At 46.3% G+C, this 128,413-nt stretch overlaps 4 protein-coding genes across 10 annotated transcripts; 2 read left to right on the top strand and 2 right to left on the bottom strand.

Annotated features, from left to right (window-relative positions):
* SESN2 (sestrin 2) lies at positions 14,151 to 40,213 on the bottom strand. Of its 3 annotated transcripts, none has more exons than XM_021095666.1 (12): positions 40,198 to 40,213; positions 37,661 to 37,740; positions 34,482 to 37,549; positions 26,050 to 26,115; positions 23,968 to 24,165; positions 23,374 to 23,556; positions 23,055 to 23,267; positions 21,830 to 21,980; positions 21,159 to 21,277; positions 20,484 to 20,674; positions 16,651 to 16,795; positions 14,151 to 16,032 (listed from the first exon to the last, which is right to left on the bottom strand). In XM_021095666.1, exons 3-12 carry the CDS (start codon positions 34,542 to 34,544, stop codon positions 15,946 to 15,948), a joined length of 1,416 nt encoding a protein of 471 aa, XP_020951325.1. In that variant the 5' UTR covers positions 34,545 to 37,549; positions 37,661 to 37,740; positions 40,198 to 40,213; the 3' UTR covers positions 14,151 to 15,945. The 3 variants fall into 3 exon arrangements, with proteins under 3 accessions (XP_020951325.1, XP_020951324.1, XP_003356286.1); XM_021095665.1 differs by lacking the exon at positions 40,198 to 40,213 and adding an exon at positions 38,708 to 38,872; XM_003356238.4 differs by lacking the exon at positions 40,198 to 40,213 and having other exon boundaries at positions 34,482 to 35,107; positions 37,386 to 37,549; positions 37,661 to 37,962.
* ATPIF1 (ATPase inhibitory factor 1) lies at positions 52,984 to 54,953 on the bottom strand. The gene is made up of 3 exons (NM_001097486.1): positions 54,837 to 54,953; positions 54,651 to 54,742; positions 52,984 to 53,249 (listed from the first exon to the last, which is right to left on the bottom strand). Exons 1-3 carry the CDS (start codon positions 54,921 to 54,923, stop codon positions 53,102 to 53,104), a joined length of 327 nt encoding a protein of 108 aa, NP_001090955.1. The 5' UTR covers positions 54,924 to 54,953; the 3' UTR covers positions 52,984 to 53,101.
* On the top strand, positions 55,173 to 84,046 carry DNAJC8 (DnaJ heat shock protein family (Hsp40) member C8). 2 transcript variants are annotated; one of them, XM_003356239.4, is made up of 10 exons: positions 55,173 to 55,699; positions 56,890 to 57,109; positions 59,645 to 59,746; positions 70,208 to 70,264; positions 73,903 to 73,969; positions 74,497 to 74,591; positions 76,402 to 76,473; positions 80,882 to 80,973; positions 82,104 to 82,179; positions 83,227 to 84,046. In XM_003356239.4, the coding sequence occupies exons 2-10, from the start codon at positions 57,032 to 57,034 to the stop codon at positions 83,347 to 83,349; spliced, it is 762 nt and encodes a 253-aa protein (XP_003356287.1). In that variant the 5' UTR covers positions 55,173 to 55,699; positions 56,890 to 57,031; the 3' UTR covers positions 83,350 to 84,046. The 2 variants fall into 2 exon arrangements, with proteins under 2 accessions (XP_003356287.1, XP_020951323.1); XM_021095664.1 differs by lacking the exons at positions 55,173 to 55,699; positions 82,104 to 82,179 and having other exon boundaries at positions 56,957 to 57,109.
* PTAFR (platelet activating factor receptor) lies at positions 89,835 to 126,805 on the top strand. 4 transcript variants are annotated; one of them, XM_021095662.1, is made up of 3 exons: positions 89,835 to 89,929; positions 90,919 to 90,986; positions 123,402 to 126,805. In XM_021095662.1, exon 3 carries the CDS (start codon positions 123,418 to 123,420, stop codon positions 124,474 to 124,476), a length of 1,059 nt encoding a protein of 352 aa, XP_020951321.1. In that variant the 5' UTR covers positions 89,835 to 89,929; positions 90,919 to 90,986; positions 123,402 to 123,417; the 3' UTR covers positions 124,477 to 126,805. The 4 variants fall into 4 exon arrangements, with proteins under 4 accessions (XP_020951321.1, XP_013851380.1, XP_013851375.1 ...); XM_013995921.2 differs by lacking the exons at positions 89,835 to 89,929; positions 90,919 to 90,986 and adding exons at positions 100,350 to 101,007; positions 112,845 to 112,997; XM_013995926.2 differs by lacking the exons at positions 89,835 to 89,929; positions 90,919 to 90,986 and adding an exon at positions 100,292 to 101,007.

Here is a 128,413-nt window from a genome sequence, read left to right as displayed (position 1 = left end):
GTGCCTGGCACACAGTAGGAGTGCAATGACAGTTGCTAAATACCTGGCTCTAACAAACTGAATCAAATTCTGCTCTGGTTGTGCTTTCCCTGGACTACGGTTTGCCTCTCTCCAGTTTATCCTACCCTTGTCATCAGACCATGTGACACTGTCCCCCCAACTCCCGAGGGGTTTGCCCTGCTTAATTCCTGCTGACCTTGAATGTCTTTCTAGCTCTCCTGTAAACTGGGGGGAGCCCATGGGCTGTAAGTCCCAGATCTGGGACAGCGCAAAGATCTTTGCACCAATCCAGACCACAGCTGGAACTCCAGCCAAGGGAGATGCTGCCTGGAGGGGTAAGGGAAATGACTGAGCCGTCTCATCTTCCTCCCACCCCCTAGAAGAGTCCAATGTCCAAGGCTGCAGGTCTCCTGTCTTTGGCTATATTCCCACCTTTTGGTTTCTGAGGAATTTGTGGAGAAAAAAACCACTTCTCTATTGTGAGCCTCCCCACTTCATAACAGCCTCATGGCTAGATATTCGCCACACTCACATTCCTGCTCTTGGAAATATTTTTTCCCCCAAAGTTACTTGTTTTCCATTTATCAAGCAATTGATTTGTGCCAAGTGTTGGAGTGAACACGTTATGTATGTTATTTAATTCAGGATTTCTCAACTTTGGGACTATTGATTTTTTGGGCTGGATGAATCTTTATTGCAAAGGACTGTCCTGTGCATGGTAGGATGTTTAGCAGTATCCCTGGCCTCTACCCACTGGATGCTACTAGCACTTGCCCATTTGTGACAACAGAAAAATATCTTCAGACTTTGCCAACTGTCCCGTGGGGCAAAGTCATCCCAGGGTGAGAACCACTGATTTAATCAAATACACTCCACAACATAATGTGGAGGGGAAAAAAAATTGTAAACTGACTGTTTAATATATCACCATTTTGTTGGCATATTTATTTATTTATTTCTTTGAAGAATTTTTTTTTGTTGTTTGTTTGTGCCTGTGGAATGTGGAATTTCCTGGACCAGGGACTGAACCTGGACCTGAACCAAAGCAGCAACCCAAGCCACAGCAGTAACAACACCCAACTCTTAATCTGCTGACCCACCAGGGAACTCCTACCATATTTAAACACAGAAGGACAATCTAGAAGATAAATTCTACAGAAAATAACAGTAGTACACTCTAGGGGTGAATTGTTAGCAACTTTTATGTCCTTATTTCTGCTTATTTGTATTTTCTGATTTCTCTCTAATGAACAGAAAATATCTGTTTTTTTGCTTGTCTGGCTCCATTTACTTACAGGAAATGCATGTAATCAAATAGTAAACAATACATTACAAATTTATTTATTTATTTTTTTATTTTTTTTGTCTTTTTGCTATTTCTTGGGCCGCCCCTGAGGCATATGGAGGTTCCCAGGCTAGAGGTCGAATCGGAGCCATAGCCACCGTCCTACGCCAGAGCCACAGCAACTCGGGATCCGAGCCGCGTCTGCAACCTACACCACAGCTCACGGCAACGCCGGATCGTTAACCCACTGAGCAAGGGCAGGGACCGAACCTGCAACCTCAGGGTTCCTAGTCGGATTCATTAACCACTGCGCCACAATGGGAACTCCTACAAATTTAAATATCAGGGCCAGGATAGACATATAAATCAATGGAAGCAGATTAAAGAAATCGGAAGTAGACTTACATATGTACCCAAATAATTAAATGAAGAAAGGATCGTCTTTTCAACAGATGGTGCTGGAACAACTGGATATTTGAAGGAAAAAGACATGAACCTCTACTATTACCTCACACAATGCACAAAAATTAGCATGAAATGAATAATAGATAGAAACGTTAAGAATAAAATTCCTGGAGGAAAAACACAGGAAAACATATCTGGGACCTTGGGTTAGTCAGTTTCCTTAAATAGAACACAAAAAGCCCAAAATATAAAAAAAAAAAAATGGGAGTTCCCATCATGGCTCAATAGAAAGGAATCTGACTAGTATCCATGAGGATGCAGTTTCAATCCCTGGCCTTGCTCATTGGGTTAAGGATCTGGCGTTGCTATGAGCTGTGGTGTAGGTTGCAGACCCAGCTCGGATCTGGCATTGGTGTGGCATGGGCCAGCAGCTGCAGCTCCAATTCGACACCTAGTCTGGGAACCTCCATACGCCACAGGTGCAACCCTGAAGAAAAAAGAAAGAAAGAAAGAAAGAAATGATATATTGAATTCCATCAAAATTAAAATCTTCTGCTCTTATAGAGAACAAAAACGCAAGACACAGTCTGGGATAAAATATGTGCAATTCATACAGAATATCTAGAATATATGAAGAATTCCTACTACTTAAAAATAAGAAAACACCACAATAAAGAAAACAAACAAATGATTCAAAAAGATACTTCAACAGATACACAAGATAAATAAAAGGCCAATAAGTACATCAAAAGAAGCTCAACATCATTAGTAGTCTCAGAAATACAAATTAAAAAGTCATGAGAGGGAGTTCCCAGTGTAGCTCAGTGGAAATGAGTCTGACTGGTATCCATGAGGATGCAGGTTCAATTGCTGGCCTTGCCCAGTGGGTTAAGGACTGGTGATGCCGTGAGCTGCGGTGTAGGTCCCAGAGGCAGCTTAGACCCTGCATTGCTGAGGCTGTGATGTAGACTGGCAGCTGCAGCTCTCTACGCCTAGCTTAGGAACTTCCATATGCCACTAGTGTGGCCCTAAAAAGACTAAAAAAAAAAAAAATCATGAAATACTGCTATCCATTTATAAGAATGGCTAATATTAAAAAGGGTGACCATGGAGTTCCTGTCATGGCGACTAGGAACCATGAGGTTACGGGTTCCATCCCTGGCCTTGCTCAGTGGGTTAACAATCCGGTGTTGCCGTGAGCTGTGGTGTAGGTTGCAGACGCTCGGATCCCGCGTTGCTGTGGCTCTGGCATAGGCCGGTGGCTACGGCTCCGATTCAACCCCTTGCCTGGGAACCTCCATATGCCGAGGGAGGGGCCCTAGAAATAGCAAAAAAGACAAAAAAAAAAAAGGTGACCATACCAAGTGTTGAACAAGGATGCAGAGCAATTGGAATTCATATGTTGCTGATGGAATACAAAATGCTAAGCCACTTTGGAAAATGATTTGGAAATTTCTTACAAAACTCAATATCCACTTACCACGTGACCCCACAATTTCACTCCTATGCTTTTACCCAAGAAAAATGAAAACCTATACCCACACAAATAGCAGCTTTATTCATAATAGCCAAAATTGCAAACAACTCAAATATCCATTAACTGGTGAATGGATAAACAAATTGCAATATATATCCATACATTAGTTTTCTATTTTACAACAAAAAGGAATAAACTACTGATAAATGTAATATCATGATGAATCTCAAAAACATTATGCTAACCAAAAGAAGCCATTCACAAAAGATTACACCATGAATACTTCCACTTAAGTGAAATTCTAGAAAAATCAAAAGTACAGTGACAGGAGTTGCCTGGTGGTGCATTGGGCTAAGGACCTGGCATTCTCATAGCTGTGGCACAGTTCCATCCAGGAACTTTTGCATGCCATGGGCATGGTCAAAAAAAAAAAAAAAGTTTTGGAGTTCCCATCGTGGCACACCAGAGGTGAGTTCGACTAGGAACCATGAGGTTGTGGGTTCGATCCCTGGCCTTGCTCAGTGGGTTAAGGATGCTGCGTTGCCGTGAGCTGTGGTGTAGGTCGCAGACGCAGCTCGGATCCTGGGTTGCTGTGGCTCTGGCGTAGGCTGGCAGCTGCAGCTTCAATTAGACTCCTGGCCTGAGAACCTCCACATGCCTCGGGTGCGGCCCTAGAAGGACACACACAAAAAAGTTTTGATGCCATGACAAACCTATTAGAATGACTAAAATGAAAAAGACTGATTATACCCAGTATGAAAGAGGAGGTGGAGCAACTCACACTCTTGAATATTGCTGGTGAGTATAAAATTGTACAACCACTTTAGAAAACAGTTGGGTAGTTTTTTGTAAAGTTAAACATATATTTGCCATACAACCCAGCGATTCCATTTCTAGGTATTTACCGAAGAGAAATGCAAATATACGTCCACAAAAGGATGTATAACTGAATATTTTAGAGGCCTAATTCAAATAGCTGCAAACTGGAAACAAGCCAAATATTCACTAAGTGGTAAACAGAGGAATCACCTGGGTGTATATTCATACAATGAAATAGCACTCAGGTACAAAAAGGAATGACCTACCAATATAGGCAACTCATGTATACACTTTAAAAACATTAGGCTGAGCAAAAGAAATCATAAACAAAAGATACATAGTGTATAATTCTACTTACATGAGATCATAGAACAGGCAAAACTAATCTGTCCTTTTTTCTTTTTTGGCCCCACCCATGGTATGTGGAAGTTCCTGAAACAGGGATAAAAACCGAGCCACAGCAGCAACCCAAACTGTTGCAGTGACATTGCTGGATCCTGAAACCACTGCACCAGAGAGGAACTCCAAAACTAATCTGTCCTTAAATGCAAAACTAAAAGGAATGGCAAGATATATCCATCAAAGATATTGAAGCAGGAGAATTACATATACAAGGCTGTGTTTGAGGAAATGCATCTGTTTGATGCTATTAGAACAATGAGAAGACAGTTTGATTTTTCTTCTTTTTTTTTTCTTTTTTTTGGGGTCTTTTTGTCTTTTATGGGTCACAACTGCAGCACATGGAGGTTCCCAGGCTAGGGGTCGAATCGGAGCTGTAGCTGCTGGCCAGTGCCATAGCCATAGCAACACCAGATTCAAGCCGCCTCTGAAACCTACACCACAGCTTACGGCAACACTGGATCCTTAACCCACTGAGCGAGGCTAGGGATTGAACCCGCAACCTCATGGTTCCTAGTCGAATTCCTTTCTGCTGCGCCGCAACGGGAAATCCTTGGTTTTCTTTCTTACATAATTCGTTGATTTTTCACATTAAAAAAAATTGTTTTAAGGAATTCCTGCTGTGATGCAATGAGTTAAGAATCTGACTGCTGCTGCTTGTTTGCTGCAGAGGCAAGGGTTTGGTCCCTGGCCTGGGAACTTCCATATGCCCTGGGTGCAGGTATAAAAAAATAAAAAAATAAACAAAAAATACACAAATAAATACATAAATAAACACATGAATAAATAAGTGATTTTTAAAAAATTATTTATTTTATTTTTTATTTTTTGTCTTTTCAGCACCGCACCCTCAGCATAAGGAGGTTTCCAGGCTAGGTAGGGGTCTAATCGGAGCTACAGCTGCCAGCCTACACCATAGCCACAGCAACACCAGGTCCGAGCTGCATCTGTGACCTACACCACAGCTCACAGCAATGCCGGATCCTTAACCCACTGAGCAAGGCCAGGGATCGAATCCTCAACCTCATGGTTCCTAGTTGGATTTGTTTCCGCTGGGCCACGATGAGAACTCCAATAAATAAGTGATTTTAAAAAAACACTCTAACGAGTTGCTATAACTTAACTCAATAACATGATCCAGGTATTAATTTTTGTCCTTAACTGTCTTTCATTTAGTCTTTCATTTAGACTACATACTTACGATTATATACTCTTTCTTTGTTTGATATGATTGTTTTTCTCTTCAGCAACAAGACATCCTAAAACAGAACTTTATCATTTTCCCCCATTTCTTCCTTAAGTTCACATCTCTTTGAAATTTCAGAGTCATTCTTTTTTTTTTTTTTTTTTTTTTTTTTTTAGTCTTTTTCTCTTTCTAGGGCTGAACCTGTGGCAGATGGAGGTTCCCAGACTAGGGGGCTGAATCGGAGCTGCAGCCTCTGGCCTCCACCAAAGCCACAGCAACGTAGGATCTGAGCTGCCTCTGCAACCTACACCATAGCTCACGGCAACACCATATCCTAAACCCACTGAGTGAGGCCAGGGATCAAACCTTCATCCTCATGGATACTAGTCAGATTCGTTTCTGCTGAGCCACAATGGGAACTCCTATAGACATTTTCTCACTTGATCCTGACAACAATAACTTTTTTTTTGGTTATGTCCACAGCCTGTGGAAGTTCCCAGGCCAGGGATCGAACTCCCCAGCAGCGACCCAGGCTGCCACAGTGGCCGTACCAGGTCCTTAACCCAATGAGTCACAGGAGATCTGACACCAATAATTTGTGATGGTAAAGGTCCCATTTTATAGATGAGGAAATTCAAGAAAGTTATCAAAGGTCATATAGGTACTTGGTTCTGTTTACTTATTCCCTGCCTCATTCCAGATGGACTTGCACTCAGATTTGAGCCTCGTCTGTCTGGTTCCAAAGTCCAAGCTCTTTCCCTGACACCAGACGGACGCTGAGAGTCTGAGAGCTGCAGACGTAACAGACAACCAGCCAGGGGGAGACGGGCAGAGCAGAGGAGCAGACTCCGGGCCCAAAACATGGGGAGGCTGTTATTTCTGGAACATTGCTACCCAGACCCAGCACTAGACCAGGCAGCCTAGTGGATACAAACATATATTCCACACCTATCTTATTTCTTCAGTCTCCACCACATGCTACATCCTGCTTTAGATTCTGGAGATAAAGCAGTGAACATGCAGGAAAAAACCTCTGCCTACATGGGGCTTGTGGTTGAGTGGGGAAACGAGCAAGCCACGCATATGATTATAATATTAGACAGAAAAAAATGCCTTCGAAAAGCAGAAGCACTTGGTAAGCTTAGGTCAAAAAAGGGAGATATACACTCAAGGTGGAGATGGGGAACCAGAGAAACCTTTTTTGGTTGAGGGAACTTTTTTCCTTTTTCTCTTTTTTTCTTTGATTTTTAGGACTGCAGGTGTGGCATATGGAATCTGAGAGAATGACGTTGACCCAATCCCTGTCTTCCACTAAAGGGAGGAACTAAATTAACCAAACACACACTCTCTAGACATTTTCTCATTTGACCCTGACACCAGTAATTTTTTTTTGACCCTTCAGTTTAGGGGTCAGATCAAAGCTATAGCTGCCAGCCTATACCATGGCCACAGCAACATGGGATCCGAGCTGCATCTATGACCTACACCGTGGCTCGAAGCAGTGCCAGATCCTTAACCTACTGAGTGATGCCAGGGATCGAACCCACACGCTCATGGATACTAGTCAGATTTGTTTCTGCTGTGCCACAACGGGAACTCCCTGGTTGAGGGGACTTCTGAACCTAGGTTCCGCTATGTCCATCTATAATAAAAGGAGCTAAGAACAGGCTCTACTGTATAGGGCTGCTGTGAGGATTAAACAAGGTCATGCTTGTGAATTACTTAATGAGGTATCTGACACACAGGAAGTCCTAAATAAGTCTTAGTCCCTTCTCCACTCCCTCTTCATCTTCTTTTTGTTGTTGTTGTTGTTTTCTTTTTAGGGCCTCACTTGCGGCATATGGAGGTTCCCAGGCTAGGGGTCAAATTGGAGCTACAGCTGCCAGCCTACACCACAGCCACAGCAACGCAGGATCCAAGCCAAGCCTGTGACCTACACCACAGCTCATGGTAACTCTGCATCCTTAACCCACTGAGCGAGGTCAGGGATCGAACCCAAAACCTCGTGGTTCCTGGTCAGATTTGTTTCCGATGTGCCACGACAGGAACTCCTCCACTCCTTCTTCTAATAAAATATTATTGCCTGGTTTGGGGCTGCTATAACAAAAATATTTTAGACTGGGTGGCCTAAACAATAGAAATGTATGTCTCCACAGTTCCAGAGGCTGGGAAGTCCAAGATCAAGGTACCAGCCCATTTGGTTCCTGATGAATGCCCGCATCCTCACGTGGTGGAGAGAAAGAGAGAGAGAAAGCAAGATCTCTCTTGTCCCTTTTTTTTTTTTTTTTTTTTTTTTTTTTTTTTTTTTTGTCTTTTTGCCATTTCTCAGGCCGCTCTCACAGCATATGGAGGTTCCCAGGCTGGGGGCCGAATCGGAGCTGTAGCCACCGGCCTACGCCAGAGCCACAGCAACGCAGGATCCGAGCCGCGTCTGCAACCTACACCACAGCTCACGGCAACGGCGGATCCTTAACCCACTGAGCAAGGGCAGGGACCGAACCCGCACCCTCATGGTTCCTAGTCAGATTCGTTAACCACTGCACCACGAAGGGAACTCCTTGTCCCTTCTTTTAAGGACCCCAAACCATCATGAGGGGTCCATACTCATTACCTAATCACCTCCCAAAGGCCCCATCTCCAAATACCATCACACTGGGGATTAGGGTTTCAACATAAGAATTTGAGAGGGAAAAAAAAAAGGTGGTGGTGGGGAGAGTTCCCAAAGGGTTGTATCCCAGCGGGTTAAGAACCCAACTAGTATCCATGAGGATTCAGGTTCAAGCCCCGGCTTGGCTCAGTGGGTTAAGGGTCAGGCATTGCCGTGAGCTGTGATGTAAGTCACAGAGGCAGCTTGGATCCCTTGTTGCTGTGGCTGTGGCTGTGGTGTGAGGCCGGCAGTTACAGCTCTGAAATGACCCCTAGCCCGGGAACTTCCATATGCCCTAGGTGTAGCTCTTAAAAAGAAAAAAAAAAAAAAAAGAAAAAGGATTTGAGAAGGACATGAACATTCAGTCCACCATAGCATCTATTCTGTAATAAATAAAATATCCTGGGAGTTCCCATTGTGGCGCAGTGGAAACAATCCCACCAGGAACCAAGAGGTTGCGGGTTCGATCCCTGGCCTTGCTCAGTGGGTTAAGGATCTGACGTTGCCGTGAGCTGTGGTGTAGGTCACAGATGTAGCTTGGATCTGGCGTTGCTCTGGCTGTGGTGTAGGCCGGCAGCAACAGCTCCAATTCAACCCCTAGCCTGGGAACTTCCATATACCTTGGGTGCAGCCCTAAAAATACAAAAGAAAAACAAACAAACAAACAAACAAAACAAAACCTAATATATCCTTTGAAGACTTCCCATTGCCAATAGGATAAAGTCCAAAAGTCTTAACATGCCAGGTCTGCCCTGGGCCACCTTCTTACCTCACCCTTCTTCATATTCTCTCTTCTCCCTCTGCCCATGCTGGGCTGTCTTCCTGTTTCACATCTTCTCCCATGCTGTTTCCTCTGCCAGAAATCTTTTTTGTTCCACATTCCTTTCTTCACTTGAACCCTTGGCCAACCCTTTCTCACCCTTCAAGTCTGAGGTATCTCTCTGGGAACCTCCACACCGCGTGTAGGGGTTCCCCAGGCGCACGATCTCATGGCTCCCTCTGCTTTTATTTGCCTGGGACGCATCACAAGTATTTGTGTGATGTTCATCTTTTCCACTGGATTTTAAGTCCACGAGGACCAGGACGGTGTCTGTCTTATTCACTGCTGTACTGCCAGCATCTAGCAGTGTCTGGAACAAAGAAAGCACTCAATAATGTTAGCATGAACCAAGAAAATGGGTTCCTACTTGGAATGTGAATTTAAAAACTGAGAATTGGTAGAAGTTCCTGTTGTGACTCAGCAGGTTAAGAACCCAACTAGTATCCTTGAGGATGTAGTTTCGATCCCTGGCCTTGCTCAGTGGGTTAAGGATCTGGCATGGCTTGGATGTGGCTTGGATGTGGTGTTGCTGTGACTATGGAGCAGGCAGGCAGCTGCACTCCGAGACCCCTTTTGACCCTAGCCCGGGAATTTCCATATGCTGTGGATGTGGCTCTAAAAAAAAAAAAAAAAAAAAAAAGACAGAAAGAAAAGAAAAGAAACTGAGAATTGGGACAGAAGCGCAAGGTTCTCCCTGATGTGAACCAATATTGAGATCAGAGGTGATTCAGACATGAGGGGAAAGAAATTCTGCTGCTATAACCTGCTGAGACATGGTTTTTCTCAGAACCAGGAACACGAGAGTACTTACCTTTCTTCCCAGAGGGGGCAAGTGACTTGCCCAAGGTTTCCAGTCATGGGACTGGGGATGAGGGCGAGAATCTTTTCTGCCCCTTCAGCATCGCAGCTGTTGCCTCCAATCTCAGGAAGAGAAAGTTGGCACCGGAAGTTGTAGGACTCTGACGCAGGGTGGTGACAAACTGTGAAGAGGGATCTGAAGGTTCAGGCTCGTGAGAGCTCACCCAAGACCTTTCTCCTCTCTGGTCTTTATTTTCACCATCTGTAAGAGTGTCTTAGGTTAAGTACCTTGGTAAGCAGACTCTGAGGTGGAAATTTGCATATAGGAGTTTTGCTGGGGATCGGAGGACCAGGAGAAGCAGGGCTGAGCAGACTGGCCTCAGAGCACTAGAGCTGGGACAATCCTTCAGTTGTTTATCTTTCTGTTTCTTCCTCCCTTCCTTTTCCTTCCTCTCTCTCTCTTTTTTTTTTTTTTTTTTTTTTTTTTTTTTTGCTTTTTAGGGCTGAACCTGCAACATATGGAAGTTTCCAGGCTAGACGTCAAGTTGGAGCTGGAGCTGCTGGCCCACACCACAGCCACAGCAAGGCCAGACCCGACCCTAGTCTGCGACCTACACAAAGCTCACGGCAATGCCAGATTCTTAACTTACTGAGTGAGGCCAGCCATAGAACCTGCGTCCACATGGATACTGATCCGGTTGTTACCGCTGAGCCACAATGGGAACTCCCCCTTCAGTTGTTTCAAATGGAGGCAAAGGGGCAGGCCTTTGTAGACTCCTCTCCCATCAACCAGTCATTGGAGGCAGACTGCCTGGAGGGGCATGACTGTGAGCTTGGTCACTCCCTTCGGTTTAGGGCAGTTCCCAGAAAGGCACTCAGCTGAGATCCTTCAGCAACCATCATCCCCAGTGGAGTGGGAAGGAACGGGTGCCACAGCCTGGGTTGCACACCGCAGCATCCCCTACAGAGGAATGTAGATGAGCAGTTTTCTAATTGTTCCATGGAGCCCTCAGTTTCCAAGAAGGTGCTTCCGTGGGTGGAAACCACTCTTCTAGGATGTGTTTTAGTTTCTGCAGAAGTCCAACCTATTTTCTTGGAAGAAAAGCTTCTGATTCTAGGCTGGAAATACTCTAACAGCACCTCCTATCTCTCATTTGAGGTGCAGATCACAATTATCATTTTATTTATTTATTTATTTGTTTGTTTATTTATTTGTCTTTTCTAGGGCTGCACCCGAGGCATATGGAGGTTCCCAGGCTAGGGGTCTAATCAGAGCTGTAGCTGCCAGCCTACACCACAGCCACAGCAATGCGGGATCCGAGCTGCGTCTGCGACCTACACCACGGCAAACGGCAACACCTGATCCTTAACCCACTGAGCGAGGCCAGAGATCGAACCCGCAACCTCACGGTTCCTAGTCGGATTCGTTAACCACAGAGCAGAGCCACAACAGGAACTCCATGATTATCATTTAAATAACTAATTGTGTGATGATCTAATGTCTCTTTCCTCCAGGAGATAATAAAGAACAAGAAGGCAGGAAGCATGCCTGTCTTGTTCACTGCTCGGTGTCCAGGGAATTTAAATACTAGGTGCACAATATCTGTTGTCGAATCAAAGAATGTCCTGAGCATCGGAACAGCGGGGAAGCTGTTAAAGTTGCAAATATCTGAGCTCTAGCTCTACACAATTGTCCTCTAGGAAATACTAAGGCACAAAAAGTTTGTGAACCACTTCTCCATTCCACCTGTCCTAGGGCTCTGGTGACTGTTTGAAACCTGCTGGAGGAGACTCAGTCTGTTTCTACCCACTCTCAGCCGTCCTCAATCCAAGCATGGCTTCCAAAGCCAAACGGAGAACCAAGCCTCCAGAAAATTCCACAAATGCCAACCTGGGTAGATAAGCCCAGGTCCTGGATTACAGGTTGCCCAAGTCTAAAACAGATTCTTTTGATCCAATCTGGAGCCAAGAGTTTTCAATTCCATGTGTAAATTGGCTTGAACATGATTTTTAAAAATGCAGGCTAAGGGCATAGGGAGTTTGGGGACAAAAGCAATGCTCTGGAATCAGACTGACAAGGTTCAAATCCTACCTCAGTTTTTGATGTCAGGCAGAAATCTGAACACTGAATGGCTCACTAATTCAAGGTGCTGGGTACCTGAACTGTGCATTGTTTAAGCCACACAACCCTCCTGTGACCCTAGGTATTAATTCCATTGCATAGACAAGGAAAACTGAGGAGGGAGAATCGAAGTAACTTGCTTATGTTCAGACAGACATTAAATGTCAAAGCTGGTGTTTGTACCGGGATCTGTTCGTTAAGTTGATGTTCCCTAGATTTTCACTTGAGGTTCCTTTTCCATGTCTGTAAAATGGGCCACCACTCCTTTCTCACGGGTTGAAGATGGAGAGATTTAAAAACAGCTGGCTTGAGTTTCCGTTGTGGCTCAGTGGTTAACGAATCCGACTAGGAACCATGAGGTTGCAGGTTCAATCATGGCCTTGCTCAGTGGGTTAAGGATCTGGCCGTGAGCTGTGGTGTAGTTCCCAGATGTGGCTCGGATCCCGCGTTGCTGTGGCTGTGGCGTAGGCCAACAGCTTTAGCTCTGATTCTACCCCTAGCCTGGGAACCTCCATATGCTGCAGGTATGGCTCTAAAAAAAAATAATAATAAAAATAAATAAATAAATAAAAATAATAAAAACAGACGGCAACAGTCATTCAATAACATCATTTGGAAAAGAAGACATCTGTGGAGTTCTCATCATGGCTCAATGGAAACAAATCTGACTAGCATCCATGAGGACACAGGTTTGATTCCTGGCCTTGCCCAGTGAGTTAAAGGATCCAGGGTTGCCGTGAGCTGTGGTGTAGGTCACAGACTTGGCTTGGATCTGGCGTTGCTATGGCTGTGGTTGTGGTGCAGCTCCGGCTCCGAGGTGATCCCTAGCCTGGGAACCTCCATATGCTGTGGATGTGGCCCTAAAAAAACGAGAAAGAAAGAAAGAGAACACCTTGCCCCAGCTAAAAAAGCAGAGAAAAACTTGAGGCACAGTGAAATTAATCACCCCTCTCCCTCTCAGGGATAGTAGATGACTAAGTCAGGACCAGAACCCAAATTTTGTACTCCAAGCCTGACTTACTTTGTCCCACGCCTTCTCAAATGACTCTGGAAGGAGGAACAAATTTATAGGAACACTGAAAAAATAAAGAGAGGAAAGGGCATAGGGGACTCAATCAGGAGGGCCCTCCTGGAGACCCAGTTTTCATTTGATGACGGCGGTATGTATGTATGTATGTATGTATGTATATATGTACGTATTTTTTAGGACCGCACCCATGGCATATGGAAGTTCCTAGTCAGAGGTCAAATCGGAATTACAGCTGCTGGCCTCCACCACAGCCACAGCAATGCGGGATCAGAGCTGCATCTGTGACCTACCCCACAGCTCATAGCAACGCTGAATCTGAGTGAGGGCAGGGATTGAACTCACATCCTCACGGATACTGGTTGTATTTGTTTCCACTGCGCCACAACAGGAACTCCATGACGGCAGTATTTAGAGGAAGTGGGAAGTCAGCAGGAGAGATCTTAGCTCTTAGTCTTGATGTGGTTTTCCTGATAAGCTTGCTAGAGTTCCTGGTGCCCCAGAGACACTAAGAAGCTTCACCAAAGTCACACAGCTACTAAATGGGACTGGCACAACTCTGAGCCACATCTAATTCGTTATGCCTCATCTGTCTCCCTTGGTGCCAGGGAAGAAAAGATGAGAAACAAGCCAGCATAATGTGAAGGGGAAGGGGTCCCAAAGTTTCCTCCCAGAGATTCTCAAACACCCTCTCTCGGCCATAGGGGGATCCCAGTAGTGGGAAAAAACAGCAAGGTGAAATGGCAAGACCTCAGGATCAAGGGGACCAACCCCAGGTGCAATCCTGGCTCTACCACTGACCACTGATGTGGCCTCAGCGATGTCACTTTGCCTCTGAGCTTCAAGGCTCTTGCAGGATTTTGCTACAGATTCAGAGAACTGGCTTCCAAGTATCCAGCTCAGGGCCAGACTTAGTGAGCAAAACAATATGGCCATTATTCCATGATGCCAGGCCAGCCACAGATGGGTGGCAGGGCTGAACACCAAAGGGACAGAAGTGGACGGTCAATGCCAACCACTCCCAACCCTGCAGTCACTGGGCACAAGAACTCAGCAGGGTTAAGGGCTAGCAGCTCAGGTCCATGATGCAATCACAGCTCCCTGCTTATACTAAGAGGTGAACCATGACCCTTAGGAAATGGAAAAACAGCCCATTAACAAGAAGTACAAAACAAAACCTTGGTGCACTTTTATTTCTCACCATACAGAACTGGTAGCAAAGGCGAAGATTTCTGCACTTGAACACTGGATACCCCTCCCCACCCCCCGGGGGAATTTCACAGTCGTCAGTCCCCTCTTGAATCCAAACCCCAGTGCTGGGACCTCTTCCCTCCAGCCCAGCTTCATTGCACGGAGGGCTCTGAGGCCCGAAGGGGGTGCCAGTCACTTGCCCATGCCCGCACGGGGATGAAATGTGGCACAATGACCAGGCTCCTCTCCCATCCCACCCGAGAGGAGGGGCAGAAGCAGCAGCATCGTGGCCCTTGCCTTTCTTCAGTCACCTTCCAACTGGTCAGAGAGGAGGCACATACTGCCAGAAGGGCGAGGGAAGTCATAATTCACAGCTTGTTTGCTACAGAAAGTGCCTGGGATCAGTCCTTGGCTGCTTCTGCCTCCAAGCAATCTCCCTAAAATTGAGAAGGGACAGAAGTGGGGATGGGGGATGGGGAGGTCCTTGGCAGGTGGCCTGGAGGAACAGACCACAAGGAGTTATGGTGGTGGTGGTGAGGCTCCCCAGGGGGCCCCCAAGATCCTGCAAGGTTTACAGGGTGCTGCCAGCAGATTGGCCTGAGAATCAGAGTGAAGTCTCAGTCATCGCAGAAACTTAGTCTTACCCCTCAGGCTGCAGGGGTGGAAACGGAGGAGGTTAGGGAGGTTTGCTCATGGAGCCACGGTCACCTGGCCCACACCAGAACCCTGACGCTCCCCCCTGAGCCATGTGCCACCTACACCACCTAGAAAGGCTCACCTTTTTGGCAAATGTCTGTGGCAGAGCCATGGAGATGGGAGGGAGAGTGGGATGCCAGTCTCTGCAGGGCAGATGTGGCCCTGGGCAGAACAGAATTCACCTGTCTGCCTCCTCTTGGGCACTAACTGTGGCTCTAGGGGAGAGGCCCTGAGAAACCTCACCTGTAAAGAACCAAGACACAGAGAATTCATACTCTAATACTCCCTCCTCTTCTGAAGGCAAAGGGACCAGTAGAGGCTCCAAACGCTCTAGAGATAATCGACTTGTTTATGTGCTTGGTCCCCTTCCTGGGGCCTTACACCACTAGGCGTGGGAGAAAAGGGTAAGAGGGTGAAAGAGGTCAAAGGAACAGAACTAGCATCAGGGCAGCCAGGGAACCAAGCGCCTGCGGGCTGCCCAACAGAACAGACTTTTGGGGAGCCGGATGCACAGACCAGCTGTGACCTTGACTTTCACATTGATGGGTGAATGGTAGGTGGGAGGTAATGAAGTCTGAAGATGAGGAAGCAGGAGGAAAGGCAAAGCCGCCTGGAGTGTCAGTCCCTGAAGGTGACTGTCCCTCTCCCGGGGGCCAGCCAGGGACTTCCCAGGCCAGGAAAGGCCATGGTACTTGTGCTGCCTGGGGCCTGGCCTGTTGGCACATAAGTCCGAGCTCAGCCCATTTTCCTTCCTGTGCCCTTGGCCTCTGGGGGCAGGGGCAGGGAGAAGGGCCAGCCTCCTGGGCATCTACTAGTCCTCTTCCAGCTCTCAGGGGACAGAGCTGAGATCCCAGAGTCAGTGCAATGATTCTGTCCATTCCAGGGAGAAAGAAGGAGGGTGTGGCGGGGGTGGGGTGGGGGTGGCTGCGCAGTCACACACAGGCCCATCCCCAGAGTAGGGTGGGTGGGTGTGGGGCAGGAGGGGATTAGGGTCTGTCTCCAAACAGAGACGTCCTTGCAGGGAGAGAGATGCCCCAGGGTCAGCTGTGCTGGGCCCAGGTCCTGCGGGCGAGTCAGGTCATGTAGCGGGTGATGGCTCGGAGGGCGTAGAGCAGGGCGGCTTGCATGCGGGCCTCCAGGAGCAGCAAGTTCACGTGGACCTGGGGCAAGGACAAGGGCTTGTTGGCAAATGATGTCAGTCCTCGTCATCCCCTTCCCTCCCAGACGGCCACTATTCCTGACCACGCACTTCATCCTTCCCCTTTTCTACAAGATGCCTTGACCTTTCCTAAGGCTCTGAGCAGTTTCGTGCCGGGACCATGGAAGAATTTCAAGCACATTTACCCCTCTCATGACTAATAATCTCTTTATCCCCCAAAGCTTAAAAACAAAAGCTACTCTGGAGCATCTAATTGGGATCAGAGGTTTACATGCATTTCGTCCTCCCAGCCACCTTGAAATGCAGGCCGTTTTTATTTCTATTGTAAAGACAACAAGCTCAGAGGGAAAGGGATTGGTTCAAGGTCACATCGCTACCAAGTGATAGGTCCTTCTGGCTGCCCCTGAGGATCCTATGAAGTACACTGCCATCTTACAGCTGAGTAAATGGAGTCTGAAAGCACACAGTGGAGTAGGACCTGAACCCGGGACAATATATCCAGGTGTCCCATCTGGCAGAACAGAGTTAGTTGGGGACACCTCATCGGGTCCTGAACCCCTGCCTCCTCTGCTGGCCAGGCTCATCTACTTCCATCCTGCTCCTGCCCCACAAGCCACACCTTCTCTGAGTGGCGGAAGTGCCTCCAGAAGTGGTTGTACATTCTTCGGGTGGTCTTCTCTGGATAGCAGGCCACTGTCTTGATGTACACCTTGAGGTTCCGCTCCAGGAGCTGGTTCACCTCCCCATAGTCATAGTCATCATATCTGGATGGAAAGGCCCCAGTAGCATCACTCACCCTCTGTTCCTACAAGCAGCTCCTCTCCCCCAGCCCCACCCTGCAGGAGGAGGAACAGAGAGTGGCAAGAAAAGGCAGAGGTAGGAAGCAACTAGAAGCTTGGTTCCTCTTAGAAAAACAGCTGATGTCATATATCACAGGCCACTGGATGCGCAGAGAAATGCAGAGGAGGAGCGCGCTGTATTTTGAGTACCAACTACATGCCGTGTAAACATGTATTCCTGTTGCGGCTCGGCGGTAACGACCCCGACTAGTATCCATGAGGATTCGTTTCCATCCCTGGCCTCGCTCAGTGGGTTAAGGATCTGGCATTGCCATGAGCTGCGGTGTAGGTTGCAGACATGGCTTGGATCCCACGTTGCTGTGGCTGTGGTGGAGGCCGGCAGTTGCAGCTCCAATTGGACCCCTAGCCTGGGAACTTCCATATGCCGCTGGTGCGGCCCTAAAAAGACAAACAAATAAAAAAATACGTATTCATGGCATCTTCAAAACTACTGTATACTGTTGTATACAAAAAGTATTGTGTACAATACATTGTATTCACCAGCCTCATTTTGTAGATGAAACTGAGGTTGGAGAAATGAAGTCACCTGCCCTAAGTCACACAGCTAGAAATGGGATTCAAAACCAGCACTGCCTGGCTCCAAGGTCATAGTCACTACTTTATAGCAAAGGCCATGGAAGATGTGTCAGGAGATCAATGCAAATATTTATTCTAGAGAAGGAAGAGGGAAAGGGGGAAAGGAGGTGGCAGTCATTTTACAGATGGGCAAACTAAGGCCTAGGGAAAGCAATCAGCTTATTCAAAGTCAAAGAGCAAGGTGGTAACAAGTCTAGAAGCCACTTTTTCACTCCTCAGTCCAGTAAGCCAGTGAGTCATCACAATCAGTGAGGAGGAGGAAGACTGGTTTTAGACTAGAGGACAGATTTGGTAGACAACAGTTTAGGAGCAAGGACCATGTTGGAGAGTGGAGGAGCCTAGACCTGAGCAGGAACTAGCCTGTGCCAGATTCTAAGATGCCCTTCCATCCCTGCCCTCTCCTGCCAGTGAGGTTGGCCAGAAAGAGGGTGGCCAGTTAAGTACAGCTCAACCCACTTAGTGAAATATGACTTGCTGTGAGTACTACTCAGAAAGGCACATTTTCTACAAGGAACCTGTACCTTTTTAAAACTTTGGGAATTTTTTTTTTTTTTTTTTAATGCTTGGAATAAATTGTTAAACAAGAAAAAAAATCACATGTTTATTAAAATATGCTCTCATTTGATTAAATTAAGTAGAATAAGTGAATTGAGTAGACAAGAAAGTCTTGTTTTTGCAAAATTGAATAAGTTTAAGTTATTTGTTCATGGAAAAAAGACAGGAGGAAATACTTGAAAATAATAAGAGCAGGTGGGACCGTGGATGATTTTTATTTTCTATTTGTTATCTGTTTTCCAAACTTACTAAAAAAGCTAGCTGTTTTTCTTTACAAACACCAAGCATGTATCTATTTTTCATTTTTTGCTTTTTTAGGGCTGCACCGGTGGCATATGGAAGTTCCCAGCCTAGGGGTCCAATCAGAGCTATAGCTGCTGGCCTATGTCACAGCCACAGCAATGTGGGATCCAAGCCACGTCTGCAACCTACATCACAGGTCACGGCAATGCCAGATCCTTAACCCACTGGGTGAGGCCAGGGATCAAACCCATGCCCTCAAGGACACTAGTCAGATTTGTTTCCGCTGAGCCACAACAGGAACTCCTGTTCTGTGTATATTCTTGACAAGTAACTTCACACCTCGGATTTACCTGCAAGTAACTTAGGTATGAAACCAGTCAATGCACATAGTGTTTATAATGATGAAAAATTGCAAACCACCTAAATATCCAACAATAGGGAAATGGTTGAATAATTAACAATTCATCCATAACAGAACACCATGCAGTGGCTCAAAAGCATAAAAGATCTATTCATACTGACAAGGAAGGTGGTTCACAATAGATTCTGAGGTGAAAAAAGCTTGTTGCAGAATATATCAAGTATGATCCCATCAATTAAAAAAAAAACCTACTCATGGAGTTCCCGTCGTGGCGCAGTGGTTAACGAATCCGACTAGGAACCATGAGGTTGCGGGTTCCGTCCCTGCCCTTGCTCAGTGGGTTAACGATCCGGCGTTGCCGTGAGCTGTGGTGTAGGTCGCAGATGCGGCTCGGATCCTGCATTGCTGTGGCTCTGGCGTAGGCCGGTGGCTACAGCTCCGATTCAACCCCTAGCCTGGGAACCTCCATAAGCCGCGGGAGCGGCCCAAGAAATAGCAACAACAACAACAACAACAAAAAAGACAAAAGACAAAAAAAAAAAAAAAAAAAAACCTACTCAAAGAAAAAAAAATCAGAAAATACTTAGGTAACAGGGTGAAAATGTAATTCATTACATACCCAACAGACAACCATTATTCAATAACATTTTTAGCATATAGCGTTCCACACATTTCCCATGAATGTACAGTTTTAGAAAAAAAAAAAAGGAATGAAAAGAATATTCTGGTTGGAAACCAGCTTTCTTTTCTCTCAATACATTTTGAACATTTTCCCATGGCAACATAAACCATTATCAGAATTTTTTTTTTTTTTTTTTTTTTTGTCTTTTTGCCATTTCTTGGGCCACTCCTGTGGCATATGGGGTCAAATTGGAGCTGTAGCCGCCAGCCTACACCACAGCCACAGCAACATGGGATCCGAGCCTCGTCTGCAACCTACACTACAGCTCACGGCAACGCTGGACCCTTAACCCACTGAGCAAGGCCAGGGATCGAACCCGCAACCTCATGGTTCCTTGTTGGATTCGTTAACCACTGAGCCACAACGGGAACTCCCGTTATCAGAATTTTTAATAGCTATATACTATATACATACATAAAAGATTCACTGAATGGCTATGTATGTACATATACACGGAGGTATTTATTTTGGTTGTGCCTGCGGCACATGAAAGTTCCTGGGCCAGGGATCAAACACACACCACAGCAGCGACCCAAGCAGCTGTTGTGACAATGGAGAAACAAGGGAACTCTGATATGTCATTGAAAGCCCCCTACTGTTGGGTATTTCTATTTTTTTAATTTATTATAAGAGAAGAACTGCTATTTGGAATGGAAACACAAACATAACCGTCTCTCTCTCTTTCTCTCTCTATGTGCTCATTGTGATCTCTCGCAAGGGGATTGATTAAAGACTTTCAAAAGTGAGCACAGCTATTACTTTTTTATTTTTATTTTTTTGCTTTTTTAGGGCTGCACTAGCGGCATATGCAAGTTCCCAGGCTAGGGGTTGAATCGGAGCTACAGTTGCTGGCTTACACCACAGCCACAGCAACGCAGGATCTGAGTCCTGTGTGCAACCTACACAGCTCATGGCAACGCTGGATCTCTGACCCACTGAGCGAGGCCAGAGATTGAACCTGCATCCTCATGGATACTAGTAAGATTCATTTCTGCTGCGCCACAACGGGAGCTCCCTTATTATCTTTTGTAATCTGCAAAGAAAAACACTGGCTTTGAAAAATAATAAAGGCAGGAAGACAGGAAAAGAAAACACAGAGTAAAAGGAAAACATTGTGAACTCAGATCGAGGGCTGACAGGACACTCCTGCGCTGGATGAAGGGCCTCACACTCACCTGATGCCAAAGACGCAGTGGATGTAATTCCAGATGGCCCTGCGGAGCATGGAGGTGTCTACTCCGCTGTGCATGGCGATGGTGTTGTAGGTGAGGCTATAGGCTGCCTGGAACTTCTCATCTAGCAGCTGCCCACCCTCGGGGTAGAGCCTCTGGATCAGTGAATAGCCGTGGTCTTCCCAGGTATAATCCTGGGAAACATGGGAAGGGGTCAGTGAGTAGACTGGCCAGAGAGACGCCATCTCTGGAGCACACTTGGCTCTCCCTAAAGCCTCTCTCCACCCACATATCTATTTTTTTTTGGCCGCAACCATGGCACAAGGAAATTCCCAGGCCAGGGATCGAACCCGCACCACAGCAGCGACCACAGTCACGGCAGTGATGATGCCGGATCCTTAATCACTAAGCCACAAAGGAACTCCCTCCACCCACAAATCTAACCAGCTGCCTGGTCTGGACCCGAGAAGCCGAGGAGGATGCAGCTTAATGCTGACTCACCCTGTGATCAGGATCTCCTGAGCTTAGGGCACAGATGAGCCCCTTCATATCCAGGGTCTCCCATGTCCCTCATGGAATATTGAGGGAGAGAAGGCACCCAAACCTCTCCCCTCACAAGCCATCCACCCACTTGCCTGTAAATTGGAAGCCAGGCTGAGACCAGCGGGGAGAGCCTACCTGGGCGCGGAAGGTGGGGGGTGCCTGCGTGCCTCGCCGGGTGAAGTCCTCATATCCGAAAGTGGGGTCTTCCACAAAGCACAGCATGTCTGGGTTTGGAGATGGCTCCAGGATGTCAGCTGAGGGTATCGGAAAGAGGTCATGGTGAGGCCAAGGCCTGGATCGCAGGGAGTTGCACTCCTGATTAATCACCAGTAGGGGCCTGGGCAATGCAGAGTAGGGGACCAGAGAAAGCCCCTGGCCACAGCGAGTGGAACCAGGACTTCAGCCAGAGCCAGGCCTGGGAAGGCGGTAAATCAGGTCTGGGGCCTGGAGGATAAGGCCCCCAGGAACACTAACAATCATAACAGCAGTGATTATTTGTGGAGCCACTTACTCTGAGCCAGGCTCTGTGCTAAGCGCTCTGCCTGTGTTGTCCCATTTACCCTCCACACCCATCTCTCACATGGGAGGAGACTGGGACCCTGAGAGAGCAAGTAACTTCTCCGTGGTCACAGTGCCAGACAGGCTAACAGGCCAGGAGCCAAGCCTATGTCTGACCCCAGAGCTCAGGCTCAGAACATTCTGGAAGAGGTGGCAGCAGAAGTGCAGGTCCTGGGGGTACCAGCTCTCCAGCAGAGACGGTGGGAGGAGGGGGCAGGCCCTGCACCTGGCGGCCTGAGATCCTGTACCTGAGGGGGTCACCAGTAGGCTCTCTGACTTCTCCAGCTCGAAGCGGCTCTCCATCTCCTCCTGCGACGCCCCCTCGTCCCGCAGCAGGTTCTCCTGCAGCTGCCGCATGCGCTCCATCAGCGCTTCCACGTCACGGGCAGCCTCAAAGCCCTGCAGGAGGGACGCAGTGGTGACCATCTACCCCTTCTTTCTCAGCCCCAGGAAATCCCACCGTCTTTCCCACATGCCAGGCCTTCCCTCCATAAAGGCCCAGTGCCTCCTCTGCACCAGCCACTGTGCTGGATTCCGTGCTGGACAGCCCACATGGCCTGTGCCTCCCAAAGGGATGTTTAAGGAGCTAGAGAATAGACACGCCTTCTCTAAGGGTCAACCTCCCTCACAGGAAAGGGTTTTTTTATTTCTTGCTCTTTTTTTTTTAGGGCATATGGAAATTCCCAGGCTAGGGGTTGAATCAGAGCTACCACTGCCAGCCTATGCCACAGCCACAGCAACACCAGACCCGAGCATCATCTGTGACCTATGCCAGAGTTTGCTGCAACACCAGATCCTCAACCCACTGAGCACGGCCAGGGATCGAACCTGCATCTTCATGGATACTAGTTGGGTTCTTAACCTGCTGAGCCACAATGGGAACTTCCAGGAAAGGGCTTTTTAAAGTACTTGTGTTATAAAAAAATAAAATAAAAATAAAGAATTTGTATTTTCACAGAGTTCCCTGGTGGCCTAGTGGTTAAGGATCTGGTGTTGTTACTGCTGTGGCTTGGGTCACTGCTCGACACAGCTTCAATCTCTGGCCTGGGAACTTCCTTGGGCACGACCAAAATAAATGAATGAATGAATGAATTGCAAAGTCTCATCAAAATTAAAAAAATATTTTTTTAAAGTATCTGTGTTTCTATACTAAAACAAACAAGGTCATCTTACAGAATAAGAGGCAAACTTTGTATTTTTAAAGTGCTAAAAACCAGTGACTTTGGGCCTACATGGCTCCATGCAGAGGCCAGCCACATGGTTGTTTCATCTCATCCTCACAACACTCTAGGAAGTAGGGGTCTATCCTCATTTCACAGATGAGGAAACTGAGTTTCAAAATCCCATAACTTTTCTAAGACCCCTCAGGGTGAGATAGGGAAGCAGCTTCAGAAGCCGAGGCAGTATCTTCTACCTAAGGACAAAGGGCCATGCCAGCTTCCTTTCCCACCAAGCCTGAGACCCGTGACTTACCCCAGAGTGGTTCAGTGGGTCCCTGCTGGGAGGTGTGCTCTGCTCACTGGGGGGTGAAGGGGCCTGGGGCGCAGGGCTGCCCTCTGGGTCTCCCTCAGGGAGGATGCCACAGCCAAAGACAAAGGAGGCCAGTGAGTGGCAGTGGGTGAGCAGGACCAGGGCCTGGATGAGCTCGGCCAGGGACCAGCTGTGCTCGCCCGTCTTCAGCAAGGCCTGGAGAGAAAAGACCAGACTTGCTCAGTGCCTGCCCTGGGCTGCCTTCCACGCCCCAGCCCAGGTCCCAGGCTCCCTCAGGGACCTGCCTTTCTGCTCATTGTACCTGGATGTGCTCCTTGGTGATGAGCCACGGCCGATGTGCCAGAAGCTTATTGATCTCACTGAGCTTGCGCAGCTTCTCAGGGGCACGGTGGAGGCCAAGCAGCCACTCAGGGTCACCACCGGTCTGCAGAAACTCGGCCATGTGGGAGCCAACCAGGTAGGAACACTGGTGGCGAGCAGCAGCCTGTGGGAGCGATGGACAGAGCCCAGGTCACCCTCTTTTTTCTGTGCCAAGCTGGGGTGCTCAGGGTGGGCACCCCAAGGAGCAAGACTTCACAGGCTTCCCTGTTGCCCGACAGGCAGGAAACTTGGGTTCTAACCCCAGCTCTGCCACTGGCTTGTTGTCTGACCTTGGGCAAGTCACCTGACTAATTTGTGCCTCAGTTTCCCAACCTGTAAAGCAGGCACTAAGTGTGCCTCTCTTCAAAATCTGGAATTCAGGGGATGGTCAGGTAAAGCCAGGGCCTCACTCTATGCTGCCCTTCCTCCTTGTCTGTAGAATCAAGTCCCCCAGCAAGGAGATATGAGGACTGAACCCCCACCTCCCACCCCTGATGTGGTCACTCTAACGCGAGTCAGGCTCAGACAGGCTCACCATGATGGCGATGTAGTGGCGCCAGGAATTGGCCAAGGGCCCGTCCGTGTGCAGCAGCAGGTAGTGCAGGCGCCAGAAGCTGGTCAGGTAGTCAGGGTGCAGGCCCATTACCACTGCCAGGTTGTCCACCCGCCCTGAGGACATCAGCGCCTCCAGCCCCAGGTGCTGCTCCAGGCTCTCGGCTCCCTCCCGCACGACCTGCCGAGCAAAGGTGAGGATGACTTCCCCTCCCCCCTCCCCACCAAAGGGACCAACATATACATTGGATCCACTGGGATTTTACTAGCAAGGAACTGTAGTCAACCACCACGTCCAAAAAAGGGAGAATAGGGGAGGAAAAGACATGTAAGTGATTAATAAATACATGAGAGACACTTTACATAATAATAATTTATATTATTTATAATTTATATAATGCTATGTGCCAAGCACTATTCAAACACTTCACATATTATTAACTCATTTAATCCTCACAACTATGAAGTCAAAAGTCTATTTTTTTCATTTTTTTTTTTGTCTTTTTGGGGCTGTACCTGCAGCATACGAAAGTTCCCAGGCTAGGGGGCCAGCCCACACCACAGCCACAGCCACAGGGGATCCTTAACCCACTGAGCAAGGCCAGGGATCAAACCCGTATCCTCATGGATACTAGTCTGGTTCATAACCTGCTGAGCCACAATGGGAACTCCAGGCTACTGGGGACGTTCCAATTTTAGACAGGAAAACTCAGGCAGAGATTAAAGGACAGTTTCTCCTGCTTTCATGGAGCATCTGTTCTAATGGACACATCTGTGCAGTCACTGGAGGCAGACGCAAAGCAGTCCACATTTCCTGAGTGCTTTCTCCATGCCAGGTCTGAGTGTGGAGCTCCCCCTGTCTTACCGCATTGACTCTACCCAGTTATCCTACAGGGAGGAGGTGACTACTACTATTTCGCCCCATTGACACATGAGGAAATCAAGGCCCAGAGAGGTTTCATGCTGTGCCCAAGGTTATAGATCTAGTAAATGATAGAACCAAGATTCAATTACCGATGAACCCCAAAGCATATTTCTTCCCTTTATTAGGAAAGAAAGGGGAGTGGTTATTTATAAATTAAAAAATAAGATATAACAACACTATGTGAGCTTAAAATTCTGAGCCACAGACGTGGATAATGAGGTGGTTGTTTGCTTTCCATTTACAAAGGGTGGAGGGAACTGGAGGATTTAGACATTTGCTAACAGCTCATTAACTACTTGGCCTGCACATGTAGGAGGGCAAGGAGGACAAGGCAACATTTGTGTTTGTTCATTGAAGGCCAAAGAAAAAGAAGGAAAACTATTATTTTTCAATTTGCCTGTGCATGTGTTTTGAAGTCGGTTTCCCCCACCCGCCCACCCCACGCTGGAATGTCAGTTCCATGAAGGCAAGGATTTTTGTCTGTCTTGTTCTCCGCTGTATCCTCAGCACCTAGCACAGTGCTTGACACAGATTAATCATTCAGTAGATATCTGTGAAATAAATGGATGATCTCAGTAGATAAAAGATGTCTCTGTTGTATTGAGTGAAAAAAACAACAACATAATAACAAGAACAACAAAACCTTGTTATAAACTATGACCCTGGTTCAGTGTGAAAAAAAGTCTGGAGCACAGCAGCAAATGGTTAACAGTGATTATCTCCATGGGGGTGGGATTACAGGAGACTAGAACTTTCTGAAACACTGGAAAGTTTAAAATAATGAACGTATATTATTTTTGAAGTTGGAAAAAACTTTAATATGTGCACAGTCAAGGATGAGAAAATAAACATAGACAGTTCTAGCTTCTTAAGGAAAAACACGTCTTGTTCTGGGAATCACATGTTTGTTCATTACCTAGCTGTGTTATTATCACTTTATCTCTTTGAGCCTGTTTCTTCCCAGCAAAATGGGGTTGATACACCTGCTTCATCAGGGTGTTTTGTAGATTAAATGAGTCAGGAACCTCAAGGGGTAATTTCAAAGGGCAATTTCAAGAGCTGGCAAGAGCCCCCTATCCACTCAATGCCCTGTGTCCTTTCTTCCCAGGACCAACAATTCCTAACCCCTTCCAAACTTACCTCCTCCACAGGGATGAAGGCACTGGGCCCTCGAGGGCCTCGCCGAGCCCGGCTCTCCCTCTGTTCCTAGAAGGAAATATTTCATTGTTAGTTGGAGGTAAAAAGGAAGACTAAGAAGATAGTTCTCTCTCCGGTTTTCTCCTTCTACCTGAGAGGCGATATGGAGCTTTCGAAATCACCTTTCTAGTGCATCCTGCATGAAGGAGTCAGGTGGAGATAGATAAACACCAGTGTTGTGGGTATAAGCTATAGCAAGAGGGCTCACCCACAGGCTGAGTTCTTCGGGAAATGAGAAGGGGCCCAGGAGCCCCACTATTGCCTAGAAAGGGCCTGGGCAAATGAAATACACAGCCACATGCATCAACCATGTTACACATCTCCACAAGGCCAGCTTCTTGGCATCCCTGCAGAACCTATGTGAGCATCCTCCTTGTTTGCATCCTGAAGCCAGGTTATCAAGTCCCCTCCATTCTTACGATGCACCTTCAGTCTCTCTCAAATTGTCTTTTCTTCCTCCCTCCCTCCCTTCTTCCCTCTTTCTTTTTTCCTTCCTTTCTTTTACAGTTGCAACTGGAGCATAGGTAAGTTCCTGGGCTAGGGGTTGAATCAGAGTCAACACAAGCCACGGCTGTACCGGATCCGAGCCACATCTACAACCTATGCTGCAGCTTGCAGCCGTGCCGGATCCTTAAGCCACTGGGTGAAGGCAGGGATTGAACCTGCATCCTCATGGAGACTATGTTGGCGGTCTTAACCCGCTGACCCACAATGGGAACGCCTCAAACTGTCATTTCTTTTTTTTTTAAGGGCCACAACCTTGGCATATGGAAGTTTCCAGGCTAGGGGTTGAATCAGAGCTACAGCTGCCAGCCTATACCACAGCCACAACAACACGGGATCTGGACAACATCTGTGACCTCCACAACAGCCCACAGCAATGCCAGATCCTTAACCCACTGAGCAAGGTCAGGGATCGAACCTGTGTCCTCATGGTGACTAGTTAGATTTGTTTCTGCTGTGCCAAGACAGGAACTCCCAAATGAAAGAAACTATCATTTCTTAATCCCACCGGCCATCATCACCTCCTATACCTGTCTTTTGTCTGGACAGTCACCCACAGCCTCACCAATGGTGTCCCTGCCTCCACAGCCCTGTTCTTTCCTAGTCATCCTCCACCCAGTCAACCAAACAAATGAATAAACCCCACTTGAACCTCACCTCTAGGACTAGGAGCAGACTTAGTGCCTTCATCTCCCCTAGCCTTCCAGATAAATCAGTGGCTCAGGCCCACCGCCCTCCCACTGGTCACACCTTTTGCAGTGCTAACTCACAGTCATCTAGGGTCTAAGAACCTTCTTCTTACCCTCTTCTGTGACCTCACAATTCCCAGTGCTCTTGCTTCTGAAAAATTGCCTCTACTTGTCGGATTTAGGTCTCCCTATTACCGGATCACATTTTGTGCAGAGCAGAGGCCCAAGTAATTTACACTAGTCTGTGAACGGAAGAAACAGAGAGCAGAGAGGCGTGGAGGGCAGGGCGTACAACGCCAGTGGGAGCAGCTATTCTGACATGGGTGTACTGAAGCCTCCATGGAAACCACCAATTTTATTTATTCATTTGTTTTGACATCTGGGAGGGGGCTCTCAGTACTGGCCTTAGAAACAAACTGAATCAGTCACACCCTCACTGGACAGCAACAGGGTCCTCCTACCTCTCTCCTCCTCATTCAAATCCAGAGTTCGTACGAATCCTTGGGTGTCCAGGGACTAAAGATTTATAACTGAACCTTCCTTCTCACAGAGCCAAAAGCTCCATAAGGGAGGCGGAGCTTTCAGGCTCTGAAAGACCCTGAAGGAAAGAACAGGGGTCCCAAAGTCACAGGGAGGAGTGCCAATTCTACTGCCACTCACTTGCTGTGTGACTCTGAGAAAGCAACCTAGACTCTCTGGGCCTTAATCGTGGACAAAGAAAGTACTTGGGCTGACTGCTCAGGCCCCTTTCAGCCCATACGTTTGAGATCTACCAGGTCAGACTGGTCCCAGTCCAGCATAGAAACCGCAACAATCCCCAAGCACTCCTGTTTCAGCTTCCCTCCTCCCTCACAGAAGAGAAAAAGCCTAACTGCTCTGTCTGGGAGATAAGGATTGCTGACTCCACAAACCGGGCCTCCCCCTCAGGGGACCTGAGGACAGAGAGAAAACCACAGCCAGGTGGGGAGGGGAAGGGCAGGGAAGAACTGGGGAGTTGCAGGGGGCAGACAGGGAGGGGGACCACTGGGTACTAGGGACTCCTTTCTCACTCTAAAATCTGCCCAAGGAATTCCTGTTGTGGTTCAGCGGTAGCAAGTCCAACTAGGATCTGTGGGGATGTAGGTTCGATCCCTGGCCTCGCTCAGTGGGTTAAGGATCCTGCGTTGCTATGGCTGTGGTGTCGGCCGGCAGCTATAGCTCTGATTTGACCCCTAGCCTGGGAACTTCCACTGCTGCGGGTGCAGCCCTTAAAAAAAAAAAAAAAAAAAAATTAAAAATTAAAAAAAAAAAATCTGCCTCAAGAACTGTGAAGGGGAGACACGGATGGATGCCTGATGGTCTCTAACAACATTATCCACCTGATGAAGAGGAAGATGATGATGATGGTGAAGTATGTAGAGGACAATTAAAGGACAGGGGCTCTGGACCCAAACTGCGAGGTGCAAATGATAACTCCAACACCCATTTATCTGCCAGCTCTGTGAGCCTCCAGTTCCTCACCAAATTATGGGGTAATAGTACCTACTTTCACTGGGTAGTCATGTGGACTTAATGAGGTGATGCCTGCACAGCCCTGACCTCAGTCCCTCTATCACAGAGAGCACTTAACAAGTCAGCGGATCATTAACCTCATTGTTATTTCAAACAAGGGCCAATCCCTTTGAGAAACTTTTTTTAAAAAAAATGCCATTGCCAAGGTCCCACCCCTGGCAATTCTAATTTAATTGGGTGGAGCCCAGCATAATTTGTCAGGAAGGGAGGGCCATTGTTTCACACCTCTTACTGATCACTCTCTCAGGTATAAGGCTCTGTGCTAAATGCTCTCCTGGTGGAACCAGAATTCATCTATCCATTCAACAATTTTTTTTTTTTTTTTTTTTTTTGCTCTTTTTGTCTTTTCTAGGGCCACACCTGCAGCATATGGAGGTTCCCAGGTGAGGAGTCTAATTGGAGCTGTATCCTCTGGCCTGCACCAGAGCAACACCAGATCTGAACCGCATCTGCGACCCACACCACAACTCATGGCAACGCTGGATTGAGGCCAGGGATCGAACCTGCAACCTCATGGTTCCTAGTGGGATTCGTTAACCAGCGAGGCATGACAAGAACTCCTCATTCAACAAATATTTTTGAGGACTACATCACAGGCAGCAAGAGCACAGGAGTGAGAAGACAGTTTTAGTCTTCCTAGAATTTATAATCTAAAGGAGACAAATAAATGATGAATCGGATTTCAAACCACAGATTATATAAAGTAAAAGAGGGAGCGCAATGAGAGAGTATATGATGGGGGTGTTTGTGCAATATCTCCATCCTAGCAGACAGGGAAAGCCATTGAGGAGATAAACTAAATATCTAAATTTCAAGTATCTAAAGGAGTTGGTGGTCCTGTAAAGGGCCTTTAAAGATCTAGGGGCATTCCCATCATGGCTCAGCGGACATGAATCTGAGTAGCATCCATGAGGACGCAGGTTTGATCCCTGGCCTTGATCAGTGGGTTAGCGATCTGGTGTTGCCATAAGCTGTGGTGTAGGTCACAGACAGGGCTCTGATTGGGCATGGCTGTGGCTGTGGCATAGGCTGGCAGCTACAGCTCCAATTGGATCCCTCACCTGGGAACCTCCATATAGACGCAGCCCCCCCCCCAAAAAAAAAAGATCTAGGGAACCATAATTCAGTCAGACGCAACAGAAAGTTGCAAAACAAAAGTTCTGGAGGTTAAGAATAAGTAGTTTTTTTTTTTTTTTTTTGGTCTTTTTGCTATTTCTTTGGGCCGCTCCCGCGGCATATGGAGGTTCCCAGGCTAGGGGTCAAATCAGAGCTGTAGCCGCCAGCCTACACCAGAGCCACAGCAACGCAGGATCCAAGCCGCATCTGCGACCTACACCACAGCTCATGGCAATGCCGGATCCTTAACCCACTGAGCAAAGGCAGGGATCGAACCCGCAACCTCATGGTTCCTAGTCGGATTCGTTAACCACTGCACCACGACGGGAACTCCAAGAATAAGTAGATTCTAACCTAGAGCTCCTATACCTTGAATGCCTCCCCAACCTAGACACCCAAACCTTGAGAGGAAGCAGACCCACAGCCAAGAGTTGACACCTCCAAATCGGCCCTCCCTTATTCCCTGGGGTAGGAAGTCATTAATAATGGTAGGTAACAAGGATGATTACCAGTGGCAGTTTAAAGGGCAGTCTGCTAACGAGCTCCCATTTTACAGATGGGGAAGTTCAGAGAGATCAAGTCACTTCCGGTCTTCAGCCAGGAAGGAGTTAGCAGAGTTAGACTACAAATCAGGTTCTTCAACTGCAGAAACTATTCCCATTCTCTAACCTTCTCAAGGTCTCAGCAGCGCCATGGTTTCGCCTCAGGGGTTTACCAGGAGTGAGGAGCTCCTTCTCCTGTCCCAAGCCTCTGGGGATTAACTGTCCCAAACAGACCCCTTGTTATATAGTGTGTTTCTCACCTCGAAAACACACATTGGATCTAGTTTCCTGTTGTCACCTCAGTGTCTAGCACAGCGAGTCCAACAGAACATTCTGCAGTGACGAAACACTCTTTATCTGCACTGCCCAATAAAGATGGTCGCCTCTAGCCACAGCAGCTGAGCATTTGAAATGTGACTCAGGCAACTAGAAAATGGAATTTTTAATTTTAAAAAATCTAATTTATCTAAGTGTAGGAGTTCCCATCATGGCTCAGCAGAAACGAATCTGACTAGCAACCGTGAGGTTGCAGGTTTGATCCCTGACCTCTCTCAAGGGCTTATGGATCTGGTGGTGCCATGAGCTGTGGTGTAGGGTGCAGACGCAGCGTGGCTCTGATCCCCCATTGCTGTGGCTGTAGTGTAGGCTGGTGGCTACAGCTCCGATTTGACCCCCTAGCCTGGGAACTTCCATATGCTGTGGGTGTGGCCCTAAAAAGAAATAATAATAATAATAATAAATGAAAACTGCCACATGTGGCTAAAGGCTACCATATTGGACAGTGCAGGCACAGCACACCTGCTAAAGGTAAGATCTCCACCCTCACTATATGGATGAAGAAAGGGAAACCAGAGGGCACAGGTGACATACCCAAGGCAACCCAGCTAGTATGGGGCAGAGGGAAAACCAGTGAGTTCCAACAGAGGGGACCACACAAGGCAGTGGGAACACTGAAGTCAGACAGCCATGTGGGTGGCTACTCAACAGAGAGGGCTTCAGGCGAGTTGTAAAGAGAGAATGATCACCTCAGCTCAGTGCCTGGCTCCTGATCTAAGTGCTCACCAAAAGTTACCTTTCCTGTTAGCTTAGGCACTGGCACACCAGTTCCAGCTAACCTTCATCAGTTTGGGGGTGGGGGGCGGGGGGGTGTCTCTCTATTCTGCACACAAAGAAAGATTAAGGTTCCAAAGGTCAAGCATCAGCTGACAAGTGGCCAATCTGAGATGTGAATCCAGCTCAGTCTGGCTTGCAAGGGTTCTATCCACCACCCGGATCCGCCTCTTGGAGTAGCCTCAGGCTTTACTCTAGGGATCGGAGGATCTGGAGACTACAACCCCCAGGACTGAGCTATGGACACCTTTGAAGTCACTCTGCAGTCTGATAAAGGGCAGAAACTCCCCTCCCCATGGGCTGCTGAACTCAGATACTTGCCTGGGTTTACACCTGAAAGAGACACAGAACCCACGCAGCTTCGGACCTCCAGCCATACACACGTATGCCCACCATGGGCTAGGCACTAGGCTAAGTGCTTCACACTTGATCTGGCCAATCAAGATGTCTCACAACCACCTGGAGGAAAATGGGTCTTCTTATCCCTACTTCAGAGACAGCTCCTTGAGGCTCTTGCAGAGTCCTGTTCCAGACAGGCAGAGCTCAGATCTGACTTCAAAGCCTGCACAGTTCACAAGGGTCAGCTAAGCTAACAAGGCACAAAGAGTTACAAGCACTTATTAGATGCTAAGAACAGTGCTAGGGATGGGACCTACAGAGTGTTTCTTATCTAGCACGGGGGACAGAGAAGAAAGGCCTGATTACACAACTGTTACACTATAATTGGGATAACAGCTCCTACAGTGAAGAAGGGGGACAGGAAGCAGGTATGCAGAGAGACTTATCTGGTGGGAGAGGAAAGACTTCTCTGAGGCAGTGATGTTTGAGGAAGTGATTCTAGAGCCCATTAGGGCTTTGAGAACGTACTACCAGTACTGGAGTGAAGCGTCTAAAGGCCTTGACCTGGTGAAAGAGCGTGTGGTGAAGTGATGGAGTTGAGGGGCCTGCACCTTCCTTGCACATACTTGCCTGACTTCCCTTGGGTTTTGGGTACCTGGCTCTGTAAGTTCAGCACCCTGTTGTCATCTAAAGATTATGCTTAAAGCAGACATCTTCTTCCCTAGGTTCTCTTTTCTTGAGCAAGAAGAATATGTAGAAAGAGTTCAGACATTGCCAGCTTCCCCCATTCCCTCCTGCTGTTGACAGCTGGCTTCCACCTAAAGGCCACGCCCTCAGAGCCTGCTCACAGCATCTGGGTGCTCTCTTCTCCCCTGATCACTTCCCCGACACTGTCCCAAAGAGGGATGGGCCACCTCTCACCTCAGGCAGGAAGGATGGGCTGAGACACCCCCATGTGAAATACTCTGGGGAAGGGAAATGTGTACTGTGGCCACATTCTAACAACAGCTAGCATGTGTGATGCATGACGTGGTTTCTATGCTCCAGGTACTGTTCATCGGCCGTTGCATATACTCCCAGTTAATTCTCCCAACAAGCCCTGGGAGATGACTGAATCCCCATGGGAGGAAGCTGCTGATCAGAGAAATGGTTGCTTGGTCAGGTCACACAGCAAATAAGTGGGAGGGCTGGGACACGAGCCGGGAGCGCACCTGCTCTAGTGCCCAGGTGCTCTTAATAAATAAAATTACCTCTATTTTTTCACAAAGAAGGAAACAGACTCAGACAGTAAGGTGACTTGGTCAAAGTCATACAGCTGAGAAGTGGCAGGCACCATTCTCCTCTTGAGGCTCCTAAACCATGGTAGGAAGGATAATAAGCTAACAGAAAACCCTGGACCCCCCAAAAACATGCTGCTCAGAGAAGGGCAGAGGTTTTCCCAGGGTCACAGTTTAGGACTAGCACTTGTCTGACTCTCAACCCCAATAAGACACTTGCACCAGGCTCTAGGCTGGAAACTAAAGCAAAGCTCCGTGTTATGCCAAGCACACTTGGCAATCCGAGAGACATGCAAGCCAAAGAATGAGCTACTCTGTGGGATTAGTGAAGGAAGCCTCTCTATAGCCCCTCCTAGGCCTCAGTTTTCTCATCCTGTAAAGGAGGGCTTATAGCATAGCTCATATTTTGCTAGTTTAGTCCTGAGGACTCAGAGAAAAGGCAAAACCGGAGCCTGGCATCAAGTAGGTGCATAAAAAGTAAGATGTCCATTGTCCGTGGTGGTAGTAATGGGGGAGGGGTGTCAGATTTGGTCCAGCTGTATTCATTCTCAGCCTCACTGCAAAGAGTGTCCCCGCGAAACAAACTTCTGGGACGTCAGACCACTTAGTAGGGGGCAGCCAAGTCGGCGCTTGGCTTCGGGAGCCTCCGCCAGGGTTTTCCCCCTCTCCCTCGAGCTTTGGCCGCGGCGCACCCGGCAGCCAGCCAAGGCCCCAGAACGCCCGCGCCCCCATTCCAAATCTAGAGTGCAGGTGGGGGCGGGGGTGCAGGTAGAGAAGGGGGACGAGGTCGACCTTCGTTGGCCAGCCTCAAGTGCACCAATCCCCGCGCGGGGGCATTGGAGCGGGCACGTATCCTACCTAGAAACAGTTCCTCTGCCCGCCAGCCCCAGCCTGGAGGAGGGGATCTGCGAAAGGGGGCGGGGAGGAGGAGTGGTCGGGCCGCAGCGCCGGGATTTGCCTGGACTTGAAGACTCCCTCGACGAGGGCCCAAATCCAAGATAACGTCGAGAAGGCTCCCCTCTCATTGGCCGGGAGTCCGAGCGAGCCTCGGAGGGCTCTACAGCCCGGGGGGGAGGGGGAGGAGGCGGAGAGGGCCGAGGCTGCCAGTTGATGCAACCCCACTCCGGGTTACCGGCTCCACTCTCCGTCCTCGAGCCTAGGGGTTCACAGACTCAGCTCAGGACAGACCAAAGCTCGGACGCAGCTTCGGTTCAAGGGAAGGGTGGCGTCATTTGGCCCCTGCTTACCTCTCCAGCCCCGGGCAGGTAGCCCTTAAGCTCCGCGCGGCACTCGGAGTCCGCAACGATCATGGTGTGCGCCAGGACCCAGCCGCGGCTCGCCGACCGCCCGTGCACCCGAGGGGGTTTCGGACGGACGAGCACAGGAAGCCGGGACTGGGGGCCGCTGGGGAGGTTCTAGAGCCCCCGGGGTGTCTCTCGGGGTTCCAGAACGCTCCGAAAGCCCAGGATCCGGGAACCGCCGCCTCTGCGCTGGACTCCCCGCTCGTCTGGCTTCTGGAGGGGTAAATGACCTCTGGAGCCTGTGATGGGCCGCGGCGTAGGGGTTTTCACCGTGCGGATCACCTCGGAAGTCCGCAGTGGCCAGGGCTGCTCGCAAACCCAGCGCTCCTCAGCATCCCCGCCGCGGAACTGCCAGCGCTCACCCGGCTCCGACACCAGCAGCGCCGCTCTGCCCGCTGCGGTCCCCGGGGAAGGGCGGGGACACAAAAGCCCCGCGCCGCAGCCAATCAGATGCCTGTTTCCCGGGGAGGCGGGGGCGACACCTCCCTCGGGAGCTGACGGCTCATCCAATCGGCACCGGGAAGCGCCCGGGAACTCTGGGAGCTGTAGTCAGTCTGGACGAATGCTGCAAACTTTTGCAAGAGGGATTAGTCAGATTGCTGGCAATACCAGATGAGAGTGACAGCCCGGAGAGTCATTAGAGCTGCGTGATGAAACGGGACATCACCGGGCTGGGCCGAAGAGCCGGGTGTGAAATCCCTCCCAACTACGTTCTTCAGCTTTTCAGTTCCTGGAGGGACTGGTTCGGGTTAGGAGAGGTAGTGCTAATTACAGAGCTGAACGCCAGATCTTTGGAGATCACAGCACTCAGTCCTGTTCCTCTGGCCTCCGGGAGCGCTCCGCCTTAAAATGTCCCAGACACAGGGAATCCAGCTTATTTGTGGACTCTTTGGAAAGGCCTTCATTCACTGAAATGCCCTTGGGAACCTCAATCCCTATGGCAGTTTCCGTCTTCTGTTCCCTTGGGGCCTTCCCACCCGGTCTTCCATTCTTGCCACCCCTCTTCTAAAAACTTCGTGACAAGGTATTCTGCTGGGTTTTTTTCTCACCTCTCTCTGGCCACTCCTTCTCTGACTCCTCTTTCTCTTCCTACCTCCTGGAACATGGGTGTTCCCCCAGTTTCTGTTTTCATCCCTTCTCTCTCCAGACACACTCTCCCTCTCTGATCTCATCCATTTCCTGGCCTTCAACTCTCCATTTGGGAGTCTCTTCTACCAGTACCTCAGCACCTCAAAGCTAAATTTGCCTTCAGGAGTTCCTGTTGTGGCTCAGCAGTAATGAACCTGATTAGTAATGAATCTCTGAGGACTAATGATCGACAGGGTTGGATCCTGCCCCACTCACTGGGGGTTAAGGATCCATGTTGCCGTGAGCTGTGGTGTAGGTTGCAGACGCAGCTCAGATCCCGCATTGCTGTGGCTGTGGTGTAGACCCACAGCTGCAGCTCAGATTCAACCTCTAGCCTGGGAACCTCCATATGTCACAGGTACGGCCCTAAAAAGCAAAAATTAATTAATTCATCTTCTCTTGTCCCCTTCCCACCACCTTTTCCTTCACAATTTTTCCTCAGAGCTCCACTTTTTGTTTCAATATTAAAGTCATTTTTTACTCAGGATAGAGAATACCTATCCCGAGTGAAGGTGGAATGGACGACCTCCTATGTCCCCCCTGGGGTTTTCCCAGTCTAGGTTTAGGGTTCCAAAGATGACCCTCTGACTTGGTCTCCTGCCTCCAGCCTCCCGGGTTAGGTAAATTAATCTCACTCTCTACTGACACTTGGGCTGGGGTTCTATTACAACACTTATCACAAGTCTACCTTGGATTGTATTTTTCTATGTGCAAGTCTTATCTGACCCTTTTGATTATAAGCTCCTTGAGGGCAAGGTCCACACCTTGACATCTTTGTCTTCTGCCCTATGCCAGTGAGCACAATGTCCTGCCAATAACATGCCCTTGTTAAAACTAAATCTTCCTTTGAATTGAATCCCCTCTAAATCACCTTCTCTAATTATGTCAGATTCAGCTTTTATTTTTAAAAATATCCTTTGTAATATCAATGTTTACATCAGCTTTACTGGCATTTCATCAGCTACAGATAAAGGTTAAACCCCTTGGTTGACATTCAGTATCTGCCAAGATCCGCCTCAGTTTACATTTCCAGCCTTATTCCTGCCACCTCCACGATCCTTGTTTGGTCTTCAAGCCTTTCGCTCTGCAAATCTCTGCCCGCTGAAATCCAACCCACCATTCATTAACTTTATTGGTAAATTGTGACCAGAGTGAAGGCATCTCTTCCAGTCTTCAATACCTCAACACATTGTTGTTACCTTTGTGTACCTCTGGTCTTCAGATTTGATGCAGCCTTGTTATCACGTCTGCATGTCTTACTCCTTCTCTCCAACTAACAATGGAATAGGTTACTGACCACTTTTGCAAAATGAGGAAATTTGAGCTCAGGAAAATAAAATTTCATGTCAAAGTCATACAGTGTCTTCTTTTGACTGCACCAGACTGTGTGAGAGCCTCTTTAGGGCAGGAAATGTGCCTTACAGTTTCTCTCTCCCCCACTAATATGTAGTGAGTCCTCAGGAAATACTTTCGAATGAATGAATATGAGTTGCTCTCCTCTGTGAAATGACCCTTTAGAGTCTTCAAGGAAGCAACTAAGTCATTCCTAAGGCCTCACTTCATTAGTGAATTTGTGAAAAGCAAGAGATAATGATATTCTCAATTGGATGAAATTTTGTGACCCAATCTCCTTGGAAGGAAAGCTGGGAAGGGGCACAGATACTGCTTTTTACCAAGCTCCAACAAAAGTCCAGGATACACCTGTTATCCCAGGTAACTCACCACAACCTCATGAAGTAGGCACTAGGCCCCTCTTTGACAGATGAGGATGCTGAGGCTTAAGAGATATGCTGGCCAACATCAGTAATGTGTTGAGTAAGGATTCAAAACCAGACAGGAATGGCTCCAAAGCAGAAACTCCACTCCACCACTGATGAGAGAAGGACCTGGATATGTATGAAGCATGAGACACAAGAAACAGATGTGTAAAGCAGAACTCTAATATATTAATTGGGAGTGAGAAACATAATTGGGCCTATAACTGGGCCAGTACATACCTCTTTCTAAAACAGCCTCCATGAAAAGCCAAATTATCATCTGAAGGTGGCTAGGCAGTTGGAATCTGAGCAAAAGGAACCTGTGAGAAGATGAATCACTTCAACCAGCTCCCCACAAAGCAAACCTGCTGGCTGGGGCTCCAGCTTCTTTCCTCTTTCTTTCATTCAGTAAACATTTATTGACCATCTGGTGTGTTCCAGGCACTGTCCTGGGCTCTGGAAATCCAGCGGTGAAGCTTCCAGCCCAGGAGAACATGGCTAGGGGACATGGCCTGGGCTTGTTCCTCCCCTCCCCCACACCTTGTATTTTTGGCTCAGGCAAGATCCACCTCCTGTTGCCATACTCTCCACTGTTGCATCAGCTATGCTGAGGCCACTGATTGGCCAAAGCTTTTTTTAATTCCTCAATCACATTCCAGTCCTGAAGTTACCACTAGATTGGATTTGAGATGTTGAGGTTTCTTCAGCTTCAGACCCTCTCACAGATTTTAACCCTCATGGGATTATCATGTGTTCTGTATTCAGTCTTCCTGAATTAATTTTCTAATCCCAAATTCTGGGGTCACTCTGCTATAATAGAATGATCTTATACCCTGACCAGACCTGGGGCTACGATTTCTCAGCCCAGATGTAATTTTCTGAGCTCTTATTGTTTTGCCACACCCTCCTCTCCCATCTCAGAATATAATTTCTGCCTTGGGGGAATTTCAGGAAAGAAACCCAACTCCAGCTGATTTATTTGATAAAAGCAAGGCACAGAATCAACCTCTGTGGCTCATTCACACATCATTCATTTAATTACTCATTAAGCAGACATTTGGCTAGGTGCTGAGGAGGTCCTTCTGGCTGACGAGTCCTGAGCTGTCAAATTATACAACCAACATTGAAATTGTCCCCACGGGTTGTGTATTAGGAGGCAGAACAACCACAGACTCTTGAAAACAGAGCCAACTATCTCCTAAAAGCACTGCCCAGGAGTCAGGCAACCAGTTTTTAGCAATGTGACCCCAAAATAATTTTTTCGGCTCTTAGAATCTGTTTCCTTACCTGGAAAACGAATTGAAATTAATGCTAACCCTCCAGGACCACTGTGGAGAGAACGGATGTTGGGCAATACTCATAATTCAGGTTCGTCGATTGTATCCTGAGGACAGAAATCTTCAGGTTTCAAAAAAAAAGCTCAACGCTCTTAATAAACAATATACCAAAACCCATGAGCTGGGTGCTTTCGGATAATTGGCTAAGAATTCCAGTTAGGTTTTGTCAGCTATGAACCCTCAGCGCCCCCTGCAGGCACGACTCTGCTATAGCTCAGAACAGACGGGGAGGGGAAAAGGTGGTTCACAGGATTGTCCGTTCTTGAAAAGAGGCCAGGCAACAGCTAAGTAAAGATTGTGTGGTTGTTGAGGAGTTTCCCTGATGCCAGCAGGAACCAGATTCCCAAAGGACACTCCCCCGCCCCCCCAGCCAGAATGCACTTCCCGTTGTTTCGGCTTACTCTCTCACCGTACAGACGGAAGCCTGGGGTCCAGAGAGAAGGCATTTGCTCAAGGTCCCTCAGGAAGCTGGTCACAGGGCAATACCTGGAACCTTGGGGTCCAGGTCCCCAGTCGAGGGCCACTTGCACCACAACACACGGCCCCAGGAGCCTCACATTTCCAGGAAGAATTCTTTGCTGAATTGGCTCCGATGTCCTGATTTCCCTCTTCCTCCTTCTCCTCCACGCCTAGAGGCTCCATATATTCCATTCTCAATCACCCTGAGGCCTGTCACTGAAGCAATGCCCCAGGGCCTTGCCACCATCCTGATCCACTTCTTCCTGTCCTCAAAAGTCTTTTGTATACCCCCCACTCCTCGAAAAAATTGTGCTTGGAAGCAGAATTAATGTTGAAGGGTCCAGTTCTAACCCTTAGCTGTGCGAATCCAGGCAAGTCACTTCGCCTCTCTGAACCTGGTTCCTGCTGAGTAAAATGGGGCGATAACGTTTACCTTCACAGGGGCTATTGTAAGGATGAGAGCTAAGGCATACAAATTCCTTAACAAGGCTTGAATAAAGATTAAGAGACCAACAAACTGTAAGTATCATTTAAATTGTTACTATTGTTCTTATTTTAAAGTACAGTGACTGGCAGATAGTTTTGTGTTCAAGAAAGGTGATTATAACCATTGAAATTAAAAGTTTGGCGCTAGAAACCCGGCCTTAAGCCGGGACTAAATAAACGATGGTTAATGATATAGCTTTTTTTTTTTTTTTTGTCTTTTTGTCTTTTTAGGGCCGCATCGGTGGCTTGCGGAGGTTCCCAGGCTAGGGGTCGAATCAGAGCTGTAGCTACTGGCCTACACCACAGCTCAGGGCAACGCCGGATCCTTAACCCACTGAGCGAGGCCGGGGAGAGAACCTGCGTGCTCATGGATGCTAGTCAGATTCGTTTATGCTGAGCCAGGAAGGGAACCCAAGTGATGTTGCTTTTTTGACCCAAGGGTGCCCAGGACGTTTGCAGTCCAAAAATCTCCTGAACAAAAGCTGCTGCGCTTACTTGTTTTCGGTCAGCAACAGGCTCCTCTTACGAAAACCGCGGGCGTCCAATGAACAGGAAGATGGGCGGGGTTGCCTGGCAGCCAATAGCAGTCCGCAGCGGCATGCGGGCTAGGCCCAGGCAGGTTTCCAGGCTGGTTAGGGAAACTAAACCGCAAGACAGTTTGCTCGGCGGGGAGTGTCTCCAAATTCTCCTCGCTCTGCTTATCAACCGGGCTCTGATTGGTGCAGACTGTGTCGGCCCGCCCCTCCCGCCGCCGGCCCCCTCCCCTGGGAGGTGGCAGGGACTATCCCCTTCGCTTTCGTTTCTTTTTTTTTTTCTCTTTCATTTTCTTTTAATGAACTTTTGGTTTTAGTGCATGTTTTTCCTTTTCAAATTATAAATGACATATGTTATATCAGAATATTTTGAAAATACAGGAAAGTGTAAAGGTACAAAAGACGTAACTCGAAATATTTCCCCCCCTTTATGTTTTCTAATGTTTTTCAGGCTTTCTACTCTAAACTGGTATTACTCCTGTTCATTATTCTATTGTAAAAGTGTAAAACTGGAAGGGATCAAAGTGCTCACCAAAGAGGACTGGTTCAAATAATAAACCAGATTCCCAAAAGACCCTCCAGCAGGAATGCACTTCCCGTTGTTCTTGTCTCCACAGTGGAATATCATGCAGTAAAGAAGCAGGAGGTAGCTCTACGTGCTCTATTGTAGATGCTCTAGGTGAAATGAAAATGTATGCTGCATTTAATGTTAGGTTAAAACAAACAAAAAAACAAGTTGCCCAGTGATGCACTTAGAATTATGTCATATGAAGTTCCCGTTGTGGCGCAGTGGTTAACGAATCCGACTAGGAACCATGAGGTTGCGGGTTGGATCTCTGGCCTTGCTCAGTGGATTAAGGATCCGGCCTTGCTGTGAGCTGTGGTGTAGGTCGCAGATGTGGCTCGGATCCTGTGTTGCTGTGGCGTAGGCCGGTGGCTACAGCTCTGATTAGATCCCTAGCCTGGGAACCTCCATATGCAGGGGGAGCAACACTAGAAACGGCAAACAGACAAAAAAAAAAAAATAGAATTATGTCATAGATACCATCCATAAATATACAGAGGCAACAAAAGTCTGGAAAGATGTGTAGTTTGCAACAAACTATTAGGATCCAGTTACATCTGGAATAAAAGGATGATAGAGAATTATAAGGTTTTATGCACTATATTTATTTAATGATTGTTTAAAAACCAAGATGGGACTTCCCACTGTGGTGCAGTAGGTTAAGAATCCTGTGTTTCTGCAGCTGTGCCTGCCAGAAGTCACAGTTTGGGTTGGGATTTGATCCCTAGCTGCAGGGCTTCCATATACCACTGGTTCAGTTGAAAAAGCAAATAAATAAATGAATGCCAAAATGTATTATGTTGGTAACTTAATAAATAAAAAAGGATCCTTTTAGAGAATGGGAGCAATCCTTTCAAAATTCTAATCCTACTACCAAGAGAGGATCAGTGTTAACATATTGGGGTTTTTTTTTGGGGGGGTTATATTTATTTACTATATATTATATATTCTTTTAAAAATCTTTTTTGGGGAGATATGCTGCAGGAGTGGCCCTAAAAAAAAAAGACAAAATATAAAATTTATATATATGTTCTTTAACCTATGCATATATATAGTATATAAATTATGTATGGTTATATTGCCTGCTTTTTCCACTTACTACATTTCATGATAATTTTCAAGATATTAAGTATTCCTTAACATAATTAAAAAAAATAATAACCTGAGATTTTACAGATAGGTCATGTTGTTTTTAGTAATTTTTTTAACTGAGGTAAAATTGGTTTATAAAATTATATTACATGTCAAATGAAACTAAATTTCTAGAAGCAAATTCACAAGTCAAAGACTGTAAACAAATACATTTTGCTTGATGCTAATGATAAAAACTTTTAAAAGTTTATATCTGTGAATATTATTGAACCTGTTTTCAGTTGAGCTGCCATAACAAAATATCCTAGACTGGGTAGCTTAAAAAACAGAAATTTATTTTGTCACAGTTCTGGAGGCTGGAAGTCCAAGATAAGGTGCCAGCATTTTGGGGTTCAGGGGAGAGCTGTCTTCCTGGCTTACGAATAGCTGCCTTAGCACTGTGTCCACAGATGGCAGATCATAAGTAAGCTCTCTGATGTCTCCTCTTGTAAGCATACTAATCCCATCATGAGGATCCCACTCTCATGACCTCATCTAAACCTAATTATCTCCCCAAAGGCCCTATTCTGAAATACTATCACACTGGGGGTTAGGAGTTCAACTCATGAAATTAGGGGGACACAATTCAGTCCATAGCAATCCCTAAAATGAGCCTGGCACTCTGCTTCAGGCAGAGGTACAAAGGTGAATAATGTGCAATACCTGGTTGCCAAGGTCAAGTAGATGAGGAAGATGGAAGCAAATATGGATAGCTCAGATAAGCAAAGACATGATAATAGTCTGACCAAGGAGTTCCCGTCATGGCACAGAGTTAGCGAACCTAACTAGGACCCATGAGGTTGTGTGTTTGATCCCTGGCCTTGTTCAGTGGGTTAAGGATCTGGCATTGGCGTGAGCTGTGGTGTAGGTTGCAGATGCACCTCAGATCTGATGTTGCTCTGGCTGTGGCGTAGGCTGGCAGCTGTAGCTCTGATTGAACCCCTAGCCTGGGAACCTCCATATGCCGCAAGTGTGGTCCTGAAAAGTGCAAAAACAAACAAAAAACCCCACAAAAACAAAAGCAAAAAGAAATAAACAAAGAAAATAGTTCGACGAAGTCACTACTGAGCATAAAACTCTTTGTGGATCTTATCATCCAGTTGTATTTGGATATACAATGGGTCATATTTGGTCTGCTGATAGATTTTATCCACTCCTCTAGGTTTACAAAAAATTGATGAAGTTGCTAAGCTATAAAAATTAGGTCCAGGAATTCCCTAGTGGCTCAGTGGTTTAAAGATCTGTCATTGTCACTGCTGTGGTGGGGGTTCGAGCCCTGGCCCAGGAATTTTCACGTACTGCAGGCACAGCCAAAAAAAAAGGAGTTCCCATTGTGGCTTAGTGGGTTAAGAACCCTACTGATATCCATGAGGATGTGTGTTTGGTCCCTGGACTTTCTCAGTGGGTTAAGGATCCAGCATTGCCGTGAGCTGTGGTGTAGGTCCAGACTCTGCCAGTGGCTACAGCTCTGGTTAGATCCCTAGCCTGGGAACCTCCATATGTCGTGGGTGCAGCCCCAAAAAGACAATTATAATAGTGATGATGATAATAATAATAATATTAGTACCTTCTCTTTCCAAGCCTATACCTGTGGCCTCATGGAGAGTTCCCTATAGCCAGTTGGCAGAGAAAGAAAAAACTCAAGCCTGGTTGAGAGAGAGTTCTGTACTATATGCAACATGATAGCCTCTTTCTGGCACATCCCCACAGGCAATGGTGATGAGAATCCTCCCAGCGGGCAGAACTTCAAGAAGTGCAAAGCCATCCACTTTGTTTGGAAGGAGAAATGGTCAGAAATGCAGTTATAAACTGGTTCATGGGTTGTGGCCAATGGTTTTGTTGTGATGATAAAGGAGTTGGAAGGAATGAGACTGAAAAATTGGTGACAAGAAAATCTGGGGAAGAGGTATGTGGATAGATATCTTTAAATGGGCAGGAAAAGTGAAAATATTTTTGTCCCATGTGTCTGTTTTTGTGTGTTTTTAGGGCTGCACCTGTGGACATGGAGTTTCCCAGGCTAGGAGTCCAATGGGAGCTGTAGCCGCTGGTCCTCACCACAGTCACACCAACTCGGGATCCGAGCTGCATCTGCCACCTACACCACAGTTCATAGCAGTGCTGGATCCTTAACCCACTGAGCAAGGCCAGAGATTGAACTCGAGTCCTCCTGGATGCTAGGTGGGTTCATTAACCGCTGAGCCACGACGGGAACTCCTATTTGTGTCCCATGTGAATGCCACCAAAGGGTGACATCACCAGAGGAAGATATTAATTTAATATTCAAGTGGATAGGATAACCTATTGTATGGCTGCCAGTCAATTTCTTTCCCTAGGTACTCCCAACATCACCCAACGGGCTCATCAGCAAAGTGGCCATGGTGGCAGAGCTGAAGGTTATGCCCAGTCTGAGGAACTGGGACCCACGGGGCCCACCTGGCTATTGCTGAGTGCCCAATCTGCTAGCAGTAGAGACCAACACTGAGCCCTTGGTATGGCACCCTTCCCCAGGTTAGTCAGCCAGCTGCCTGGCTGGGTGGGTTGATTACAAAGGACCCCTTCCACTATGGGAAGGGCAGTGTTTGGTTCTTACTGGAATGGACACCCTGGCTATGAATTTGCTTTCCTTGCACGCAGTGCTTCTGCCAAAACTACCATCCGTGAACCCACAGGATGTATCATGCATCATTAGAGTATTCCGTACAGCATTTCTGGAGTTCAGAAATGCAGAAAGTCAGAAAGAAAACTCACCTCAGGAGTTCCTGCTGTGACTCAATGCAAACAAATCTGACTAGTATCTGTGAGGACGCAGATTCAATCCCAGATTTGCTCAGTGGGTTAAGGATCCAGCGTTGCCGTGAGCTGTGGTATCTGGCATTGCTGAGGCTGTGACATAGGCCAGCAGCTGTATCTCCAATTTGACCCCTAGTCTGGGAACCTCCATATGTCTCGGGTGCAGCTCTAAAAACCAAAAAAACAAGAACAAAAACAAAAAACCCACAACGAGGAGTTCCTGTCGTGGTGCATTGGAAATGAATCAGACTAGGAACCATGAGGTTGTGGGTTTGATCCCTGGCCTTGCACAGTGGATTAAGGATCCAGCGTGGCTGTGGCCGTGGCGTAGGCTGGCAGCTACAAGTCCAATTAGGCCCCTATCCTGGGAAGTTCTGGATGCGGCACTAAAAAGACAAAAAACAAACAACCAACCAACCAAAACCCACAAAAAACAAAACACAGTGAGCTTTACATCCACTAGGACAGCTAGAATCAAAAAGTCAGGTAGGAGTTCCCGTCATGGCGCAGTGGTTAACGAATCCGACTAGGAACCATGAGGTTGCGGGTTCGATCCCTGCCCTTGCTCAGTGGGTTAACGATCCGGCGTTGCCGTGAGCTGTGGTGTAGGTTGCAGACGCGGCTCGGATCCCGCGTTGCTGTGGCTCTGGCGTAGGCCGGTGGCTACAGCTCCGATTCAGCCCCTAGCCTGGGAACCTCCATATGCCGCGGGAGCGGCCCAAGAAATAGCAACAACAACAACAAAAAAAAGACAAAAAAAAAAAAAAAAAAAGTCAGGTAGGACAAATGTTAGTGAGGATGGGGAGAGATTAGAACTCTGCACGTTGCTCTTGAGAATGCACAATGCTGCAGCTGCTGTGGAAAAACAGTTTGGCAATTCCTCAATAGGTTGAACCTAGAATTACCCGATGACCCAGCAATTCCACTCCTAGATATGTATCCAAAAGAACTGAAAATAGGTGTCCAAATAAATACTTGAACAGGAATGTTTTTAGCAGCGCTATTCACAGTAGCCAAAGCTGGAAACAAGCCAAATGTTCAGGTGATGAATGGATAACCAGAAGTGGTATATCCATATAATGGACTATTATTCTGACATTGAAAAAATGGAATGAAGGAGTTCTCTTGTGGTGCAGTGGGTTAAAGATCTGGTGTTGTCACTAGGGTTGCTGCTATAGCATGGGTTCCATCCCTGACCTGGGAACTTCTACATGCTGCAGGTGCAGCAAAAAAAAAAAAAAATCTTACAACAAAAATGGAATGAAATACTAAATAAAACCTGCTACTTGAGTGAATCTTAAAAAACTTAAGTGAAAGAAGCTAGGCACAAAATGTTATGTATTGTATATTCCATTTGCATGTAACATTCAGAACAGGCAAGAAAGCAGACTGACTAGTGGTTGCCAGGGGCTGAGTGGAGAGGAAATGGAGAGTGACAGCTTAATGGGTATGGAATTCCTTTTGGAGTGATGCAAACGCCTTGAACTAGATAGAGGCCATGTTTGCACAGCCTTGTGGATATACTAAGTGCCACTGAATGTTATATTTTAAATGGTTAATGATTGATTTTCTGTTATGTGAATTGTTACATGCATTTAAGAAAAGAGTGATGAGCAAGGAAGAACCTGTGGAATCTGCTAATTGTGAGGCTGTGTTAGGTGGCACCAACGTGTGAAGGGTTGGCTTTTGTTCCCTAGTACTTTGTTCCTCTCCTTGTTCCCAAGTTTGTTTTTTTTCCAGTGTTTGAGGTTAAAGATTCCTCCACGTAGGGTACAAGCAGTTTAAGTGTTTTCTAATAAAGGACTGTATTGGGAGTCCCATTGTGGCACAGTGGAAATGAATTCATGAGGATGCAGGTTTGATCCCTGGCCTCACTCAGTGGGTTAAGAATCTGGCTTTAGGAGTTCCCGTTGTGGCGCAGTGGCTAACGAATCCGACTAGGAACCATGAGGTTGCGGGTTCGATCCCTGCCCTTGCTCAGTGGGTTAACGATCCGGTGTTGCCGTGAGCTGTGGTGTAGGTTGCAGACAAGGCTCGGATCCCACGTTGCTGTGGCTCTGGCGTAGGCTGGCGTCAACAGCTCCGATTAGACCCCTAGCCTGGGAACCTCCATATGCCGTGGGAGTGGCCCAACAAATGGCAAACGACCAAAAAAAAAAAAAAAAAAAAAAAAAAAAAAAAAGAATCTGGCTTTGCAGTGAGCTGCGGTGTAGGTTGAAGATGCAGCTAGGATCCCACATTGCTGTGGCTGTGGTGTAGGCCAGCAGCTGTAGCTCTGATTCGACCCCTAGTCTGGGAACTTCCATATGCCAAGGGTGTGGCCCTAAAAAGAAAAAGAAAAATAGAACAAGGGATAAAAAAAAGGACTATACCTAAAAAGAAGAGGGAGAGGGACAAAGGAGGGAGAGAGGAAAGAAAAAAGGAAGAAAAAAGGAAAGACTGAAGGGTGGGACAGAGTGATTGATTCAGCTTACAAGTGGCCAACTCAGCCCTGGAAAGATTCACTTTTTTTTTTTTTTTTTGTCTTTTTAGGGCCACATGCACTGCATATAGAGGTTCCCAGGCTAGGGGTGGAATCGGAGCTGTGGCTGCCAGCCTACACCACAGCCACAGCAACTTGGGATCTGAGCCGCATCTGCGACCTACATCACAGCTCACAGCAACGCCGGATCCTTAACCCACTGAGCAAGGCTAGGGATCGAATCCACAACCTCATGGTTCCTAGTTGGGTTTGTTACCACTGAGCAACTCCTTTCTTTTTTCTTTTTTTAAAAGATTCATGTAATTTATCACACTACCACCTCTTCCCCTATTGTTCTCTCCATACACCAGAGATAAAGACTGAATTATTGTCAATTCCCTAGGAACCAAGAGTGTCTCTCTCAATGCCAGGATTCCTTAGATGCTGTCACTCAGTCTTGAATTCTACCCTTTCCCCACCCAGACCTGGGGCTATTCCAACCTTGAGTCCTGGGTCTGGGTGGAATGCTTGTCCCATGTCCTTGCCCAACACTCTAAACTCACCTGCGTTAAAGCTACATTGTTGTTGGAGTTCCCCTGTGGCCCACTGAGTTAAGAAGCTGGCATTGTCTCTGCAGCAGCTTGGGTCGCTGAGGTGGTGTGGGTTTGATCCCTGGCCTAGGAACTCCACATGCCATGGGTCATGGCCAAAAAAAAAAAAAGGAAAAAAGCTACATTATTGTTTAAACACTTGTCTTTGCCTTTTAGGCTGTGGGGTCCATAAGGAACTGGAATTATTTTGTTTTGTTTTCTAGGGGTGCACCTGTGGCATATGGAGTTTCCCAGGCTAGGGGTCCAATTGGAGTTGTAGTCACTGGCCTACACCACAGCAATGCAGGATCCAAGATGCGTCCGAGACCTACACACACCACAGCTCGTGGCAACTCAGGATCCTTAACCCACTGAGCGAGGCCAGGGATTGAACCCGAGTCCTCATGGATACTAGTCAGATTCATTAACCACTGAGCCACGACAGGAGCTCCAGGAGCTGAAATTATTTTGTATTTGTACTCCCCGTATGAGTGCCCTGCAAGTAGTAGATATTAAATATAATTTTTAATGAACACATTAAAAAAATCTGAAAATAAGAGTTCCGGTTGTGGCTCAGCGGTTAACAAACCCAACTAGTATCCATGAGGATGCAGGTTCGATCCCTGGCCTTGCTCAGTGGGTTAAGGATCCTGCATTGCCATGAACTGTGGTGTAGGTTGCAGACACGGCTTGGATCCCGAGTTGCTGTGGCATGGGCCGGTGACTACAGCTCTGATTGGACCCCTAGCCTGGGAACCTCCATATGCCATAGGTGTGGTCCTAAAAAAAAAAGGACCAAAAAAAAAAAATCAGAAAATGGAAGACATAGGAGATGCAGCAATGAATATTCAAGAGTGGAACAGGAGTTCCTGATGTGGTGTAACAAGATCATCGGCATTCGTGGAGTGCTGGGTCGGAGGTTCAGTCCCCAGCCCAGCATAGTGGGTTAAGGCTCCTGCGTTGCCATAGCTGTAGCTTGTATCTGATCCCTGGCCTGGGAATTCCATATGCCTCAGGGCTGCCAAAATAAGTAAATAAATAAAAGAATAGTGCAGTAACCCAAGGTCATCCCCAATTGTCCAGGCAAGCACCCCCCACAACATGTCCCACATTGAAGAGGGAGCTAATAGGAGGCTGAACCACTACACTGGAACTGCAAGTCAAGACTGTGGGAGCAGGGGTTCCCTAGTGGCCTAGTGAGTGGTTAAGGATTTGGCTTTGTCATTGCTGTGGCTTAGATTCAATTCTTGGACCTGAAACTTCCTCATGCTGCAGATGTGACCCCCTACCCCCGCAAAAAAATTGTGGGAGCAGGAATTCTGAAGTAAAGTCCTTGCTCAGCACAAACCTGGTTGTGCAACCTTGAGAAAGTTCAGAATTCTCTGCTTCAGTTATAAACTTAAGCTAATGGAATGGACCTATTTACCAGAAATATGATTTAATAAGCAATAATGAGTGCTCCATAAATACAAATCATTGTGCAACTGTTAAATAATCTTCTGGTGTAAAACTCCATAGAAATACTTTTCTTGAAAAAAGCATCTAGATGTTTCTGACACAGTTGGTTAGAAAGCTGCTTAGACAGATCTGCCCCTGAAGTTCTCAGAGCTTCTCTGGTCCCTGCCTTTCCTGAGTTTGTTTGTTCAAGTCTTCGAGATTCTGGGAGACAATAGCCCGTTCTTCTAGTAAATTACTGTTCTTCTCCTGCTTAAGCCAGCCAGTGCTGGTTTCTGTTACTTGTAAATAAAAAGGATTTTACTAATGCAATAAACCAGTATAGGATTTTCTAAATTGTATTCTGTGGAATGCTGTGTTCTAAAATGCTAACGTTGGGGGAGTTCCTGTTGTGGCTCAGCAGTAATGAACCTGACTAGTATCCATGAGGATGCAGGTTCGATACCTGGCCTCGCTCAGTGGGTTCAGGATTCAGCTTTGCCATGAGTTGTGGTGTAGGTCGCAGATGAGGCTTGGATCCCACATTGCTATGGCTGTGGCATAGGCTGGCAGCTGCTGCTCCAATTCAAACCCTAGCCAGGAAACTTCTATATGCGCAAGTGGAAAAAAAAAAAGACAAAAAAAAGTAAATAAAATAAAAAATATATAAAGAACCCCAGCTAGGAGTTCCCGTTGTGGCTCAGCAGTTAAGGAATCTGACTAGCATCCATGAGGACACAGGTTTAATCCCTGGCCTTGCTCAGTGGGTTAAGGATCTGGCATTGCCGTGAGCTGTGGTGGCGGTCATAGACACGGCTCAGATCCTGCATTGCTGTGGCTGTGGTGTAGGCCGGCGGCTACAGCTCTGATTTGAACCCTAGCCTGGAACCTGTATATGCTAAGCGTGCAGTCCTAAAAAAAAAAAAAAAGAGAACCTCAGCTGAAGTATTTTCCAAATTCTAAAAGCCACCTGGGGGTGCTACTGGGTCTGAGGTGAATCTTATGACCTGTGCTATGTCTGTAGTTACTGGTTCATATCACATAAGTTATCTTAGGATTTTAACATATATTTGTTAAAAATTTAAAATATTTAAAAACATAGTCATATCTTGCTTTTATTACAGCATGATAGAAAAACTAATCACAGGTATGTCCTAACAAAAAGACTGAGTTACCATTTTTGTAAAGTTCAGGTAGTCTTAAATTAGGCTACTCCAAAAATTCAACCATTTCAAGAATTCAAACTTATGATTCCTTATCTTTACCTTTTCTTTTTGTGCATGTCCTTTCTTCTTTTTTTTTTAAATATTTTCATTTTTTTAATACTTTTTTTTTTTTTTTTGTCTTTTTGCCATTTCTTGGGCTGCTCCCGTGGCATGTGGAGGTTACCGGGCTAGGGGTCTAATCAGAGCTGTAGCCACAGTAAAACGGGATCTGAGCCCCGTCTGAGACCTACACCACAGCTCACGGCAACACTGGATCCTTAACCCATTGAACAAGGCCAGGTATTGAACCCACAACCTCATGGTTCCTAGTCAGATTCGTTAATCACTGAGCCACGACGGGAACGCCCATCTTCACTTTAAAGTTCCAACTTTTTTGCTTTTTTTATTCAGTCAGTTAGATTGATTTTTATTTAAAATACATAACAAGAGCAGATAGCACACTGCTATTGAGGAATCAACTCAGAAACATCATTCCCAATAAGGATTATAAGAAGTCACAAAAATGCTGTTGTCTTCAAACATGAGATTCTTTTTCTTTTCAGGGCTGCACCTGCGGCATATGGAAGTTCCCGGGCTAGAGGTTGAATTGGAGCTGCAGCCGTAGGCCTACACCACAGCCACAGCCACAGCCACAGCCACGCAGAATCCCCAGCCACATGCTTAACTTGCAGCTTGTGGCAATGCCGGATCCTTAACCCACTGAACAAGGCCAGGGATTGAACCCCAAACCTCATGGATTCTTGTTCATTTCTTAACCCACTGAGCCACAACAGAACTCCAAACTTGAGATTCTGTGTGCCTTTTTTAAACTCTGCAAACTATGTAACATTCTGAAATTAAAAAAAAGGTATATCGGAGTTCCTGTTATGGCTCAGTGGTAACGAAATCGACTAGGATCCATGAGGATGTAGGTTCGATCCCTGGCCTTGCTCAGTGGGTTAAGGATCTGGTGTTGCTATGCTGTGGTGTAGGTTGCAGATGTGGCTCGGATCCTGTGTTGCTATGGCTGTGGTGTAGGCTGGCAACTGTTGATTTGACTTCTAGCCCGGGAACATCCATCTGCTGCAGGTGCTGCCCTGAAGAAAAAAAAAAGGTGTATGAGAAGTTCTCTTCTGTTGTCACTGCAGCTGCTTCAGTTGCTGCTGTGGTTTGGGTTGGATCCCTGGCCCAGGAACTTCCACATGTTGCAGGTGTCACTCCCCCCAGTAAATAAATGACTTAATATGACCATTTCTCCCACTTCACCTTTGAGGTCATTTTTTTGCTGGCCAGTGTAATCTCAGCACTCATACCTCAGGATTATCTATAAATAGGAGTTCCAGCTGTGGTGCAACAGGTTGAGTCTGGGGTTGTATCTGTACCAGTGCAGGCTTGATCTCCTGCCTGGTGATGTGGGTTAAGGATCCAGGGTTGCTGCAGCTGTGGCTCAGATTCCATCCTTGACCCGGGAACTTCCATATGCTGCAAGTGCAGCAGTTAAAAAGAAAAAAAAAAAAAAAAAAAAAGAAACAGTCACCAAGTGTCTAATCAGCAAGGGCAGGGTCAGTGACTTGTCCAAGCAGTTATCACTCAGTAGCCCTAGAGGCCTTTGTATAGTAGGGTCTTACAACAATGACTCATCACAATTCTGGGCCAAATGATCTACTGAACTGGTGAACTGAAAATGTCTTGCCATTGGCCCAAATGTTACTTAAAGTAGGTTTGTTTTTTTTGTCTAGAGGAGTTTGTAAAATATAATTAAACAGTCTTAAGGTCTAATTTGAGCCAAGAGCATATTTGGGGAAGCAAAATATAACTTTAGCAATAATTCTAATTCTGTGCCAACAGACTTGATTATGAGTCAAAACACCTGGACGCCAAATCGTGCCTCTAATATACCGAGTGACTGCAGGTAACAGGTGATTTCTAATTCCAGCCCTCTCAACCTGCACAAGGATAATTAGAACAAGGATAACTAGTTCATATGCAGAATTCTCTAATGCATTTTATAAATTTGAAATGGTTACTACTGATGGTGCCCTGCATTATACCTTTTTGAACAATCCTTCCTGTTTTCCAGGCTACTCTTGATCTTACACTTTGGATTGAGGTTTATCCAAGCTCTCTGAAAACCTCTTTTTTTTGGAGGGGTGCACCTGTGGCATATGGAAATTCCCAGGCTAGGGGTCCAATCAGAGCTGCAGCTGTGGGCCTACATCACAGCCAGACTCCAGATCGGAGCCATATCTGCAACCTACACAGCCTGGGGCAATGCCAGATCCTTAACTGAATGAGGCCAGGGGTTGAACCTGCATCTTCATGGATACCAGTTGGGCTTGTAATCTGCTGAGCCACAACAGGAACCTCTGAATAACTTGACTGGCGTTAAGACATGGAAAGGGGCCTTTCCATTCTGTGTCACACCAGTAACCTCATGTTGCACAGCACTCATCACACTGTGCTTCATCTCCCAGTCCCCTACCTCAGGAACCCTGTCTGATTTATTCTAGTGGTCCAGCAGTGTGCTCCCCTACCCCTCTGCAGATAGTAGAAGGCATTAGACACAGTGCACTGATACAATTTATTGTAATTTGTTGGCAGCACACAGATAGCTATTAATTAAAACCAGAATGATGGCTACATAGAAGTGGGCAATAACAGGTGCCCATTTTATGGGTAACTGTGTGCACTTAATCATCATCATCATTTTTCAGTTTCTTGATTGACTGCTTGTGCCGCTCAATTTCTTTCTGCAGGCGCTCAATCTCCTTCACGTGATGAGAGATCTCATTTTCATGATGTTTCTTCAAGGCTGCCAGTTGTTCTCTAGCCCGAGCTCTACAAGGACACAGTGGCTCTTGGTTTAATCCTAATCCTTCACCCTAAAGAGATCTCTAAGCATAACCTGAAATACCTAAGGTAAAGAACAGGAGTCCCAATCCCATTGGGGTCTGGCTGGTCATCCTCTTCTACCCTCTCAGGCCCCGCTACAAAAGAATATTCCATCTTAAGATGTATCATTTCTAGATGGCCATAATGATTCCATTTTCCTGGTGCCAGTGTCTGAAATTTCACCACTAAGGAGCAATTCCCTTCAGAGTCCTTTTTAGAGTAGAAAACTCCAGAAAGGTGTGACATAAGTCTCTAATAGGGGGACTTATTAGAGAATAACACATAGAATCCCTTTTGGGGTGAAAAAAGAGCAAACGGTGGGGGGAATGTACAATGGGGTACCGTTAAAGGACAAATATATGTGTCCTATCCCAGTTTTCTTTGCCTGGGAAATGCAAGGCCCACTGTAAAGGTCAAAATGAAGGGGGAAAAAAAAAAAAAAAAAAAAGAAGGGGACTCTTGCAATGCCTGGCAGTCCAATGTAGGTCTCAAGAAGGGATGATTCAAACGTTGGTTCGGCCATATATGGGCCTCAGTTTTCCTTAACTATAAAATGTAGGAGGCCAATTAGAGGTCTCTAAGGGCTGCACCTTGTCTCTCTGGTATGGTAGCTGTTATGGTGATAATTCTTAAGAGTGAGCAGGAGAGGGTAGAAGTGAGAAGATAGGCCAAGAATCGAGATTAATTCCACACTGCTCCTCACTGTGGTTAGCAGTCCCTGTGAGATAACTCAAGGTTGGTAAACAGAGTATATAGGCCCAGCCCACAAGAAGCGGGGAGGGTTCCAACCAGGAGCAGCTGCCACATGCTCCTGCAACCCACTAGCTCAGGCAAGTTGGAGAGGTGTGAGGATCTAGAAATGGCTGAGAGGGTCTGAGGTCAGGGAATCCATCCATGCGGGCTAGCAAAGCGAAGGCCTGGGTGATGGGTGGGGGAGGCCGGAGGGATAGGCTCAGAGGGTCTGCACGTAATTGGAACCTTCGGATCTAGACTCTCTGGGAGGAATCTGGGGGGCGTTTCGCATGACGCGGAGAGAACTCCACGGGCGGAGATGGTAAATGATTCAGGAAGAATTGAGCCGTGTTGGCGAATTCTGAAGACTCGCAGGTGGAAATGTCTTGGGTTTGGGGGCCTTGGGATTCGGCAGGGCAGTGGGAACGCCCTATAGGTGGCAACAGTAGGGCCATCAAACGATGAGTGTAGTGGGTCGGGGCTGGGAAGTTCTGTTGGGAGATGGGACGCCACAGAACACCAGGGAGGGCAGCAGGGTGGGGCCGTTGGCAGTTTAAGAAGGACTGGAAGGCCGTGAGACTTCCAGGGCTGGTCTCTGGGCCCCTTGGCTCTCACCGGAAGTATCGTTCCTCATCAGCCTGCTCTTTCTTTCCGAAGGCTCCACCGGCGTCCCGGACTGCACCCGCACCGGAGCGGACACCCTCTGGCTGCGGAGAGAGACCGGAGCATTGGTAAAGGCGAGGAGGGAGAGATGGGAGTCCCCGCTCAGGGATGGGGTAGCGGGCACTGCCGCCGGCGTACCGTATCAGAGCTGAAGCCTCGGCTTTGCATGGCCCAGACACTCCACGCGCCGATCCGCGAGCGCACCGCCAACGCCGTGGCTGCCATTGCTGTCAGTGCAGTACCTCTCCAGTGACCCGAGGTGCAGCTCCTCTGTACGCTAACGGCGCTGCTGGCCGGGAAGCCAATTGTTTCTCTGGAGAGGCGGGATGAACCCAGGAATAGCGAATCATGAGAGGGGGAGGCGGGGTTCCTGTGGCTTACAGCGAATCCTGACCGAGAGGCGGGCCTATTCTTAGCCAACCACTCGCAAGGGCTCCAGGGTCAAAGGACTGGAGGAAAGCAATGGAGGAGATTGGGAAAAACAGGAGCAGAGGGTCAGAAGGCGAGATTTCGGCTCCTGAAGCTATTAGATTTAGGCATGTGTCCATCCCTCCCTTACGATTCCAATCCTAAAGTTGTTATTTTTAAACACCCAAAGGAAGTCTTCCCTTTCCTGGACTACTAGCATCAATAAGATGGGTACTACGCTAGTGAGAGTGGGCAGCTTTGTCCAGGATTCCTTGACTTAGTCATCAAGACTTGTGAGCAAATTTTCTTAAAAAAGTATGTGTATATGGTTAGTGTTCTTTAGTTGCGATGGCATTTCACTCTCAAGTCTCAGTTTAAATGTCAGTTCAGAGAAAACTTCCCTGACCTCCTATCTTAGCCTCCTATTTTGTTCTTTCTCTCTTGCACCTTTGATCTTATGAAGTTAATAGGGCCTTGGTCAGTCAAGTAGGCTTTGAATTAATATTTGCAGGATGCATTGATATGTTATCAAATGGGCTGTATAACAGGACTTTTGGCAATGTGATGCAATGAAGAGGAAAAGCAGAGTCTAGGTAAGGCTTTGCCTTGACCTTCCTTGGCCATCTAACAAATGTGATCAAGATAATAGTAGTTTATGGCCTTTGCCTGGGTTATTTTCCTTTTCTGGGCCCAATTTTTTCTCCTTTAGATGAGAGGGTTGGGCTAGATCTTATTCATGACTTTAAAAATATCTTCCTTGGCTTTCTATGAAAGTGTGGAACTGTTTTTATTGATCATCTTTTGGTTTGAAAAATACCAGCCCTGGGTTATATGACTTAAGTAGAAGGAAATGGCTGCAAGGTACATTTCCAAATGTTCATTACAGAAAACTTGGAAAAACACAAAAGCAGGAAACAAATAATAATCACTCATAAGCCTGCTACCTGGTGATAAAAATTTGGAGTGTTTCTATATATTTAAGGGCCATTCCCATTTCAGACACTCTGATTTTAGTCCTCAGATACTACTATTTTTTGATTGTTTCCTAGGTGGTATCCAGTGGAGGGTCCTGCTGAGTTTGTGCAAAAGATTGATCCAAGCACTATGATGCAGGCTATAATTTTTTAAAAAATGGAAAATAATAAGCATTGGTGAGGATGTGGAGAAATTGTAGCCCTCCAATGGGTTAGCTACTGTGGAAAACAGCTTGGCAGTTGCTCAAAAGGTTAAATATAGAATTACCGTATGACTCTGCAACTTCATTTCTAGGTATATCCCCCCCCATTGGAAACGGATACTCATACACATGTTCATAGTAGCACTATTTCACAACAGCCCAAAGATGGAAACAACCCAAATGTAATGTCCATCAGCTGATGAATGTATAAACAAATTGTGGTATATACATACAGTAGAATACTATTCAACCAAAAAAATAATGAAGTCATGATATATGCAATGCCTTGAATGAACCTTGAGAACATCATACTAAGGGAAGTAAGCCAGACACAGAATGTCACATATTGGATAAACGGCATTTATATGAAATGTAGGGAATAACTAAGTCCGCGAAACAGAACACAGATTGGTGTTGTGACGGGTTGGAAAGTATGGAGAGGAACTGCTTTATAGGGGCCAGATATCCTCTTGAGATGTTGCAACTCTTTTGGAACTAGATAGAGGTGGTAGTTGCATAACACTGTTTCTGTACTAAAGGCCACTGGATTGTTCATTTTAAAGTGGTTGGTTGTATATCATGTGTATTTTACCTTAATTTAAAAAGGAGTTTACTTAGAGACGTCTGACTGGGCTACGAGCCCTTTAAGGATCGCAAGAAAGGAGGCGGGGCTAGAGAGGCCGACCTATAAGACTCATGTGAGGTGGCGCCTGCGCAGAAGAGTCACGTGGTGGCTGGGCCGGGGGAAATGGCGGCTCCAGGGGAGAGTGGGGCTTCGGGTGGCGGAGGCAGCACAGAGGAAGCTTTTATGACCTTCTACAGCGAGGTGAGCACAGAGTGAAGAATGCTGGCACCGGGGCGACTCGGCCGGGCGCTTCCCTCCCAGCGGGCGAAGGCAGTGATCCTTCTGGCCTGGACAGTTGGGCTGCCCCTCCTGTCTGGCCTTTGGGGCGGTGGGGGGCCGGGAGTGTTTGTACGTCTTTTCCCCATGCAGCGGGAGGATCCTATGGACAACGAAAAAGGAGCGCGGGTTCGGCGTCTGCGGCTAGGCGGCCTGTGTGGCCAACGAAGCGCCTGGGCGCGTGCAGAGTTCCCCAAGTCCACTTAGTCGTTGGGAGGCTGGGCCCTCCTGGGGACAACTTAACCGGCTTGGCCCCCATTTTTATTTTAAACGGAAGCACTCTCTACTCATAGTACACTGCAGTAAATTTTATTAGTAGTTATTTTTGCCATTTGCGAACGCAAGGCGTTATGCATCATACCAAGTAGGCATTATCTCCATCTTACAGATGACAAACCTGAGCTTAAGGGAGGTGAAATAATTTGTTCGGTTCTTACAGCGGATAACAGCTTGGTATCATGTTAGCACAGGAGTGAATTTGGTCTGAGTCTTCTTTACTGTCGCATCTCCAGAGCCTAGGACATGGTTGCTCAGTGTGTATTTGTTGGGTAAAAGAATGAATGAATAAATAAGTGAATGGATAAATGAAAGAAAATCATGGCTTTTGGAGTCAGAGGATCACGGGTTGGATTCGTGCAAGGTAGTTGAAGTGACTGTGACTGAATCATTTGAAGGCCTTAATATTGCTAATCCTCAGTTTTAACGTCTGTAGAACAGGAGTTAATATTAAAACAAGAGTTTTATTGAGGATTAAATATGAGAAAGGGTTTTTTCATAAAATATAAAGCAGAAACATCTTTGTAGGAGTTAAAACAAGGATGAAAGTGGACCTTTTCAAGTTGGCATAGATTTGAAGAATGGAGTTGCTCCACACCTGGCTTTGAAGTACTCAGAGTTAAGCACCATGTCACATTCATTTTTTATCTGTGGTATTTGTGACAGTGCTTGTTATATATTTGTTTCTCCAAAATATTAAGTTTAGGCTAATGTTAAGTTTAGGTGGCTAAGTGGTTAACTAACCCGACCAGTAACCATGAGGTTGTGGGTTCGATCCTTGGCCTTGCTCAGTGGGTTAAGGATCCAGCATTGCTGTGAACTGTGGTGTAGGTCGCAGATGTCGCTTAGATCCCACATTGCTGTGGCTGTGGCGTAGGCCAGCAGCTGTAGCTCTGATTGGACTGCTAGTCTGGGAACCTCCATAGGCCACAGATGCGGCCCTAAAAAGACAAAAGACAAAAAACAAACAAAAAAATCCCCCCAAAAATATTAAATTTAAAAATGGAAATTAGCACATCCACTGTAGTCAGTCCTTTTGAAATGCTTAATTCACTTGAAAATGTTAATACTCTGGTACCAGTTTACTGGCTTCTAATGACTACTCAGCAATTATAGTGGAACTTATTTTACTTACTGTTTCTTGGTTTAAGCAAAAGCTGTCCTGGGTTTAATTGGATGAGAGAAAGTAAAGGAGGACCCTTTAATCATCATTCAGCTAATGTTTATTGAGCACCTGATATGGACTAGTGTACTGTTTAGTTTCTGGAGATATGGTAGAGAACAACAGAGAGAAAAAATCCTGTCTTCGTACAGCTTGCATTCTGTAGAGAAGGATAAACAATGAACGTATATACAAGGTAGTGTCAGGTAAGTGGTAAGTGCTATGAGGAAAAATAAGTCTGGGGAAAAAGAGTATGGAGGGGAGTGGCATGCTGTTTTACAAAAGAGTGAGGAGGGAAGATGTTGGGAAGGATTAGCTTATGTTATTGAAATCCTTTCCAAATTTGTCTTGGCCCTAGAAATAGAGATGGTGTATAATATACCAGAGATTCATTCCAACTAAAATTTCAGTTCTGACAGCGGCACCAGGGGTTTTTCCTAGGACTACCTGGTGCTTGTTCTCCTTAACATTGTCTCAGGTCATGGATTTTTCTAACTCTAATAGACTTAAAAAGGCCAAGGTATCTGCTCCCCCCCCACATACTTCTTTGGTGCTACTTTTAGTGTGTATTTCAGTGTAACTATATTTTTCTTCTCTTAAAAAGTTGTAAATTAGGTATGAATGCTCACAAGTGCACCTTCCATCTTTAGAGTGGAAGCTCTTTGAAGTGGTGGCTGTGACTTATTTATCCTTGAATCTTCTTGTTGTCTACTCTGGAGTTTGCTGTGGGGTTAAAATTTGGATGGTTATAAGTCAGTTACCCTAACTCTCAGTTTTCTTATCTGCAAAATGGGGATAATGCTGGTACCTATTGTATGAGATTGTTGAAAGGAATAAATACCTGTAAAGTTTTTTACATTATATTAAAATTCAGTAAGTGGTAGCTGTTGTAGCAAAATATCTTGAACATGTGAACACGCATATAAATGTTTGCTGAACATGTCAATGAGTACTTGTTAAGATGATACTTCAGAGTTCATTATTGAGCTTTACTAATGAAATTTTTATCCCTTACATTTTAGGTGAAACAAATAGAGAAGAGAGATTCGGTTCTAACGTCTAAAAATCAGATTGAAAGATTGACTCGTCCTGGTTCCTCCTACTTCAACTTGAACCCATTTGAGGTGAGCTGTCTGGTGTTGCTGTGGCCAGTGGTAGAGAACTTTACACAACTACAGGCAGACGTACATCAGAACACTCACCTAATTTGTACTGTGCATAGTTGGAATTGAACTTGGGTGATTTTATTGTGTGTAGAGCTCACTCTCATCTTTTAGTATCCCAAATGTAATATGGATTTATTTTCAGATGTGAAGGGATAGCTATCCTTGATTGAATTTATGGTCTTTGCTTTAATTTGCTTGTTAAAACTTTTCTCTTTCACCACAGTAAAAAATCTAACCCTAACCCTAACCACCATAAAATGATCACAAGATTTTAGGCAAGCAAATACACTTTTGGGTTTCCTTAGTTTTTATAACTTTAAATGTTTCCTGATTATAAAAATAAACTATATTTTATGTAAAAATGAGAAAAATAGAGAAAGCAAGAATAAATAAGCATGGAGTGCCCGTCATGGCACAGTGGTTAAGAAATCCGACTAGGAACCATGAGGTTGCAGGTTCAATCCTGGCCTTGCTCAGTGGGTTAAGGATCCATCGTTGCCGTGAGCTGTGGTGTAGGTTGCAGACACGGCTTGGGTCCTGCACGCTGTAGCTGTGGCATAGGCTGGCAGCTACAGGTCCGATTCCACCTCTAGCCTGGAAACCTCCATATGCCATGGGAGCAGCCCTAGAAAAGGCAAAAAGACAAAAAAAGGAATAAATAAATAGGTATAATCCCACCTAAGAAAACACCTGTTTATACTTAACCTGTTTTATTTAAGTTCTATTTAAAAACGAGGGTCATACACTTCATGCTATTTTATTTTGTTTTGTCTTTTTAGGGCTGCACCTGCGGCATATGGAGGTTCCCAGGCTAGGGGTCTAATTGGAGCTGTTGCTGCTGGCCTTCGCCAGAGCTGCAGCAATGCCACATCTGAGCCACATCTGCAATCTACACCACAGCTCACAGCAACACCGGATCCTTAGCCCACGAAGCAAGGCCGGGGATCGAACCTGCAACCTCATGGTTCCTAGTCAGATTCGTTTCCACTGCGCCAAGATGGGAACTCCCACTTCATGCCATTTTAAATGCTGTATTGTTACAGAAACTATTTTTATACACTTTAAAAAATCTTTATAGTTATTATTTTAAAAATTCCTTTATAGTAGGATAAACTCGTTTCTTTTTTTCTTTCTTTTTTTTTTTTTTTAAAGGCCATTTGGAAGTTCCTAGGCTGGGATTGAATTGTAACTGTAGCTGCTGGCCTACAACACAGCCACAGCAACGCAGCAACGCTGGATCTGAGCTGTGTCTGCCACCTTTACCACAGCTCATGGCAATGCCGGATTCTTAACCCACTGAGCAAGGCCAGGGATACTAGTTGGGTTTGTTACCACTGAGTCACAATGGGAACTCCAACTCGTTTCTCATTGTTTGCAATTACAAATAAATTTGAAATGAGTGTTGTTACATCTTATAAAAAACACTTACTGAGCACTTATCAAAAACTTTTTCCTGGAGTTCCTGCTGTGGTGCAGCCGGATCATCAGTAGAACTTGAGTTTGATGCATGGCCTGACACAGTGGGTTAAAGGATCCTGCATTGCCACAACTGTGGTGTAGGTGGCAACTGAGGCTCAGATCTGATCCTTGTCTTGGGAACTCCAGATGCCACAGGATGTGCAAAAAAAGAGAAAAAGGAAGAAAAAAAACTTTTCCCCCATTTTTTAAAATCGTAAAACATACATAACATAAAATTAACCGTTTTAACCATTTTTAAGAGTATAGTTTAAGTGGCATTAAGTACATTCACAGTGTTGTGCAGCCATCACCATTCTCCATTTCTAGAAGTTTTTTTATTTTTTTTTTATGTCTTTTTAGGGCTGCACTTGTGATACATGGAGGTTCCCAGGCTAGGGGTTGAATTGGAGCTGCAGCTGCAGCCACAGCCACAGCAATGCCAGGGCTTGAACTCGAAACCTCATGGTCACTAGATGGATTAGTTTCTGCTGCACCACAATGGGAACTCTCCATTTCTGTTTTTGAAGAGTAATTTTTCAAGAATGTTTTCATCTTATTTATTTGTTTATTTTTCTTTTCTTTTCTTTTTTAATGTCTTTTTAGGGATGCACCTGCAGCATATGGAGGTTCCCAGGCTAGGGATTGAATCGGAGCTGTAGCTGCTGGCCTACGCCATAGCCACAGCAACCATGGGATCTGAGCCACGTCTACGACCTACACCATAACTCACGGCAATGCCAGATCCTTAACCCACTGAACTAGGCCAGGGATCGAACCTTGCATCCTCATGGATGCTAGTCAGATTCGTTTCCGCTGAGCCACAACAGGAACTCCAATAGTATTTTCATTTTAAAATAATCTCAAGGAGTTCCCATAGTGGCTCAGTGGTAATGAACCTGACTAGGGTTCTGTTACATTTAATTGTCCTGTCTTTTTAGTTTCCTTCAGTCTGAAACAGCTGCTCAGTCTTTCCTTGACTTTCATGACTTCGGCATTTCTGAAGGCCAGTTATTTTATAGCATCTTTCTCAGCTTGAGTTTGTTTGATGTTTCTTCACATTAGATTCAGTTTATGCAATGTTGACAGGAATAGCAGAGACAATACTGAATTCCTCTCTTTGTGACTTGTAAAGTGGTGCATGATTCTGATTTATCTGGTTACTAGTGATGTTAACTTGATCACATGATGCCTGCTAGGTTTGTTCATGAAGTTAATTTTTTTTCCCTTTGTAATTGATAAGTATTTCCTTATCAAAATGTCTCTACGTTTGTCAGTAGAGACTTGGGGTTTCCTGTTTTGTTCAACAGGTTATATTTCTCTGTTGTTTATTTTGATGCACAAATGTCCCAGATTTGGCCAGTAGGTTACTTTCAAGCCAGCTCTTGTCTTTTTGATATGTCTTCATTCTTGGATTACTAGGCATTATTGTGCTTTTCCTGACCTAGCCAGGAGTTAACCATTTTACTGAGGCGCTCTGATTCCTTTTAATGAAGAGTAATATTTAGAAATCAAGATTTGGGTGCTTGGGAGTTCCTATTGTGGCTTGGTGGTTAATGAACCTGACTAGTATCCATGGGGACATGGGTTTGATCCCTGGCTTTGCTCAGTGGGTTAAGGATCTGGCATTGTTGTGAGCTGTGGTGTAGATTGCAAACTTGGCTCAGATCCTGTGTTGCTGTGGCTGTGGTGTAGGCTGACAGCTCCAGCTCCAGTTTGTCCTCTAGCTTGGGAACCTTCATGTGCCATGGGTGTGGCCCTAAAAAGACAAAAAAAAAAAAAAAAAGATTTGGGTGCTTGGTATACCCATTGCCATTGGGATGTCCCTTCTCTCAGACTCTATTGGTAAATAGGGCCAGTGAGAGTGTGTGTGTGGGTGTGGGTGTGTGTGTGTACACATACACGTACACATATTTACATAGAATTTCAATCCAATACCACAGGGTTTATTCTTTTTTTTTTCTTTTTGTCTTTTTTTGTCTTTTCGGGCTGCACTGGCAGTATATGGAGACTCCCAGCCTAGGGTTCCAGTCGGAGCTGTAGCCGCTGGCCTACGCCACAGCCACAGCAATGTGGGATTTGAGCCACGTCTGCAACCTACATCACAGCTCATGGCAACGCCAGATCCTAACCCACTGAGCGAGGCCAGGGATCGAACCTGCATCCTCATGGATGCTAGTCGGGTTCACTGAGCCACAACAGGAACTCCCCAACAGGGTTTATTGTAGGTTTTTTTTTTACTTTCCATGTTCATAGCTCCCTTGTCTGATAGTGAGAAATCTGGTTCCCACTATCTGTAATATATATTTAATCGATCCTCCTGTATGCAGCTGATCTCCCATTGCCACTCCTTCCCTCATGTGAATGCCGTCCTCATTCTGCTGCTTTCAGACACTAACACTGGGTTGCCTCACTGTGCAGAAATCCTTCTCCCCATCCTGAGCTCTAAACTCCGCTTCCAGGTCTTCCTTCATTGTGGATATGTTTTTCACCTGCCTTTGGCTGCCTGTGCCTACCCTTCAGTCCCTGGGAGCTCTCGTCATTGCTCTTGGGCTCCAGCAATCTCCCCACCAAGCAGGCATGCTTCCTACCCTGCTCTGGCTTTGACATCCTGTGTCAGGCCACTTTCTTCTGGGTACACCCACCTCATCTTACTTGGGCTCTGATTCCACACTCTGGGTCACCTCCCTGCCCGGAGGTCCCCTTCTCTCTGTTCAGGTTCCACCTCTCTTTGCCAGTTGTACTTGGGCTCCTCTACCTTGAGTTGGGCTGCCCTGTTACACTGGATGCCCTCCTACACGGGCATTCACCTCACCAACCTCTCCATGCACAGGCTTCCACATCACATGCTGGGCCACCCCTTTGTGGAGATGTCCTTGCTTGGACTCCTGTACCCTCTGCCAGGCCATCTTCCCTTGTGAACATTCTCCTTACCCTGCTTGGTCTCAGCCACCCTGTGTTGGGCTCTACCTCCGTGGAAATGCCTTCTTCATCCCTCTTGGGCTTCGAGACCTTGCACTGGGCTATCCTCCCATATTGACAGTTTCACCTGCTTAGGTTCTAACAACCTATGGCGAGCTACCTGTCCAAGGAGATGTCCTCCTCAACCGTTTTGGCACAGTGTTAGGTTACCCTTCTGTGAATGCTTTTCTCACCTCGTTTGGGCTCCAGCACTGTGTGACTGGCCAGTGTTCCCATGTGGTTACTGTCTTTGTCCCAATTGGGCTCTCTATTCTAGGCCATCTTGACTCTCCACCCAAAATAGATGTGTACTTTGCCCTGCCCCACCTAATGTATTTGAAAGGGAAGAAGGAGGTGAAAAGCTTAAGAGTATTTTGCTATGATTTGGGGAGGGCATAGAGGGAGATAATATGTCTGAAAGGTGATACAGAATTTGATGGCATGTTCTTTCCATTTAGTTGTACTTTGTGTGTGTGTGTGTGTGTGTGTGTGTGCACGCGCGCACATGTGTTTTTAGGGCCGCACCCTCAGCATATGTAAATTCTCAGGGTAGGGGTCGAATCAGAGCTGTAGGTGCTGGCCTACGCCACTGCCACAGCAACACAGGATCCAGGCCACATCTGCAACCTACACCACAGCTCACAACAATGCCGGATCCTTAACCCACCGAGCAAGGCCAGGGATCAAACCTCTGTCCTCATGGAGGCTAGTCAGATTTGTTTCTGCCAAGCCATGATGGGAACTTCAAGTCATACTTTTTTTTTTGGCTGCCTTATTGCATATGGAATTCCCAGGCCAGGGATCAGATCAGAACTGTGTGTTTGTGTGTACACATAAATTCTTTTTTTTGGCCATGCCCTTGACATGCAGAGATTCCCAGGCAGATTCCCACACCACAGCAGTGACAACGCTGGATCCTTAACCTGCTGAGCACAGTGAACTCCTGTATGTTCTTTTGTGGATTCATTTCCATTATACAAGTATTGACTGTAGTTCCTTGTGCTATAAAGTAGGTTCTTGTTGGTTATCTGTTTTCTATATCTAATATATAGTAGTAGTAACCCCAAATTCCTAATTTATTCCTTCCTCTCCCAACGTCATTGTCTTCTTAAAAAGTTGCTTTTTGGCTTTTAAGTCAGAATTAGGTGATCCTAGCAATTTAAGAAATCATTAACTTCTGTTTTTTCATGTACTACTATCAAGACCTCTGAATGAATCAGATTTTTCTGCAGAGGTAAGCAGACTGGTCTTTTTCTAGTAAGGAGAAGTGATACAGTAATAGCTGTCCTCTCAGCTATAAATTGAAATGTGAGTAGTCCTGTTCCTATGTACTGATTTACTGAGCAGCAGGTAGAAAAGGGAGAAATTAGAATGGGACTCTAAGGGGTCTTATTACAGGAATCCTAATCTAGGGGCATTTTTCCCCCCTCTTCCTGCCATCTCTACAGCTCCCTATTTGGACACATTTCTAACCTTCAGCCATTAAGCAAGCATGTTTCTTAGGCATTCTAAAATTGTTCTCCCCCACTTCCTTCCATAAGCTTAGGTGAACCTGTGCCCTTGCTTAGTCTTTTTCCTGTTCCTTTTTTTTCTATTTAACTTTAAAGCCCCAGAATGCAGCACCACAGACTTTGTTTTCTGTATCTTGTTTAAAACAGCACGTTGGAAAGAAAGATATTCATCCCAAAGGACTCTGGAACTTGCACATTATTAACAGGTCAGAGAATTCAGGTGTGACCTAAGACTGGATTCCTCTTTCAAACTGCAGATCCCAAAGGAGACTATTGCAGTTCGAGTTTAGGAACTTATATAAATGCCACAGTCAAGCATTTTTGTTTCCATGTGATAATTAGTTAATTTTCTGAGGTCCAAGATTGTGGGTTTTTATTGCAGTATCCCCAAAGCCTGAGACATAGCAGGAATTCAGGAAAAAAATCTTCCAAGAATCGAATAGACCTGTGTGCTTCCTTAGAGCCATATGTTTATCATTTTGGTGAGAATTACTTGTGACTTATCTGTTCCTTCCCTTGTGGACATTAAATTCCATGAGAATGGTTGTGAGCACAGTATCTAGTGATCCCAGGTGCTCCTCAAGTTTGTACTGAATGAATAAAGCTGGCTGCAGAGAGGTTTGGGCCACAGGTATAGACCCATTGTCTTTACTGTGTTTCAGGGCCATATATGGCGCCTCCAACTCTTTTTTTTCTGCTTTTTAGGGCCACATCTACCGCATATGAAAGTTCCCAGGCTAGGAGTCGAATCAAAACTGCAGCTGCCAGCCTATGCCACAGCCGCAGCAACTTGGGATCTGAGCCACATCTGCACCCTACACCACAGGTCATGGCAACACCAGCTCCTTAACCCACTGAGCCAGGCCAGGCATCGAATCCTCATCCTCATGGATACTAGTTGGGTGTGTAACCTGCTGAGCCACAGTGGAAACTCTCTGGCACCTCCAGCTCTTAAAGATGGAAAAGAAGTTGGATTAGCTAGCTTTGAAGGCAGTCAGTGAGTATTTGTTGCCAGTGATCAGTACACGTATGATATATATGTGTACTCTTGGAAAAATAACTTTTAGTGTATGTGTTTGTTTGTATATATACCCTCTTCATTTTTGCCAAATCATTTGGAAGTAAGCTACAGACATTGATGCTTCATGACTAACTGCTTACCATGGATCGCCTCAAAATAAGAACAAATTTCCATGTAATCACAGCACCATTGCTGCACCTAGGGAAGACAACATTACTGCAATTCACTAACATTTGGCACAGAGTTCACACTCAAATGGCTCCAGTTATCTTAAACAAATCTCAACTATAGCTTTTTTTTTTTTTTTTTTTTTTTTTTTGTCTTTCTATCTTTTCTAGGGCTGCACCTGCAGCATATGGAGGTTCTCAGGTTAGGGATCGAATTGAAGCTTTGCCGGCCTTTGCCAGAGCCACAGCAGTGTGGGATCCAAGCTTCGTCTGTGACCTACACCACAGCTCATGGCAATGCTGGATCCTTAACCCACTGAGCAAGGCCAGGGACCAAACCCGCAACCTCATGGTTCCTAGTTGGATTCGTTAACCATTGAGCCACGATGGGAACTCCAATTATAGCTGTTTTATTTTATTTTATTTTATTTTATTTATTTATTTATTTTTGTCTTTTTGCTATTTCTTGGGCCGCTCCTGCAGCACATGGAGGTTCCCAGGCTAGGGGTGGAATCGGAGCCACAGCTGAAGGTCTACACCAGAGCCACAGCAACGTGGGATCCGAGCCGCGTCTGCAACCTACACCACAGCTCACGGCAACGCCGGATCGTTAACCCACTGAGCAAGGGCAGGGACCGAACCCGCAACCTCAAGGTTCCTAGTCTCATTCGTTCACCACTGTGCCAAGACAGGAACTCCTTTTCTTTCCTTTTTTTGTTTGTTTGTTTTATTTTTGAACTTGGGAACCAGTCCAGGTTTATGAACTACATTTAGCTTGATTAGTTCTAGGTTATAGCTTTACTGAGGTATTGTGTTTTTTTTTTTGTGAAAGTGGAACTTTCCATCCTTTCACATTGATTTTGAACATCTTGTTCAGTTTCCTGGACTTTGGTTTGCTCCAGGACATTCCTTTTCCCCAGGACCAAGGAAAGAAGGTTTTCTGAATATTTGTGTTTATACATTTACTTCCTTTGTCTACACATCTTACATGGCTGTGTTTTTCCTCTTGAGTGACTTTTTCCCAAATCCTTTCTCCCTTGGGAAGGTTTGAGGGGGTGCACTGACTTTTGAAAAGTCTTTGTTCTAAAATTTTTCTTCCTTTTCCCTCATTCCCAATTATATGGCTGGCATTTGAGAATGGGTGTGCTCTTGTAATAACCTTCAAAAGTCTACTGACTGCAGGGATGATTCAGATTCATTGCCTACCAGTAACTCTATTGCTGTTTGAATGTGGTAAAAGCTTGCTATAAATCTTGACATTACTTGTCAAGTTTTTCTAAGCCTGTGACATCTGAGTAAGCTTGGCTGATTACTTTTGAGTTTTAATTTCTTTGGTATGTATTTTTCTTTAAAAAAATTTTTTATTAAGTTGATTTACAATGTTGTGCAAATTTCTGCTGTACTTGGTATGTATTTTTCATTTCAAGATTTCTTTTTTTTTCTTTGTGCCCCTTAATTACTGATGGTCAGTTCTGCTAACCTCAAATGCACTTCTTTCTTTCTTTCTTTTTTTTTGTCTCTTGTCTTTTTAGGGCTGCACTCGGGGCATATGGAGGTTCCCAGGCTAGGGGTCTAATCGGAGCTATAGCTGCCGGCCTGTACCACAGCCACGGCAACACCAGATCTGAGCCGTGTCTGCAACCTATACCACAGCTCACGGCAACGCTAGATCCTTAACCCACTGAGCGAGGCCAGGGATCGAACCGGAAACCTCATGGTTACTAGATTCATTTCCTCTGAGCCATCACGGGAACTCCCAAATGCACTTATTTCTGACCTCATCATGCCTTAGCAGTGCGTCTCAAACTTTAGCAGGATTCATATCATCTGGGGATCTTGTTGAAATGTTGGTTCTGATTTAGTCACACTGAAATGAGGCCTGCACATCTGAATTTCTTTTATTTTTTAATTAAAAAAATTTTTTTTCATTATAGCTGGTTTACTCACTCATCTAAATTTCTAACAGGCCTTCTCACCCTTTGCCCTTCTTTGCCTTCCTTGCACCTTGAATACTAAGTAAATAAATAATTGGCGTTAGGTTGAATCTGTGGACTACGCTATGAAACCATGTGGTTTAAATGTATAGTTTATAATAATCCCTTCTTTATTATTATTATTATTATTATTATTATTATTATTGTTATTATTATTATTTTTGCTTCTTAGGGCCACACCTGAGACATATGGAAGTTCCCGGGCTAGGGGTCTAATCAGCCACAGCCACAGCCACAGCAACTCGGGATCTGAACCGTGCCTTCAACCTACACCACAGCTCCCGGCAGGACCAGATCCTTAACCCATGAGGCAAGGCCAGGGATTGAACCCACAACCTCATGGTTCCTAGTTGGATTCGTTTCCTCTGCACCACGAAGGGAACTCCGATAATCCTTTCTTTAAAAAAATTCTTGCTATTTAGTAATTTAAAAAAGTGTTGCCCATGTTTACTTGTCTTTGCATTTCTTGTGCATAGCAGCATGTTCAGCAAGTAGTAGCTACTGTATAAATGTTTGAATTAACGTGTTTGTTGGTGCTGTGATCAGAATCCTTGATGAGGAATATCAACACTAGGATATCCAGGTTTGGAGAAGAATGATGAAATTATTTTTAAAACAGTGTTGCTAAAAAATACAGACTTTCCTGCCATTTGGTTGTACCCCAATTTTACTGAGCTGGAATCAGATTTTCCTCCAATCCAAGTAGTAACCAGGCCCAACCCTGCTTAGCTTCCAAGATCAGATGAGATCTGGCGTGTTCAGAGTTGCATGGCTGTAGTGGAATTAGACTTTCCTACAGTGAGCCCCAGGCATTGCTCTCAGATTCCTACTCTGGGTTGGGAACCATTGGGCCATGTAAGTTATAGATATAAAGTGGAGCCAAGTGGGCATTTTTGGATTGAGACGAAAGGTTGCCAGCCTAATTATTTCCCTGTTGAGTTGCTATGCGTTGTCTGCATATACAAAGATAAGTGGGGGGTGGGTACTTTTCTTAATGAATGAAGGAGAATGGAACATTTTTCTCATGGTCTGGAAACATATCCCTGGGTGTAGGGTAGTATATTATTTTTCTGATGGAGTAAATATAACCACTGTATTAATAGAAAACCCTAAAACACTATAGCTACTATTTTGTTATTGGCTTACTCATTTATATTTCTTAAACATTTTTTAGAACTATATGCCAGGCATTATTCTAGAAGGCTGAGTACTGTTCTAGATACTAATTATAATGTGTATAATTATTGAGCATGTCTTAAGTTTATAAATTTTTAAAATCTCTTTTACAGTTTTGATTTTGATTCTTCCAGGTTCTTCAGATAGATCCTGAAGTGACAGATGAAGAAATAAAAAAGAGGTTTCGGCAGGTATGGTACTATGTTCCTGTAATAGATGGAGTTTGAACCTTTTGAAAATGTACTAAGCATGTGATTCTCTTAGGACTTGCTATTATGACTTTTTGGCCAAAATTTAACCCCCTCCCCTTTTTTTTAAAGGCTATGTAACTCTTTAAAAAGTCTACAGTGGTGTAAAAATCTTAAACAATTTAATGACTATAGCTTACCTGTGAAAAGGATGAATTTTATATCCAAATAGAATCTTTCCATCCCCTTAATTGTGGGAGAAGTACAAAGTGGAATAATAGAGCTTACATGGAATCATTCTTAGCAAATGCCCTAGCTTCTAGGGGAGAACATGTTAAACAATTCATAATAGTTTTCTGGTTTTGAGATCTCATTCCTCAATAATTCTGTCCTCTGCAAACTTACATATGAATACTCAGAAGATACTTGGTTTAATATAAAGAATGCTTTCTGAAAATTTTCTAGGAAAGGAGATCTATAACCTCTGATTCTTGCCTTTTCTAATATTTAATAACTCATGCTATAAAGTTTTATGGTAGCCTTTTTTTTTCATTTTTTATATAATTATTTTTTTTTCATTATAGCTGGTTTACATATTAGTAGCCTTTTTTACTTTTATTTATTTATTTTTGTCTTTTGTACCCGGGGCATATGGAGGTTCCCAGGCTAGGGGTCTAATCAGAGCTGTAGCTGCCGGCCTATGCCACATCTCATGGCAACGCCAGATCCTTAACCCACTGAGCAAGGCCAGGGATTGAACCTGCAAACCTCATGGTTCCTAGTCAGATTTCTTTCTGCAGCATCATGCTGGGAACTCCCAGTAGCCTTTTTAAAAACACTCTTTCAGTTTTGATAGCTGAGCAACCCCCTAGCCCTTTGCAAATTGGATTTTCTCTGTATTTCATGTCTTTAAAAAAATTTTTTTCCTTAGCATATCTCTTATGTACTTCCTATTTTAATAGGGCCTGACCAGTGCTGACTCTAATTCTCAGCGCCTGCATGACAGACTTGTTAATATCCAGTGTTGGTGGTTGCTCGTTCAGTACAGTCATTGCCCCCACATTGCTGACTCATAATCACTTCTGATCTACTATTAAGCCAAGGTGTTTTTTATCTTTGCCTACTCAATCATTTCCCATTATATAACTTGATAGCTTTTTTTCTTCCTGAGTTACACTCTGGACTTGTGTTTAACTTTTTTACCTTTTCCTGAAATTTCAGGTTTTCAAATATAATGTATTAGAGGTCTTTCCCAATTAAATGAGCAATCATTCAAATTCATAGTCAAAACTTTTAAGATCTTTATGTAATCATACAAATAACTCAGTAACTACGTTCTTATTTAGTCATTAATCCGGCCAGGTAGTTAAGAACGTGGGTGCTAGAGCTGTATGGCTTGAGTGTCAGTCTTGGCTGTACATCTTACAGGCAGTGTGAGCTTTGGCAAGTTACTCTTAACCTTTCTGTGCCCTGTAAAATGCACTTATTTGTAAAATGCACATGATGATGGTGACTCCATCTAGGGTTGGTGTAAGGATTTGCATGAGGTGTAGCGCACATACCGCACTTATACTAGGTCTTGGCATATGGTATGTCCGTTTCATGTGCTATTGTTAGTGCGTGTTAGACAGTAAGTTCTTTACTTGCATTATCTTGTTTCGTCCTTGTAACAACACAGTGAGATATAGGTATATAGTATTGTCCCATTTACAAAGGAGGAAACTGGGGCAGAGCTAGATTAAGTGAATTGCTTGAGGTCTCACAGCTAGTAGGTGATTGAAGTTGGAATTAGAACCCAGGATTCAGGCTCTAGTCATGCTGGATTTAGCCTTAGATTCCCACTTGCTGTCCTCCCCGAACGTAGTCCCTCTTTTCGCACTGTTTTTATCGGTGAGAGTAGGTCAGTGGTTCTTAACCTAGGCTGTCTGAAAGAGTCACCTGTGGTCTTAACCCAGGCTGTCTGAAAGAGTTACCTTGGGGGTTTTTGTTTTTAAAATTTTTTATGATAGAAATTTTATTTTATTTTAGTTTATTTTATTTATTTTATTTTTTCTTTTTAGGGCCACACCTGTGGCACATGGAGGTTCCCAGGCTAAGGGTCTAATCAGAGCCATAGCTGCCGGCCTAAGCCATAGCCACAGCAACGCCAGATCCGAGCCCCATCTGTGACCTACACCACAGCTCATGGCACCGCTGGATCCTTAACCCACTGAGTGAGGCCAGGGGTTGAACCCACAACCTCATGGTTCCTAGTTGGATTCGTTTCTACTGTGCCACGATGGGAAATCCAAGAAATTTTAATTACATTTTAAAAAGAAAGAATAAAATGGGATTCCTTGGTCAAGGATCCAATGTTGTCATTGCTGTGCCATGGGTTTGATCCTTGGCCTGGGAATTTCTGCATGCTGTGGGCACAGCCAAAAAAAAACGAAGAAAGAAGAAATCAGTGAATGCCCATATATTCATCTGTATGCAATGGTTTACTTCATTATTTATATATATATTTTTTTGCATTTTAGGGCTGCACCTGCGCCATGTGGAGATTCCCAGGCTAGGGGTCAAATTGGAGTTATCGCTGCTGGCCTACACCACAGCCACAGCAATGCAGGATCCCAGCTGTGTCTGTGACCTGCACTACAGCTCCCGGCAACACCGGATCCTTAACCCACTGAGCGAGGCCAGGGACTAAACCCGCAACCTCATGGTTTCTAGTCAGATTTGTTTCCGCTGCTCATTACTGATAAATTTTTGTAGCCAATTAATCATTATAATATAAATTACAGATACCATGATTCTCTATCTCTAAATACTTAAGCAGTTATCCTGCCAAGGTAAAAATGGACATTTTCTTGGCATTCCTGTTGTAGCTCAGCAGGTTAAGAAGCCAACATAGTGTCTGTGAGGATGCAAGTTCAATCCCTGCCCTTGCTCAATCAGTTAAGGATCCAGTGTTGCTGCAAGCTGCATAGGTTACAGATGCAGCTCGGGTCCGGCATTGCCTTGGCTGTGGCCTAAACCTGCAGCTGCTGCTCTGATTTGACTCCTCGGCTGGGACCTTCCTTATACCCTACGTATAAAGGGGGGACAAAAAAGGACATTTCCTTGTATAATTACTCGTCACACCTAACAAATTAACACTAATTCCTTACTATCATCTGATATGAAGTCTAGTAGAGGCTTAAAAAGTACAGATGCTAGAGATTGATTCAGAAGGTCTCAAGCTGGAAAGTAGACCTCTGTATTCCTAAAAATCTTCACAGGGTTGGAGCCAGAACTGAGAGCCACTGCTTTATGTCAGAAGTTCTTTGAGGAGAGAGATGCTGTCTCATACCTGTTTAATCCTCTTTAGTGCTCAGTATAAGAAACATAAAAGGAACTTGGTACTTTCTGTTCCCCTCCCTCCCCCCAATTATCCCAACATCCTCCTGATTGCTAGGCTTACATTTTTTCTCAACTAAAGGTTTTCTACTTGTACGTTTACCTTTCGGTACTTGAATTTTATTAAGGGCTAATAATTCTGGGCATTTTATGATACTAATTTTTTAAAATGCTTGTCAGAATACCTAGGGCTTTTGATTGTAAAGAGACAGTGCAGGCGCAGAATTACTGCATGTTCTTATTGACAAACCTTTCTCTTATAGCTATCCATACTGGTGCATCCTGACAAAAATCAAGATGATGCTGACAGAGCACAAAAGGCTTTTGAAGGTATTTGTAAATTTACCTGCTTCTGAGTAATGTATTAGCAATGCTAGGGACTAACTGTTCCTAGTCCTGGATCAAGAAAAGAATGTTTTAGTTTTGTCTTCTGGTCATGAAGAAGCTGAGGCCTTCAGTAGAACAGTTGTCATTCCTAAGCAAAATGTTTCTGTTTTGAAATAGACCTTAACTTTGCCTTGTTAAAACTTTTATGTGCCAACAGAGACTGTTATTGTATAGGATCATTTTTTTCTTCCTTTGAACATAAAAAAAATAGTTAGTTGGAAGCATTTGATCACTGAATTAAATTTGGATGTGGTATATTTAGCCTTGAGTGTATATTTAATTTTTTCCCAAGGCTCTCAAGGAAAGTCAATGCTTTAGCTGTATGTTTTTAAATGAGTGTAACAACAGTAAATAATTTAACAAAGTAGGGAATGTTTTTAGATGGCACAAGTCCATTTACACTGCCTGAGTATAGTTCAGACTTTTAGAGGGTGTTTGCAGAAACAGTTAATTTCAATGTTTTGCATTAGCTGTGGACAAAGCTTACAAGTTGCTACTGGATCAGGAACAAAAGAAGAGGGCCCTGGATGTAATTCAGGCAGGAAAAGAATACGTGGAACACACCGTAAGTATTTATAGTGCTGCTGTGTTTACAGGAAGTATTAGTAAGGTTGGGAGCCTTGCAGGAGGGTAAACGTTAACATGGCAATGTCTGACTGGCGGGACCACTCCTCTGGTCTCCACCACTGTGCTGTGGTGTCATGAGTAGTGTGTGCCTAGAGCCGGCACTCAGCTCTAGAGCTCAGGATGAGTTGTGGCCCGAACACTCCTAACTCTTGCCTTACCAGTCCCGTGTAGTGGAAAGAAGGCTTTTCTTGCCTTTTCATCACATGTTGTCACACTGCCTTAGAGAGAGTGGAAAAGTGGAGCAGCCATGCTGATGCTTGACCCTGGATTTTTATTATCTCTGTGAAAGGGTTGAAACATGGGCTTGAGAAAGGCTGACAAGGGGATATGAGTAAATTAACAAAAAATTAAAATAGGAGGTAAATGTCTGTATTAATAACAGGGTTGGGAAGACTCAATTGAAATAAATTCAGTTATAGCTGGCTTTATTTTTTTTGCATTACCTAAATCTCCTGAGTGGTGAAAAATATTAAAATAGCTTCCTTGAGGTAAGAAAAAGTCTTTGTTTTGTTTTTTTTTACTTGTTGGGACAAGAATCTTGAGGCCATTTATAAGAGCTATTTCAGGAGTTCCCGTCATGGCGCAGTGGTTAATGAATCTGACTAGGAACCATGAGGTTGCGGGTTCAGTCCCTGGCCTTGCTCAGTGGGTTGAGGATCCAGCATTGCCGTGAGCTGTGGTGTAGGTTGCAGACGCGGCTCGGATCCCGCGTTGCTGTGGCTCTAGCGTAGGCTGGCAGCTACGGCTCCGATTCGACCCCTAGCCTGGGAACCTCCATATGCCATGGGAGCGGCCCAAGAAATGGCAAAAAGACAAAAAAAAAAAAAAAAATTAAAAAGAGCTGTTTCAATTGGGAGTGAATATGGATGTGACCTTCTCTTTGGAGAGCTTTGGAATCTGAAACAACAATATAACCAATAGTAGTAATGAATCCAGTTTAGATGAGGAAAAAGAGGGCACAGACTGCCATAACTGTGTCTTGCTGGTTTTGTTGGAAATGGCACCTATGGGCCAAATTCTGTTAGAAACCTGAAAAGAACCTGACCATGAATTGTGGTCATTACCCTTTTGTGTTTAGCCTGTAAAGGAGCCATCCTCAGGCTTTCTGACCACAGGGTGGCAGTAGGGCCTTTCTGAGCTTAAGGCACTTGACTTTTTTCTGGATTAAATGGTAGTTTAATGGAGTAATATCATTCTTATGTGAATGGGTATATTTATTTTTTTGTGGGGGTAATCTCAATGGTGCCCCAAAGTGATAAAAAACAGCAGTTAATGTGATGTGAAAATTATTGGTTTAAGGAGGTTTCACAGTGAAAGTCATCCAGAATGCAGTTGTAGAAATGCCTGAAAACGATTATATTTGATGCCACAAATTCTGTAGCTTCTTCTGAAACTTGACAGATATACTTTTTTTGCTATTAACACATAACCATGGGCCATGAAACATAAATGCATAATCTGTCCAGTGTATCAAAGGCTGCTTGGATCTGGCCTAGGATCTGATGAGTTGGGGGCAGTTCCCCTGCTGGTCCCCTTGTGTTGGATTTTAGATGAGGTTGGAGAAAAGACCCCCTGGTTCCTAGTTTTCTTTGATTGCATCATTATTTTGGAAGGGAGGGGAGAGGCTCAGCTTTTTTAAATGCAAACTTTTTTTGTTATAGAAGAGTGTACATATTATATATGTGCAGCTTATTGAATATTCTCAAAGTATGAGTGCTCACTTTTTGATGGGAAAAAATTCTTTTTAGGTGAAAGAGCGAAAAAAGCAATTAAAGAAGGAAGGAAAGCCTACAAATGTGGAGGAAGATGATCCTGAGCTGGTAAGTTAAATACGGGAAAAGACACCTCAGCTTGTGTGATTGAGTTCACTCACTGGCTAGTCAAGGAGAGAGAAGCCTAAAGAATGGTACATACATGCTAGAAACATTTTAATGAAAATATTTAAATGTATATTCATTAACATTTTTGAAAAATCCACCTTATTTTTTTGATACAGAGCTTTGGGCTTTGAAGGTGTGTCTGCTCATTGGAGCTTGCAGTTGACTTTATAAAACATACGCACAAAGCATTATCCACAATGTCTACTTTTTTTTGTTTGTCTTTACTAGGGCCGCTCCCACAGCATATGGAGGTTCCCAGGCTAGGGGTCAAATCTGAGCTGCCGCTGCCAGCCTACATCACAGCCACAGATCCGAGCCACATCTTCGACCTACACCACAGCTCATGGCAATGCTGGATCCTTAACCTGCTGAGCAAGGCCAAGGATTGAACCTGCGTCTTCATGGATGCTAGTCATATTCGTTTCTGCCAAGCCAAGACGGGAACTTTAATTTCTTTTTCTTTCCTTTTTTTTTTTTTTAAACCTCTTCTAGGGCCGCTCCCACGGCACATGGAGGTTCCCAGGCTAGGGGTCTAATCGGAGCTGTAGCTGCTGGCCTACACCAGAGCCACAGCAATGCGGGATCTCAGCCGTGTCTGTGACCTACACCATAGCTCACGGCAATGCCGCATCCTTAACCCACTGAGCAAGGGCAGGGATCGAACCCGCAACCTCATGGTTCCTAGTTGGATTCATTAACCACTGAGCCAGGACGGGAACTTCAACTTTAATTTCTTTTGAGGTACATTGACATTGTTGGTACCTGTGAAGCAAACCAAGGGCCAAGTCCTAGATTGTTTTTTGTCTTATCTAGCTCTCTCACCTGTACCTTCAACGGCAGTTATTTTTAGGGACTTACGTTTATTGGCTCTTTCTAAAGCATTCCACTTAGTATTTTTTTGTTTTGTTTTGTTTTGTTTTATTTTGGTCTCTTTAGGGCCGAACCCACAGCATATGGAGGTTGCAAGGCCAGGGGACTAATCGGAGTTATACCCGCCGGCCTACACCACAGCCACAGCAACATGGGATCTGAGCCGCATCTGCGACCTATAGCACAGCTCATGGCAACCCCGGATCCTTAACCCACTGACCGAGGCCAGAGATTGAACCGGCAACCTCATGGTTCCTAGTTGGATTCGTTTCCGCTGCACCATGATGGGATCTCTCTCCACTTAGTTTTAAAAGAACCAGCAGGCATCTATTTTTATAGCCATGTTCATCAATTTCTATGATGTTTAAATCACGTAAATACAGTAGTAACTGCAACTGGGATGGACAGCTTTGGGAGCAACCACAGATGACTCTTGGTCAACTGCAGTCTCCTAGCCGCCTGTACTCATTGTGCTCCCGGTAGGAATGTGTTTCCAGAGCAGTGGAGGACATCGGTTAATCCCGTGGGTTCTTTAGTGGAGACTGATTAAGAGAGAGGTTCTCTTAAATATTTGTGTCCAGTGGCCTCACTAGCATGAAAAAAAAATTTTTTTTTTTTTTTTTTTTTTTTGGTCTTTTTCAGGGCTACACCCATGGTATATGGAGGTTCCAGGCTAGGAGTTGAATTGGAGCCTTAGTGGTTGGCCTGCACCACAGCCACAGCAATGCCGGATCCTTAACCCACTGAGTGAGGCCGGGATTTGAACCTATGTCCTTGTGGATACTAATCAGATTTGTTTATGCTGAGCCACGATGGTAACTCCTAGCATGAAAAATTTAGTCATCTTAATTTTGCCTCAAATAAGGTGAATAAGTAACTTATCCATGTGCTTATTTTTAAAGATTTAGTGGAGAGGCTGTCCCACTAGGGAAACTTCCTGTAAACTTCTTCCTTTGGTAGTTTTACTAACAGCACCTGGTTCCCTCTTCTGTGTGGTAACAGTGCTTGAGAACTATTAGGTTATCTTTTCTCCTGGTCACCTGTTTGGGGTTTATTCCACTTCAGTATTTTAGTTTTTTTCTCCTCAGTCCTACTTTCCCTTCCCTTTAATTATCCTTTTAGACTTTTCTGAAGACCTTCTTATAAATACTCCTTGGTTCTCCTAAGTTGTTAAAAACCTTAACTTTCTTCCTGATTATAAAGGAACATGTGCTAATGATTTGGAAAAGGCAGGAAAATGTAAAAATTTTAAAATCACTAGTAGCTGTTCATCTAGCAGTTCAGCTTTGCAATGTTTGTCCTTGCTAAGGACTGGAATTTGTCAGCATTGCTTTCACTGAGCCAGTGCCTGGCAGGTAACAGTATTAAAGAGAAGTGAGAGTAATTTTGAGATTCCTTTATTTCCCTTTTTCTGCAACTGGGATGGACAGCTTTGGGAGCAACCACAGATGACTCTTGGTCAACTGCAGTTTTAGTTTTTAGTTTGTTTAGTTTAGTTTTTATATCCTAAAACCAGAAACATTGGAACAAATGTTCCAATGTTTCTGGTTTGTTCCATTGTTTCTGGTTTTAGGATATAAACCCATTGAAATCCACATGATGGGTTATCTTTTATGTTTTTTTATATATTTAAAATATTGTATGTTTGGGGGAAATTTTTTTTTTCTTTTTATGGCCGCTCCTGTGGCACATGGAAATTCCTAGACTAGGGGTCAAATCGGAGCTGTAGCTGGGGCCTGTGCCACAGTCACAGCAACACGGGATCCGAGCTGCATCTGTGAGCTTGTGGCAGCCCTGGATCCTTAAACCCATTGAGTGAGGCCAGGGATCGAATCCAAATCCTCATGGATACTATTTCAGGTTCTTAGCCCACTGAGCCAAAATGGGAACTCCTGGGGGAGTTTTTTTTTAAAGGTAAAAGTTTTGTTGGAGTTCCTGTCGTGGCTCAGTGGTTAATGAATCCGACTAGGAACCATGAGGTTTCAGGTTTGATCCCTGGCCTTGCTCAGTGGGTTAAGGATCTGGCGTTGCCATGAGCTGTGGTATAGGTCGCAGACGTGGCTCGGATCCTGTGTTGCTGTGGCTCTGGCGTAGGCCAGTGGCTACAGCTCCGATTCGACCCCTAGCCTGGGAACCTCCATATGCCGTGGGAGCGGCTCAAGAAAAGGCAAAAAGACAAAAAAAATAAATAAATAAATAAAAAAGAAAAAGATAAGAGTTTTATTTTCTACCTAATATTGTGGTTAGCTCTTTCTGTCAGTGTATGAGTAAGAATATAAGTTCAACTGTGTGCAACTGAGGCTCCAAATGACAGTGGTTTGAACAAGTTAATGCCTTTTTTTCTCTCCTGTGTAACAGTCTTTGGGAAGATGGCTGCTGGATCTTGTGTCATTCAAGGACTCATTGTCCTCCTTTCTGTAGCTCTGCCAGCAAGTGTTGTTTCCATCCTCACAGTCCAGGATGTGTTGTCACCGCACCATGTACAAACAGCAGGTTAGAGGAAGGGAGCAGGAAGGGATAAGCTTCCCTCTTAAGTGCTTCCTCTTAAGAACATTTTGGGACTTCCCGTCGTGGCTCAGTGGTAGTGAACCTGACTGGTATCCGTGAGGATGTGGGTTCAATCCCTGGCCTTGCTCAGTGGGTTAAGGATCTGGTATTGCTGTGGGCTGTGGTGTAGGTCGCAGACGTGGCTCAGATCCTGCGTTGCTGTGACTGTGGCCTAGGCTGTCAGCTGCAGCTCCAGTTAAACTCCTAGCCTGGGCACCCTGAGGTGTGGCCCTAAAAAGACAACAAAACAAAAGAAAACATTACAGGAAGTTGCTACCTCACTTTTCCTTATAACCAGTTGGCTAAAGCTTAAGTTACAGGGCCACATCTAACTACAAAGAAGTCTGGGAAATACAGGCTTTTATACTGGGTGGCCGTGTGCTTTAAGATAAAGGATTTTACCAGAAGGGAGAACAGATAAAGGATTTTACCAGAAGGGTGAACAGATAGTGGGGACAAGTAGTAGCTCTGCCACAGTTAGTGGACTCCTGAGGCTCATGTGCCTGACGGCACCTGAACATCTCTAGTGCCGAGCTTGGTGTCTAGCTCACAGTAAATATGAAGTGTCCGTGAAAAGAAAGAAGGAAAGTTATTTTTCGAAATTCTTTGGAGGATGGGCCCTCCAAAATTTCAATGGTTGTGATAAATGCATAGTTTTTTTTTTTTTTTTTTTTTTTTTTTGTATTGGTGCCTTTTTCCTCTATATCAGCTGCGTGGCGAAAATGGAAAGATCTCATTGGCGGTTGTCTTATTTATCTCCCAGGAGAGAGCCAGCATCATTAAGTGCTTCTCTCTGAAGAATCTTTTTTTCTTTGGTGGTTGAATTTGATTTCGTTTTGGGCTCCATCTAAAAGTATTTGATTCAGGTTGCTGGTGAATATTTACTTTTCTTTTGTTCTTAATCTTTTTTTTTTTTTTTTTTTTTTTTTAGTTTAAACAAGCAGTATACAAACAGACCATGAAACTCTTTGCTGAGCTGGAAATTAAAAGGAAAGAAAGAGAAGCCAAGGAGATGCATGAAAGGTATATATCTGTATATTTGTTTAAGCCATATGTAAATACCTGGATTAACCAAGGCAGTCTTTGGGGATTTTCCTGATGAGAATTTATGTAGTACATCTTTTTTTTTTTTTTTTTTTTTTTTTTTGGCTTTTCTAGGACCACACCTGTGGCATTTTGGAGGTTCCCAGGCTAGGAGTCCAGTTGGAGCTGTAGCTGCCAGTCTGTGCCACAGCCACAGCAACTCAGGATCTGAGCCGCGTCTGCAACCTACACCACAGCTCACGGCAACGCCGGATCCTTAACCCACTGAGTGAGGCCAGGGATCGAACCCTCAGCCTCATGGTTCCTAGTCAGATTCGTTAACCACTGAGCCATGACGGGAACTCCACGTAGTACATAATTTAAGAGACCGTTTAAAATAGTTATCTGACGTAGTCAAACTTGTGAATCACTGGGCAAGGAATTTTCTCTGACTTTTGGAAAATATTGAATAGGTCTGTCCCTAGGGAGTTTATAATCAAGAGTGCTGTGTGTTTTCTTCCCAATTTCTGGGAATGAAGTAGGCTTATTGAGGCCAGAGTGTTTTGTGTGGCTCCCGGCTGCAGTTTGGGTGAGTATGTAGTGTGGTGAATGTAATCACTTACAAAATGTTTTTTTGTCCTACAAATATGATTTCCTTTGTTTCTCAGAAATCTTGAGATGAATTTAGTTTATGTATTTTGTATTGTTTATTGGTGTTTAACAGTAAGTAGGTTTTGTTAGTTGGGGTTGTGTGAAGTGTCCTTGTTTGGGGAGAGTGTTTTGTCCCAAGAGCCTCTTGAATAAGAACCTGTACTGTGGTAATGGTCATTCAACTGCAGGGAAATTAGTTTCATCATGGACTGAGCCCAGAACCTCCGATTAGTGTTGGCTAGGCTTTGACGACTTCATCTGTTTCTCTCTGTAAAGGAAGTATTTGTATCTGGCCCCATGGTCTCCTCTGCGTGCTTTGGGATGACACATTCCTGAAGTGCTTTGAGCCCTTTCCAGAGGGCCGTCTTTGGAGAACCCTAGGGAACTTTCTGTGCTTGCTTCTGTGGGGAGATACCTAACTTATATGGTTAACAGTCTCTAAGCATCATGTAAATCCCATGGGCTGGTTTTCTTCCTAGGAAGCGACAAAGGGAAGAAGAGATTGAAGCTCAAGAAAAAGCCAAACGAGAAAGGGAGTGGCAGAAAAATTTTGAGGTACATTTCTAGGGTGGCCAGGGACTCTCACTCCAGAGTAAGAAAACTTGCCAGCCTAGAACCTTGGTTCCTGGCATTCCCAGTCCTGAAGGGGCCAGCCAGTCAGGGAAATGGCTTATGTGGGGAAGAGTGGGGGCTCTGGGGAATGAGTCCTGGCCTAGCTGCCTCTGTGCTCTGTAGCCTTGGCAAGGGTGTGATGGGCACAGCTGCCACGTGGACTCAAGAAAAATAGCCTGCACATTTAACTGAGGGGGTGAACGTGGAGTTGGGCCCTTAGCGTTCTAGTTAATAGAAACCAAGGTTTTTGTTACCCTGGAGTCCTGCCTGCAGAGAGACTCAAGGCTTTTGAACTTGATTCCTCTTTGATATCTTCATTACATCCTTCAGTTGCTCAGCCATTTTCCTGAATTGAGCAACATTTGGTCTTGTCCTCTGTAAAATTTAGGACTCAGGGTAAGGATTGGTTAACCAGAGCTGCTGGCTTTGTTTCTGTCCCACTGCCTGTATGCAAAGAGAGAAAATGAGTAGTCCCCTCAGTAAGGGGGTGGGATCCTCATGGCCCTCCCAGCACAGCTGGCCAGGAATTGTGCTGGCTTTGTGCCTCCCTCCAGGTTTTAGGGGCCAGAAGGGAGGTGCCAGGAGTTGGGGGAAGAGCGTCTATACTGCTGGCTGGCTCTGAGAAAAGGATGCAACCTTTCTGAGCCCTGGTGTCTTCATTTGTGAAATGCCAGTGGCACAACACACTGCAGTCAGCTTTTTGGGAGGGTTAGAAATAGCATGTGTTCAATGTCTAGTTCAGAGATCCCCAGCAAATGGTGGCCTCGTCATGATGAGTATCACTCATTTTGTCCTCTTTTCCAGCCTGTGGCCTATCCTGCCTTCTAGGGGTAGTGCGACCCTTTCTTAGGCCCGTATAAGTGGGAGAAAAGCTCTGCTCTTGGATTATTCTGAGGGGAGGGCTGGGCTGGGCTCTGGCCAGATGGCAGAGCAGCCTCAGGCCCCCCCATCCTTAACTGGTTCCTCACCTCGAACCTCTTTTGTGCTTAGGAAAGTCGAGATGGTCGTGTGGACAGCTGGCGAAACTTCCAAGCTAATACCAAGGGGAAGAAAGAGAAGAAGAACCGGACCTTCCTGAGACCACCAAAAGTAAAAATGGAACAGCGTGAGTGACCTGAGGTCACTGCCACAGAACCTTCCTTCGGCTCTCCCCTTCCTGCTCTGAAGGACTCATTCTTTTTCCCATTTTCACCCCAACATAGAGTAGTCTTTGCTTTTTAGTCCATTTTGTTTTCAATACAATTTAATATCGATCAGAGTAATTCTTTTGTACATTGAAATGAGGGGCTCGGTTTAAAAAGAAACCTCCCCCACCCCTACCCCAGACCAACCAGGATCAGAAGGTGCCGCCGTTGGTGCTGCCTTCTCCTCCCACAGCCTGTAACTTAATGTTTTGTACTCCACTCAATTGTGATGGTTAGAAACTTTGTGTATAGTTTGTGGAAATCATCCAGTTAATTAAACACGTTGCTTAAAATGGTGTTGCCTTGACTTCAGAGACAAGCCCGGGCCACCTTAGGAAGCCCCTTTGCTTCAGTTGCTTGCTTCTGGGTGTGGCATCCTTCCAAGCCCCAGATCAGACGGGGAAGGCAGTGGGCACACAGAGCAGCCACTCGATGCCCTGACGTCCCCTGGAGTTTGGCATGTGCTTTCCTATCCGGCCAGTCTGCGTGGCACGAGGCTGCAAGCCACCCAAACCTGTTCACTTTCCAAAGAGCTGGCCATTCTCCATCGTGTACCGTTGTGTCCTAGCCTGTCTGCATTTGTTAGTGGTAATATTCTGTATGTGTAATAAATTTTTATACCCTAACCACCGACGTTTGGTATTGTTCCAAGGGTGGGTCTCCTGTCGGTCTTGGCCACGCGCAGAATGCTTTGGAGGTGGACAGCCCTGGCTCCTTGACCACTTATTTGCCAAACCTTCGTTTCTTCATCCACAAATGGGAACACAGATCACTAGCAGCTTTTAGGGAGGAGTAGCTGTGGCACTTAAAAGGTAGGGACCATAGTGCTCAGCGGGTGTTGCCAATGTTATTTCTGTGTGAAATGAAGATACTGATTATTTTGAGGATTAAATGAAATAATGGGTGGAAGCACCCCACTTATGACACGTATTCCAGTGTCTTGCTGGCTGTGGCAGACAGGACCAGCCTTTGGGAGGGACATCAGGTGAGACATAGGAAGGAGACACCTAAAATGGGAAGCTAGGAGAAGCCGGGTGGCTTGAAGCTAGACTTGGCACTGTTTCGCAGATGAGTGAAGAGGTACAATAATCACAAAGGCACAGTGTCTTGCATCAAGAGATCTGAAACTTTGACCATCTGCTCTGGGAGGGGACAGAAGTTTGGTTGTCGTACTGTCCTGTGTGCAGCTTGGCACGTCCAAACCGCAGATGACTGAGACCACAGGGGTGGGTGGGGCTCTCGCAGAGAGAGGGAACTGTCACCCAGCGGAATGATACCCATCTGAGGTGATGCAGGCCATCCTGTGCAGGAAGCAGCCGAGCTGTGTTCTAGTGCGGAGAGTGACGCCCACCTCACACACACCCATCCCTTCCTTGGAGGTCATGTGGTCACAGTTCAACTGTCTGCAGGCTCATGAGGGCCAGGCCCTGTCTTTGCCTTCAAGGAGGTTGTGCCCGTAGTCAGCTATGGGTATGCTTGTGTGCTCAACAGATACACTGGCTTAGGAATAAATTGGTGAACCTCACTGGCTTAGGAATAAATTGGTGAACCTCATGGGGCCCCTGCTGCCTGCCTCATCCTCCTGGGGCACGTGGCTGGTGAACCAGTACAAAGATCACTAAAGGCACGATGCATCCATTGCAACGAGGAGGGGGCCTTTGATCTGTTCTTAGCTGCCAGGAGCTTTCCTGGAGAAGGTGGCCTATTAAAAGTTAGAACCCAGAGGCTGATGGATCTGTTAGGAATGTTTTTAGCTGCAAGGAATAACTAGCATAAACAAATGGGGGCCTATTTTCTCACATAAGCAGTCTGGTGACAGGCAGTATCAAGTGTTGTTCGTGGCATCAACCATACCACCCAGGAACCAGGCTCTTACTTTCCCTCCTCTCCATTCTCCCAGGACTTGTCGTCTTAGAGTTGCACAGTCTCAGAGAAAGTTGTGGCAGCACCACACCTCGTGCCAATTGCCAAACAGAAGCCTTCCAGGAGGAAAAATTAACCCCCAAAGGTGCCATTGGCCAGAAAATGTGTGACATGGCCATTTTAGCTGTAACTTTAGGAAAACAGCAAATGACAGTGGGCCCGGGAAATAGACCAGGACTTATCCCTTGGGCCTGAACACCTTCTGTTTCCAGTAAAGTCTTATGGGTGAGGAAGGAGGAAGGGAAGACTTACTGGCATAGGTCGGGTAGGACTTCAGGGGAGATATTTCCATCAGAGGGGACGGTGTGCAAAGACCCAGAAATAAGAGCATAGGTTGTTTGTAGAGCTGAATGCCCTGTGTCTTGCCTGGAGCTGAGAAGTGGGGTGAGGTGAGACCAGGCAGATGAGAAACTCGTATTAAGCAATTTGACTTTCAGCCATGACATCATTGCCCCACCGAACTAAGGCTTCCCATTTCCTTTCTGGCACACATTTGCCACAGACTCACCTGGAAGGTCAGCAGAGGTACCAGCCCATTCCCATAACCCTGCTCAGAGCAATGTTTTCAGTGATGACCTGGCCTGTGAGAGAGGTGTGCTTTGGGCAGTGAACTGAGGCCTTATTACTCAACACGCTTTCTGGCCAGGGCTGTGTCTGTGCAGCTTGTCCGGCCCCTCCATCCGTGAATAGGTTAAAGCAGCATCTCAGGCAGGAAAGGCTCGCTGGAGGTGTGCCAGGGCCCAGAGCGAATGAAAGGCTGGATGAGCCACTTCACTCCTCTTCCTGCAGTTTGCTATGAAGAATGGAGCAGATCGTACCACCCCCACACCTCCCCCCAGAGCTCATTGTTGCCTGGGGGCTACCGTGGGCCCAGCCAGATGGGTGGGGTCAGAATCCATTTAGGGAGTTCGAGTTGCGGCGCAACTTGTATCCATGATGATGCAGGTTCAATCCTTGGCCTCGATCAGTGGGTTAAGGATCCAGCGTTGCTGTGAGCTGTGGTGTAGGTTGCAGATGGCGGCTTGGATCCTGAGTTGGTGTGGGTGTGGTATAGGCTGGCAGCTATAGCTCCAATTTGACCCCTAGCCTGGGATCCTCCATATGATGCAAGTGGGACTCTAAAAAGCCAAAAAAAAAAAAAAAAAAAAAAAAAAAAGAATCCTGTCATTTGGGCCAGTGACCTCAATTCAGCCTCAGCTTCCTCACATGTATAGTGGGAACTGGACCCTTGAAAATGAGGTTATAAATCCCAAAAGCATCAGTCATTGCCTTTGACTGTGCAGACGCCCCCCTAACCCCCTCAACCACCCCTTCCTCCCTTCCCCTGTGGATGGCTGTGGCCTCTCAGTGGTTACAGCTGGGCCCCCATTTCTGGGTCCTCTTTCGGGCTGGTGGAGCCGTGAGGGTGCATGTGTGCGTGGGAGGCTGCGGATGAGTCCGGGCCTATGCTGGGTGGAACCGCAAGTGAGGCAGGGTTTGCCCCTCCCCATTTTCTCCCCACCCTCTATCCATCCTAGCTCTTCTGTTTCATCTGCCCCCTTGCTGGAGGTCATGCACCCTTCTTTTTTTTTTCCTTTTCCTGTCTTTTTGTCTTTTCTAGGGCCGCTCCCGCAGCTTATGGAGGTTCCCAGGCTAGGGGTCTAATCTGATGTGTAACCACTGGCCAGAGCCAGAGCCACAGCAACACGGGATCCGAGCCGCGTCTGCGACCTATACCACAGCTCATGGCAACGCCACATCCTTAACCCACTGAGCAAGGCCAGGGATCGAACCCGCAACCTCATGGTTCCTAGTCAGATTCGTTAACCACTGTGCCACGACGGGAACTCCCGTGTGCACTTCTCATCCTCAGATCTGGGACCAATGGGGACTTCCAGCCCTGAGTGTCCAGGAAAGAGCTCAGAAGAGGCTCGGAGTCCCCTCACAGAGCGCCTGCTCTGCCCCTTGCTAGCTTTGTAGTCCTGGTGAGTCATTTTGCCTCTCTGGGTTTTAGCTGCCTCTTCTTTGGTAAAATGAGGGTAAAAATACCTCCTTTGTCCCTGTTCTGTGAACCCAAGTGAGATTCCGTTTATTGTACAAAGAACAAACCTTGCAAATGGAGTCAACAGGCCTTTGGCGTCAGGCAGTCTGGAGTCTTGAAACTTCTCTGAGCCTCAGCTTCCTTATTTCTTAAATCCGTTTCCCTGAGGGTTAAGGGGATGAGGGAAACCCTTAGCAGGGTACAGAGTGGGTATTTCTCCCTCCCTGCTTCTCCTCCAGCAGGGTGGTTCCTGCTCCAAGAACTGGGTGGAAGAGCAGAAGATTGAGGACATTTGGGAAACTTGTAGAAAAACATTTCTCTGGTCTCTGAAGGTTCTGATTTAGGATTCAGGCTGGAAGAGACAGATGTCTGCATCTTTAACAAGGTCCTGGGTTAACCCAGCCAGCTCTGGAACATCAGGCAGGCACGAATGGGCTGGGTAGAGCTTGGAATTCTACCAGAGATGCCCAAATCCTCACCCTTCACTTGTGACTCAGGGCAGGTGAGCGTAGCTAAGGAGCCTTTAGGTAATGGGCTTCCCTTTGCCCAGTCCCTGGCTTCCTCTGGCCTCCCTCCAAGTCTGCTCTGCAACATGGGCCTCCTACCTTGGAATCACCTGGTGCTTATTCACTTCCTGGGCCCTATCACCAGCACTGATTGTCACTTGGAGTGGAATCTGAGAACCCGTTTTTTTTGGGGGGGGGAGGGGTGGGGCACACCCGCAGCGTATGGCGGTTCCTAGGCTAGAGGTTGAATCAGAGCTGCAGCTGCCTGCCTACGCCACAGCCATCGCAACTCGGGATCCAAGCTGCGTCTGCGACCTACACCGCTGCTCATGGCAACGCCGGGTCCTTCACCCACTCAGTGGGGCCAGGGATCTAAACCAAGTTCTCATGGATACTAGTTGGGTTCATTACCGCTGAGTGGCAAGGGGAACTACTTTTTTTTTTTTTAAATGCACATTTTAAACAAGTTCTCCAACTGAGTCTCATATGGAGAAAGAATTTGACCCCCACTTCTGGAACAGGAGGTAGGAATTTGGGTAAATAGAGCGATTTTCACTTACTGAGTTCCTAATATGCGCCGATGTCACGCCAGGCATAACGGAGGGAGTATGAGCGCCTGTTTCTGACCCGGAAATGAACCCGAGGCTCCAAGATGCTCAATGGCGCGCTCTAGCTGAAGATCAGAGGCGGTGGTCAGACCTCGGTCTTGTGGGTTCTTAGAGCTGGTATTTGAGAATGTCCACCTATGTCAGGGCCCAGCTTGCTTTTCTCTGTTTCCTGCTAAGCCCAATTCGCTATGTCCTGGAGGTCGGGTGGTGGGGGGAGGTGGAGACAAGGAGTAGCTCTCAGCCCAGAACCCACGAAGCTGGAGCCCAGGCACTGTCCTAGGCTTTGAGAGAACTATGGTGCTTCGCCATGGTCAGAGTGGGCACTCGTCAGAGTGGGCTGTCCTCTCCCTCAGACAGGGGGCTCCTGAGGGCCGGGATGCTGTATCTCCCCTCACAAGGGGCTGGCTTCCAGAGCCAGAATTTTCTCTTTCCTAATAGACTTCTTATCCCTCAAGACAGGCTCCTCCTTGGTTGGGGGCAATTGTGGGCAGGACAGGCTATCTCATACCCATGGGGCAGAAGCTTCCTGTGGGCAAGACTGGCTGTGTGTCCCCTCAGATGGGAATCTTCTGAAAGCTGCTTTGGGTTTTTTGTTTGTTTGTTTGTTTTAGAGCCACACCCATGGCATATGGAAGTTCCCAGGCTAGGGATCGAATTGGAGCTACAGCTGCTGGCCTACATCATAGCCACAGCAACGCGGGATCCAAGTCACATCTTCAACTTACACCACAGCTCATGGCAATGCCAGATCCTTATTAACCCACTGAGTGAGGCCAGGGATCAAACCTGCATCCTCCTGGATACTAGTTAGGGTCTTAACCTGCTGAGCCACCATGGGAACTCCCAGCTTTGGGTCTTGTCCAGCAGCATGGAGCTCACTGGAGTTGGGACAGCATCCCCAGATGCTCAGGCTCCTGATAGGGCTGTGTCCCTTTCCCATCTCTCTAGACTGGGGGCTCCTGAGGACAGGGCTGGGACCTTCCCTAGGTCAGGGCCCTTTTTCCCTCAGACCAGGGACCCACTCCTCCCTCCTCTGCCAGCCCAGGCCCAGCCCTTCCTCTCAGAGGGGCTTTGCCTTGGATGGATCAGCCCTGTGTTACTGGCCGAGCTAACGTGCAGAGAGAGAGAGAGAGACACTCCCTGCTGGATGTGAGTATTCCTGGTGATCTTGTGTTTGGGGCCCCACCCAAGGAGCTGGCTTCCTGGCCTGGTGCCTGGCCCACCCTGCAGGCAGCCCTCCCCTAGTTCTTTATCCGTCACTGCTCACCGGGGATTGGAGCTGAAGTGAGTCACACACCTGGGTCTGGGCCTGCCTTCTGCCTTCTGCCTCCTCCCCATTCCCAGCCCCACTTCCTGAGTTCTCCGAAGGAACCATCCAGGAAACATGCTCTCAGCGGCCCCGACCTCAGCCTCTTTGTCACCTCCTGGACCACTGTCCCTGCAATTTCTCAGGTAAGAGGCTAGCGGCCTGGGTGAGAAGGCCAGGTTCGGCTGCTTTGTCTGGCTGCTCTGCAGGATCCTTGGGGCTGGTCCGGCTCTGGAGGGGTGCGCAGAGCTCGGTTATGCCTGATTCCCTCCCATCAGCACCTCCTCGCATACACACAACCCCTTTCCTCTCTCACAGACACAGCACACATCCGTTCACCCCTCACAGTTAACACATATGGTCACCGACAGACCTGGCGTTCCTTCACACATCTCCCACAAACACAGTTCATGGTTCACAGCCCTTCCCCATTGTACAACAGAGCTTGACCTCCACTGATCCAACCCATGAGCCCGCACTACCTACAATACACATGTGTCACAGTTGACACAATATCCCTTCATGGGATGGATATTGTTACCCACAGGACGAAACACACATCTTTACAGACAAACAACGTGTACAATAGTGTTGAAACACATACCACATGAACCCTTGCAGGACACAACAGGCACAGGCATGAAGACCCTCCACTCACAGCAAACAAACCTACTCTACAAAGACACACTAACATATGTCTACACACACACACACACACACACACACACGCGCGCACACACACACACACACACACACACACACACATACACACGTCCCCAGGACCCTTGGGTGGTACTCAGCCTGGGCAGGGGCTGGGACCCAGTCAGTGGCACCATCCCCACTTCTCACCCTTCCCTCTGGATCCTGCTTGTGCATGGGGGGTCAGCCAGGAGCAGAGCTGGGGGTCCTGGCCACATCACAGAGGGAGGGTCCCCTCTCCTAGCTGTCTGAGTGCTGATTTCTAATGGCTCTGGGACTCCACAAAAGCTGATAATAATAATAAAAAAGCTAACTACACATCACATGGCTGCCGTGGGTCAGACATCAAGCTCAATGCTTTTGTAAGCCTTATTTTATTATATGATACATTTTATGAGTCATTTTACAACTATAAAATAGAGCTGTTTCGATACAGGCTCAGAGAGGTTAACAAACTTGCCTGATATGCCACAGCCAGGAGAGAGCAGTGGGATTTAGACCTAGGTAAGTCTGACCTCAGATTCCATCTCTTATTTATTTATTAATATTTTATTTTTTTAAAGAGGTAACCAATGAACAAGTTAAAGATTCAGTAGATGTAAAAGAATGCCTGGTGAAAAGACGCTCTCTGATCCTTAGTCTCGCTCTCTGGAGGGACCTGGATTACCCCTTGGAGGTCTCTCTTGTAACAACTGCCACAGGGAACTCTAGCAGTAAGCATTCCAGGCTTCCAAGTGGCTCAGCGGTAACAACCCCAACTAGCATCCATGAGGACGCATGTTTGATCCCTGGCCTCTCTCAGTGGGTTAAGGATCCGGCGTAGCCGTGAACTGTGGTGTAGGTCGCAGATATGACTTGGATCCCAAGTTGCTGTGGCTATGCTGCAGATCGGATTCGATCTGGGAACCTCCATATGCCACGTGTGCAGCCCTAAAAAAGAAAAAAAAAAAAAAAAAGAAAAAGAAAACTACCGAGCTTCCAAGTGCAGTGTGCAGGCTCTGGGGGCATCCTGTCCCCTCCCCCTGCCTGGACACACAGGCAGTTGCCTGTCTGCCCAGGTGAGGGGCGGGCTGGAGAGTCTAGGGCTCCTTCCAACCTAAATCCTCTTTTGCCCTAAATCCTCAGGGAGACCCCCTGCCCTGAGTCCCCTGGACCTGGATTTTCTGTCCCCAATCTCATACCCCCTGGGGGCCCCACCACACTCCTGAGGCTTCCTTTCAGGATCCAGCCCAGGAAGGGGAGAGCTTCTCACTTTGCTGTCTCAGGTGTGCCCAGGCTGGAGACGGGAGGCAGGTGGGACTCAGCCCGAACCAGAGGACGTGAAGGAGAGGGGAGGAGAATGAGGAGGAGCCGCTGGCACTGTCCTTAGACCTAATTCCCTGGTAAGGTTGGAGGTGTCATCCCTGCTTTACAGAGGAAGAATCTGAGGCTCCAGGGGCCCCCGTTGTTAAGTGGCAGATTTGGGATTCTGATCCCTAGAATCTGAGGGAGGAAAAGGAAATGAGAAAGAGAGAGAGTCAGAGAGAGAAACTGAGGTTTTGAGGAGGAGGATTAAGAGAGGATTTAGGATAGCTGAGCATCAGGGCCACCTCAGTCTCGGCTGTCAGAATGAAGCTGCTGCCCGAGTGACTTGGGGGCTCTGAGGTCTGTGCTTTTGTAGTAATCCCCCTCCTCCAGTGATTCTTTTTCTATTCTGTTCATTCGCACTGTTTGGCTATTCTTGTGCTTATACCATCCTATCTTTTTTTTTGGTAGTGCCCATGGCATGCAGAACTTCCTGGGCCAGGGATCGAACCTGTGCCACATTGGAGACCTGAGCTATGGTGGTGCTGGATCCTCAACCTGATAGGCCACCGGGGAACTCCTCACCATCCTATCTTAATTACTGTGACTTTACAGTAAATCTTTTTTTCTAATTAAAAAAATTTTTTTATTTTTATTTTTGTCTTTTTAGGGCCACACCCAAAGCATGTGGAGGTTCCCAGGCTAGGGGTTGAATCGGAGCTGTAGCTGCTGGCCTAAGCCACAGCTGCAGCAATGCAGGATCCAAGCCGCATCTGTGACCTACACCACAGCTCATGGAAATTCGGGCCAGGGTTCAAACCTTCATCTTCATGGATACTAGTTGGATTCGTTTCTGCTGAGCCACTGTGGGAACTGCTTTATAGCAAATCTTGATCTATGATGTGGCACTTTCTTGACTTCTCATTCTCCAAATTATCTTGCCAAATCTCAGGCTCAGGTTTTACATATATAAAAATGTATTATAAATTCCAATGCACCTGCTCTGAGTGAAGTAGAATATTACAGATATAATAGAAGTCTCCCGTGTATCCTCACTAATCCTGTTCCCTCCCTGTCTCTCCAGAGGTAATTAATCATGATCCAAATCTTTGTCGTTACATATTGATGCCTATGTATTGTGTCTACCAATAATAATAATATTTAAAAATTTTAATCGTATTTAAAAATATCATGCTATATTTATCCTCCTGAAACTTGCTTTTTTAGTTTAGCATTATGTTTACTGTCTATATAATTACATGTAGCTCTGTTCATTTTAACATATGTACAGGATTATGTTGTAGGTATATACTTTTTACTTTTTTTTTTTTTTTTTTTGGCTTTTTAGGGCCGCACCTTTACGGCTGCACCCTCAGCATACGGAGGTTCCCAGGCTAGGGGTCAAATTGGAGCTGCAGCTTCCAGTCTAAACCACAGCTACAGCAATGCAGGATCTGAGCTGCATCTTCGACCTATACCACAGCTCATGGCAATGCTGGATTCTTAACCCACTGAGCGAGGCCAGGGATTGAACCCACAACCTCATGGATGCTAGTTGGATTGTTTCTGCTGAGCCACAATGGAAACTCCCCCAACCCCTCTTTTCTTTTTCTTGCCTGTCTACAGCATGCAAAAGTTTCCAGGCCAGGGACTGAACCTAAGCCACAGCAGTGACAATGCAGAGTCCTTAACCACTAGGCCACCAGGGATTCTGAAACATACAAATATTAGTATTTCCAGTGTGTACCTAAGAAGAATGCACATTTTCAACTTTATTGGAATTAACTTTGAAAATGGTGGTGCATTTGTAGTCTCTTTTTAGCAGTGCGATGAGAGTTTCCATTGTTCTACATCCTTCCTAGTACTTGGAACTGGCAGACTTTCATTTTTTTCCAGTCTAGTGATTGGCTGTTTTAACTGGAACCCTTGATTTTCTGAAATGTTGCCCGGATTTTTGTTTCTTGGCCTTCAGGCTTTTTCTTTTGTAAATTGGCTACTTCTTTCTGTATCTGTTTTTCTGTTTTTTCAGCCACACTCAAGACATGTGGAATTTCACAGGCCAGGGATGAAACCCATGCCATAGCAGAGACCTGAGCCACTGAAGTGACAATCCTGGATCCTTAACCCAGTGCAGGACTGGAGCGGCTGCAGATCCTTAACCCACTGTGCCACATCAGGAACTCCCTAAAAACTCAAGTATCTTTTGATGCACACAGTTCTTTTTTTTTGGCTAAGGCATGCAGGGGCTTGATGTGAGATCTTAGTTCCCAGACCAGAAACTGAACTTGGGCCACAGTGGTGAAAGCATCAAGTCCTAACCACTAGACCACCAGGGAACTTCCAATGTATACGATTTAAAATTTATATGGTATTATTTATCCAACTTTTCTTTGTTACTTACAATTTCTGTGTCTTAATTTAAGAAAATTTCCCTGATGCTTAGATTGTAAAGATTTTGTCCTCTATTTTCTCCCCCAATTTTTTTCTATTTCACTTTTCATAGTTAGGTCTTTACACCAGCTGGAATTTTTTTGTTTGATTTTTTGTCTTTTTAGGGCCGCACCCACGGCACATGGAGGTTCCCAGGCTAGGGGTCTAGTCGGAGCTGTAGCCACTGCCCTATGCCAGAGCCACAGCAACACCAGATCCGAGCCATGTCTGTGACCTACACCATAGCTCACAGCAACGCTGGATCCTTAACCCACTGAGCGAGGCTAGGGATCAAACCTGCATCCTCATGGATGCTGGTTGGGTTCGCTAACCGCTGAGCGATGGGAACACCTCTATTGGGATTTTGATTGGACTGGCACTGAATTTATAGATTAAATTGGCGAGAATTTGTACCTTTATGATATTGACAGTCTCATGCATGAATATATTACATCTACCCATTTATCTAGTTCTTTAATTACTTTTCTTTCTTTTTCTTTTTTGGCCACCTAGCAGCATATGGAGTGCCCAGGCCAGGGATCAGATCTGAGCCACAGTTGTGACCGCTGCGGCAACACCAGATCCTTAACCCACTCTACAGGGCCAGGGATTGAGCTTTCATCCCAGTGCTCCCAAGACACCACTGACCTCGTGCCACAGTGGGAACTCCTTAATTATTTTTCAATGATTTTATAGTTTCCTCCATCAAGACTTTGCACATCTTTGGAAAAAAAAATTTGCCAAAATAGTTTTCTTGGTATTGTAAATTGTGTCTTTAAAATGACATTTTCTGTTTATTTCTTGTTTATAGGAAGATGATTGATTTTTTATACATTGATTTTATTTATTTAGTTATTTTTAGTCTTTTTGTCTTTTTCCAGGGCTGCACCTGCGGCATATGGAGGTTCCCATATGCCACAGTAGGCTAGGGGTCTAATTGGAGCTATAGCCGCCAGCCTTCGACAGAGCCACAGCAACGCAGGATACGAGCTGTGTCTGTGACCTACACCACAGCTCACAGCAACGCCAGATCCTTAACCCACTGAGGAAGGGCAGGGATCGAACCCGCAACCTCATGGTTTCTAGTTGGATTCATTAACCACTGCGCCACAGTGGGAACTCCTATACATTGATTTTATAGTCAGAAATCTTGGAGTTCCTGTTGTGGCTCAGCAGGTTAAGAACCTGACATAGCATCTGTGAAGATTCTAGTTCAATCCCTGGCTTCACTCAGTGGTTAAGGATCCGGCATTGCCCCAAGCTGCAGCGTAGGTCACCGATGTGGCTTGGATCCAGTGTGGCTGTGGCTGTGGCGTAGGCCAGCAGCTTTAGTTCCAATTCGACTCCTAGCCCTGGGAACTTCCATTAAACGAACAAACAAGAAATCTTGAAGTCTTTTACTGGTTCTAATAATTTGTCCATGGAATTGCTTTCATTTTTCTATGTAAACAATCATATTGCAAGTGAAGGTGACAGTTTTGCTTTTCCTCTCCAATCTTCATAACCTTTTGGGGCCTCACATTCCTCCCAACAGAATGACGTACTTATGGTAGTCACAGTCTGCAGATTATGAAACTGAGGCTTGAAGAGGTAAATTGGCTTTTCCAGATTCACACAGAGCATTGGTGGCAGTCGAGATTTGAATTCGAGTCTCTTTGATCCTAAACCCACGCTCTTTACTCTCTGATACTCCTCCTCCTGAATTACCCTCTATTTATAGATGAGAAAAGGACCGATCACAGAAGTGAAGCATCCACGTCCCTCTGAGTGAAGGACAGCTCCAGGGCTGAAATTTACCAAAGCCTTTATAACAGCTGTGCAGGACTGAACTAGCGTTTAGGGCATCTGGACCCTAATTCCGGTTCTGCCACCTACCGGCTTTGTTATCTTGGATAAGTCACTTCCTTTCTTCTAACCTCACTCATTCATTCAATAAACTTTATCAGAGTTCCCGTCGTGGTGCAGTGGTTAACGAATCCGACTAGGAACCATGAGGTTGAGGGTTCGACCCCTGGCCTTGCTCAGTGGGTTAAGGATCCGGCGTTACCGTGAGCTGTGGTGTAGGCCGGTGGCTACAGCTCTGATTAGATACCTAGCCTGGGAACCTCCATATGCCGCGGGAGCAGCCCTAGAAAAGGGAAAAAGACAAATAACAATAATAATAATAAAAAAACCTTTATCAACGGGCGCCTACAATGTGCTGGACAGTGTTCCAGGTAGTGGGATACAGTAGTCAACAAACAAATCCCTGCTCTCAAGGAACAGATAATGAGCAAAGCAAGAAAATAAAATGTGTGGTATATCAGATGTAATAACGAATATCACAAGGTAGTGATATTTGCTGTGGAGAAATATCAAGCAAGGTAGGGGCCTGGGTCATGTCAGGAGATAGCTGCAGTTTGTTTGGATTATTAGGAAAGATGGCACTGAGAAAATAGCTTTGAGTCAAGACCTGAACCCTGGGTGTCTGGGGAAGAGTGTTCCAGGCAGAGAGGACAGCAGGTGGAGAAGCTTGAGGCAGGAGCATGTCTGGTGTGTTGCGGGAGAACAGGAGAGCTGGTGTGACTAGAACGGGCATCGGAGGGTAAGAAGTCAGGGATGAGGTCAGGTCGGGATCCAAAAAAGGCCCCTACATAACAATTGGGTGGCTGTGCCTCTTAATTCTCATTTAATCTGTAGGTTCTTCCATCATCATCTTCCTCCCTTATAATTTATTTTTTGAAGGAACCAGTTTGTTTGTTCTGTGCATTTACTCTGGTCTGAGTTTGCTGAGTGTATTCCTATGATCTGTTCCTCTTCTACATTTCCTGTAAACTGGTAGCTTAACTTGCAGATTCTGTTTCTCTTTACTTAGCAAGACTATTACATAGGTAGTGTTGTGAATTGAGCACGTGCAATTTCATCAGAAAAGTTTCCAAACACACAAAAAACAGAGGGAACAGTATTATAAATCCTGGTATTAGTTTCCTATAGCTCCTGTAACAAATGACCACAAGCTTGACAGCTTAAAACAACACACATCTATTTTCTTAACACTTCTGGAGGCCAGAATTCCAATATCATATCAACTTTTTTTTTTTCTTTTTAATGTCTCACCTGTAGCATATGGAAGTTCCCAGTCTAGGGGTTGAATCAGAGCCACATCTGCCAGCCCATGCCACAGCCACAGCAACGCCAGATTTGAGCCACGTCTGCAACCTACACCACAGCTCATGGCAGCATCGAATCCTTAACCCACTGAGGGAGGCCAGGGATTGAGACTGCGTTCTTGTGGATTCTAGTCAGGTTCGTTACCACTGAGCTGTGACAGGAACTCCTGGGACCTGATATTTTTGAGGGCCATTTTTCAGCCTATGCAATACCTGTTCCCTAGATTCAGTATTTTGCCTCTCTCTTTCTTCCTTCAATCGTTCATTTCTCCTCCCTTCTCTTTCTCCTCTCTCTCCTTAGTTTACTGTAATATTTTAAAGCAGTTCCCTGCAATTTCATCCCTAAATATTTCTCTATATATGAACATTTTCTTATATAACCACACCACTATTATCACCTAGTACAATTAATTTAGGTAATTAACCTAGTAAAATTCCTTAGAACCATCTCAAAGCCTGTCCATAATAAATTCTCCCTCACTTTCTCCAATGTCTGTCCAGGAAAACTGTCTCCCCTCCAGATCCACTCTCCACCCTTCTCCAGGGGGTACTCTGTGCTCACTGGGCACTGATCTGTCTGGACTGCATTATCCATCTCCCCTTCCTCTGGTTGGGCTCAGCCAGTGGGAGGAACTGGTAAGACATTAGAGGGTAGAGGAAGAGAGAGATGTGGGTATTTATTTCCTGGTTCCCTCTCTGCCTGGTCATGGAGGATCAGCTGCAATTTCCTACCTAAGGTCACAGCTCTTGCCAGGCAGCCCTCTCCAGATGGCTACCCTCTTTGGGTTCCAGTAACTGCTCCCTCTCCTCAGCCCCAGATGAAAAGGACATCCCATTCTTGGCAGTGTTGGCCTACTTCGTTGTTCCTTTTGGTCCTCTGGCCCTGCCCACATCTCTTTAAGGAGTTCCTCCATCCTCAGATTGCTCACGTTTCCAGGACCCTGACTGACACATATGCCTTTTTACAGCTGATTTGATTGATCCAGGTGCCACACAGGTTGCGTTTAATTTTCATCTCTTACATCTCTCTTTATCTAGAGATTCCTAGATTACAATCCCTTCCCCACTTCTCCCCCATGTGATTGATCTGTTGAAGGAACTGGATCCGTCGTCCTGTCGAAATGTCCTTGTCTTGCACTCTGGATATTGCTCATCACTTTCTTGAAAAGTTCTTTCATTTGTTCCTCTGTCATCTGTGTTTCCTGCAAACTGAAGGTTGGATCTAAAGGCTTGACTAGATTCAGACTTGGATATATTTTAAAGTAGAACCGACGGAGTTGCTAACAGAATGGATGTGGGCGTGAGAGGGGGCACTCAACCTCAGTTTCCTCATCTGTAAAATGTAGATAATAATGCCTGACTACCTGCCCTGCTTATCGATAATCTCAAAGAGGTGCCGAACTATATATATAACTGCTTCCTGCACGTACGTAAGGGACGAATGAAAAGCAGGCGTGAGGAGTCCTGCTGTGGTACAACAGGATCAGCGGTGTCTTGGGAGTGCTGGGTCAAAATTTCAAGCCTTGGCCTGATACAGTGGGTTAAGGACCTGGCATTGTTGCAGCTGTGGCTTAGGTTGAAACTGTGGCTCGGATATGATCCCTGGCCCAGGAACTCCATATGCCGCGGGGCAGCCAAAAATGAAAACCAAACAAACAATCTGGTGTGAGCCTGAAGTTGAGCCAGGTGTCCTCAGGTCTGTGGTCAAGGTCCCGCCATGTCCCGAAGGTGAAGCCACTTTGGGGAAAGAGGCTTTGGGTTGGGGAGCAGAGCTAGGGCATCGGCTCAGGTGGCCGGTTTGCACGAAGGTTAAATGTGATGAACGGACCACCATGTTCTCTCGGATCTCAAGGGGCTCAAGTCTCAAAAGACCTCCAAGGGAGATGAGGGGAAGGACCACCCTGGGCCTTTTCAAAGTCCCTTCCAGGAGGCTCGAGCCACATGTTGGGATCTGAGAAGAGTGTATGAATGAGCAGGAGGAAGGATGTGACCCTGGGCAGGTATGAGTGAGGGGGTGACGGTTGTAGCACTTGAGCTTGCGAGTGTGCAGGTGAGTGAGGGCGTGCAGGTGAGTGAGGGCATGCAGTTGTGACTGCGTGTCTCTGCATGATGGTGTGTACTGAGTGTGCGTGAGCATGCAAAAGTCATGTGCATAAGTGGTCTGAGTGTGTCAGCCTGTGTGTGATGGGTGGAGCTGGGAGAGGGGGCAGATATTTGGCTCTAGTTTTTCAGGACATGTTAAGGGTAGTTTGTCCTTTGAGAACCATTTTTGGCTTTTTTTTTTTTTTTTTTTTTTTTTTTTTTCTTTTTAGGGCTGTACCTGGGGCATATGGAAGTTCCCAGGCTAGGGGTTGAATCAGAGCTGCATCTGTGACCTACACCACAGCTCGTGGCAACATCCTTAACCCATTGAGCAAGGCCAGGGATGGAACCCCCATCCTCATGGTTACTAGTCAGGTTCATTACTGCTGAGCCACAACTCCTTATTTTTGGCTTTGGCAAGGAAGAGCAGTGAGGTCCCAGGGAGCCGGAGGGAACTAGTCCAGACACCCAGGGTGGGGCTGAGGTCAGACCCTGCAAGGGGAGCAGGAGCCTGTACTCGCAGCTCTGCTCTGCGCCTGCCTGCTGTGGGGCCCTGGTCCTATCTGGGCCTGCTTCCCGCCCTGTGTAGGAGGCTGTTGGATTGGCTGACCGCTGAGGGACCTGCTTCCTTAGTGGTCACTGTCGTGCCCAGAGGGGGCTCAGTAAACATTTATTGGCTGAATGAATGAGTGGGTAAAAGGACTGGGCCCATCTCTCACCTGTGTTCACCCTCTCAGTTGCCCACACCTACTCACCCCCACTTATTCCTACTAACTCAATCACTGCCAAATTCCCGCCCAGGGTCTTATGACCGTTCCTCCTCTGCAGTGCCAGCGCTGCATAGCTCTGTCCCCATCGGTTCCATGGGCTTGGTGCTCCTTGCTCACCAGGGGAGCCGCTGACCAGAACAGCTCTTCTGAGCTCCTCCCTTCTCATGCTTTTATATTCCAGCTGCCTCTTCCTTCCTTCTGTTTCTCCCTTTCATTTTCGCTCTCACCCTCCTGCACAGACACACACACGCACAGACACACATGCACACACAGGCACTCTCACTGTCAATCGCATCTTTCTCTCTGTAACGCTCTTGGTTTTCATCCTCACCTCCTTCCTCTCATGCTGTCTCTCTGAGTTTATCTCCGTCTGTCTCTCCCTGGGTCTCTCTCCCTCCAGCTCTCGTTTCCCCCTGACTCTTATTCTCTTTTCTCACCCACACCTCCTCTCTCCTCATCCTCACTCTGCACCTCTCTCTCTTTCTCGAGGACACCTCTCTCCCCTCTTTCTCCCTCTCTGCTCTTCTCTGTCTCCTCCCAGCTCTTCAGCCTGCTGGGTGGCCAACTGTCCACACCCCACTGTGCCCCTGGCTCTTCAAGAGCCCTCGGAGCCTGGTGCCTGGGTGACACAACTCTGAGGTTCCTGTGGCATCTGTTGGGGGGGGCTGGGGTCACAGCATTTCCTCCAGGGGGTGACTTGGCAGTGCTGTGCTCTTTCCTCACTTCTGCAATTCCGGACAGCAGCACGGAGCCAGGGGCTGCGGACACAGAAACTCAGACCTCGCAGTGGCAGCTGCTGCCTCTAGACAGGTAAGGAGGGGTCCCCACCCTGCCGGGCAAGGGGGAGGCATGTGAAAACATCCTCAGGAGGCCAAGTTCATGTCTCTAGACTGTGCCTAAGCAGACAAGTCCTTCTATTTTTAAGAGCTTGTTTGGCATCTTCCTTGGGTCCAAGTGACCAAAGGTTCCCAGGGTCTCACTGTTCCCTTCTCTGATTTTCTGAGGCCAAGGCCGTACTGAAGTGACCTCAGACTTCCCTGTGAGTGGGTGATGGTGATGAGAGGGTGCTACCTAGAACTCAGGGAGCTGGATGCATCTGCTTTATCGGCATCTACTTTATCATCTACTGTGGCCATGTCACACCCCCAGGTCTGCACCTCAGTTTCCTAAACTGTCAAATGAGGACAATGTCATCTCCCAAGCAGGATGGTCAGGAGAGGTAAAAAGTCTGGTACAGGGCTGGGTACTTAGGAATTCACTAGATACTGGGTTTTCCTGGGAGTTGTGGGGTGGTGGCAGTGGCGGTGGTGCTAATGAAGATACTCAGGTTGCTGGCACAAAGGGCTGGCCCCAAACCTGCTTCCCCCGTGAGGTGGTAGGGACAGAACACAGGCTGGTACCTTGTCTGTCAAGGGCAGGAGGTCCAGATGTGCAGGGTGTGGCTGCTGCCCCGACACTGGCTCACTGTAAAGAATGAGGGAACCAGCAGAGCCTCTTCTCAAGCACTCAGGCAGCTCTGATTTAGTTCTGACTGCATATGCAACTGTGTTCCAAGTGCTTTGTGTGTGTGTGTGTGTGTTTGTGTGAGTTGGGAGGTGAGGTGCTAGGGAAGCAAAAGCACCTTGCTTTTAGGTACTAACAACCCAGCCAAGGAAAGAAGTCGGCTCCAAAGGTGAAGAGATAGCCCTGGGCCTGAGGTGGGCACTGGGTTTTAGTGTCAGCTTTTGCTTATAAGCTGGGACTTTGAGCCACTCAGGATCCTCACTTTCTTCCTTTAAATTGTGGGTTTGTATACTTACCTGGCGGGGGAGATACCATGATCGAGTAGGTGGTTTTCCCAGGGCGAGGCTCATCCATTGCACCTCGGATGTGCTGACCCCTGCGATTTCCCCACATGTGGGAAACTCGACTGCATAATTTGTGGTAGTGGGGGACTGCGTTCGCTCTTTCCCCTATAAAAAAAAGAAAAAAAATAAATTGTGGGTTTGTGGAGTCCCTGCTGTGGTGCAACAGGATCAGTGGCATCTCTGCAGTGCCAGGACGCAGTTTCCATCCCCGGCCCAGCACAGTGGGTTAAAGGATCCAGCGTTGCTGTAGCTACAGCTGTGGTATAGGTAAGGCCAACTTTGGCTCCTATCTGATCCCTGGTCTGGGAACTCCATATGCCATGGGGCAGCCAAAAAAGAGGAAAAAACAAAACAGAACTGTGGGTTTATAGGGAGGGTGAATTAAGAGGATGAGAAAATGCTTCGTCAATTGTAGGATGCTGCAAGAGCGGGAGTCAGTGTCTTACTGCTGATACTAACACTACAGTTCTTACCGTCATTGCCTCAAGGAGGAGGAGTTTTTTGTTCCTTGTCTCAGCCTCATCCTTGCTCAGAGTTTGGCATGTCATATAATCTTGCGATATGAAATGAATAGTAAATGGTAAAGTAGGATGTTGTACTTAGAAGAAGATGAACAGCGAGCCAGAGGCTCAGCATCTGAGCCCAGCTCTGCCTTCAATACTGTTGTCACCTTGCCCTAATCCTTTCTCTCCTCTGGGCCTCAATTTCCTCATCTGCCCAATGAAGATTTGAATAAGAGAGTCACAGTATGGCTCTAATGACAAAATGTGCCTCCAGGGTTGAGTTTCTGCTCCTGACTGCCAGTGTGTGTTTGTGTGTGTGTATGTGTGTGTGTGATAAGAGGCTGGGATCCTACTTATCCCTTTATAGGGAGACTTTTTTTTTTTTTTTTTGCCTTTTTTAGGGCCGCTCCCGCGGTATATGGAGTTCCCAGGCTAGGGGTCTAATCAGAGCTATAGCCACCAGCCTACACTACAGCCACAGCAATGTGGGATCCGAGCCGCATCTGCAATCTACACCACTGCTCAGGGCAATGCTGGATCCTTAACCCACTGAGCAAAGCCAGGGATTGAACCCTCAACCTCATGGTTCCTAGTCGGATTCGTTAACCACTGTGCCACTATGGGAACTCCTATAGGGAGACTTTTATGGAGAGACCTCCTCCTCCCTATCCCAGGCCTGTGAACATGCCCTTGTTGAGGGGAAGGGGGTGCCTCTCTTTTCCCGGGGCAGCCCCTCCTTTCCCATACTGGCCTCCCCTGCTCTCCACAGGTCAGTCCAGGAGCGGGCAATAGCTGACTTATAGCCAGGAAGCACTTCCTGACAGGTCCCGGAAGAGTGTGTCCGGCTTCAGAGTGGAGCCTGTTTCCAGAAAGGCAAACCTTGGGACCCCCGTTTCTGACCAGCTGCTCTTGGTTCCTTTGCAGCCTGGCTGGAGGGGAGAGGTCTCTGGGGTAACTTCATGTGCGCGTGCGCATGTGTGCTTGAGGTTGTGTGGGGGTAGATTGGGGATTTGGCTCTGGCTAAATCCTCGTGTGCCTGGAGTACAACCAGCCTGGTATAGCCCAACACTTCTCAGAAGCATGCTCTTCAACAAAACCAGCCGAGAGGTTGGTAACCCTTCTTCCCATGTGTCTTCAGCCAAAGAGAATCCAGAGCCAATTTGTGTGTGTATGTGTGTGTGCGTGAGAGAGAGAGAGAGAGAGAGAGAGACGGAGACAGAGGAGAGAGGACCACCACTGAGCTGTCCCTCCCCACCTTAATTCAACAAGTGGGAGACAATCAGGGCCTGAGTTTGGAGTTGAGCTCATGGCTCAAAGAGAGAAGAAAGTCACATCTTTGTGCAGATCCCTTTACAGTCTATAAAGTCCATTTCAATTTCCCAAGTCCCAGTTTCCCAAACCCTTTATCACTCCCAACAATCTTCCTTTTCACAACAGTGTTTGAAGCTGGGGTTGGGGGCATCGAGTAAACAAAGGTCCCAAGGCTCACAGCTGGGAAGAGACTCACTCAAGGTGATAGGTGGCGTGGCTGAGGCCAGAGCTCAGATCCTCTGATTGCAATTCCTATGATTTCTCTTCGGCCACCCTTGGCTGTAGCTTCCAAAGAAGGTCATGTAGCTGCCTGTGTATACAGCTGATTTGTTTGATCATTCATTCATTCAACAAACGTTTTCTGAGAGGGAGAGAGGAGCCACAGTTATTGAGCAAGAATCACATGTATACATTGCTTCATTTTACTTATCGCTACCCTGTGAGGAAAGTTTTATTATCACCATTTTGCAGCTAAAGAACGAGAGGCTGAGGGCCAAAGATCAGCGAGGAAAGAGCAGAGCCGGGTGCAGATCCGGACCTGTGCCCTTTACCCATCATCTTCCCTTGGACTACGCCCAAAAGATGTCAGAGTGGTTCCTGGCATAACGGGGGTTGTGCCCTTTCTGGGGAAGCCCAGAGGAAGAAGTGCCTCCTTGCTCCCTCCTCCCTGCCCTGGCTGACTTCCAGGAGGCCAGGAAGGGGGAGGGTGACTCACAGACAGATACTGTCTTGGTATCTGGGAGTCAGAAGGAGGCTCACACCAGGCTCCAGCTCCTCCAATTCCATGGGAATGTGCTTGGCCAGCTGAGCCAAGACTTGAGTTTCATCAGTGTAATACACATACCTGGGATCAGGTGGGCCCTGTGTGAGAAAGAAAGTTGGGAAACTCTGGCACCCAGGCCACCCCATCTCTGGGGCCCTAAACCCTGTCCCTGACCTCTCCCCAGACAAAGAGCTCCACTCATCTGCCAATAAATGCATCCGGCGTGATGCTAGCCTCCTTGTTCCGGAAACCATGAGGAGCCTAGTGCAGAGATCAGGATACTTGCTCCCTTAAAATGCCCTTCATGGACTTCCCTTTGTGGCTTGGCGGTTAACAACCCAACTAGGATCCATGAGGATGCAGGTTTGATCCCTGGCCTCGCTCAGTGGGTTAAGGATCCGGCGTTGCCATGAGCTGTGGTGTAGGTCACAGATGCGGCTCAGATCCTGCATTGCTGTGGCTGTGGAATAGGCCAGCAGCTGTACTGATTGGACCCCTCACCTTGGAACCTCCATATGCCGTAGGTGCAGCCCTAAAAAGCAAAAAAAAAAAAAAAAAAAAAAGCAAACACACACACACACAAACCACAAAAAACCCCACAAAACTCCCCCCACCCCCGCCAAAAAACATCCCTTATATCCCTCTGCTCCCTGGACAAATGGTAATGAAACCATTCCATGAGGGGACTTGGTGCGGGAAGGCCAGGGCAACAGGTCAAGCAACAGATGAGATCAGAAGAGGAGGTAACTCATTTATTGAGCCTCAAAGATATGCAAGCATTTTAGAGCTTTAACTGCCTTCAACCTCAGAGCTGTACCGTGAGATCAATGTTGGTATTGTTTCTATGTTATAAATGCTAAGATGCACAGAGGGAAATGATTAAACTATGGTGTTTTAATGGCCCCTGGGAATCTAAGGGCTGGGAATCTAAGCTGAGGCTGGTGCGAGAGAGGTCGGAAGTGGTGGATGAGGGACGGTGTGTGTGTGTGTGTGTGTGTGAGAGAGAGAGAGAGAGAGAGAGAGAGACCTGAGGCCCTGTACACAGGGCGTTCCCAGACCAGAAGGAAAGAGAAATCAATAACCATTATGATGCAGTGTAATGTGTTACGTCACAGGACCAACCTCTAACTCTTTCTTTGGTAGAGAAGTAAGACTAATGGTAGCCAATATTCACTGAGCTCTTTTTATGGATCAGGTATTTTCTATTTAATTCTTTCCATAACCCTAGGAGGTAGGCAATATTATTATTTGTTGTGTCGTTTTTGTTTGTTTGTTTTGGTTTGGTTTTTTTATAAAGACCAGTAAACAGAGGCTCCTGGAGGTGAAATTGTCTTGGGCACAAATTGGCTGATAGTATTTTGCCAACTGTCCCCAGCTGCCATAAGAAGATGACGGGTTCCTGGAAGCTTTCAGGGTTAATGATAGATCAAGAAGCCTGATATGGGTGTCTTCAAGCTGGGAGCTTGATGTGAATCGTTGCAATGACACTGGTGTTATTTTGAGAGACATTTGGCCTAATCTGATCAGCAGATTGTCTGGATTTCCTGTAGATACAGCTTTTTAGAGCTGTTGACCATGAATACCTGGGATTGTGCTGAGAACTTTCCATACATTATTCATCGAATCTTCATACCATGCAGGGAGACATGTGTTTGAAATATTTTCAGCTCTGTTTATAGGCAAAGGACCTGAGGCTCTGAGAATGATATGCTCAACCACGGTCATGAGGCCAGGATGTGGCAGAGGCAGAATTTTTTTTTTGGTCTTCCATCATTTTAGGGCTGCACCCACTGCATATGGAGGTTCCCAGGCTAGGGGTCAAATCAGAACTGTAGCTGCTGGCCTACACCACAGCTCACGGCAATGCCGGATCCTTAAGCCATTGAGCGTGGCTGGGGATCGAACCCACAACCTCATGGATTAATTTCTGCTGAGCCATGATGGGAACTCCAGGATTCCCTTCCTTTTAAAGGCTGCATAGTATTCCATTATATATATACACCACATTTTGTTTATTTGTTCATCTCTTGATGGATATTCAGGTTGCTTCTACCTCCTGGCTATTGTAAATAGTGCTGCTGTGAATATGGGAGTACAAATACTTCTTCAAGATCCTGTTTTCAATTTTGGGGGATGTTTTCAATTTCAAAATCAGGTGTAAGATTTCTAGATTATATAGTAGTTCTGTTTTTAATTTTTTGAAGAATGACGGTATAGTTTTCCCTAGTGGCTTCATCCTTTTATATTCCCACCAACAGGGCGCAAGTGTTCCAGTCTGTACACATCCTGCTAACACTTAACTATTTCCTGCCATTACAATTGAGGCCATCCTAATGGGTGTGAGGTGATGTCTCATTGTGGTGATTTGCATTTCCCTGATTATCAATGCTGAGCAGCTTTCCATATGCTTGTTGTATTTCTTCTTTGGAGAAATGTCCATTTAAGCCCCTTGCCCATTTTTTCGTTGCTTTTTGTTGTTATTAAGCTGAAAGAGTTCTTTATATATTCTGGATATTAACCCTTTATCCAATATATGATTTGCAAATATTTTCTACAATCCTATCGGTTGCCTTTTACTCTGTTGTTTCCTTGGATATTCAGAAGGTTTTAAGTTTGATATTGTTCCAAATGTCTATTTTTTTTTTCTTTTGTTACCTATGCTTTTGTTATCTACCCCAGTTATCATTGCCTATTCCAATGTCATGAAGCTTTCCCTCTGTGTTTTCCTCTAGGAGTTTTATAGTTTCCAGTCTCTTTTTTAAAATCTTTTTTAAAAATTAAAAGATAGTTGTTTTACAACATAGTTTCCAGTCTTACGTTTAGGACTTTAATCCATTTCAAGTTAATTTTTGTATGTGGTTTAAGGTAAGGGTCCATTTTCATGCTTTTGCATGGGGACATCCAGTTTTCCAAATGCTGTTTGTTGAAGAGACTGCCCTTTCCTCATTGTGTAGTCTTGGTACTCTTGTCAAAGCTCACTTGACCATATACGTGAGGATTCATTTCTGGGCTCTCTATTCTGTTCCATTGGTCTGCATGTCTATCTTGATGCCAATACCAAACTGTTTGACTATTGTACTTTGCAATATGTTTTGAATTCAGAAAGTGTGAGGCCTCCAGCTTTGCTCTTTTTTCTCAAGATTGTTTTGACTCTTCTTTTGTGTGTGTCTTTTGCCTTTTCTAGGGTTGCACCTGCAGCATATGGAGGTTCCCAGGCTAGGGGTCCAATCAGAGCTACAGCTGCTGGCCTACGCCACAGCCACAGCAATGCCAGATCTGAGCTGCGTCTGCAAACTACACCACAGCTCATGGCAAAGCCGGATCCTTAACCCACTGAGTGAGGCCAGGGATCGAACCTGCAACCTCATGGTTCCTAGTCGGATTTGTTTCTGCTGTGCTATCATGGGAACTCCAAGGTCGTTTTGACTCTTGAGGGTGCTCTGTGATTCCGTATGAATTCTAGGATTTTTTTTTTTTTCTATTTCTACAAAAAATTCCCTTGGGATTTTAATAGGGCATTGAATCTATAGATCACTTTGGGTACTATGGACATTTAAATAATAATAAGTCTTCTAATCCATGAACACAGCAGTTCTTTCCATTTATTTGTGTCTTAATTCCTTCCAGCAATGTTTTGTAGTTTTCAGTGTACAAGTCTTTTGCTTCCTTGGTTAAGTTTATTCCTAAGTATTTTATTCTTTTTGATGGTGTTGCAAGTGGGATTATTTTCTTAATTTCCTTTTCTCTTAGCACCCCCCCACACTTTTTTTTTTTTCATGGCCCACCCGCAGCATACAGAAGTTTCCAGGCCAGGGGCTGAATCCAAGTGGCAGCAGTGACCTATGCAGTGGCTGTGGAAACACTGGATCCTTTAACCTGCCGTGCCTGGCTAGAGATCAAACTTGTGCCTCCACAGCAACCCAAGCTGTTGCAGTCTGGTTCTTAACCTACTGTGCCACAGTGGGAACTCCTTTTATGCCCATTTTGTTTTTATTTATTTATTAAATTTTTTTTTCAGGAGTTCCCATCATGGCTCAGGGGAAATGAATCTGACTAGCATCCATGAGGATGCAGGTTCAAACCCTGGCTTTGGTCAATGGGTTAAGGATCCAGTGTTGCTGTGAGCTGTGGTGTAGGTTGCAGACATGGCTTGGATCTCGCATTGCTGTGGCTGTGGTGAAGGCCAGCAGCTACAACTCCTATTCGACCCCTAGCCTGGGAACCTCCATATGCCTTGGGTGTGGCCCTAAAAAAATTTTTTTTTTTCTTTTTTGGCCACCTGAAGCATATGGAGTTCCTGGTACAGGGGTCATATCTGAGCCACTGTTTCGACCTATTCTACCGCTGCAGCAACCCCAGATCCTTTAACCCACTGTGCTGGGCTGGGATCAAACCTCTGTCCTGGTGATTCAGAGACACAACTGATCCTATAGCATGACAGCAGGAACTCATTAGGCCCACTTTAAAATCTTCATTTTACCAATGAGGAATCAGAGACTCAGAGTCATGGGGTGAATTTAGAGTTTGAACCAGGATTTGATTCCAGTTTTAATGCTGCCTCCAGGAGTGAGATGGACATAGAGCAGCCCTTCGCCTCCCTTTGCTCCATTCAATTCCCAACTTTGGGGGGCAAAGATAAAAGGAGGGCCCCAGGTCAAAGGCATCTCTTCCTGGGAAACCGCAGCCGCTGAAGCCCCTGGCCTCAGGCCATAGGACAGGTCTGTGAATGGATGAGTTAGTTGCCCAGGGAGTGGTCTGCTTCCAGCAGGGGTCACAGCTTGGCTTGGGAGAGATGGGATAGACCCTGAAGTTCAAAATTTCATCCACCACTTCCCAGCTGTGTGACTGTAGACAAGTCTGTTTCCCTCTCTGACCTCATTTTCTATCTTGGAAAAATTGGCATTTTGTAAAACTCACCTTGCAAGTCTGATTTGAGGAAGAAATAGGATCATGAGTAAGAAGTGTTTGTAGATTTAATTAGTAAATGATGCCCAGTGCCCTGCACTTAGGACTGGCTCTGGCTCCCCTCCAGTCCTGCCCTCCTCCTTGGATCCAGGTGGGGGAGTTCCCATTGCAGCCTATGCCCCTCCCACACCCCCACGCTGCAAGGAGCTGTTGGTGCTTGAAATAGGCTTGAACTCGAATGCAACTGATTTATAGCTTATAAATATTTACACAGTTGCGCTCATGACCCCAAATAGCTCCGCAAATATTAGGGGCCAGTCTGACTGGTAAACCCAACTTCCCAATCCGTGGTCCGCACTGGTAAAGTAATCAGTCACTCAGATGTCCTTCTGCCCAGATTTCAGTGGTCGTTCCCCTCTGACTGTCTAGCCCTTTCTCCAGGTCCATTAGGGACTGGGATTGTTTCCAGACAGGATGGGAATTGGAGTCAGAGTCAGGGCTGGGACTGAACACTGCAGGGCAGAGGGTGGGAGATCCAGATGGCAGGATTCTCATGTCTCTGTGAATATTTATGGCCCCCTGGCCCACCCCCTAGCCCACCCAGCGTAAGTGCTAAGCCTGGGCCTGCTGCGCAGCCTTGATCCATCAGGGAGCCCAGCTCACATGTTAAGCGGTTTGAGCCGCCTCCTCCTTCTCCTTCCAAATGTTCATTGCCTTCCTGACCTGCTGAGAGCTTTATTGGCATTAGCCTGATGCCCTGTCTGGAGCTGGCAGGAAAGCCAGTATGTGAGTTACAACCCCTGGGGTCACGGGGGACCCATAGTCCCCTTCCCTGGGTCCAAGTGCCTGGGCCACTGGTGAGATGAAGGCCTGGCCATTTGTGGCCACTTCGCATGCTTATCTTGGGAACCATTGTTAGGGTTATAAGATTTTACAGATGAAGAAATTGAGACTCAGAGAGGTGAAGTCACTTGCCCAAGGTCACATAGCAAGTAAATGGCAGAGCCAGGTAAGAATCCAGGTCTTTCTGACTCCAAAGTCCTTCTCCCTACCCCGCCATGGCTTCCCCAGAGAGACTGGTCAACTTTGCTTCATGCCGGTTCCCTCTGAGTAATTGTTAGTGGTCTGGTCATTCATTTGTTCATTCATCCCCAGTATCTGACATGAAGGATAAAGAGATTAAAAAGGGTCTCGTCCCTGCCCTCAAGAAGCTCTCAACCTGGTGAGGAAACAGCCACAGAAATCGGTATTTATAGGAGTTCCCATCATGGCGTAGTGGAAACAAATCCCGGGTAGGAACCATGAGGTCGCAGGTTCAATCCCTGGCCTCTCTCAATGGGTTAAGGATCTGGCGTTGCTGTGAGCTGTAGTGTAGGTCACAGACGCAGCTCGGATCTGGTGTTGCTGTGGCTGTGGTGTAGGCTGGCAGCTGTAGCTCCGATTAGACCCCTAGCCTGGGAAACTCCATATGCCGCGGGTGGTTGCACAGCCAAAAAAAAAAAAAAGAGAAATCAGTATTTACAACATACTGTATCAAGTGCTCTGCTGAGGGATGTGCCCAGTACCACGGCAACCCAGAGAAGGTTACTCATTCTGCCTGGGGCAATCAGGGAAGGCGTCCCAGAGAAAGCACTCTTTAGATTAGATCTTAAAAGATGAGTGAGATTTTTCTGGGTAAAGCAATAGGCAAAATGCATTCTCAGTAGGAGCCACAGTATGTGCAAGGCACAGAGGTTTGAGGAGAAATAGAGTTTTCAGAGAAGCAGCAAATTCGGTGTAGCTGGAGTAGAGGGCAAGCGGCAGTAGAGGCTGGTGGGAGTTAAGGTGGGAAAGGGGCTTGCACTTGGTCCTGGGCCATGGGGGGGCCGTAGAAGGTGTTAGAATAGGCAAGCATGTGGCCAGCACTGTGTTGAGGCCCAGCACTGCTCACACTTCTATGTGCAAGTGAATCACCTGGGACTCTTCTTCCATTACAGATTCTGATACAGAAGGTCTGGGGTAGAGTTTGAGGTTCTGCATTTCAAAATTTTTTAAAAATTTATTTTAAAATTAAAAAAAATATAATTGATTTACAATGTTCTGTCAATTTCTGCTGTACGGCAAAGTGCCCCAATTATACATTCTTTTTCTCACATTATCCTCCATCATGTTCCATCACAAGTGATTGGATGTAGTTCCCTGTATTGTACAGCAGGACCTCACTGCTTATCCATTCCAAATGCAGTAGTTAGTAGGTTCTGCATTTCCAAGAGCCTCCCAAGTGATGCTGCTGCTGCTGCTGGTCCAAGCTCCACAGCTGGAGGAGTGAGGTTGTAGAGGGTTCACTCTGCCTTGTTTGGAGGCTGCTCTGGGGAGCAGGCAGTCATTGGTGCTTTTACATCATTGGAGAGATCAGACCTCTACTTCTTCCTGGATCAGCCCTCTCGCAGCTCTCACAAAAGGGTCAGTCTTCTTTTTTCAGCTGCACCTGAGGCCTGCAGAAGTTCTTGGGCCAGGGATCGAACCCGTGCCATAGCAGTGACAACACTGGATTTTTTTTTTTTTAGGGCTGCTCCCGAGGCATATGGAGCTTCCCAGGCTAGAGGTCAGATCAGAGCTGTAGCTGCTGGCTTACGCCACAGCCACAGCAACACAAGATCTGAGCCGCGTCTGCGACTTGTACCACAGCTCACAGCTACGCCAGATCTTTAACCCACTGATCAAGGCCAGGGATTGAAGCCATGTCCTCATGGATGCCAGTCAGTTTCGCTGAACCACTGAGCTATGACGGGAATTCCCCAGCTAGGCCACCAGGGAATTCCAAAAGGTCCATCTTGGTGGCTGTTAGATGTTTGTTCACTAGACAAGTGTTTATCAAGCTCCTATTCTAGCCAAAGTTGTGCTGGGAATTGGGTCTGGAGAGGGGAATTGGAAATGCTACCTTCTGGTTCATGTCACCATCATCTTTTGCCTCCGAAATAGTCTCTTTGTTTCCATTTTTGTCCCCTACCATCCCTTCTCTGCCCAGTAGCTGCTGAGAGTCCCATCACATTATTCATATGCTTGACACACTCCAGCAACCCTTTGGGGTTTATAAAATAAAGTCCACCCCCTTACCATGGCATCAGAGTCATTTGGCATCTGTTGCCCCATGATCTCATCTTACTCTTTCCATTTCTCTGGGGAAATGACCTTCAGAAGTTCCTTGAAAATGACACATTTATTTATAGCTCAAAATGTCATGAGCTTAATCCCACTGCAGGCCCTTAGCACATGCTGTCCTTTGCCTGGAATACACTGCTGGATTTTTCTCTTGATTTGTTCCTTCTCACCTTTTAGATCCTAGCCAGAGGAAGACTCAGGTTTTGCAGGATCCTAAAGCTTGTACCCTTTGGGGGCCCCTCTTTGAAGAAAAGACACCAAATTATAAATATACATCTAGAAGCAAGGCCCAGGAGGGGATCTCGAAGCTTTGTCATCATTGACTTGATGGTAAATCTGCCTCTGATTTCATTTATATGTCACCTCCTCTGGGAACCCTTCCTTGGTCACTCTGTTTTAAGCAGCCCCCTATCCAATCAGCATCATGTCACTATTTTTATTGCTATTATTGAATTCACCACAATTTGAAATTACTTTGTTCATTTATCGCTCTACTCTCTCTCTCTCTCTTTTTTTTTTTTTTTGCTTTTTAGGGCCGTACTTGGGGCACATGGAAGTTCCCAGGCTGTGGCTGAAACCACAGCCACAGCAACTCGGGATCCAAGCCGTGTCTTCGGCCCACACCATAGCTCCTGGCAACCCTGGATCCCTGACTCACTGAGCAAGGCCAGGGATCAAACCCGCATCCTCATGGATACTAGTTAGGTTCATTTCCGCTGCACCACAGGAAACCCAAGGCTGGATTCTTTAATCTATTGTGCTGGGCTGGGGATCAAACCTGTGCCTCCACAGTGATCAGAGCCACTGCTATCAGATTCTTAACCCACTGCCCCCAGCAGGAACTCCTCTCTCTGCTTATTTTTGTCTGTTTTCCATGACTAGAGTATAACCTCCTTAAGGGCAGGATCTTGTCTGTTTTATTTTGCAGTGTCCCCAACACAGGGCCCGTGCCCAGCAGGATGTCAGGGGAATGGATGGACATGGTCTCTGCCCTCCAGCAGTTACGCTCTAGTGGCAGGAGGGTGCACACAGGCAGTTTCAGTGAGCTTTGAGAGCCCAGAGGGTGGGCACTTCAGCAGGCCTGAGGAGAGAGAGCAGGATATGAAAGAGTCAGGGAGCTGAGGAAGATCTACCTTGGTGCAAAGAGGCCTGAGCAGCCTTAAAGGATGATCACTAGTTAGCCAGGCAGAGAGGGGGAGGGAAGCATGAACGAAGGCAGGTAAATGAGCCCCAGGATCCAGAGCAGACTCGGCTGATTACATATTGGGGGATTTCAGGGGACATCTGGGTACTAAGTTTGGGATGAAGGCCGAGGGAGTGGGAGTTACATGTGGACCTATGACTGGATGGAAGGCAGCAGAAGCAGGAAGAGCCTGGGTAATAGGTACCAGAGGCACCAAGGACTAGGCTCTGGGCAAGGGCAGAGGTTCTGCCCAAGGAACTGATTCTGGTCCTACATTTAGAAGGAAGATGCCTACCTCTGCTGGGCCTCCTGTGTGGACCCAGTGGACGGGGGAGGCCTGAGTACATATCATCACAGGTTGGGTTCCTGGGAACCTGCCTCAAGGCATGTTTTTCCTGGGATATTTTTATTTTATTTTGTCTTTTTGTCTTTTCTAGGGCTGCATCTGTGGCATATAGAGGTTCCCAGGCTAGTGGTCTAATCAGAGCTGATGCCACCAGCCTACACCACAGCCACAGCAACGCCAGATCCTTAACCCACTGAGTGAGGCCAGGGATCAAACTCGTAATCTCATGGTTCCTAGTCGGTTCCCAGTCGTTAACCACTGAGCCGTGATGGGAACTCCTTTCCTGGGATATTTTAAAGTAAAACCCAGATACGGTATGATCTCACCTAGACATACTTCAGTATGTGTATATAATAGATAAGGAATTTAAAATATAAAAACATATATAATCGTGATCACCACCTCACAAAATTTGCATCCATTCCCTAATTCCATCTATTCCTTTGTGTTTGCGTTCTCCCAGTTGGCTAACAAATGGTTTTCACAGTTTCTTTGGCTCAGGATACACACAAGATCCATACACAGCATTTATTTGCTCAACTGGGCCTCCTGAATGAGAATTTGATGTTCCACTTCCTTGCCCTTCATTCATTCCTCAACTCATGCTTTCAGAAACTGTTCTCCCTCTTTTCACAGGAGATGGATTCCCAAAAGGCCCTGGGCAAAGTTTGCTTTTCTGTCTGCATTGTATTGGATCTCCCGGTGGCTTTTCACACTGTTGGCCACTTGCTTCCATGCTTGTGAAACTTTCTTCTGTTGGGTCTCCAGCGTGACACTCTCCGGGTTCTCCTCTTGCTGCTTGACCCAAACTGTCTCCTTCTCCTCTGACCTCTCTTTTACTTATTTATTTTTTCTCTTTTTAGGGCCACACCTGTGGCCTATGGAAGTTCCCAGCCTAGGGATCCAATTGGAGCTGTAGCTGCTGGCCTACGCCACAGCCATAGCAACGAGAGGGATCTGAGCCTCATCTGCAACCTACACCACAGCTCATGGCCATGCCAGATCCTTAACCCACTGAGCGAGGCCAGGGATCGAACTTGTGTCCTTATGGATGCTCGTTGGGTGCACCACTGCTTCGCCACCAGTTTTCAGTGTTTAACCCTGGGTCCTCTTGGATGTTTCAGAGGAAAACATTCTTGTATGTCTCCCAGGGAATTCATCCTCCTCACCCCACATGCTTCCTTCTCAGTGTAATCTCCGTGAAGACAGATACCACCCAGCTCCATCATCTGGGCCGGAAACCCGGCAGTCCTGACTCCTCCCTTTCTCTCACTATGTTCTGTCCCTTTGATCTCCCAAATCATTCTCACAAGCATCCATTTCCATCTGCTCTGCCACAGTCCAAGCCTCCTGTGACTCACTGGACAGTTGCAATGATCTCTTTGCTCTCTCCCTGCCGCTGATCTGATGCCCCTCCCGTTTATTCTGCACACAGCAGTCAAAGCCATCTTCCACAAACTCTAAACTCTCACAATGATTCTTCATTTTCTGCAGAATCCAGTACAAAGTCCTTTAGCATAGGATTTAAGACCCTGCTTCAGTTGGCTGATGCTTACTGGGTAGGCCTTATGTTTCCTCACCCCATGCCTACCTTTAAGTTTTAGCCAAACCAAACGTCTCAAGTTCCCTGAGAACAGGGGACATCCTCTCCTATTCTTCCAGGGTTCTTCTGTCTCCCGGCTACATCAGGCTAACTCCTTCTCTTCCTTCAGAATCAGCAGGAGTTGTTCCCGACCCTCAACTCTGGGCTGCATGCCCCGCTCAGAACCACCCTGACAGCTACAACCTTGACCATTATAACACTTACTACTTTTCTATTTCTGAGTCTTTCTTGCAAAAAGGCCTGAGAGGAGTTCCCATGGTGGCTTAGCAGAAACGATGTTGACTAGCATCCATGAGGACTCAGGTTCCAACCCTGGCTTCGCTCAGTGGGTTAAGAATCCAGCGTGGCTGGGAGCTGTGGTGTAGGTCGCAGACGTGGGTAGGATCCCACGTGGCTGTGGCTGTGGTGCAGGCTGGCAGCAACAGCTCTGATTCGACCCCTAGCCTGGGAACTTCCATATGCCATGGGTATGGCCCTAAAAAGACCAAAAAACCAAACCAAGACAAAAGACAAACAAAGCAAGCAAACAAAATGGCCTGAGAGCCCCTGATGGCTAATCTCTGAGGATAGTTGTCCCTGCCCTCACTGAGCTGAAGCCTAAACCCAAGAAGAGGAAGGCATTTACTTATGGTTGGGGGTGAGGGGTGGGGTGGGGGATGGATAGAGACGTGACTTCCTCACAGACCTGGAGTGAGCATCACACACTGCCCAGCTGTGGGCTGCCTCCCTGCCTCTCAGGCCCTGGGAACGCAATCCCCTAAGGCATGAGACCAGCAGGAGAAAGAATCAGGGCCGGCCCCAAATGAACCATCCTCTTAGGTGCAAGGGAAATGGAGGGAGGGGCAGTGAGCTGAGGTTATGGATCATTCATTTGCAAATCTTCCGGTCTCAGGACTTAAGGAGGGTCCCAGACAGCTTTTGTTTACATGGGTTATAGCCACCAAGTTTTACCACGTTCGAAATGAAAACTATCCATTCTAAAATGTTTTGTTTTAAAATATAAAGACCGATAATAAACTCATTTCTTGTTAACATAAATAACATTTTTTTTTGTGGAAAATAGCTGAAAATTTAAAAACGTAAACAATTTAGGGAGAAGAGTAGCATTTAATTTCGTGTGTCTCTTTAATGTTCAGTTTAATAGAAGACAGCTGCGTTCTCATACCCACTTCTGCCTTGAGTCTATATGATGTGTTGTTTTGGTTGAAGTTTATGAAAGAAATCTGCCCTCACACAGATGTGTATTTGTAAAGGGAGGACTATTTTAGTGGCTTTTTCGTATAATTGGTGATACTCTTCTTTGATCAGCACTCCACAAATGGTAGTTTCTTAAAGGTTAGTTGCAGTGTGGAATCTGAATCATATCAATGAACTTTTTGTCATCTGTTAACACTGTAATGTATTGGTCTGTTTCCCTTTGAATCCTTTTCCTCTCTGTAATTTCGAAACATCATACTTTCCTTCTTTGGAAAACAATGGTTCACTGAGATAAACAGTTCTTCCAAATATTGACCTTTCATCACAAGATATTGGGCATTCCCGTTGTGACACAACAGAAACAAATCCGACTAGTATCCATGAGGATGCAGGTTCGATCCCTGGCCTTGCTCAGTGGGTTAGGGGGGTCTGGAGTTCCGTGGTGGCTCACAGATGAGGTTTGGATCCTGTGTTGCTGTGGCTGTGGCATAGGCCAGCGGCTACAGCTCTGATTCGACCCTAGTCTGGGAATCTCCATATGCCCTGGATGAAGTCCTAAAAAGACAAAAAAAAAAAAAAAAAAAAAAAAAAAAAATTGGCTTTTTGTTTTCTCTCTCTTTTGGCTGCCCCACAGCATATGGAGTTCCCAGGCCAGGGATCAGATCAGATATGAGGTTGTAACCTAAGCTGCAGCTGGGGCAAACCGGGTCCTTAACCCACTGCGCCGCACCAGGGATTGAATCTGCGTCCCAGTGCTCCCGAGATGCCACTGATCCCATTGCACCATATCAGGAACCCCTGAAAATGGCTTTTTTTTTTTTTCATCTTTTTGTCTTTTTAGGGCCACACCTGCAGCATATGGAGGTTCCCAGGCTAGGGGTCTAATCGGAGCTGTTGCTGCTGGCCTACGTCAGAGCCACAGCAACGCAGGATCCGAGCGGTGTCTGCGACCTACACCACAGCTCACGGCAATGCCGGATCCTTAACCCACTGAGCGAGGCCAGGGAACGAACCTGCAACCTCATGTTTCCTAGTCGGATTCGTTAATCACTGAACCACGATGGGAACTCCTAAAATTGGCTTTTTAAAAATTTTTTGTACTGAGTACATGGTTGTGAAGAATATGACTCTTATAATAGCCTGGTGTCTCTGCCTTGATTTGTGCCAATGAGCCAGATGTTGGGCTTACCATTTTGTACCATCAGCATGAATGTCAACACAGTGAAAGGGTAAATAATGTCTTGGTATTATGATTATGATAGTTTTGACCTCATAGTTCCCCTGAAAAATTTCAGAGATAGACCTCTCTCATTCCTCATTTACGTGGTCTACACTTTGAGAATTATCCTACACTTTGGGGATCAGATGGCAGTGGAAAAGTTCCAGCTTTAGGAGTGGAAAAGTTCCCAGCTGAGAAGAATTTAGCAATTTTACTTCTGGAGAAGGAGCATAAAACTGTAATTCAGGAGCTCCCACTGTGGCATAGTGGGTTAAGAAGCTCCAGCTTGGATTTGATCCCCAGACTTGGGGCTTCCATATGCCACCTCTGGAAAAGGAAAAACAAAAAACCCCAAAAACACCACTATGTAATTTAAATCAGCTATGTAATTCACAAGGTGACTTGAGAGTGTTTTTTGTTTTTAAAGGAATCCCAATGGCTTATAGCAATAATTGGAATTTATTCAATTAACATAGACAAACCACCACCACAGTAAATGGAGCAAAGAACAAAATTTTTGTGAATCAATAGAATTCCAATTACAGCCAGTGCTTTCTTTAAACTCATCTGTAAGTATCTATAGACTTCACCAAGTATTTTCACTGCTCTTGGGCTTCCTAAGGGATGGGTGTAATTAACAAAGCTTATTACCCATTCCTTTTATTTATTGGTTCATGGTGCTGGAATAGTGTTGAATAGACAGACAAGGTCCTTGATCTTGCTCACAGTTAAGTGGGAGAGCACGAAACAATCATACAAACACGAATATGATTACAATTGTACTAAGATTTAAGAAGTTCAGGGAGGGAGTTCCCTGGTGTTCTAGTGGTTGGAACTCAGCACTCTCACCGCTGTGGTCTGGGATCAATCCCTGGTCTGGGAACTGAGATCCCACTTCAAGCCGCACAAGTACAGGGAGCTTTGAGATGGGACTTGACCTGACCTGGAGGTCACTGAAGATCTCCCTGAAGAGGTGAAATTCAGCTAAGGTCCGAAGCATGAGTTGGCCAGGTGGAAGCGGGGTGTGGCTGGGGAAGGATGTTTAAGGCAGGGGCATGGGGTATGGGTGGAGGCTGAGACAAGAAAATTCTGGGTGGGAAGTCCATTTTGGCTGGAGCCTTAGTGAGAAGGTGGCACTAGATAGGATGGCACTCTATAGCTTCCTGTTCTGTAAATGGGGATTTTACCTTTTATCTCAAAAGGACTTTTGTGGGACTCAGGTGAGGTAGGGCATGGGTACCTGGCTCCAAAAGAGGTGCCCCAGAGTGTTGATTGTCTTCCTTGCTTCTCACTCCCAATTCCCTGCTCTTTTCACTGTACTAGGATATATGGTGAGCGTTGAATTTTGCTTCATCCCAGCTGAGCCTCTGCCATCCTGTTCCCTCCAGCTCCAACACAGACATCAGAGGGGCTTCCAGGCTCTTGTATGGCAACATAGTGGGAAGAACAAGGGGGAGGAAGGGAAAAACTGGTTTTGAAGGAGAGTGGATGGAGATGAAGAACTGTTGAGAATGGACCAGACTTTAAGTAGCAGGATTATGACTAGTTTTAATCTTTAATATATGTTGGAATTAGAGTTCCCATCGTGGTGCAGGGGAAACAAATCCGACTAGGAACCGTGAGGTTGTGGGTTCGATCCCTGGCCTCGCTCAGTAGGTTAAGGATACGGTGTTGCCGTGAGCTGTGGTGTAGGTTGCAGATGTGGCTTGGATCCTGTGTTGCTGTGGCTGTGGTGTAGGGCGGCAGCTGTAGCTCCGATTAGACCCATAGCCTGGGAAATTCCATATGCTGCAGATGCAGCCCTAAAAACAAAAGAAAAGCATATATATATATTTGAATCTTGAGCAACTTAGGAGTGGGGGGGGGGTGCCAACCCTCCAAGCAGTTGAAAATCTGCTTCTAACTTACAGTTGGCTCCATGCCTGTGAATTCGACCAACCATGGGTCATGTAGTATCGTAGTGTGCATTTAGTTTTTAAAAATCCATGTATAAATGGACCCACACAATTCAAACCTATGTTGTTTAAGGGTCCACTGTACTTAAACCTTTTGCTCTGAAATAATTTTAGGCCTCAAAAGTTGCAAAGTAATACAAAGAGTTTATGTCTGCTCTTCTCCCAACATTCTTGATTTATAAAACCAAAATACAATGATCAAAACTAGGAAATGAGCATGGATACAGTACTATCTAAATTATAGACCTTATTTGAACTTCACCAGTTTTTCCTTTAATGATTTTTTCTGTTCCCAGATACAACGCAGGATCCCACATTGCACTAAGCTTTCCCACATCTCCTTCAAATCCTCTGATCTTAGATGATTCCTCAGTCCTTCATGACCTTGTCAGTTTTGATCAGTCATCTTGTAGAATGTCTCACAGTTCGAGTTTGTCTGATGTTTTCTTATGACTGAATTGAGAGTATGCATTTTTGGCAAGAATATCACAGAAGTGATGTGTCCTTTTCAGTACATCGTATCAGGGTATGTGATGTTGACATGCCTTTTTTTCCCCCCTTATTTGGCCATATGGATTCCTTGGCCAGAGATCAAATCCAAGTTGGAGCTGTGACCTATGCCACAGCTGTGCAATGCTGGATCCTTAGTCTACTGTGCTGGGCCAGGGATCAAATCTGCAGAGGCACTGTTGATCCACAGTGGGAAAGTCTGATGTTGACATGTCTTAATGACGATGCTACTCTTGGTGAAAATGTTGTCTACTGGGTTTTTCCACTGTATACTCCCCCCCCCTTTTTTTTTTCTTTTTGGCCATGCCCTCAGATTGCAGAAGTTCCTGGGCCAGGAACCAGACACACATTACAGCTGTGATAATTCTGGATCCTTAGCCCACTGAGCCACAAAGGGAACCCCTGTATAGTTTTCTTTTAAAATTATATTTAAAAACTAAATTACTCAACCAATAAATGCTCCTAAAAAGTTCAAACAAACAAAAAGTATAAAGTACATAAACTTCTCACCAAGCCCTCCTCATCTTCCCAGAGGTTACTCACCACTGTCAACTCTTTGAGATGTATCCTCCTAGATCATTTTCCATATCATATACACATATGTAATGGGGTCATGCCAACTTTTTTGTTTCGTTTTAAGTAACAATATTATCCAGGGATAACTTTCCATGTCAGTACAATCAGATCTCATTCTTTCTAATGAATGGCTATTATTTCATTGCCTGGGTGACCCGAATATACTTCTCTGTATTTTCCAGATTTATGAACACAAAAATTATTTTTTAACATGGAACATTTTACCATCAACATTTTCTTTCTTTCTTCCTTTCTTCCTTCCTTTCTTCCTTCCTTCCTTCCTTCCTTTCTTTCTTTTCTTTCTTTCTTTCTTTCTTTCTTTCTTTCTTTCTTTCTTTCTTTCTTTCTTTCTTTCTTCTTTCTTTGTTTTCTTCCCTTCCTTCCTTCTTTCATTTTTTGTCTATTTTAGGGCCACACCCGCAGCACATGGAGGTTCCCAGGCTAGGGGTTGAATCAGAGCTGAAACTGCCGTCCTACACCACAGCCACAGCAACATGGGATCCAAGCTGCATCTTTGACCTTCACCACAATTCACGGCAATGCTGGATCCTTAACCCACAGAGCAAGGCCAGGGATTGAACCCGCATCCTCATGGATACTAGTTGGGTTTGTTAACCGCTGAGCCATGATAGAAACTCTGTACCATCCAAATTTTTATTTCGGGGAGTTCTGATGTGGCTCAGTGGTAATGAAGCTGACTAGTATTCACGAGGATGAAGGTTCGATCCCTGACCTTACTCAGTGGGTTAAGGATCCAGCATTGCTGCAAGCTGTGGTGTAGGTCACAGATGTGACTTGGATCTGGCATGGCTCTGGCTGTGGCATGGGCTGGCAGCTGCAGCTCTGATTCAACCCCTAACCTGGGAACTTCCATATGCCGAAGGTATGGCCCAAAAATGAAAAAAAAAATCAAATTTCAAAAGAAAAATATTCAAATTTTGTAAGAAAATTAAAAATTTTATAATATAGATTTTCATATATTTCATCACCAGAAATATATTATCCAAAACTTCAAGTTAAAATCACCTAAAGAATAAAAAGTTAGGCGTTTCCATTGTGGCTCAGCAGTTAATGAACCCGACTAGGATCCAGGAGGACGTGGGTTCGATCCCTGGCCTTGCTCTGTGGGTTAAGGATCCAGTGTTGCCATCAGCTGTGGTGCTAAGTCAAAGATATGGCTCGAGGATCTGGCATTGCTGTGGCTGTGGTGTAGGCCTGCAGCTGTAGCTCCGATTCGACCCCTAGCCTGGGAACTTCCATATGCTGCAGGTGCGGCTCCAAAACAAAAGCAAGAATAAAAAGGTATATTTTAATTATTTTTTTATTTTTTATTTTTATTTTTTGTCTGCTTGCCATTTCTTGGGTCACTCCCGCGGCATATGGAGGTTCCCAGGCTAGGGGTCGAATCGGAGCTGTAGCCACCAGCCTACGCCACAACCACAGCAACGCGGGATCCGAGCTGAGTCTGCAACCTACACCACAGCTCATGGCCACACCGTATCGTTAACCCACTGAGCGAGGCCAGGGATCGAACCCACAACCTCATTGTTCTTAGTCAGATTTGTTAACCACCGTGCCATGACAGCAACTCCTAAAAAGGTATATTTTTAAATGGGACAAGAGAAAAGAAAATAAACTGCCACTGATTTTACTGAATCTCTGATGCCATTTATTTTAAAAACATCATTATTTTATGTAGGAAGGAAAAAATTGCCAATTAATTGGAAGAGGCCAACAATATTAGAGTTTTTAAAATGTGCAAAATGAGGAGTTCCTGTTGTGGCGCAGTGGTTAACGAATCCGACTGGGAACCATGAAGTTGTGGGTTCGGTCCCTGCCCTTGCTCAGTGGGTTAACGATCCGGCGTTGCCGTGAGCTGTGGTGTAGGTTGCAGACGTGGCTCGGATCCCGAGTTGCTGTGGCTCTGGCGTAGGCCGGTGGCTACGGCTCCGATTAGACCCCTAGCCTGGGAACCTCCATATGCTGCGGGTGCGGCCCAAGAAATAGCAACAACAACAACAACAACAACAACAATAACAACAACAAAAAAGAGAAATAAAATGTGCAAAATGAGAGTCTTGGAATTGAGTAAATAAGAGTTCCTTATTGGCCCTTAATTAACCAGAATTCCTGTGGGTCTTCCAGGCACAGGAAGGATCCTATGACCAGCTGCCCCCTCCAGCCCATAAGGATGGAGCCAAATGATTCCTGGCGTGTGGACTCTGAGTTCCGATACACACTCTTCCCGATTTTTTACAGCATCATCTTTGTGCTGGGGGTCATTGCCAACAGTTACGTGCTGTGGGTCTTTGCCCGCGTGTACCCCTCCAAGAAGTTGAATGAGATAAAGATCTTTATGTTGAACCTCACCATGGCAGACCTGCTCTTCCTGGTCACTCTGCCCCTGTGGATCATCTACTACTACCATGAGGGCAACTGGATTCTTCCCAAATTCCTGTGCAACCTGGCTGGCTGCTTCTTCTTCATTAACACCTACTGCTCAGTGTCCTTCCTGGCTGTCATCACTTACAACCGCTTCCAGGCCGTGACACGGCCCATCAAGACCGCTCAGGCCACCACCCGCAAGCGTGGCATCTCTTTGTCCCTGATCATCTGGGTGGCCATGGTGGCCGCCGCCTCCTACTTCTTCGTCCTGGACTCCACCAACATCGAGCTCAGCAAGACCGGCGCGGGGAACCTCACTCGCTGCTTTGAGCATTACGAGAAGGGCAGCATGCCCGTACTCATCATCCACATCTTCCTCGTGTTCAGCTTCTTCCTCGTCTTCCTCGTCATTCTCTTCTGCAACCTGGTCATCATCCGCACGCTGCTCACACAGTCTGTGCAGATGCAGCGCAATGCAGAGGTCAAGCGCCGGGCACTCTGGATGGTCTGCACGGTCTTGGCTGTGTTCATCATCTGCTTCGTCCCCCACCACATCGTGCAGCTGCCCTGGACCCTGGCCGAGCTGGGCTTCCAGAGCGGCAACTTCCATCAGGCTATTAACGACGCGCATCAGATCACTCTCTGCCTCCTCAGTACCAACTGTGTCTTAGACCCCATCATCTACTGTTTCCTCACCAAGAAGTTCCGCAAGCACCTTTCCGAGAAGTTCTACAGTCTGCGTGGCAGCCGGAAATGCTCCCGGGTCACCACAGAGACGGGCACGGAAGTGGTCGTGCCACTCAGCCAGGTCCCTGTCAATTCCCTCAAAAAGTAGCAGGCCCAGAGGCTTCTCCTTCATGGACATCACGGACTGATCTGGGAGAAAAAAGGGCTGTCCGCTGTGGTCCTGGCACCTCCTCCCTGGGCACCGGTGGCCTTTTCGGTATGGAGGCTGCCTCATTGATGTGGAGACAAAGGCAGAGCCGGACTGCTGGGACATCCAGAGCTTGAATGAGCCCCATTCAGCCACCTTGGGCACTTGCCCTAATAACCTTGGCGGGTAACCTCATCCTGAGTGCCTGAGTCTGATGGCACTGGGAGGAATTTCAGGACCAGGAGCATCCGTGGGTACAGACCCTGAGCCACCCAGTTGACCCCAACGGCGCAGCAGTCCCAGACTCATCTGGGAGTCTAGCCTAACATTTTGGGCAGCTACTCCTTTTATCACTCTCAAGACAGATCAGGGGTTATGGAACGGGTGCTCCCCAGGCGGTGTGGCACTATCTTTGGGACAGACTTTTGAGCTAGAATGGTGCCACGCAAGGTCTTTGGGACACTTCTTAGGGGGACCTGCTCCTGACTCACCTTCCCTGCATGGCAACCAGGGAAGATAAACCACACGTAGGCGGAAAGTTAGGACGGGGAGGGAGCCTGTTTCCTGAGGCAGGTGTGTCTTTCTGCACAGGCCTGGGTCAGCTCTGGGGCAGTGGAAGAGATAAAACCACCACATCCGTTTTTTCATCTCGACAAGGGACTCTGATGAAATAGCTCCTGTGGGGCAGCCACCCACTGTGGGTGAGCATAGCTTCCTCAAAACCAAATGGGCCATCCAGACCTCCGCAGTGCACGTAGGCTTCCAAGGGGAAGGGCGCTTGGGCGGAGAAGTATCTCGGGTGGGTGGGGCCTCCAGAGTGGAAGGAGCCGGTCAGCTCTTCTCCCTACCTTACTTTCTGCGGGGGGGGGGGGGTGTCCCTCTTGCCTTAGCTTCCAGGGGGTGAGGGGGCAGTTATGATCCCGAGGGCAGGCAGGCGCTCTGAATTCTGGGCACAGACCAGACCAGGGGCTGAGAGGAGGCTTTCCTGGTTTCCAGAGCCCTGTGGTCCTTTTGAGAACGCTTCCCCCCTTCCAGCCAGTGTCCCCACAAAGCCAGGATCCTTGTTTCCTGGATACTGCACTGATCATCATAACTGCCTCCCAGAGACCTGCTTGAGTCTGGGATGGGAGCTGCCCGCGGGATGGAGCAGACAGGGACTAGAGGGACCGAGCCGAGTACTTGAACTTTGGTATCACAGAGACCAAGCTTCACGTCAGGGCTTTGCCACTTCCTGCCCAGGGACTGTGAGCTGAATTTCCTACCTCATAGAGTTGTTACGAGGAGCAGACACTTCTTGCTCAGGGTGAGTGCTCATCCCACATTTTCCCTTTTTTTGAGAATTTGTTCCCCCTAATCCTCTGAGGGCAGCTGAAGGGTGAGCTCCTGGCTCTAGTGGGGCCAGTCGTGTTCTCTCTCAGGAATAAGTGGCAAGATTCAGGGATGCTTTCTTTCTTTTCTTTCTTCCTTCCCTCCTCCCTCCCTCTCTCTCCCTCTCTCTCCTTTTCTCTTTCTTTCTTTCTATCTTTCTTTCTTTTTGTCTTTTGAGGGCCGCACCTGTGGCACATGGAGGTACCCAGGCTAGGGATCTAATCTGAGCTATAGCCATCGGCCTACACCATAGCCACAGCAACATCAGATCCGAGCCGTGTCTGCGACATACACCACAGCTCACAGCGACTCCGCATCCTTAACCCACTGAGCAAGGCCGGGAATTGAACCTGCAACCCTATGGTCCCTAGTCGGATTCGTTTCCGCTGCACCACGACGGGAACTCCAAGGGATGCTCTTTCAGGCTCCGTGGGCCACTTACCTGAAGATATATAAACTCTTGAGCTGTGAGTGTGTGTGTGTGTGTGTGTTTGTGGCTGGTAGGGGAGGCACTTGCCTGAACTTTGTAGAGAAAACAGCTCTGCTCAGAAAGGAGATGGAGGTAGATGTGCAGAGAAAAGCGGAGTGGGGGTGGGCAGGGGGCACTGTAGGGCCTGGAGAGAGAAGGTGGTGGCACTTCCAGGGCCTGCTGGCTCCTTTCCTCCAGGCCCAGCCCTTCCCAAAACTCATGCACTGCCTCCTTTGGATTCTTGTGAGATTCCCTTGTTAGGATATATTCTCTTATTTTGCTTATGCTGATTTGAGTATCTATTTCTTACAAGCAAAAGATCTCTGAAGGAGATAAATGCTTATATATTAAAGTGCGGTGATTCTGGAATTTCAGCTGTTTGTGTATCCCCCTTGTAATTTTTGCAATGTTCCATCTGTATTTTGATTCAATAAATATTTATCTCTAATTCAAGCCACTTTTTAAAATTTAAACCTGTTTTAAAGGATGCTTTAGAACTAAATTGTAAATGAAAATGAGTGCCACCTGCCACACATAGACGGTAAACATAAACATAATGCATAAGTGTTAAAGTCATAGTGTTCTTGGTGTCCTGGCTACTGTCACCTCACCTGCCCTATAGACTTGCACAGCACACTTCAGGGAACATGGCTGTGATGGAGATAAAGCACAAAGAGTCTGCATTCAGTAAGGGCTCAATAAAAAGGCAGTTCTGAGGTAGTGACTTGTGATGGCCCCCTTGCTTCTCCCAGAAGGTTGCCCCAGCACACAGGCCAGGGTCTCACTCCCACCCAGGGCCCAGATGGGTGGGAGAAGTATTTTAGGTTGTAGCCCATGCTAGGGCCCTTTTGGTCTCCGTACCACTATGAACACAACCAGCTTTACTCCCCCTGTGACATCTGCCTGGCTGTGACTTTCTCGGATGCTTCCTCTTCTTTTTGACTTAGCCTAGTATACCTCCTCCAGGCAGCCTTCCTGGATTCCTCCAAACAGGGTAATTGGCTGTCTCCTAATAACATTTTAGGTCTGGGAAGGTGCAACTTTTTTATAGCATAATTGCTATGGTTACTGAAGTTTATCCATTTCAACATCTGTCTTTCCTGGGGATAGGAACCGAATCTTTTTTTTTTTTTTTTTTTTGAAGTGTAGTTGAAGGAATTGAATCGTAATTATCAATGTATCCACGCAAGGCCTAGAATTGAGCTGTGTGTGTCTCAAAGCTTGCTGTTCCCCCAAGGTAATGCATAAACAGACTCATTGACATATACATGCACTTACTTGAAGGGGTTTAAGGAGACTCTTTAGGGACGGATGCAGAAAGACTTTAAGGTGTATTCTTCCAAAGATCCATGTAATATTTTAAAGGAAGATGTTAGGGATTTTTAGAGGATCAGAACATTCTGGAGCTGGGAGGATCCAATCCCTTCATCTTGCTATTAGAAATACGGGACTCAGAGGGGCTCTGTGATTGCAGAAATTACATAGTGCAGAGCTGCAGTGAGCACAGAGCTGGCTGTGCTTCTCCCTTCTTGCAATGGAGACAGGATTATGGGAAAGGTTGCGCTGTAATTCTTTCTATGAAGCATCACCAGTCAGGATTTTCAAGCCGTCTTGCATATCAAGAAGTCCTCCCCCTGCATTTCTTCCTGATCTCAGCCGTGACCCAGGGAACTACCAGTGATCCCACTTAGAGGACATTGGCTCAGGGAGGACCTGGCCCCTTACCTCATCAAGGTGAGTCATAAACACAAGAGTAGAATGTATAGGCCGTGGTTGACTAGAACTGGGCACGTTTGTGCCTGTTTTTCCTCATTTATCTTATATCTGTGCTTGAGACTCAAGGCCACAAACAGATACAATAAAACCCTCTTGTTGAAAGATTCGATTTTTGGGCAGACTTGGTATTTCTGTAATACAAATCATGTTTCCCCTGATATCCTAGCAGCAATCATCTTCCCGTCTACCCAGTCATCCATCCCTCCTTCCCTCCCTCCCTCTCTCCCCCATCCATCCAGGTATCCAAACACCTAGGGAGAACCTGTTTTGGTTCAGCAACTATGC

This window comes from Sus scrofa, chromosome 6 (assembly GCF_000003025.6).
Source record: "Sus scrofa isolate TJ Tabasco breed Duroc chromosome 6, Sscrofa11.1, whole genome shotgun sequence".
Taxonomy (NCBI): domain Eukaryota; kingdom Metazoa; phylum Chordata; class Mammalia; order Artiodactyla; family Suidae; genus Sus; species Sus scrofa.
This window is presented reverse-complemented; position numbering and strand designations above follow the sequence as displayed.

Coding starts and splice junctions, on each gene's coding strand:
- SESN2 (XM_021095666.1), bottom strand. CDS start 34,544: ATGATCGTTGCGGACTCCGAGTGCCGCGCGGAGCTTAAGGGCTACCTG. Junction 21,981..23,054: donor ACCCACTGAACCACTCTGGG/GTAAGTCACGGG, acceptor TCCCTCCTGCAG/GGCTTTGAGGCTGCCCGTGA. Junction 21,278..21,829: donor CCTACTGGTGACCCCCTCAG/GTACAGGATCTC, acceptor CGATACCCTCAG/CTGACATCCTGGAGCCATCT.
- PTAFR (XM_021095662.1), top strand. CDS start 123,418: ATGACCAGCTGCCCCCTCCAGCCCATAAGGATGGAGCCAAATGATTCC.
- ATPIF1 (NM_001097486.1), bottom strand. CDS start 54,923: ATGGCAGCCACGGCGTTGGCGGTGCGCTCGCGGATCGGCGCGTGGAGT. Junction 54,743..54,836: donor GAGGCTTCAGCTCTGATACG/GTACGCCGGCGG, acceptor CTCTCTCCGCAG/CCAGAGGGTGTCCGCTCCGG. Junction 53,250..54,650: donor GATGAGGAACGATACTTCCG/GTGAGAGCCAAG, acceptor GTGTCCTTGTAG/AGCTCGGGCTAGAGAACAAC.
- DNAJC8 (XM_003356239.4), top strand. CDS start 57,032: ATGGCGGCTCCAGGGGAGAGTGGGGCTTCGGGTGGCGGAGGCAGCACA. Junction 59,747..70,207: donor TCAACTTGAACCCATTTGAG/GTGAGCTGTCTG, acceptor TGATTCTTCCAG/GTTCTTCAGATAGATCCTGA. Junction 73,970..74,496: donor AGCACAAAAGGCTTTTGAAG/GTATTTGTAAAT, acceptor GTTTTGCATTAG/CTGTGGACAAAGCTTACAAG.